The sequence below is a fragment of the Strix aluco genome, chromosome 27, assembly GCF_031877795.1.
Source record: "Strix aluco isolate bStrAlu1 chromosome 27, bStrAlu1.hap1, whole genome shotgun sequence".
Classification (NCBI taxonomy): domain Eukaryota; kingdom Metazoa; phylum Chordata; class Aves; order Strigiformes; family Strigidae; genus Strix; species Strix aluco.
Window position 1 is genome coordinate 7,414,351 of NC_133957.1, and position 138,124 is coordinate 7,552,474.

General features: G+C 56.6%; 7 protein-coding genes and 1 pseudogene across 8 annotated transcripts in view; 4 read left to right on the forward strand and 4 right to left on the reverse strand.

Annotated features, from left to right (window-relative positions):
- LOC141915824 (leucine-rich repeat LGI family member 4-like) overlaps window positions 1-15,085 on the forward strand; it is a 15,260-nt gene extending 175 nt beyond the window's left edge. The window contains 15 exon segments of the mRNA XM_074807696.1: window positions 3,379-3,501; window positions 5,001-5,072; window positions 6,286-6,360; window positions 6,878-6,949; window positions 7,675-7,705; window positions 7,707-7,747; window positions 8,811-8,879; window positions 8,881-8,981; window positions 9,801-9,934; window positions 9,936-9,966; window positions 11,931-12,067; window positions 12,069-12,089; window positions 12,091-12,175; window positions 12,178-12,440; window positions 13,561-15,085. Of these exon segments, the coding sequence (XP_074663797.1) occupies window positions 3,379-3,501; window positions 5,001-5,072; window positions 6,286-6,360; window positions 6,878-6,949; window positions 7,675-7,705; window positions 7,707-7,747; window positions 8,811-8,879; window positions 8,881-8,981; window positions 9,801-9,934; window positions 9,936-9,966; window positions 11,931-12,067; window positions 12,069-12,089; window positions 12,091-12,175; window positions 12,178-12,440; window positions 13,561-13,863 (1,558 nt within the window). The 3' untranslated portion in view covers window positions 13,864-15,085.
- Window positions 15,086-21,833: 6,748 nt separating this feature from the next.
- On the reverse strand, window positions 21,834-24,089 carry LOC141915825 (sushi, nidogen and EGF-like domain-containing protein 1). Its single transcript, XM_074807697.1, is given in 5 exon segments — window positions 21,834-22,013; window positions 22,016-22,063; window positions 23,375-23,512; window positions 23,696-23,983; window positions 24,039-24,089. Coding segments are annotated over 5 exon segments (705 nt in total).
- A 4,263-nt stretch (window positions 24,090-28,352) lies between these two features.
- Window positions 28,353-56,303, reverse strand: FCGBP (Fc gamma binding protein). Its single transcript, XM_074807839.1, has 21 exons — window positions 56,222-56,303; window positions 55,515-55,568; window positions 51,699-52,916; window positions 51,285-51,613; window positions 50,482-51,052; window positions 48,785-49,386; window positions 47,762-48,329; window positions 46,430-47,019; window positions 45,296-45,863; window positions 44,502-44,701; window positions 43,859-44,000; window positions 42,796-43,127; window positions 40,962-41,535; window positions 39,470-40,068; window positions 38,195-38,759; window positions 36,012-36,613; window positions 34,237-34,756; window positions 32,604-32,803; window positions 30,900-31,274; window positions 29,634-29,918; window positions 28,353-28,527 (listed from the first exon to the last, which is right to left on the reverse strand). Exons 2-21 carry the CDS (start codon window positions 55,564-55,566, stop codon window positions 28,525-28,527), a joined length of 8,895 nt encoding a protein of 2,964 aa, XP_074663940.1. The 5' UTR covers window positions 55,567-55,568; window positions 56,222-56,303; the 3' UTR covers window positions 28,353-28,524.
- A 2,567-nt stretch (window positions 56,304-58,870) lies between these two features.
- Window positions 58,871-64,966, forward strand: LOC141915919 (sushi, nidogen and EGF-like domain-containing protein 1). Its single transcript, XM_074807840.1, has 8 exons — window positions 58,871-59,007; window positions 59,630-59,693; window positions 59,811-59,843; window positions 60,222-60,352; window positions 60,813-61,094; window positions 62,171-62,308; window positions 63,439-63,626; window positions 63,734-64,966. The coding sequence occupies exons 2-8, from the start codon at window positions 59,657-59,659 to the stop codon at window positions 63,735-63,737; spliced, it is 813 nt and encodes a 270-aa protein (XP_074663941.1). The 5' UTR covers window positions 58,871-59,007; window positions 59,630-59,656; the 3' UTR covers window positions 63,738-64,966.
- A 5,119-nt stretch (window positions 64,967-70,085) lies between these two features.
- On the forward strand, window positions 70,086-87,466 carry LOC141915826 (IgGFc-binding protein-like). Its single transcript, XM_074807698.1, has 14 exons — window positions 70,086-71,441; window positions 72,545-72,621; window positions 74,147-75,394; window positions 75,503-75,592; window positions 76,217-76,647; window positions 77,280-77,610; window positions 77,981-78,576; window positions 79,627-80,191; window positions 81,353-81,945; window positions 82,074-82,647; window positions 83,225-83,424; window positions 84,242-84,622; window positions 84,822-85,108; window positions 86,911-87,466. Exons 1-14 carry the CDS (start codon window positions 71,248-71,250, stop codon window positions 86,966-86,968), a joined length of 5,625 nt encoding a protein of 1,874 aa, XP_074663799.1. The 5' UTR covers window positions 70,086-71,247; the 3' UTR covers window positions 86,969-87,466.
- Window positions 87,467-88,706: 1,240 nt separating this feature from the next.
- On the reverse strand, window positions 88,707-89,680 carry LOC141915827 (uncharacterized; annotated as a pseudogene).
- A 31,803-nt stretch (window positions 89,681-121,483) lies between these two features.
- The window catches only part of COX6B1 (cytochrome c oxidase subunit 6B1), a 102,327-nt gene continuing 85,686 nt past the window's right edge, over window positions 121,484-138,124 (reverse strand). The window contains exons 1-4 of one of the 2 annotated variants that reach the window (XM_074807644.1): window positions 125,002-125,156; window positions 123,402-123,509; window positions 123,166-123,266; window positions 121,484-121,712 (exon numbers count right to left, since the gene is read on the reverse strand). In XM_074807644.1, coding sequence (XP_074663745.1) covers window positions 121,659-121,712; window positions 123,166-123,266; window positions 123,402-123,507 — 261 coding nt within the window. In that variant the 5' untranslated portion in view covers window positions 123,508-123,509; window positions 125,002-125,156 and the 3' untranslated portion in view covers window positions 121,484-121,658. Of the gene's footprint in view, window positions 121,713-123,165; window positions 123,267-123,401; window positions 123,510-125,001; window positions 125,157-138,124 lie in introns of those variants that run through there. The other variant, XM_074807645.1, reaches the window with a different exon arrangement.
- FBL (fibrillarin) overlaps window positions 125,979-138,124 on the forward strand; it is a 12,572-nt gene continuing 426 nt past the window's right edge. Inside the window, exons 1-8 of the mRNA XM_074807699.1 lie at window positions 125,979-126,029; window positions 127,751-127,804; window positions 128,464-128,607; window positions 129,441-129,535; window positions 130,769-130,939; window positions 132,977-133,109; window positions 135,033-135,145; window positions 137,343-137,501. Of these exons, the coding sequence (XP_074663800.1) occupies window positions 126,020-126,029; window positions 127,751-127,804; window positions 128,464-128,607; window positions 129,441-129,535; window positions 130,769-130,939; window positions 132,977-133,109; window positions 135,033-135,145; window positions 137,343-137,501 (879 nt within the window). The 5' untranslated portion in view covers window positions 125,979-126,019. The remainder of the gene's footprint in view (window positions 126,030-127,750; window positions 127,805-128,463; window positions 128,608-129,440; window positions 129,536-130,768; window positions 130,940-132,976; window positions 133,110-135,032; window positions 135,146-137,342; window positions 137,502-138,124) is intronic.

The window sequence follows — 138,124 nt, forward strand, 5'->3', positions numbered from 1 at the left end:
CCACCCTTGCCAAGGGACCCGGGGGGGGGCGGGGGGGGGGGTCACTGGGAGCTACTGGTGAGCACTGGGATGTCACTGGGGGTTACTGGGGGGGCTCAGGGAGGAACTGGTGGGTTACTGGTGGCTACTGGTGGAGTCCTGGGGGCCCACTGGGGGAGATACTGGGGGGTGACTGGGAGGTACTGGTGAACACTGGGGTTACTGGGGAGCCACAGGGAGGAACTGGGAGCGACTGGGAATTACTGGTGGAGTCACTGGAGGTCGCAGGGGGGCATTGGGGTTACTGGGAGTACACTGGATTTACTGGGGGTGTACGGGGGGGGTCACTGGGAGCTACTGGGAGTTACTGGTGAGCACTGGGGGTTACTGGGGAGGTGCAGGGAGGAACTGGGAGCTACTGTGGCTTACTGGTGGAGTCACTGGGGATCATGGGGTGGCACTGGGGTTACTGGGAGGGGGTACTGGGAGTTACTGGTGAGTGCTGGGGTAACTGGGGAGGAACTGGGAGCTACTGGTGCCTTACTGGTAGAGTTGCTGGGGGTTGTGGGGGGGGCACTGGGGTTACTGGGGGGACACTTGGGGGTGTCACTGGAGAGTTACTGGTAGGCACTGGGGTTGCTGGGGGATCACTGGGAGTTACTGGTGAGCACTGGGGTTTCCTGGGGAGGGTACAAGGAGGAACTGGGAGCTACTGGTGCCTTACTGGTGAGTCACTGGGGGTGGGGGGGGGGCGCACGGGGGTTACTGGGGGGCACTGGGGTCACTGGGGGATTACTGGGAGTTACTGTTGGGCATGGGGGGTTACTGGGGGGGTGCAGGGAGGAACTGGGAGCTACTGGTGCCTTACTGGTGGAGTTACTGGGCGGGTGTGGGGGAGGCACTGGGGTTACTGGGGGGACACTGGGGTCACTGGGAGTGTTACTCAAAGTTACTGGTGAGTGCTGGGTGTTACTGGGGGGGGCGGCAGGGAGGAACTGGGAGCTACTGGTGCCTTACTGGTGGAGCCGCCGGGGGTCATGGGGGGGCAGCGGGGTTAGTGGGGAGCTACTGGGAGGGGTCACTGGGAGCTACTGGTGAGCACTGGGCTGTAACTCGGGGTTACTGGGAAGCCGCAGGGAGAAACTGGTCCAAGGTCACGTCCCCACCCCCCCCCCACCCCCCCCCCCCCCGGGACACTTGGGTCCCCCAAAACCAGTGGGGGGGGGGGGGAGGGGTGAAGCGGGGGGGGGGGGGTCCCCCCCCACCCCTCCCCTCCCCCCCCCCCCCCCGGTACCTGCTCCCCGACGTCCGGGTCCCTCCGGAGCTCCCGGGGCCCCCCCGAGAGTCCTGCCCCCCCCCCCCAGTCGGTTATTTTTACCCTCGCGCCCCACGCGGCCAAAATACCGGCGGGGTCACGTGGCTGCGCCCGGCGCCGCCGGCCCCTCCCAGTAACTCCCAGTAGCTCCCAGTAACTGCCCAGTAACCCCAGTGCCTCCCTGCGACCCCCAGTGGCTCCACCAGTAAGGCACCCAGTAGCTCCCAGTTCCTCCCTGCACTGCGCCAGTAATCCCCAGCGCTCACCAGTAACTCCAGTAACTCCCAGTAGCTCCCAGTAACCCCCCAGTAACCCCAGTGCCTCCCCAGTAACTGCCCAGTAACCCAGTGCCTCCCCGTGACCCCCAGCGGCTCACCAGTAAGGCACCAGTAGCTCCCAGTTCCTCCCTGCACCTCCCCAGTAATCCCAGCACTCACCAGTAACTCCCAGTAGCTCCAGTAACCCCCCAGTAACTCCCAGTAGCTCCAGTAACTGCCCAGTAACCCCAGTGCCCTCCCTGCGACCCCCAGTGGCTCACCAGTAAGGCACCAGTAGCTCCAGTTCCTCCCCTGCACCTCCCCAGTAATCCCCCAGCGCTCACCAGTAACTCCCAGTAGCTCCCAGTAACCCCCCAGTAACTCCCAGTAGCTCCCAGTAACTGCCCAGTAACCCCAAGTGCCTCCCCGTGACCCCCAGTGGCTCCACCAGTAAGGCACCAGTAGCTCCCAGTTCCTCCCTGCACCTCCCCAGTAATCCCCAGTGCTCACCAGTAACTCCCAGTAACCCCTGAGAGCCCCCCAATGCCTCCCAGTACCTCCCAGTGCCCCCCAGTAACCCCCCCAGAGCCCCCAATGCCTTCCAGTAGCTCACCAGTACCTCCCAGTAAACCCCCGAGCCCCCCAATGTCTCCCAGTACCCCCCAGTAACCCCCCCCCAGAGCCCCCCAATGCCTCCCAGTTGCTCACCAGTACCATCCCAGTAACCCCCTGAGAGTCTCCCAGTACCTCCCAGTAACCCCTGAGAGCCCCCCAATGCCTCCCAGTTGCTCACCAGTACCCCCCAGTGCCCCCCAGTACCCCAGAATAACTCCCAGAGCCCCCCAATGCCTCCAGTAGCTCACCCAGTACCTCCCAGTAACCCCCTGAGAGTCTCCCAGTACCTCCCAGTTAACCCCTGAGAGCCCCCCAATGCCTCCCAGTAGCTCACCAGTACCCCCAGTAACCCCCTGAGAGTCTCCAGTACCCCCCAGTAAACCCTAAGAGCCCCCCCAATGCCTCCCAGTAGCTCACCAGTACCCCCAGTAACCCCCCCCAAGCCTCCCAATACCCCCCAGTAACCCCTGGGAGCCCCCCAATGCCTCCCAGTACCCCCCCAGTAACCCCCCCCAGAGTCCCCCAATGCCTCCCAGTCGCTCACCAGTACCCCCCCAGTACCCCCCCCCCCCCCCCCCAGACAAGGTCCCTCTGTCCCTCCCTCGGCCTCGGGCCAGGACCAACAGCGGCGCCTTTGTCCAGGCCACGCCCCCTCACCCCAGACCAGCCCCCGTAGCCCAAAGACCACGCCCCTATGTTCTAGGCCACGCCCCCTCGCCTCTAGGCCACGCCCCCTCGCCGCCGCCCACCCCCACGCCGCGATCGCCAGCGCCGCAGCCCCGAGCGGGGAAAAAGGGAGGGGGGGGGGGGGGACCCGCTTTGGGGGGGGATTTTGGGGGGGCAGATTGGGGGGGCAGATTTGGGGGGGGGGCAGGTCGGGAGGGGCAGAGTTGGGGGAGCTGCTTGGGGGGAGTTTTGGGGGGGGGAAGATTGGGGGGGGCGGATTGGGGGGATAGTTTTAGGGGAGGCGGGGGGGGAGGGCAGTTGTAGGGGGGGTATTTGGGGGGGGGCAGATTTAGGGGGGCAGATTTGGGGGGGGGGTCAGTTGGAAGGGGGGGGGGGGGGGTGTCCATGGGGGCGGGGGGGGGTGGCGCGGGGGCCCCCCCGCTGCTGCTGGTTTTGCTGTTGGTAACGGGCGGGGGGGGGCCGGGAGGGGGGGGGGGGAATGACCCCGGGGGGCGGGGGGGCAGGTTTGGGGGGTCCCCCCCCCAGGGTTGGGGTCCCCCCCGGGGGGGCAAGCGGTTGCCCGGGGGGGTGCGAATGCGACCGAGAGAGCGCGCTCTGCCGGGGGGGGCGGGGCTGCCCCGGGGGTTCCCCCCCCCGCTTGGCCACGCTGTGAGTGACCACCCCCCCCCCCCTCCGACATTTTGGGGACCCCCCCCCCCGTCCTTGGGAACCCCCCCCAACCGCGGGGACCCCCCCCCCCCAGAACCCCTCAAGGAACACCCCCGCCATTGGACACCCCCCCCCCCGGGACCCCCCATGGGCCCCCCCCAGGGGCCCCCCCCAGAACCCCCCAAGGCCCCCCCCCCCCTCCATGGGCCCCCCCGGGACCCCCCCAACCCCCCCCCCATTGGGACCCCCCCCCTCTGGGACCCCCCCCTTGAACCCCCCTTAGGGCCCCCCCCCCCCCCGGTCCCTCCCCCCGAAGCCCCGCCCCCTCCGTGGGCACCGATGACGTCATCGCGGGAAGCCCCGCCCCCCTGCGCGGGAGGGAACTGGGACCAGTGAGGGGTCGGACTGGGACCAGTGGGGGGGGTTGGGGGGGGGGGGGGGAGGGAGGGTGTATGGGGCTGGTTTCTCCCAGTTTAGCCCAGTTTGGTCCCTGCTGCCTCCCAATTTAAACCAGTTCAGGACTCTCTTGTCCCAGTTTAGCCCAGTTTGACACCTCTTCCCCTCCCAGTTTGGCCCAGTTTAGCCCAGTTCAAGACTGGAGTGTCCCAGTTTAGCCCAATTTGGTCCTGGTTTCTCCCAGTTTAGCCCAGTTTAGTCCTGTTGTCTCCCAGTTTGGTCCTGCTGCCTCCCAACTTAAACCAGTTCAGGACTCTCTTGTCCCAGTTTAGCCCAGTTTGACACCTCTTCCCCTCCCAGTTTGGCCCAGTTTAGCCCAGTTCAAGACTGGAGTGTCCCAGTTTAGCCAATTTGGTCCTGGTTTCTCCCAGTTTAGCCCAGTTTAGTCCTGTTGTCTCCAGTTTGGTCCTGCTGCCTCCCAACTTAAACCAGTTCAGGACTCTCTTGTCCCAGTTTAGCCCAGTTTGACACCCTCTTCCCCTCCCAGTTTGGCCCAGTTTAGCCCAGTTCAAGACTGGAGTGTCCCAGTTTAGCCAATTTGGTCCTGGTTTCTCCAGTTTAGCCCAGTTTAGTCCTGTTGTCTCCCAGTTTGGTCCTGCTGCCTCCCAACTTAAACCAGTTCAGGACTCTCTTGTCCAGTTTAGCCCAGTTTGACACCTCTTCCCCTCCCAGTTTGGCCCAGTTTAGCCCAGTTCAAGACTGGAGTGTCCAGTTTAGCCCAATTTGGTCCTGGTTTCTCCCAGTTTAGCCCAGTTTAGTCCTGTTGTCTCCCAGTTTGGTCCTGCTGCCTCCCAACTTAAACCAGTTCAGGACTCTCTTGTCCCAGTTTAGCCCAGTTTGACACCTCTTCCCCTCCCAGTTTAGCCCAGTTCAAGACTGGAGTGTCCTAGTTTAGCCCAATTTGGTCCTGGTTTCTCCCAGTTTAGCCCAGTTTGGTCCTGCTTATACCCAATTTAAACCAGTTCAGGACTCTTTTGTCCCAGTTTGATACCTATTCCTCCCCAGTTTGGCCCAGTTTGGCCCAGTTAACCCCGTTTGTGCAGGTCCCTGGTGCGGTGGCACATCGATGTCCTGGGCGAGGGCAGCTTCCGTGACACCCCGGCCCTGCAGCTGCTGTAAGGTCCCCAACGTGTCCCCAACGTGTCCCCAACGTGTCCCAATGTGTCCCCAAGGTCCCCAATGTGTCCCCAAGGTCCCCACTCCACCCCCAGCATGTCCCCAAGGTCCCCAATGTGTCCTCAAGGTCCCCATGGTGTCTCCTTGGTGTCCCCAAGGTCCCCACACCATCTGCAACGTGTCCTCCACATGTCCCCACGGTGTCCCCACAGTGTCCCCATGCCACCCCCAGCATGTCCCCGAGGTCCCCATGGTGTCCCCTCAATGTCCTCAAGGTCCCCACGCCATCCCCAGCATGTTCCCAGGTCCCCACAGTGTCCCCACGGTGTCCCCAAGATCCCCATGCCCCCCCTAGCATGTCCCCAAGGTCCCCCACAGTCGTCCCCTTCTCAAGGTCCCTATGGTGTCCCATCAGTGTCCCCTCCATGTCCCCAAGGTCCCCATGGTGTCCCCTCAGTGTCATCAAGGTCCCCACAACCATCCCCAACGTGTCCCCTCAGTGTCCCAAAGGTCCCACGCTGTCCTCAAGGTCCCCATGCTGTCCCCAATGTGTCCCCAATGTTCTCATATCACCCCCAACATGTCCCCAGCATGTCCCCAAGGTCCCCAACACGTCCCCAATGTGTCCCCTCAGTGTCCCCAAGGTCCTTATGGTGTCCCCAATGTGTCCTCAAGGTCCCCACACCATCCCCAGCATGTCCCCGAGGTCCCCACAGTGTCCCCAAGATCCACCATGTCCCCAAGGTCCCCTCGGTTGTCCCTAAGGTCCCCAGGGTGGCCCCAAGGGTGACCTTAAGGTAGCCCTGAGGTCCCCAAGGGTGGCCTCAGGGTGGCCCCCAAGGTCCTCAAAGTGTCCCTCAGGGTGTCCCCCACAGTGCCTATGGTGTCCCCAGGATGTCTCTAAGGTCTTCAGGTTGTCTCCAAGGTCCCCAAAGTGTCCCCAAGGTCCACTGAGTGTCCCCAGGGTGTCCCCAAGGTCCCCAGGGTGTGCCCAGCATGACCCCAAGGTCCCCAAAGTGTCCCCAAGGTCTACTGAGTGTCCCTCAGGTGTCCCCTGGGAGTGTCCCCAAGGTCCCCAGGGTGTCCCTGAGGTCCCCAAGGTCCCTGAAGTGTCCCCAAAGTCCCCCTGAGAGTCTCCAGAGTGTCCCTGGGGGGTGGCTGTGGGGTGTCCCTGGGGGTGTCCCCAGGGGTGACAGTGGTGTGTCCCCACAGGTTGGTCACTGCCGGGCGCTTGGGGACCATTGGGGACGGGGCCTTCGCTGGGCTGGTGCTGCTGAATACTTGTGAGTGGTACTGGGAAGGACTGGGGGGGGCACTGGGAGGGGATGGGAAGGGCACGAGGAAGGGACTGGAGGGCACTGGGCTGTGCTGAGAAGCACTGGGAAGGGACTGGGTGGGTGCTGGGAGGCGCTGGGTGCACTGGAGAGGCACTGGGCTGTATTGGGAGGCACTGGGTGGGGACTGGGCAGCACTGGAGAGGGACTGGGAGGCATTGGAGGCACTGGGAAGGCACTGGGGGCACTGGATAGGCACTGGAGGCACTGGGCTGTATTGGGAGGCACTGGGAGGCGACTGGGAGACACTGGGGAGGGACTGTGGGGGATTTGGGGGGTCACTGGGCTTTACTGGGAGGCCCTGGCGTGACTGGAGGCACTAGGGAGGGACACCAGCGGGCACTGGGGTGTGCTGGGAGACACCAGGAGAGACTGGGGAGGGCATGGGAGGGTACTGGGGGGAACTGGGGAGCGACTGGGATGTACTGGGGGGGGGACACTGGGGGTCCCAGCGGTGCCGGTGTCCCCAGGTTCATCGAGGACAATGACGTGGGGACAATCGCCCCCACGGCGCTGCGGGGGCTCCGGGGTCTGCTCTACCTGTGAGTGACATAGGGACACCCTGGGGACACCCTGGGGACACCATGGGGACACTGGGAACACCCTGGGGACACCGGGGACACCCTGGGACACTGGAGATGCCCTTGGGGGCACCAGGGACAGCCCTGGGACACATGGGGACACTGGGGACACCCTTGAGACACCCTGGGGGACACTGGGAATGCCCTTGGGGACACTGAGGACACCCCAGGGACACTGGGATGCCCTTGGGGACACCCTGAGGACACCCCAGGACATGCTGGGGACACCTGGGGACATCCCTAGGACACCCTGGGGACACTGGAGGCTGCTGGGAATACTGGGGAGATCCTGGGATACCCCTTGGGGACACTGGGGACACCCTGGGGACACTGGGAACACCCTGGGAACACCCTGGGACACTGGAGATGCCCTTGGGGACACTGGGGACACCCTGGGGACACTGGGTATGCCCCTGGGGACACTGGAGATGCCCTTGGGGACACTGGGGACACCCTGGGGACACTGGTATGCCCCTGGGGACACAGGGGATGCCCTTGGGGACACCAGGGACACCCTGGGACACTGGAGACAGCGGGGGATACTGGGGATATCCTGGGGCACCCCTGGGGACAGTGCTGGGACACCTTGGGGACACTGGGGACAGCTTGGGGGCCCCCTCTGCCCCCCACCCCCCCCCACCCTGCGCCTGGTGTCCTGTGTCCCCATGTCCCCGTGTCCCCCACAGGAGCCTGGCCAACAACCGCCTGGAGACGCTGCCCCCGGGGCCTCTTCCAGGGGCTGGAGACGCTGACGCAGCTGTGGGTGACACGGGGACATGGGGGGGGACATGGGACATCGTGAGGATGCGGGGGGATGTGGGGGGACATGAGGGATGTGGGGATATGGGGGGACATGGGGGACGTGGGGATGGGGGGACATGGGATGTGGGGGGACATGGGGACACACCAGGGACATTGGGACATGGGGGGACATGGGGACACACTGGGGGACATGGAAGGACACATGGGGGGGACATGGGGACACACAGGAGGACACCAGGACATGGGAGACATGGGGGACACACGGGAGGACATGGGATGTGAGGGGACATGGGGACACAGATGGGGGACATGGGGGGACATGGTGAGACATGGGGGACATGGGGACACACAGGGGGATGTCAGGACACAGATGGGGGACATGGGGGGACATCGGGGACACAGAGGGATGTGGGGGACAATGGGGACACACAGGGGGATGTGGGGACACAGATGGGGGACATGGGGGGACACAGGGGGACATGGGGACACAGATGGGGACATGGGGGGACATGTGGGACACGGGATATGAAGGGACATGAGGACACACAGGGGGACATGGGGGGACACAGGGGGACATGGGGACACAGATGGGGACATGGGGGACACACAGGGGGACATGGGGACACAAATAGAGGACGTTGAGGGGACATGGGGGACACACAGGAGGGGGGGACACACAGGGAGATTTGGGGGGACACGGGGGACACACAGGGGGGGTGTGGGGACACAGATGAGGGACATGGGGGGATATGGGGGACACACGGGGACATGGGGACACACAGGGGGACACAGGGACACACCAGGGAACATGGGGGGGCCACAGGGGGGATTGGGGGGACCATGGGGGGACATGGGGGGGGGGGGGGACAGGAGGACATGGGGATTGGCTGACACTGGGATGGGCACAGAGCTTCACTGGGAAGCACTGGAATGTACTGGGAGGGCCATGGAGGCCATGGGGACACAGCGATGGGGGGCATGGGGACACGGGGGGGACGGGGGGGGACATTTGGGGTGACCCGGGTGTCCATCCGGCTGAGGGGGGGTTTGGGGGGTGCAGGGACCTGCGGGGGAACCCCTTCCAGTGCGACTGTCGCCTGCGCTGGCTGGTGGCCTGGTTGGGCAGCGCCACCCCCCCCCGCCGAAGCGGGGCGCTGCCGGGGACCCCCCCACCGTCAGGGCACCCCATTGGCCCAGCTCCAGCCTCGGGACTTCCACTGCCTCGTCTCCGGTACGGGTGTGTCCCCCCCCCCCCCCCCCGCGCCTGGGGGGGTCCCCCCCAAACCCAGACGCGTGGGTCCCCCCAAACCCAGATGCCTGGATCCCCCCCAATCCCAAATCCCCGGGTACCCTCATTCGGGACACCTGGGTCCCCCCAATCCTGGACACAGGGGTCCCCCCAAACCCAGACACCTGGGTCCCCCCAATCCTGGACACAGGGGTCCCCCCAAACCCAGACACCTGGGTCCCCCCAATCCTGGATGACTGGGTCCCCCTGTCCCAGACATGTGGGTCCCCCCAATTCTGAACACCCCAGGTCCCCCCCAGTCCTGAATGCCCAGGTCCCCCCTAATCCCAGATGCCTGGGTCCCCCCAATTCCAAGCACCTGGGTCCCCCCAATCCCAGACACCTGGGTCCCCCCAATCCTGGACAACTGGGTCCCCCCATCCCAGACATGTGGATCCCCCAATCCTGAGCTCCTGGGTCCCCCCAATCCCAGATGCCTGGGTTCCCCCGATGCTGGATGTCTGGGTCCCCCCAATTCCAAGCACCTGGGTCCCCCCAATCCCAGATGTGTGGGTCCCCCCATCCCAGACATGTGGGTCCCCCCAATCCTGAACACCCGGTCCCCCCCAATCCTGAATGCCTGGGTCCCCCCAATCCCAAACACCGGGGTCCCCCCCAACCCCAAACACCTGGGTCCCCCCAATCCTGAACGCCCGGGTCCCCCATTCTGTGTCTATGTGGGGGAGGGGGGTGGGGGGTGTCAGAGTGGGGACCCATCCAGGAGCTAATGGGGGTGTTTGGGGGGGGGGGGGGTGTCCCCAGAACTGCGACCCTTCCAGTCGCTGCCCTTCTCCTCGCTGGCGGCCGAGCCCTTCGCCCTGGGGGGGCACCCAGGGGTGGCCCTGGCCCAGCCCTTCGCCGGTGCCTGCGCCCTCCTGGAGTGGGACCAGTTGGGCCGGGCGCTTCCGGGCCCCCACCATCATCAACGGTGAGTCCCGGCACCCCAAAACCCATCCTGGTAAGGAGGAACCCCAAAAAGATCTGGAGGGATGCCAAAAATGGTTAGGGAGGGGTCCAAAAATGGGCTGAGGGACCCTCAAAAATGGGCTGAGGAACCTCAAAAATGCACGAAGAAGAGCAAAAAATGTCCTGAGAGACCCCAAAACACATGGTAACAGTCCAAAAATGGCCTGAGGGACCCTAAAAATGGTCTGAGTGACCTCAAAAATGGCCAGGGGGCCCAAAAATGGCCTGGGGGACCTCAAAAATGGGCTGAAGAACCTCAAAAATGGCCTGGAGGTCCTCAAAAACCACCTGGGGACTCAAACCCCATGTTATCACCCCAAAAATGGCCCAGACTACACCAAAAATGGTCTGAAGAACCTCAAAAATGGCTTGAGGGACCCCAACAATGGCCTGGGGGACCCCAAGAATGGCCCAGGACACCCCAAAAAATGGCCTGAGGGGTCAAAATAGTTTGAAGAACCTCAAAAATGACCCGAAGGTCCTCAAAATTGCCCCTGGGGACACCAAATCTCATGCTAACACCCCCAAAATGGTCTAAGGGACCTCATAAGTGTCCTGGGGGGACCCCCAAAATGACCTGGAGAACCCCCAAAATATTCTGAGGACCTTCAAAAATGCCCTGGAGGACCCCACGAATGGTCATTTTGGGGGGCAAAAATGTTGGTGAGAGCCCCTCCAAAATGGCCTGAAACCCCCCCAAAATGTCCCAGAGGAGCTCAGGAACGTCCTGGGGAGCCCCAAACCCATCCCAGCACCCCCCCAAATTAGGGGGGGACCCCAAAACACCCTCGTGGGCTACAACCTCAGCCCAAGAGCTCCCCGATGTCCCCAAGAGTCATCCCCATCACCCCAATGTCCCCGATGTCCCCATAGGGTCATCACTGTCACCCCAATGTCCCCGATGTCCCCCTAGAGACATCCCCATCACCCCAATGTCCCCGATGTCCCCATAGACTGGTCCCCATCACCCCAACGTCCCCATAGGGTCATCACCATGTCCCCAATGTCCCTGATGTCCCCATAGACTCGTCCCCATCACCCCCACGTCCCCGATGTCCCCATAGGGTCATCACTGTCACCCCAACCCCAACGTCCCCCATGTCCCCACAAGGTCATCACTGTCACCCCCAATGTCCCCGATGTCCCCATAGAAATGTCCCCATCAACCCAATGTCCCCTATGTCCCCGTAAGGTCATGAGCGTCACCTCAACATCCCGCCATGTCCCCAGAGTTGTCCCATCATCTCAATGTCCCCAATGTCCCCATAGGGTCATCACTGTCACCCTAATGTCCTCATAGAGACGTCCCCAATGTCCCCAAAGACTCGTCCCATCACCCCAACATCCCCGATGTCCCCATAGGGCCATCACTGTCACCCCCAACCCCAATGTCCCCAATGTCCCCCAAAGACTCGTCCTCATCACCCCAATGTCCCTGATGTCCCCAGAGTTGTCCCCATCACCCCAATGTCCCCTATGTCGCCATAAGGTCATGACCGTCACCCCAACGTCCCCCCATGTTTCCCATAGAGTCGTCCCTGATGTCCCCATAGACTTGTCCCCATCACCCCAATATCCCCAATGTCCCATAGGGTCATCACCGTCACTCAATGTCCCTGATGTCCCCATAGAGACGTCCCCAACATCCTTGATGTCCCCATAGACTCGTCCCCATCATCCCAACATCCCCGATGTCCCCATAGGGGCCATCACTGTCACCCCAACCCCAATGTCCCCATTGTCCCAAAGACTCATCCCCATCACCCCAACGTCCCTGATGTCCCATAGGGTCATCGCCATCACCCCAAACCCCAACGTCCCCAACGTCCCCATAGAGTTGCCTCCATCACCTTGTCCCCAACCCCCTCATGGTCACCTCCACCCCCCCGCCCACCCCCAACGTCACCCGTGTCCTTGTCCCCGCAGGCTCGTCCCCGGTGGCCTGCCACCCCCTGCAGCTGGGGGGGGCGTTGGTGGTGGTGGTGGCCCAACTGGGTGGGGGCTCGGCCGTCTGGCGCCGGGCAGGTGGCCCCGGTAGCCGTTTCGTCCGGCTGCAGGCGTTGGGGGAGCGGCCGGTTACGTCGCCCCCAACGCGGTGGCCAGCGCCCGTCTTGGTGGCCACTGGTACCTCGGGGTGGCCGATAGCTCCAAGGGGGGCACCAGCACCCTCTTCGGTGGGGGGGGCGGGCTTCTACCCCCACCAAGCCCCTTCGGCCGTGGCACCGCGACACCCACCTGGAGTTCCTGGAGCTGGGGGGGCGGCCGGCCTTGGTGGTCTGCAGCGGCACGAGGAGGCCACTGGTCTACCGGTGGAGCGGGGCGGCCTTCGCCCCCCACACCGACATCCCCCACGTGCCCGACGTCTACGCCGCGAAGCACTTCCGCCTGCGGGGTCACGTCTTCCTCTGCCTCACCCGCTTCCTGGGGGACGCCAAGGTGAGGGCAGGGCTGGGGCGGGGCATGTCTGGTGTCAGGACGTGGTTGTGGGGGGCCACCAGCATTGGGGGAGTCCATGGGGGTCATCACATGTCCATGGGGGTCCATCACGTGTCCATGGGGGTCCATCACCATCATGTGGTTATGGGGGGCCACCAGCATTGGGGGGTCCTTGGGGGTCCATCACCATCTTGTGGTTATGGGGGGCCACCAGCATTGGGGGGTCCATCACCATCTTGTGGTTGTGGGGGGCCACCAGTGTCATGAGCCCATGGGGGTCATCACGTATCCATGGGGGTCCATCACCATCACGTGTCCATGGGGGTCCATCTCCATCATTTGTTTATGATGCCCGTATGAACCCTTCCCATGATGCTCTTGGCCCAATGCAGCCCTTCCCATGATGCCCCACCACCCACCCAACCCTTCCATGATGCCCACCAACCCACCCCAACTCTCCCATGGTGGCCACCACCCACCCAAACTCTCCCATGGTGGCCACCACCCACCCAAACTCTTCTCATGATGCCCACCACCCCAACCCACCCCTTCCTCTGACATCCACCACCCAACCCAACCCAACCCAACCCATCCTGTGATGTCCACCATGCATCCAAACCCTTCCCATGATGCCCACCACCAACCCCAAACCCTTCCCATGATGCCCACCACCCACCCCAACCCTCCCATGATGCCCACCACCCACCCCAACCCTCCCATGGTGGCCACCACCCACCCCAACCTCCCACGGTGGCCACCACCCAACTCAACCCTTCCTCTGATGTCCACCACCCAACCCAACCCAATCCAACCCACACCCATCCTGTGATGTCCACCATGCATCCAAACCCTTCCCATGATGCCCACCACCCACCCCAACCCTCCCATGGTGGCCCACCACCCACCCCAACCCTCCCATGGTGGCCACCGCCCCACCCCAACCCTTCCCATGGTGGCCACCACCCAACTCAACCCTTCCTCTGATTTCTACCACTCACCCAACCCTTCCCATGATGCTCATCACCCAACCCAACCCTTCCCATGGTGGCCACCACCCACCCAAACTCTTCCCATGATGCCCACCACCCACCCAACCCTTCCCATGATCCTTTGCTCCCAGGTGATGCGTTGGGAGGGTTCTATGTTCCGGGAGGTGCAGCAGGTACCGGCACGGGGCTCGTTGGTCTTCCAACCATTGGCGTTGGCCGGCCAACGTTACGTCATCTTGGGCAACGACTACGCCCCGAGCCGCGTCTACCGCCTCGGGCCCGGTGGCCACCTGGAGCCCATCCAGGAGCTGCTGGCCCCCACGCCACGTGCCTTTGCCCCCCTCTCCGTGGGTCACCGTCACTTTTTGGTGGCCTCCAGCTTCAAAGGGGCCACCCAAATCTACCGGCATGTCACCGTTGACTTGGGGTCTTGAGGGACCGTTGTGGTGGGACGTGAGGGACATCAAGCGTGACGTCATCATGGGGACATCAGATGTCACAGCGGGGAGGTGGCTGAAGGACGTGGGGACAGCGGCCGTGATGTCATCGTGGATCTGGGCACTTGAGGGACGCGGGGGACGTCAAACATCCTCTGGTACCAGGACATGGGACATTGGTCATCGTGTCACTGTGGAGTTGGGGGGTCTGAGGGACATCAAACATCCCGTCATCGTGGAGCTGGGGGCTGGAGGGACATGGGGACATCAATCGGGATGCCATCGTGGATCTGTCACCTGGAGACATCATGTCATAGAGGGTCTGAAGGACTTGGGGACATCAGCTGTCACATCACCACGGATGTGGCACCTGAGGGACATGGGGGACATCAACCATCCTGTCACCTCACCGTGGACCTGGTGCCTGAGGGACATGGGGACATCAGTCACCAGGTCATCGTGCACCTGGATGCCAAAGGGAGATGGGGGACACGGGCCACCACGTCACCAAAGGTGACCTGGGGACATGGGCCACCATGTCCCCAGGGATGTGGGCACCTTGGGGACGTGGGGACATCAACCACCACATCACTGTGGACCTCCGTGCCTGAGGGGACATGGTGACATAGGCCACCATGTCACTGGGGACATGAGGACCTTGTCCCCTGCTGGTGTCACCCATCGGCACCACATTGTCCTCAACACCTCACCCAGCATCCCCCCAGTTCCAGTGTCACCATTAGTCCCATGCCATCCCTGTCCCTGATGTCACCATTGGCCCCATGTCACCTGGTGCCACCATCTACCCAAGGTCCCCAAGGCCACCATCAACCCAACGTCACTGTTGGCCCCACATCACCTTGTAACCTCCCAGTGCCACCATCTACTCGATGTCCCCAAGGCCACCATCAACCCAATGTCACTGTTGGCCCCACGTCATCTTGTCACCTCCAGGTGCCACCATCTACCTGATGTCCCCAAGGCCACCATCAACTCAATGTCACCTCCAGGTGCCACCACCTACCCAGCCTCATCCCCAGTGCCACCACTGTCCCTCTGTCCCCTCTCCCTGATGCCACCACAGGGAACGCTCCCCTCCCCCTCCCCCTCCCCAAATAACCAAATTTACCTTTTTTTTTAACATTTCTTTTATTAATTTCCCCTTTCCTTGCATTTTTCTGGGGGGATTTCACCCCAAAATAAACCCGCTCCTCCCCCACCCTCTCCCCACCTCCATGTGTCACTGGGGCCACCCGGGTCCCCTCTGGGCTTGGGGACACATGGGGACACCTCAGCACGTGCTGGCGGCTCCTGTGGAGAAATGGGGGGGGGTCAGGTGGTACCCGGACACCTGGGGGGTCCCCCCCCGGACAGCTGGGGGGTGTGTCCTCCCCCCAGGACACTTGGGGGTGTCCCCAGGCTGGGGGGGAGGGGACTTACCGGGACCCACAAGGTGGGACATTTCCGGAGGGGGACGGTGCCGGCTGCGGGGGGTGGGAGGGGTTAGAGGGGCTGTGACACCCCCATGTCCTCTGTGACCCCCCCATGTGTCCCCCATGTCCCCATGTCCCCCCATGTCCTCCATGTCCCCGTGTCCCCCCATGTGTCCCGTGTCCCCATGTCTTCCCATGTCCCCCCACATCCATGTCCCCATGTCCTCCATGGCCCTCATGTCCCGTGTCCCCATGTCCCTCCATGTGTCCCCCATGTCATCTATGTGTCCCCATGTCCCCATTGTCCCCCATATGTCCCCAATGTCCTCCATGTCCCCCCTATATGTCCTGTGTCCCCATGTCCTCCCATATGTCCCTCCACATCCATGTCCCCATGTCCCGTGTCCCCATGTCCTCCCACATCCATGTCCCCAATGTCCCCATGTCCCATGTCCCCATGTCCTCCATAACCCCATGTGTCCCCCCATGTCCCCTGTGTCCCCCTGTCCTCCCATGTGTCCCTCCTTGTCCTCTATGTGTCCCCTTGTCCTCTATGTGTCCCCAATGTCCTCCCATGTGTCCCCATGTCCCAAATGTCCCCAATGTCCCCATGACCCCCATGTCCCCCATGTGTGTCCCCATGTCCCCCATAACCCCCCATGTCCCCTGTGTCCCCATGTCCCCATTGTCCCCAATGTCCTCCATGTCCCCCATGTGTCCCCATGTCCCCCCATGTGTCCCTCCTTGTCCTCTATGTGCCCCCATGTCCCCAATGTCCCCATTATCCCCCCATGTGTCCCCATTGTCCCCAAGACCCCCATGTCCCCCATGTGTGTCCCCATGTCCCCCATGTGTGTCCCCATGTCCCCCATAACCCCCCATGTCCCCTGTGTCCCCATGTCCCCTGTGTCCCCAATGTCCTCCATGTCCCCCATGTGTCCCCATGTCCCCCCATGTGTCCTTCCTTGTCCTCTATGTGTCCCTGTGTCCCCAATGTCCCCATTATCCCCCCATGTGTGTCCCCATGTCCTCCATAACCCCCCATGTCCCCTGTGTCCCCATTGTCCCCAATGTCCTTCATGTCCCCCATGTGTCCCCCCATGTGTCCCGTGTCCCCATGTCCTCCCATGTCCTCCCACATCCATGTCCCCAATGTCCCCATGTCCCATGTCCCCATGTCCTCCATAACCCCATGTGTCCCCCCATGTGTCCCCCCATGTCCCCTGTGTCCCCATGTCCCTCCATGTGTCCCCCTTGTCCTCTATGTGTCCTCATGTCCCCAATGTCCCATGTCCCCATGTGTCCCCATGTCCCCAATGTCCCCCATGTGTCCCCAAGGTCCCTGTGTCCTCTATGACCCCCCATGTGTCCCCTTGTCCTCCATGACCCCCCATGTCCCCAGTGTCTCCCAATGTCCCCTCATGTCCCACCTGGCTTTGCTCCGGCACTTGCACTTCCCACCTGGGAGGGGACACAAGAGGTGACACCTGTTGGGGGGGGGGGAAGGGGACAAGACACATGTCCCCGTCCCCCCCAAGGGACATCGAGCCCAGGGGACCCCCTGGGGACCACTCCGGTGACATGGGGACTCCCCCCAAGTGACACAGGGACACTCCAGGTGACACAAAGACCCCCCTGTGACACAAAGAGACCCCCCCCCTCCCCCCGGTGACATGGGGACCCCCCGGTGACACTCACTGAGGAGGACGATGATGCCGATGACACAGAGGATGGCGGCCACCACCAGCCCTGCCACACGCAGGCTGTGCCAGTCTGGGGCGGGACAACACACACACAGTGGGGACACCCCTGTCACCTCCTTGGGGACCTCTCTGTCATCCCCCCCCTCTTGGGGAACCCCCTGGGGACAACCTTGTCACCCCTTTGGGGACACCCTGTCACCCCCCTTGGGGACACCTTTGTCACCCCTTTGGGGACACCCCATCAACCCCACCTTGGGGACACCCTGTCACCCCCCTTGGGGACCTCCCTGTCACACCCCCCCCCCCTTGGGGACCCCCCGGGGGACAACCTTGTCACGCCTTTGGGGACACTCCGTCAACCCCATCTTGGGGACATCCCTGTCACCCCCTTGGGGACACCCTGTCACCCCCTTGGGGACACCCCATCAACCCCACCTTGGGGACACCCCTGTCACCCCCTTGGGAACCTTCCTGTCACCCCCCCCTTGGGGAACTCCCTGGGGACAACCTTGTCACCTCTTTGGGGACACCCCAATGACCCCCCTCTTGGGGCTGTCACCCCCCTTGGGGACACCCCTGTCACCCCTGTCCCACTCACCGTACTGGAAGGGACTGACGGCATCTGGTGGGGAGGGGGAGGAGTCAGAGGGACCCAGACTGGGACACCAGTATGGACTCCCCCAGTATCCCACTATCACCTGCTGCCGTTCCCAGTATGACCCTCCCGCTACTCCCAGTCCACCCGCTCACTCCCTCCCAGTATGAATCGCTCCCATTCCCAGTATGGCTCCTCCCCACACCCAGTATGACCCACCCCCTCCAGTATGACCCCTCCAGCCCAGCCCAGCCCCCTCCCATTCCCAGTATAGCCCTCCCAGTTTGTCCCAGTCACTCACCGGGGAAGAGGGAGTTTGCTGTCACCGGGTACAAAGCTGGGGGGTAGCAAAAACCAGTTGGGGAGGCTCAACTGTCCCAGTGCCTCCAGTTCCCCCAATTACCCCCAGCTCCCTCCTAGTTGCCCCCCAACCCCTCCCAGTTCCCCCCAGTCTCCCCAAGTACCCCCCAGTTCCCTCTCAGTTTTCCCAGTTCCCCCCTAATGACCCTCAATTTCACCTCAATTACTCCCAGTTCCCTCCCAGTCTCACCAGTTACCCCCTAAATTACCCTCAGTTTCCCTCCAGTTCCCTCCCAGTTTCCCCCAGTTCCCCCCTAAATTACTGTTGCCCACATTTCCCTCCCAGTTCCCCAGTTCTGCCCCTATTACCCCAGTTCCCCCAGTTCTGTCCCAAATACCCCCAGTTCCCTCCCAGTTCTGCTCCTATTACCCCCAGTTCCCTCCCAGTTCCCCCAGTTCTGCTCCTGTTACCCCCAGTTCCCTCCCAGTTCCCCCAGCTCTGTCCCAAATACCCCCAGTTCCCTCCCAGTTCCCCCAGTTGTGCCCCAGTTACCTCCCAGTTCCCCCAGTACAGTTGTGCCCCAGTTCCCTCCCAGTTCCCCCAGTTCTGCTCCTGTTACCCCCAGTTCCCTCCCTGTTCCCCCAAGCTCTGTCCCAAATACCCCCAGTTCCCTCCCAGTTCCCCCAGTTGTGGCCCAGTTACCTCCCAGTTCCCCCAGTTGTGCCCCAATTCCCTCCCAGTTCCCCCAGTTCCTTCCCAGTTCTGCCCCTATTACACCCAGTTCCCTCCCAGTTCCCCCAGTTCTGCCCCTATTACCCCCAGTTCCCTCCCAGTTCCCCCAGTTCTGCCCCTATTACCCCCAGTTCCCTCCCAGTTCCCCCAGTTGTGCCCCAGTTCCCTCGCAGTTTCCCCAGTTCTGTCCCAAATACCCCCAGTTCCCTCCCAGTTCTGCTCCTATGACCCCCAGTTCCCTCCCAGTCCCCCCAGTTCCTCTCCAACTGCTCCCAGTCCCCCCCCCCCCCAGTTCCTCCAGTCCTCCCAGTACCTGCCAGCAGCACCAGGCCCTCTGAGGTGTCCCACAGCATCTTCTGACCTTTGACCCTGGGGTGGGGGGGAGGGGGGGACAATCCTTGAGGACCCAGGAGTCTGGAGAGGGGGGGGGAGGGGTGTGTGTGTGTGTGTGTGTGCCCCCCCCCCCTCCCCCCACGCTCCCAGTGGCCCCGGGCATCCGGGTGGGGGAGGGGAGGGTGAGTCACAGCAGATTCCTGACTGGGGCGTTACTGGGAGGGCTGGGACGACTGGATCGCCTCGGGGGGGGGGGGGAGGGGGGGGGACACACACACACACGACACATTCCGGACCCCTGGGACCCCCCTACTCAGTTCAGGGTCAAAAAGGGACCCCCCCCGCACCCACCAGGGGACACCCCCACCCAAGGGACACCCCCCCCAAGGGACCCAGGTGTGCTGGGGACCCCCCACCCAAGGGACACCCCCACCCAGAGGGCCCCCACCCGGGGGGACCCAGACCCAGGCGTCCTGGGGACCCCCCCCCCCCCAGTGGACCCAGGTGTCCTGGGGACCCCTACCCAGGGACCCCCCCCACCCAGGGGACCCCCCCACTCAAGGACCCCCCTGGAGGGGACCCAGGTGTCCTGGGACCCCCCAGCCACGAGACACCCCCCCTCCATGGGACACCCCCACCCCCGGGACCCCCCCCCCAGGGGACCCAGGTGTCTTGGGGACCCCCATCCAGGGGACCCCCCCCTCACCCAGGGGACTCCCCCCCCGCCCCCCAGGGGACCCAAACCTCCGGGGTGCCCCCACGCACCTTCCCACAGCAGCAACGAGCGAAAGAGGAATGGGGTGGGGGGGGCGGGGGGGGGGGGGAAGAAGAACCACACCTAGGAGGGGGCGGGGCTACACCTGGGGGGGTGGGGCCACACCGAGGTGGGTGGGGCCATAGGTGCCAGGAGCCACCCCCACCCCCCTGGACGCCTGGGTCCCTTCCCCCACTTTCTCCTCCCCCCCCCCCCCCCCCCCCCTCCCGGGGTGCTCAATGGGGGCTGTGTCCTCCCCTCCCCCCCCTCCTCACCCCCCCTCCTCCCCCCTCCTCACCCCCTCCCCCCCCGCGGCCTCCTGGGTCCCCTCCCCCCACCCAGATGGATTCAATAGAGCCTTGTTCTCCCACGCACACACCCGGACGCTTGGGTCCCCCGTGGGTTCCCCCCCCTCTCTCCCCTCCCCCCTCCTCCCCCCCTCCCGACCCCTCTGACCCCTCCCCCCACCCCACAAAGGTCCCATTGAGGCTTTTCCCGCCTCCCCCGTGGGGTCATGGGGGTCACCCGGCCGCCCGCCTGGGTCCCCTTTTGGGGCGGGTGACAGGGAGGGGACCCAAGTGTCCGTCTGTTGGCTCTGCCCCTGACACCCCCACTGCACCCCCCACCCTGTGACCCACCCGGCCAGGTGACACCCCCCACCCCTCCCCCCAGGACACCCAGACATCCACCCATGGCCTTGGGGTGTTCCTGGTGTGGGTGCTGGGTATACCACTGTAGTGTGGTGTGGGTGCTGGGTGTAGCGTGACATGGGTGCTGGGTGTAACCACTGTAGCGCAGTGTGGGTGCTGGGTGTAACCACTGTAGTGCGGTGTGGGTGCTGGGTGTAGCGTGACATGGGTGCTGGGTGTAACCAGTGTAGCGCGGTGTGGGTGCTGGGTGTAGCGCGACGTGGGTGCTGGGTGTAACCAGTGTAGCGCGGTGTGGGTGCTGGGTGTAGTGCGACGTGGGTGCTGGGTGTAACCACTGTAGCGCAGTGTGGGTGCTGGGTGTAGCGCGACGTGGGTGCTGGGTGTAACCAGTGTAGCGCGGTGTGGGTGCTGGGTGTAGCGCGACGTGGGTGCTGGGTGTAACCACTGTAGCGCGGTTGTGGGTGCCGCTTGTAGTGCGGTGTTGGTGCCAGGTGTAACCTCTGTAGCACAGCGTGGGTGCCGGGGTGTCAGCCGGGTGTAGCACTGCGTGGGTGCTGGTTATTCGCCGCCTGTAGCGCGTTGTGCTCCAGGTGTAGCATAGCGCGGTGGTGCGGTGGTGCGCGAGCCGGTGCAGCGTGACGCGGTGGTGTGTGAGCCGGGTGTTGCGCTGGTGTAAGGCGGTGTAGTGGTGTGTCAGCCGGTGTGTCAGGCAACTGTTAACCAGGTGTAGTCTGGCGTAGTGACACAACGGTGCCGGAGCCGGGTGTTGTCCTGGTGTAGTGCAGTGTAGGAGTGTGCAAGCCGGGTGTTAACCAGGTGTAGGAAGTAGGAAGCAGGGGTGTTACCTGGGTGTATATATGTCACACTGGTGTGCGAGCCGGGTGTTGTCCAGGTGTAGGAAGTAGGCAGAGGGGGTGTTATCTGGGTGATACATGTCACACCTCTGTGTGAGCCGGGTGTTGTCCGAGGCGTAGCGCGGTGCAGCGGCGGGTGTTATCCGGGTGTAGCACAGTGTGGCGGTGCGGCACCAAGCTGGGTGTCACCGTGTGCACGTGTCAGGTGGCGCTGGGTGTCCCAGCGTGCATCAGTTGTGTGTGTGTGTGTGTGGTCCCGGCACATCTCCGCCTGTTGGCGTCAGGCCCACGGTGGCATCAGGTGGTGTCACCCCACGCTGGGACAGCAACGCCGAGAACCGTTGCGCCCCCCCCGCCATGTTCCCCCTTTATGGGACAGGCGGGGATGGGGACATATGTGACACGCGTGTCGCTGCCCACACACGTGTGTCCACACACACACACACACGCATGCACAGGCAGCGCTTTGGGAGTCTTTATTGGTGTTTCCGTGGTGACGTGTCCCCCGTGGTGACGTGTCCTTCTGTGGGCGGGTGGGGAGGGGTGTTAGAGGACCTCGGCGTCCGGGTGTGTGTGTCCCCACCCCACCCCACCCCTCCCCAGGCACCCAGATCAACCGCTCACCACTCGCAGATGTACACCCTCTCCTCGGTGGTTTTGCGCGTTGTGGGGGGGCGGCGAGGGGGTGGGGGGTTCTTCGGTGACGGTGAATTCGTCCACGCGGAAGATCCAGCGCCCCGGGACCCCCACGTTGCTTTTGCGGCCGATGTTGAGCACCGCCGGCTGTGCGCGAGCCCGGGATGTTTGTAGTAGTGCACGTCGTCCCCGCTGTTGAACCCGGCCTGGGGACAGGGCGGGTGACAGGGCGGGTGATGGCAGGAGAGGGGGGGCAGAGCCACCCAGCTCCGAGGAACTGTGTTTCTGCCCTCAATCCCCTTAATTCCACCCAAAATAACTCTAAATCTCCCCAAATACCCCCAATTTGGCCCTTAACTCTGCCCAAATCCCCGAAATTCTGAGCCAAATCCCTTTTAATTCTGACCAATCTCCAAAAATTCTGACCCAAATAACCTAAATTCTGCCCCAAATAAATTAAATTCTGCCCCAAGTAACCTTAATTCTGCCTCAAATCCCCTTATTATGCCCAAATCCCTTTAAATCCGCTCCAAATCCCCTTAAATTCACTCCAAATCCCCTTAATTCTGACCCAAATCCCCTAATTCCACCCCAAATCCCCAAAATTTCACCCCAGATTTCCTTAATTTGGCCCAAATCATCTTAATTTCACCCCGAATACCCTTAATTCTGACCCCAGTCCCCTTAATTTTACCTAAATCCCTTTAACTCTGCCCCAAATGCTCTGAATTCCACCCGAAACCCCCCTAATTCCACCCCAAATCCCCTTAATTTGACCCCAAGCCCCTTAATTCACTCTAATTCCTTTAATTTTGCCCTAAATCCCCTTAATTCCACCCCAAATCTCCTTAATTCAACCCCAACCCCCCTAATTCACCCTAAATCCCCTTCATTTAACCCAAATCCGCTTAATTCCAACCCAAATCCTGTTAATTTGCCCCAAATGCCCTTAATTCCACCCCAACCCCCCCAATTCCCCCCCAAATCCCCTTAATTTGGCCCAAACCCCTTAATTCCACCCCAAATCCCCTTACATTGGCCCAAATCCCCTTAATTTCACCCTAATACCTTTAATTTGGCCCAAACCCCCTTAATCCCACCCCAAATCCCCTTATTCGCCCCAAATCCCCTTAATTTGGCCCAAACCCCCTTAACTCCACCCCAACCCCCCAATCCCACCCCAGATCCCCTTCACTTGACCCAAACCCCCTTAATCCCACCCCAAATCCCCTTAATTTGGCCCAAACTCCCTAATTCCACCCCAAACCCCCTTAATCCTGCCCTAAATCCCCTTAATCCCACCCCAAATCCCCCTAATTTGGCCCAAACCCCCTTAATCCCACCCCCCCTAATCCCACCCCAAATCCCCTTCACTTGACCCAAACCCCCTTAATCCCACCCCAAATCCCCAGAATTCCCCCCCATCCCCCCTAAACTCCTCCCATCCAGGCAGGTGACCCCAGTCCCATGGTGGGGGGCCCTCCCCTCCCCCCCCCCGCCGTGTGCCCCTCCCCCACCTGGGCCGGGATGCCCCCCAGGCCAGTGTGGGGGTCCCCCTTGTTGGCGATGCCCGTGGTCCATTGGATGCCACCGTAGTTGAACATGACGAAGGAGGTGGCCCCGTCGGTAGCCAACACGGCCTGGAAGGTGTTCACCTGCGGCGGGGGGAGGGGACAACGAGAACGAGGAATGTCACCATCGCGTCACCGCGTCACCACGACCTCCATTACAGTGGCCCCCGCCTCCACGTTTCCACCCCCGTGTCCCCAAGTCCTGGTGGCCACCAACTTGGGAGCTCAAGATGGTTGACCACCACCCCCCCCACCTCATCCCCCCACCTTTTTGGAGGCGGCCCCGAAGAAGGAGACTCGATGCCATGTGGCCACGAAGGCCCAAGTGGGCCGAGGAGCTGGGTCGGAGGGGGCTACGGCGGGGGCCAGCTCCCGGGCCAAGCGGGCCAGCAGCTCCGGGTCCTGGGTCTGCCGGTAGAAGACTTCTCCTCCCAGTCTGATGTCCACGTCGGCCCAGTATGGGGCCACGAAGGGGCGGTGGCCGGACAATGGGAAGGGCTCGGGGGTGAATTCGGGGACCCCCATCCGAAACGACACCACCCCGTTGTTGTTGACCTGGAGAAGACAACCATAAGCCCACGGTGACCCACTCAGGGTGTGTGGTCATCACCTGGGGTGGCCCCCACCTATGGTGGCACCACTCGTGGTGGGTCCCAATCATGGTGGGTCCTAATCACGGTGATACCCAACCCATGGTGGCCTCCAACCCCTTGTGGTCCCCAACCCATGGTGTCACCCACCCATGGTGGCCCCAAACCCATGGTGGCCCCAACTATGGTGGTCCCCAACCCATGGTGGCCCAAACTATGGTGGACCCCAACCCCTGGTGGTCCCCAATCCATGGTAGTCCCCAACCCATGGTGGCCCAAATTATGCTGGCCCCCAACCCATGGTGACCCCCAACCATGGTGGCACCAACTATGGCAGTCCCCAAACCATGGTGGCCCCAATTATGGTGGTCCCCAACCCCTGGTCGTCCCCAATCCATGGTGACCCCCAATCCATGGTGACCCCCAACCCCTGCTGGTCCCCAACCCATGGTGGCCCCCAACCCCTTGTGGTCCCCAACCCCTGGTGGTCCCCAATCCATGGTGGCCCCAATTATGATGGTCTCCAACCATGGTGACGCCCAACCCATGGTAGCCCCCAACCAATGGTGGCCCCCACCCATGGTCTCACCCAACCATGATGTTTCCAACCCAGTGTGGCCGCACCCCAGAGCACCCCCAGCACCCTCCTGCCCCCCCATGCCCTGGGGCCCAGCACCCACGTAGAGGAAGCGGTGGGGTTGTCCGTAGAAGGAGAAGGTCTCCCAGAGGAAGATCTTGGGGCTCATCCCATCATCTTCACGGGGGGTGGTCACGTCACCGGCCTCCAGCCCGTAGGGGTAGAGCAGCCCATCTTGGGGGGGGAGAGGGGGGGCACCCATCAGGGGCACCCATGGTGGCCCAGAAGTGGGACCTTCCATTATGGGCATGGGACCTCCCAAAAGGGGGTCTGGGGACCTCCCAGTATGGGTCTGGGGCTCCCAACGTCACCCTGGGACCTCCCAGTATGGGGCTGGGCCGCTCTCTGGGTGGAGAGGGGACAGGGTGACACGCATGGGTGCCCCCCCATGTCCCCACAGTGTCCCCACTTACCCAGAGGTCCCATGGGTGCCCCCCAATGTCCTCTGGGGTCCCTCCTCACCCAGGGGTCCCATGGGTGCCCCCCACATCCCCATGGTGTCCCCACTCACTCAGGGGTCCCATGGGTGCCCGCCATGTCCCCAGTGTCCCCACTTACCCGGGGGTCCCATGGGTGCTCCCCATGTCCCCAGGGGTCCCCAGTCATCGATGGGGCTGAGGAGGAGGAGGAGGAGGACGGGGACAACCTTCAGCTGCCTGGGCCTGGGGAAAGGGGGAGGGGGGGGGGCTTCATCCATCTGTCTGTCCGTTGTCTGTCCTCCACCCCCCCCCCCCCGATCTGTCCGTCTGTCCATCATCCATCCATCTGTCCGTCATCCGTCCATCTGTCCATCATCCGTCCAACCGTCCTTCATCCATCTTCCCCCTCCCCCTCTCCATCCATCCCTCCATGTCCTCATGCACACGTGGCCCCATGGCCCTGTCCCCTCCGGGTGTCCCCTGCCTGTCCCTGTCCCCATGGGTGTCCTTGTCCCCACATATGTGTCCCCATGGGTGTCCCTGTCCCCATGGGTGTCCCTTTTCCCACATACGTGTCCCCATCCTGTCCCTGTCCCCACGGGTGTCCCTTGTCTGTCCCTGTCCCCACGGCTGTCCCTGTCCCCACATACATGTCCCCTGCCTGTCCCTGTCCCCATGGGTGTCCCTGTCCCCACGTATCTGTCCCCATGGTGTCCCTGTCCCCTCCAGGTGTCCCCTGCCTGTCTCTGTCCCCATGGGTGTCCCTGTCCCCACGTAGGTGTCCCCTGTCTGTCCGTGTCCCCACGGCTGTCCCTGTCCCCATGTACATGTCCCCATCCTGTCCCTGTCCCCAGGGGTGTCCCTGTCCCCACATACATGTCTCATGGGTGTCCCTGTCCCCATGTACATGTCCCTTGTCTGTCCCTGTCCCCATGGGTGTCCTTGTCCCCACATACATGTCCCCTGTTTGTCCCTGTCCCCATGGGTGTCCCTGTCCCCACGTATGTGTCTCATGGGTGTCCCTGTCCCCACATATGTGTCCCCATCCTGTCCCTGTCCCCAAAGGGGTCCCTGTCCATGTGTCCCCTGCCTGTCCCTCTGCCTGTCCCTCTCTGCGTGTCCCCGCATGTCCCCGTCCCCATGCACACGTCCCATGGGTGTCCCTCTCTGTGTCCCCCCCCCCCTCCCCCAAGCGTGTCCCCAGGTGCTCACGTGTCCCTCTGCATGTCCCTTGGGTGTCCCTGTCCCCATGTCCCTGTGCCCCACCATGTCCCCCCATGTCCCCATGTCCCCCCATATCCCCATGTCCCCTCATCTCCATGTCCCCATGTCCCTGTGTCCCCCAATGTCCTCCATGTCCCCCCATATCCCCATTTCCCTCAATGTCCCTGTGTCCCCCAATGTCCCCAGTGTCCCCATGTCCCAGTGACCTCATGACCCCCCATGTCCCCCATGTCCCCCAAGTCCCTGTGTCCCCATGTCCCCCTGTCCCTCAATGTCCCCCAATCTCCCCACGTCCTTCAGTATCCTTGTGTCCCCCCATGTCCCCAATGTCCCTCAATGTCCCCCCATATCCCCATGTCCCTCAGTGTCCCTCTGTCCCCTCCATGTCCCCACAGTGTCCCCACTTACCCAGAGGTCCCATGGGTGCCCCCCAATGTCCTCTGGGGTCCCCCCTCACCCAGGGGTCCCCTGGGTGCCCCCAATGTCCTCTGGGGTCCCTCCTCACCCAGGGGTCCCATGGGTGCCCCCAATGTCCCCATGTGTCCCTGTGTCCCCATGTCCCCCATATCCGCATGTCCCCCAATGTCCGTCCATGTCCCCCATGTCCCTGTGTCCCCATGTCCCCGTCCCTCAATGTCCCCCAATGTCCCCATGTCCATCAGCATCCTTATGTCCCCCCCATGCCCCCAATGTCCCCACATGTCCCCAATGTCCCCCAATATCCCCATGTCCCTTGGTGTCCCTGTGTCCCCTCCACATCCCGAGTGTCCCCATCCCCCCATGTCCCCCCATATCCCCATGTCCCCCAATGTCCCCCCATGTCCCTGTGTGCCCCTGTCCCTCAGTGTCCCCCAATGTCCCCCCATACCCCCATGTCCTTCAGTCTCCTTGTGTCCCCCCCCCAATGTCCCCAACGTCCCCGTGTCCCTGCACTCACCGGGGTCCCATGGGGCTGGTCAGTGCCCGCGGTGTGGCTGGAGCCATTTTTATCCCCAGGGAGGGGACAGGGCTGGGGACAGGCCCGGGGGGGGAGGGGGGGACAGACCCCCCCAGATGGCACCTCCCAGGGCCCCGGGCAGTTCCGCCTCTGCCCACACCGCCACTGGGGGGGACTGGGATGGACTGTGGGCTCCTGTAGAGGGACACTGGGTGGCACTGGGATACAGTGGGAGGCACTGGGGGGGAATATGGGACAAACTGGGAGGGTTTTGGAACACTGTGGGGTGGCTGGAATGCACTGGGAGGGACTGGGAACACTGCGGGGGCATACTGGAGGGAACTGGGGAGACACTGGAGGCCACATTTGGAGAGAAATGGGGACACGGGGGGGACACTGGGGGAGTGGGGATACACTGGGAGGGACTGGGGGCACACTAGGGGAGACTGGGGGGGACTGGGGAGAGACTGGGATGTGCCGGGGGACACATTTAGGGGCGAGTGGGTCATAGTGGGGGGAAGTGGGGGCAGTGGGAGGGACGGGTGGGCATACTGGAGGGGACTGGGACAAACTGGGGGAGATTGGAAGGGACTGGGTGGGGTCTGAGGACACTGGGGGTGACTGAGGACACTGGGAGCGACTGGAAAAAACTGGAGGAGACTGGAAGGAACTGGGGGGAGACACGAGGATGTGCTGGGAGGGACTGGGGACACTGGGGAGGGGTCCCCCACAGGAGCCCCCCCCCTTTCCAAGGGGACTCAGGTATCCGGGAGCCTCCTCCCCCTCCCCCCCCCCCCCCCCCGCCTCAGGCATCCGGGTGCCCCCCCACCCCCACCCCCACCCCACCCCCCCCCCCAGGACAGGGCTGTGACGCAAAATATTGACTGAAACGGGTCAGGGGGGGCCAAGAGGCGCCTGGGGCGGGACGGGGCTGGCAGGGGACCCAGGCGTCCCGGAAACACCCCACACCCCCCCCCCCCCCAGGGGACCCGGGCATCCGGACCCCCCCCACCCCCGACCCAGGAGCCCTCACTTCCCCGTAACACCTTTCCAACGCTCTTATTTTATTTTTTTTTTCCCCCTTAATTGCAGTGATTTAATTGCAAACGAAGGCCGGGCGGTTTCTCCAAATTTTAATTTTTTTTTTTTTGGGGGGGGGGGGGGAATAAAAACCCTCAAATTGGGGAGGAATATAATTTTTTTCATATCTGCTTCGGTTTTGTCGCAATGACCTCAGCGACGAGACGCGTTGTCCCATTTCCAGCTGCCTTAAATCCCGTTTTTCTGCATCACTGAGCCAAAAAAAAAGAGAAAATAAAAGGTTAATCCCCCCCATTTTAGGGGCTTTCCCCTTTTTTTGAGCTTTCCCACCCCTTTTGGGGGCTTTTCCTTCTCTTTTTGCAGCCACCCCCCCTCCATTTTTTGAGGCATTTCTCCCTGTTTCCTCACACATGATGACGGCATCCAACAACGAACCCATCGGTTCCTTGCAGGTGATTTCGGGGCCTGATTTGAGGGGAAAAAGGGCTATTTTGGTTAATATGAAGCGTGGCAGCCGTGGGGGTTTCTCTTGCATGAAATTGGTGGGAAAAATCGTGATTTTGGTTAAGATTAAGAAATGGGGCAATAGATGAGGAACTGTTGGTGACAGGGAGATGAAGAAGGCACCTGTGGGGGCTTCTCTTGCATTAAATTGGTGGAAAACAAGGTGATTTTGGTTAATCTGAAGGGATGGATGAAGACCTCTTGATGATGGTGGGATGAAGGACAACAGGTGTACGTGAAATTAGGGGGGAAAAAGGATGATTTTGGTCAAAATGGGAAGATGCGTCAATGCGTGGACATCTCTTGATGATGAAGACAACAACCGTGGGCGTTTCTCTTGAATGAAATGGGTGAGAAAAAGGCAATTTTGGTTAAAATGAAGAGGTGGGCCAATAGATGGACATTTCATGATGATGGTAGGATGAAGGGTGGCACCTGTGGGGGCTTCCCTTGCAGGAAACTGTTGGAAAAAAGGCAATTTTGGTTAATCTGAAGGGATGGGCTGATGGATGAAGATCTCTTGATGACGGTGGGATGAAGGACAACACCTGTGGGTGCCTCACTTGCACAAAATGGCTGGAAAAAAGCCTGTTTTGGTCAAAATGAAGGAGTGGGTCAACGTGTGGACATCTCGATGATGAAGACAACAAATGTGGGTGCTTCTCTTGAGTGGAATTGGTGGGAAAAAAAGCAATTTTGGTTAATATGAAGGTAAGGGGGCAACTGATGGTCACTTCTTCACTGTGGTGGCACCAAGACCCACGGGGACAGAACCAAGACCAAGCTAGGACCCAAAAGAAGATGAATATCACCCAAATCAAGACCCATGTTGTCACCTCCTGGGGACACTTACGCAGGTGAGGTCAGGTGCTCTCCAGGCCTTGGCCAGCGCCACCACATCCCCCACCAATTTCCCATCAGGCCCTCGGAGGTCATCGGCCGCGTTGCCATCGTAGTTGCCGCAGAAGCCACAGAGATGTTTGCTCAGGTCGTGGGCCACCGTCAGCGTCACCTCCCCCGTGGGGCTGAGGCCAAGGACAAATTCGGGTTTTTGGGTGATCCAGATGGTGCCCCGGGTCTCCGTGATGGTCAACGTGCTGGAGATGTCCACAGGGAGGGTGGCCGGGACCCCATTGACCTGGAGAAGACACCAATAAGGAGAGCATAGCTCCACGCAACACAACATTGAAATAAATTTAAAAGTGGGGTGAAAAAGCCAGGAAATAGGTCATTCCTTTGGTGGAGCCCAAAATGGGGTGAAATCCCTCCATTTTAGGTAGGGAGAGGTGACGTAAAGCGCCCTAGGGGGGGTACGTGGGATGGAGGTGGGAGTGAAGGTTGATCTCGTGGGGTTCGTTCCAGCTTGGGGACAGGGGTGGGGTGAGGACCTGGACACCCGGGTTCCCTCCACGGGGTTAAGGTGAAGGAGGGCACCCATGGGTGCTTCCTTTACTGGAAAAAAAGGGCAATTTTGGTCAATGTAAAGGGCTGAGCGGATGCATGGAGATCTCTTGATGATGGTGGGCTGGAGGACAACACCCGTGAGTGCTTTGCTTGCATGAAATGGCTGGAAAAAAGCCTGTTTTGGTCAAAATGAAGGAGCGGATTGACGTGTGGACATCTTGATGATGATGGTGGGATGAAGAAGAGTACACGTGGATGCTTTCTTTGTGCGGAAAGAGACAATTTTGGTTAAAATGAAGGGAGGGGAAAATGCACGGACATCTTATGATGATGTTGGGGTGAAGGGTCACACTTGCACAGCCTTCTCTTGACTTCAGTTGGTGGAAAAAAAGGCAGTTTTGGTCAAAATGAAGGGGTGGGCAGTTGCATGGAGAGTGGAAGGTGATGGCGGGATGAGGGACAACACACGTGGGTGTTTCCTTTGCTTGAATTTGGTGGAAAAAAGGCAGTTTTGGTCAAAATGAAGGCGTGGGCCGGTGTGTGGAGATGTGAGGCTGATGGCGGGATGGAGAACAGCCCATGTAGGTGCTTCCCTTGTGTGACACGGATGGACCTTGCAATATATTGGTGGAAAACCATGATTTTTGCTTATTTTGGTTGCAATTAAGGGCAGGGTGGGGACTTTTCCGGTGGCAGCAGGGTGGGGACGACCTACCCAGATGTTCTTGTCCCTCTTGATGGTGATGAAGGCCTTGGAGCTGAAGAGGTGAAGGGTCATCACGGTTGGCCAGTCCCAGTTCTCCACGACGTTGGCCAAGATCCGGAACCAGGCAGGGTGCTGAGGGTCACACAGGGTGGACAACACGTAGATGCCGGTGGCCGTGGTGGTGCCGGTGGCCCCATCGAAGGAGATGAAGCGGGTGGCGGGGGCCAGGGTGCAGCGTCCCGGTTGCTCCACGCAGCTCCGGACGCCATCTTTGAGGCCACACACTTGGCCAAAGGGGCAACCAGCCGGGCGGCACTGCATGCCCCCGGCTGCCCGGCACGTGCACCGCTCGCTGCAGTCGGCGGAGAGGATGGTCTCGGCGATCTGCGGGGCGGGACAGCCAACAAAAACAGGTTTCCTCCTTGCATTTTTTGAAAAATGGGGAAAAAACACCACTGGCAACGGGTTTTGCCATTGCAAAAGTTGCAGAATGTGAAGAAATGCGGCGCGTGACCCGCGTCCTCCTTGCGAGGACCACAAGTGGGCACAGAAATGCGGCGTGTGACGGGGTTTGAACTTGTAAAAGCTACAAATGGGCACAAAAATGCGGCGTGTGACGGGTTTTCCTCTTGCAAAAGTTGCAAATGTGAACAGAAATGTGCCGTGCAACCGGCGTCCTCCGTGCAAGGAGTGAAAATGTACAAAGAAATGCGGCGTGAGATGGGTTTTGCTCTTGTAAAAGCTGAAAATGGGCACAGAAATGCAGTGTGCAACCCGCCTCCTCCTTGCGAGGACCACAAATGGGCACAAAAATGCAGCGTGCGACGGGGTTTGCACTTGTAGAAGCTACAAATGGGCAGAGAAATGCGGCGTGTGACAGGTTTTCCTCTTGCAAAAGTTGTAAATGCGCACAGAAACACGCCGTGCAACCGGCGTCCTCCGTGCAAGGAGTGAAAATGGGCACAGAAACGCAGCGTGTGACAGGTTTTGCTCTTGTAAAAGCTGGAAATGTGCACAGAAACGCGGCGTGCAACCTGCCTCCTCCTTGCGAGGACCACAAATGGGCACAAAAATGCAGCGTGTGATGGGGTTTGCACTTGTAAAAGCTACAAATGGGCACAAAAATGCGGCATGTGACGGGTTTTCCTCTTGCAAAAGTTGTAAATGGGCACAGAAACGCACCGTGCAACCGGCATCCTCCGTGCAAGGAGTGAAAATGGGCACAGAAACGTGGCATGTGATGGGTTTTGCTCTTGTAAAAGCTGAAAATGGGCACAGAAACGCGGCGTGTGACGGGGTTTGAACTTGTAAAAGCTACAAATGGGCACAGAAATGCGGTGTGTGACGGGTTTTCCTCTTGCAAAAGTTGCAAATGCGCACAGAAACACGCCGTGCAACCGGCGTCCTCCGTGCAAGGAGTGAAAATGTGCAAAGAAATGCGGCGTGCGATGGGTTTTGCTCTTGTAAAAGCTGAAAATGGGCACAGAAACGCGGCGTGTGACAGGTTTTGCTCTTGTAAAAGCTGAAAATGGGCACAGAAACGCGGCGTGCAACCCGCCTCCTCCTTGCGAGGACCACCGACGGGCGCGGAAATGCAGCGTGCGACGGCGTTTGCTCTTGCAAGCGCCCGCAGGGCCCGCAGGGGTGCAACTCTCCCCTTGCGGGGTGCGAGGGTCCCTTGGCAGGGGTGCGATCCTGCCCGCCAGCACCCACCTGGAAGTAGCGGCCGTGGCGCAGGCACCCGCAGGACTCCATGCGGACGCACTCGGCGCCGTTGAAGAGGAAGCCGTCGTCGCAGCGGCAGCCCTCGAAGCATTTGGGGGCGCAGGGGGTGCTGGCGGAGAGGCTGGCGCAGGTCTGGTCGCAGCTGCGGGTGCAGAGCTCGTAGTGGCTGTTGCGAGGGCAGGCGAGCGCTGGCGGGCGGAGAAAGGGGGGGAGGAAAGCGGCAGGTTTAGTGTTTGTGCATTTTCGAACTCATTTTCCGCGAAAAAGCAACGCAGAGGTTGCGCGGCGGCCGCTCCGGCAACGCGGGGCGCAAGGAAATCCCCCTCCCGGCCACACCCGGCTGCGAGAAAAATGCGAAGCAAACCCAGGGTTTGCATGCAGCCGCCCGCCCCCTTGTGAAAATTCGCAAAAATTCGCAAAAAATTGCAAAAAATTGCAAAAAATTGCAAAAATTTGCAAAAAATGCAAAAAAATTGCAAAAAAATCGCAAAAATTTGCAAAAATTTGCAAAAAATTGCAAAAAATAGCAAAAGTGTGCAAACATTTTGCAAAAACTTGCAAAAAAAGTGCAAAAATAATGCAAAAATTTGCAAGCGTTTCCAAGAAATGTAAAAAATGGCAAAAATCTGCAAAAAAATTGCAAAAAACTGCAAAAAATTGCAAAGTTTGCAAAAAATTGCAAAAACCGTGGAAAAATAATGTAAAAATTTGCAAGCATTTGTAAAAAATGTAAAAACTTGCAAAAATCTGCCAAAAATTGCAAAAAAGGGAAAAAATTGCAAAAATTTACAAAAATTTGCAGAAAGTGTGCAAAAATAATGCAAAAATTTGCAAACATTTGTAAAAATGTAAAAAATTGCAAAATGCCAAAAATTTGCCAAAAATTGCAAAAAATTGCAAAAATATGCATTTTGCAAAAAATTGCAAAAACTGTGCAAAAATAATGCAAACATTTGTAAAAAATGTAAAAATTGCAAAAAATATAAAAAAATTGCAAAAAATTGCAAAAAATTGTAAACAATTTGCCAAAAATTGCAAAAATGTGCAAACATATTGCAAAAAATTGCAAAAAAAGTGCAACAATAATGCAAAAACTTGCACTTATAAAAAATGTAAAAAATTGCAGAAAATATCAAAAAATTGCAAACAATTGCAAAACATTGCAAAAATGTGCAAACTTTTGCCAAAAATGGCAAAAACTGTGCCAAAATAAGGCAAAAAAATTGCAAACATTTGCAGAAAAAGTAAAAAATTGCAAAAAATGTAAAAAATTGGAAAAAATGGAAAAATTTGTGCAAAATTGTCAAAAATTTGCAAAAAAATTGCAATTTGGAAAACATTGCCAAAATGTGCATTTTGCAAAAAATTGCAAAAACCACGCAAAAGTAGCACACAAATTTGCAAACATTTGCCCCAAAATGTCAAAAATCGCAAAACCCGTAAAAAAATCGCAAAGATTTGCCCCAAATTTGCCAAAATTCGCCGCGATTTTGCAAAAATTTGCCAAAAACGGCCAAAAAAGCGCAAAAGTTTGCCAAAACTTGCCAAAACTCGCAAACATTTTCAGAATTCACCGCCCGCTGCTCCCACCCGTCCCCCCCCCCGCCCCGCGGTGACTCACGGCAGCCAGCGGCCTCCCGCCACTCCCGCAGTTGCCCGCCGGCCGCCTGGCAAGCGGCGGCGTAGGCCTGCAAGCCCCGACAGGCCGCCTCGGCGCCCCGGTAGCCACATCGCTCCCTCAGGCAGGTGGCCACGTGCTGCTGGGGCGCCACCACCCCGTGACACCCCACGAAGGGACCCGCCGCGTCCGCCAGCACCCCGCAAGGCTCCGCTTCGACGGGGGGGCAAGTGGGGGGAGGGAGGGGGGAGCCGTGGGTGCAGGAGGGCGTCAGGGTGCCCCAGGTGGCTCCTAACTCGACCGGGGTGGCCGCGTCGTTGCCGGCGTCGCCGTCGAAGTTGCCGCAGAGGCCGCGGGGGCGGCGGCGAAAGGCCACGGGGAGGGTCAGCACCGCGTAGCTGAGGCCGTCGTAGAGGAGTTTGAGGCCCCCCCGGGCCTGCAGCACCCGGTAGGGACCCTCCTGGGCCACCACCACGGCCCCCTGGGCTACCGCCAGCGGGAGCAGGTGCCGCTCGCCGTCCACCTGCGGGGGGGGGGGGGGAAGAAAGAGGCGTGAGGGCGTGGCCCAAAGCGGGGTGGTGGCACCCCAAAGTGGTGTTTTCACCTCAAAACGGGGGGGTGGGTGTCCTGCTGTGCACCCCAACGTCAGGTTTGCACCCCAAAATGGGGGTTTTCACCCCAAAACGGGGGGGTGGGTGTCCTGCTGTGCAGCCCAACGTCAGGTTTTCACCCCAAAATGGCCATTGCACGTCCTGCTGTGCACCCCAAATTGGGGGGTCGCACCCCAAAATAGAATTTGCAAAGCCTGCTGTGCACCCTAATGTCAGGTTTTCACCCCAAAATGGGGTTTTCACCCCAAAATGGGGGTTGTGTATCCTGCTGTGCACCCCAAAGTCAGGTTTTCACCCCAAAATGGGGGTTTCGCCCTAAAATGGGGGTTGCACGTCCTGCTGTGCACCCCAAAGTCAGGTTTGCACCCCAAAATGGGGGTTTCACCCCAAAATGGGGTTTATACCCCAAAATGGGGTCGGTGTGTCCTGCTGTGCACCCCAATGTCAGGTTTTCACCCCAAAATGGGGTTTTCACCCCAAAATGGGTATTGCACGTCCTGCTGTGCACCCCAAATTGGGGGGTCGCACCCCAAAACAGAATTTGCAAAGCGTGCTGTGCACCCCAACGTCAGGTTTTCACCCCAAAACGGAGTTTCCCCCCCAAAACAGGCTTTCCACATCCTACTGTGCACCCCAAAGTGGGGTTTACACCCCAAAATGGGGTTGGTGTGTCCTGCTGCGCACCCCAACGTCAGCTTTGCACCCCAAAACAGGATTTGCATGTCCTGCTGTGGGGGTTTGCACCCCAAAAGGGGGTTTGGACCCCAAAACAGGGCTTGTGGGCTCAGTTTTGCACCCCAGTGTCCGATTTGCACCCCAAAACAGGATTTCCCTGTCCTGCTGTGGGGATTTGCACCCCAAAACAGGGCCTGAATCTCCTGCTGCGCACCCCAACGTCAGCTTTGCACCCCAAAACAGGATTTGCCTGTCGCGCTGTGAGGATTTGCACCCCAAAACAGGATTTCCCTGTCCTGCTGTGCCCCCCAAACAGGAGTTTTCACCCCAAAACAGGCCTCGCGCATCCCGCAGCGCTCCCCAACATCAGCAAACGGCGTCGCCGCACCCTGCTCCGCACCCCGAAGCGGGTTTAGCGCTCGCGGGGGTATTTCCCCGCCGGGATTCGCCCCCCCCGCAGCCATTTTTGCACCCCGAAGCGGCCCCACTCACCGTCACCTCCCACTGGGTGCCCCTGGCCATGCCGACGGTGACTCCGTGCACGGTGACCAGCAGCCGGCGGATGAGCGGCCCCTCCTCGCCGCTCTCCTTCTCCATCTCCACCGCGAAGGGCACCAGCGGGTCCTCGGGCCCGTCGGCCTCGACCGCCGCCAGCGTGTAGGTGCAGGTGCCGGCGAAATGCAGCGGGTGCCCGTCGAAGGTGCTGTAGGACGCGGCGCCCAGCACCTGGCAGCGCCCGCACTCGTTGGGGTAGCAGCCCCGCACCCCATCCTGCACCCCGCACTCCTCGCCTTCCGCGCAACCCGCCGGCCGGCACTCCACCGCCCCGTCGGCTTGGCAAACGCAACGCTCGCTGCAGCGGGGGCAGGCGTAAAACTCCTCGCCCGCCTTGTAGTAGCGGCCGCGGTGCAAGCATCCGCAGCGGGCCAGCGGGACGCAGCGGCTGCCGCTCAGGAGGAAGCCGTCGTTGCAGAAGCAGCCCTCGACGCACGGCGCGTTTTTCTCACATGGCTCCCCTTCGGCGTCGCCGCGGCACGTGGCCGGGCAGGCCGGGCCGCAGAGCTCGTAGTGCTGGTTCAGAGGGCAGACGAGGTCTGTGGGGGTGGCAAAAATCAGCAAGATTGGGGGGGGGGGTGGTTGCATCGTCCAAAACCCCAAACCCCACCCTGTGAAAAATAAAAAGCCCCCGCGCGCGCAAACCCCAAAACTCTTCGGGCAAACGAGCCTTCGCGTGTGCGAGACCCAAATGATTCGGGCGTGCGAGTCCCAACCTCTCTGTGCAAACCAGAAAACCTTCGGGCGTGCAAACCCCAAGTGATTTGTGCACAAAATTCCCAAATAAATTGTGCGTATGAGCCCCAAATAATTTGTGTGAAAGTCCCAAATAATTTGTCCACAAAATTCCCAAATAATTTGTGTGTGCAAACCCCAAATAATCTGTGTGTGCAAACTCCAAATAATTTGTACACACAATCCCCAAATAATTTGTGCACATGAGCCCCAAATAATCTGTGTGTGCAAAACCCAGATAATTTCTGCACAAAATTCCCAAATAATTTGTGTGTACGAGCCCCAAATAATTAGTGTGAAAGTCCCAAATAATTTGTGCACAAAATTCCCCAAATAATTTGTGTGTGCAAACCCCAAATAATTTGTGCGTACGAGCCCCAAATAATTTGTGTGTGAAAGCCCCAAATAATTTGTGTGAAGGTCCCAAATAATTTGTGCACAAAATTCCCAAATAATCTGTGTGTGCAAAACCCAGACAATTTCTGCACAAAATTCCCAAATAATTTGTGCGTACGAGCCCCAAATAATTAGTGTGAAAGTCCCAAATAATTTGTGCACAAAATTCCCAAATAATTCGTGCACACGAGCCCCAAATAATCTGTGTGTGCAAAACCCAAATAATTTCTGCACAAAATTCCCAAATAATTTGTGCGTACGAGCCCCAAATAATTTGTGTGTAAAAGCCCCCAAAAATTTGTGCACAAAATTCCCAAATAATTTGTGTGTGCAAACCCCAAATAATTTCCTCACAAAATTCCCAAATAATTTGTGTGTGCAAACCCCAAATAATTTCCTCACAAAATTCCCAAATAATTTGTGTGTGCAAACCACAAATAATCTGTGTGTGCGAGTCCCAAATAATTTGTAGACACAAGCCCCAAATAATTCGTGCGTGCAAAACCCAAATAATTTCTGCACAAAATTCCCAAATAATTTGTGTCTACAAGGCCCAAATAATTTGTGCGTGTAAGTCTCAAATAATTTGCGCACATGAGCCCCAAATAATTTGTGCATTCAAGCCCCAAATAATTTGTGCGTGCAAAACCCAAATAATTTGTGCCTACGAGCCTCAAATAATTTGTGCAAGTCCCAAATAGTTTGGGCACAAAATTCCCAAATAATTTGTAGACACAAGCCCCAAAAAATTTGTGTGTGTAAACCCCGAATAATTTGTGCGCGCGAGCCCCAAATCCGTGCGTGCCAGCCCCAAAACCTCCGCGCAAACCAGACGGCCTTCGCGCACGTGAGCCCCCAACCCAACCGCAACTGCGCCAGCTAGAAAACCTTCGTGCGTGCGAGCCCCAAACCCTTCGTTTGTGCAAAAATTAGAAGTTTTTGTGGACACAACCCGCCGCGGAGGTCGCCCTGCCCCGAGCTCCACGTACTGCAGAAGGCGGCGGTGCGCCAGCGGCCGATGCGGATGCCCCGGCTCTGGCAGGCGGTGACGTAGGCGCTGATGGAGTGGCAGACGGTTTCCTGATGCCCCTTGTAGAGGCAGGTGTCGAAGAGACAATTGTTGAAGTAGGGGTCCGGGTCGATGGTGCCGTGACAGGCGGCGAAGGGACCCTGTTTCTTCACCAGGAGCCCGCAGTGTTTGTCACCCCGGTAGGGGCGTTTCTCCGCTTCGGTGCAAAATTTGCAATCTTTGGTACAACCGGCCGAACAACCGGGGACGTCGGCCACCTTCCAGGAGTCGGCAAATTGGATGACGTCGGTCGCCTGCTGCCCGTCGCGCGAAGCCAAGTCGTCGTCGGGGTTGCCGTCGGCGTTGCCGCAGAGGCCGCAGACGGCCCGGGAGTAGGTGGTGGGGATGATGACCCTGGCGTAGCTGTACCAGTCGAAGGTGACAATGACGTCAAAATCGGTCTTGATGAAGCCGTGGAGGCCGCTGAGGTAGACGTGGATCTTGTCGTCGTGGTTGTAGGGCAGCTCCACCAGGACCCCGTCGACCTGGAAGGGCGACGGGGGTTGCGTGATGCCACGCGACAACTTTGAAGGCCACCAAGATGCCCCGTGACGAGCTCACAACTCAACCGTGGGCCACACAACCTTGAAATCCACCCAGATGCCGACCAATGACCTTGCAAACCATCGTGCAATGAGCTTGCAGCCCACCCGAGCACCACACAAGCTCGCAACCCAGCAGGACACCACGCAGCGACCTCGCAACCCAACTCCATGTCATGCAACGACCTCACAACCCAACCTAATGTCATTCAAGGGCCTTGCAGCCCACCCAGGGGCCTTGCAATGACCTTGCAACCCAGCAGGACACCACACAGTGACCTTGCACCCCAACCCCATGTCATGCAACAACGTCGCAACCCAACCTGATGTCATACAATGAGCTCACAACCCAACATGATGTCATGCAATGACCTTACAACCCAACCCAAAGTCATTCAAGGGCCTTGCAGCCCACCCAGGGGCCTTGCAATGACCCCAAAACCCAGCAGGACACCACGCAAAGACCTTGCAACCCAACCTGGTGTCATGCGGTGACCTTGCACCCCAACTCAATGTCACACAATGACCTCGCAACCCAACCTGATGTCATGCAACGACCTCACAACCCAACCCAATGTCATTCAAGGACCTTGCAGCCCACCCAGGGGCCCTGCAATGACCTTGCAGCTCACCGGCATCTCATCCTCCCCTACCTTGAGCTTCTGGGGGTGCACCTGGCTGAGGCTGAAGGTCACGTTGTAGACTTTCAAGGTGACCTCCTTGGTGTACGAGACCAAGCGGCTGCCCCGGTTGTTGTTCTCCACGGTGACGGTGAAGGGGACGAGGGTGGGGTTGTCAGAGCAGAGGGCGGCCAACTGGTAGATGCAGGTGCCCATGAAATCATAACGGCGCCCGTCAAAGGTGGTGTAGTGGGGGTCGCCGGTGGCCACGCAGATGGAGCGGCTCTTGGCCACGCACCGCCGCACGCCCTTCACCACGGCGCACGTCTCGTCCAACTTGCAGCCGGCTTCCTTGCACACCACTATGCCCAAATCCGCGTCACACCTGCACCGTGATTGGCAGGTCTCATCGGCCCAAAACTCCTCACCGGGTCGGTAGTAGTGACCGTCGCGGGTGCAGCCGCAGCTGGCCACCGCCACGCACTGGCCGCCGCTGAGGACGTAGCCCTCGTTGCAGGCGCAGGTCTCCACGCAGGGTTGGGTGCAAGCGGCGGGCGCGTCCCGGTTGGTGCACGTGGCCGGGCAGGCATTGCCACAGGCTTCGTAGTGGCTGTTTTCAGGGCAGGGTAACGCTGCGGGAGGGGGGGGGGAAGAAATGGAGCAGTTAGGGGGGGAGGAGGCAACAGCATCACATGAGTATTGCAAAGAGTTCGTGCAATGAGCACTTGGCACGCAACGTCCCGCGGATGGTTATTGCGCCGTGTGAATGCACCGAGTGCTCTGCACACAACGTCCCCGCGGATGGATATTGCACTGTGTGAATGCACCAAGTGCTCTGTACGCAACGTCCCGCGGATGGATATCACAACTGTGTGAATGCACCGAGCTCTTTGTGTGCAATGTCCCAAACTCTTTGCACTCAACGGACCGCGGATGGATATTGCACCGTGTGAACGCACGGAACTCTTTGTGTACAACATCCCGCGGATGGATACTGCAACCAGCAACGTGAATGCTCTGAGTGCTCTGCACGCAATGTCTGGCGGATGGATATTGCACTGTGTGAATACACCGAGCTCTTTGCATGCAATGTCCCGCGGATGGATACTGCAACTGCGTGAATGCACCGAGTGCTCTGCACGCAACGTCCCGCGGATGGATATCGCAACTGTGTGAATGCACCGAGCTCTTTGTGTGCAATGTCCCAAACTCTTTGCACTCAACGGCCCGCGGATGGATATTGCACCGTGTGAATGCACGGAACTCTTTGTGTACAACATCCCGCGGATGGATATTACGCTGTGTGAATGCACCGAGCACCCTGCCCGCAACATCCCGCGGATGGACACTCCCCCACGCAAAAGCAACGACTCTTTCACACGCCACACCCCAGAGCGGGTCATTCCCCCGCGCAAACACCACCGAGCCCTTCGCACGCCTCATCCCGCGCTCGCTCTTCCCTTTCTTTGCCACCCACCCCCCCCCTTCCCCGCCACATCCACCGAGCAGCGAGCCCGTTGCTTACGGCAGCCCGACGGCGTCCTCCAGTCGTGCACCACAGCCCCGTGCTTCTTGCAGGTGGTTGCATAAGCCTCCAGCACCTGGCAGAGGATTTTTTTCGCCCCGTCGTTCAAGCACACGTCGTAGAGGCAGTTGCGGTAGAAATCCCGCGGGTTGACGACGTCGTGACAAGCCTTGAAGGGCCCCTGGAAGGTTTTTTTGATGAGGCCGCAGTAGTGGTTGCCGCTGTACAGCTCCTTTTTCTCGTCCTCGCACACCGGGCAGTTGCCTTCGCAATAATCCCAACAAAACGGGTCGTCGTCGTCAGGGACTTTCCAGCCTTCAGCCCAGGCCACCACAGCGGCGACGTCCTTGCCCTTCTGGGGGACGTCGTCCTCGGGCTTCAAGTTGAAGTTGCCACAGAGGCCGCATGTGTGTTTGTAGTAGCTGCTGGGGAGGTCGATTTGCAGATGCCAGTTCCAGTCGTACGTCACCCGCAGCCCAAAATCCGTCTCCAGCGCGGCGTTGAACCCACTCTGGGTCACGTTCACCTTCCCGTCCTCCAGGCTCACAGGGAGCAGCGTCACCACCCCGTTCACCTGCGGGTGGGGAGCACCGGACGTCAGCACCCCGACCGCAGGCCCTGGGGCTGCAGCAGCGCTCGCCTCGCTGGGGCGTGAGAATCGATTCCGCAGCCGCGGTGAGTGGTGGCGAGCGGTCGCCTCGCGGAGGGCGGTTGCTGCTGGGGTGCGTGCAGACACCTTGCAGCACCCTGAAAGTTCTTGCAGCACCCTGCAGTCGCCTCGCAGCAGGGTGCAGCCATTGAACCACAGAATCCCAGAATCATTCAGGTTGGAAAAGCCCCTTGGGATCATCGAGTCCAACCCTCAGCCCGACTCTACAAAGTTCTCCCCTACCCCACATCCACCCACATCTCATCCAAACAGCCCTTAAACACACCCAGGGGTGGGGACTCCACCCCCTCCCTGGGCAGCCTATTCCACTCTCTGACCACTCTTTCTGGGAAACATTTTTCCCTCCTGTCCAGCCTGACCCTCCCCTGTTGCAGTTTCAAGCCGTTCCCTCTTGTTCTGTCACTAATTCCCTGGGAGCAGAGACCAGCACCAACCTCTCCACAACGTCCTTTCAGGGAGCTGCAGAGAGTGATGAGGTCTCCCCTCACCTTCTCCTCCTCACACTGAACAGTCCCAGCTCCTTCCATCGCTCCTCACAGGATTTATTCTCCAGCCCCTTCCCCAGCTCGTTGCCCTCCTCTGCCCTCGCTCCAGCCCCTCGAGATCTCTCTCGGATTGAGGTGCCCAAAACTGGACACAACCGTCCAGGTGTGGCCTCACCAGTGCAGAGCACAGGGGGACTATCACCTCCCTGCTTCTGCTGGTCACACTATTCCTAATCCAAGCCAGGATGCCGTTGGCTTTCTTGGCCACCTGGGCGCACTGCTGGCTCATGGTCAGCTGTTTGTCAACTAGAACCCCCAGATCCTTCTCTTCCAGACAGCTCCAGCCACACCTCCCCAAGCCCCCTTGCAGTCACCTTGTAACGGTGTGCAAGTTCCACCCGCTTTGAGGTTTCTTGGACGCCTGCTGTAGCCACCTTTGGTGGTTTTGGCTTCCCCAAGGGGCAGAAAACAACCTCAGGTTGCCCCACTCAAGGCAGCGTCTTCCCAGCGTAGCCCAACCTTTTAAAAATCCACGTTCCCGTTTGAGTGATTTAACCAAAAATAATGGTGGCCCTGATGGAGGTGTTGAACTTAACGGACCAAAAAGGCGATGGGGAAGAAATGTATGAAAAAAGAGCTGGCAAAAAGCCAATTTTCCCTCCATTTTAGGCCAACTCACCCTGACTTTGCCCACTTCCTTCCGGTGGATGGAGACGTGTTGACCGTAGACCTTGATGTTGGCCAAGCCCACGTAGGAGACGGATTTCACACCACCGCGGATGTCGTTCTTGCCCTCCACCTTGAAGGGCACCAAGGTGGTGTCGTTCCCACAGGATTCGGCCATGGTGTAGGTGCAGGTGCCTTGGAAGTCGAAATTCAGCCCGTCGAAGCTTTTGTAGTGGGGGTCACCCCAAGCCCAGCAGGTGGAAACCAGGGATGGGACACACCTGGCTTGTCTGCCCGTGAACTTGCACTTCTCCTTGGGCCGGCACCGAAGGGCTTTGCAGGGGTCTGGAAGGAGAAGAAACCATGGGAGAAACCATGGGAGATGTCCGGGGGGGGGGCATATCCCACGCCACCTTGCAAACCAGCATCATCACCAGCGTTGAGGTCCCTCAAGTGTCTTCTGCTCCCCCTTGGACTTTGGCAGCTCCGAGATGTAAATCAGAGCAGAACAATCCATTGCCAACCCCAAGTTTCCCCTTTTCAGCTGTTTTTCCCCTCATTACTTGGAAAAAAGTGTCAAGATTGGGTTCATCCTTCAAGAACAAGGTGCCACCATGGTTAAATTAGGACACGTGAGTTCCTTCATGTTCACGTGAGCGAATGCAAAGCCAAGGGGTGACTTTTCTGAAGCATTTTGCTCCTCCAAAATTCTCCCACCCCATCCCTGACCCTCTGAGGGTTGTGGACAGGATCTGTGGCCTCCAAAATTCTCCCACCCCACCCCTGACCCTCTGAGGGTTGGAGATGGGATCTGTGGCCTCTAAAATTCTCCCACCCCACCCCTGACCCTCTGAGGGTTGGAGGCGGGATCTGTGGCCTCCAAAATTCTCCCACCCCACCCCTGACCCTCTGAGGGTTGGGTTTGGGATTGTAGCCTCCAAAATTCTGCCCTTGCTGTAGGGCTTTCACCTCAGCACCTCTAAATTAAACATCCAGATGACCCCCAAGATTTCCTCTGGCTCCAAGATCCCTTTATTTATTTATTTTTTCACTCAAACAACCCCATTTTTCCTTACTTTGATTGATGCACTTGAAGACCCCATCCCGGATTTCGCAGGTTTCATCACCGGTGCAGCTGTGGTCGGTGCAAGACAAACCCTCCCTGGGGTCACACGTGCAACGCTTCTGGCAGTTCTTCTCCAAGACCGACTCGTGGGGCTGCAGGGCGAGAGGTTGCAAAGCATGGCGATGAGAGCAAACCGCGTCGCGCAGAAACGCATAAAAACACGTGAAAGGGGAAAAAAAAATTATATATTGAGGCCTGCTGGAGAGAATAAGCGGCTTTGCAAACAGCAAAATTGCCGGGGAATTTATCGCTTTTGTTGCAAGGAAAAAAAAAAGGCAAAAAAAACCCCATCCCTTTGCCCTCTTCCACCTCCTCTGAAGGAAAAATATTATTTTTTAGCGCTTTCAGCTGCAGAAAGTGTTGCTCTTATCCACATCTGTGCTAGCACTTTTATGCCAAGCGATAAAAGAGATGGAAACATCCTGATTTTCTTCATATGACGCCAGAGAATCGCTCGGCAGATGGAACATTTTGAGGTTTTTTTTTGTTTCTGCGGGCTACTTTGGGCCATGCACACGTCTCCTTTGGAGCAGGTGGGAGGCAAATGTTATTAAAAAAACCCCAAACCCCCCCAAACTCAGGGAGATGACTACCTTGTAATACTTCCCGTCCACAAAGCATCCGCACTGGTCCTTGGGAACGCAGCCCTGCCCATCAAAAATGTACCCATCCTCGCAGCGGCAGCCTTCGACGCAGGTTTTGGGGCATTTGGAGGCATCTACAAGCCCTGTGCAACTGTTGACGCAGAGGTTGGTGCAGAGGGAGTAGCTGCTGTTGGCCGGGCAGCTGAGGGCTGGAAGGAGAAAGATGAGAAGCTCCAGGTTGAACGTTGGGTGGAAGAGCGGTGCCAGCCCAGGGTTGCACCCGGGGGAGGTGGCAGAGCCCAAACACTGATGAAAATCCAACCCGTTGGCGCTTGGTGTTGGGGACAAGCGGGAAAAACCAACTCAAGCACCAACCAGGTGACGTTTTCTTGGGGTTGGCTTTTCCCCTTTGCCCCCAGCGTCGATGAAAGTTCATCCCGTTGGCACGTGCGTTGGGTTTTCCCACTTTCACCCCAAACCAGCAAAAACGCACCCGTTTGGTGCCCAAAATGCCGATGAAAATCCACTCGTGGTGGCTTTTCTCATTTATCCCCAACGCCAACGGAAACGTACTCCCTCGTTGTGCCTTTTCCCAGGTGTAATTATTTTCATGCCATTATCATCCTCCCAACCCAACAGCACCATTTGTGTCACCCCACACATCGAGGGTGGCCAGCGCAGACCCCCAGCCCCAACGTCCCTTAGAAATAAGTTACAAAACCCCGTCTATTTTTCAATTAATCCCAACGAAATGTGATTTCCCGGCTGCGGAGGACGTTTCCCACTCACCACCCCCCACTTACGGCAGAAGGATGGTTTTCTCCAAGCCTCAATGCTGACACCGGCGTCTTGGCAAGCGGTGGCGTAGCTCTGGATGCTCTGGCAGAGGATATGGGTGTCCCCTTCGGCGAGGCAAAGGTCGTGGAGGCAAGCTTCGAAATACAGGGCGGGGTCGATGAGGTGGTGGCAGGAGTCGAAGGGGCCCTTTGGGACCGTGAGGATGCCGCAGTAGTAGGGTTTTTGGAAGATCAGCTTCTTCTCCTTGTTGCAGACGGGACAGTCGTCCTTGGGGCAGTCGTCGCTGCAAGGCACGTCAGGTGTTTTCCAGGCAGAGCCAAAGGCCATCACGGTGGGGGCCTGTTGGCCACTGGGGAGGCGCAAATCATCATTGCGTTCCCCGTTGTAGTTGCCACAGAGCCCGCAAAGGTGGCCCCGGTAGCTCTGCGGGACCGTGACCGTCACGTGGTGGAGGAGGTCATAGTGTACGACGAGGCCAAAGTCAGTCTGAAGCAGGACGCCCGTCCCGTGTTGGTGCACTTGGACTTGGCCCTTGCTCAGGATGGCTGGGAGGTGGTGGGATATGGGGCCCACCTGGGATGGGGAGAGAAAAATCCTCTGGTGAGCCTCAAGGACGCTACCAGGAGAAAACCGTGGAGGTAGAAGCAAAAAAACATCGGGGGAAACACCTTCCAAGCAACCTTTTAACAAATTTATGGCTCCCACTTTGCACCTGGAAGACAAAGCGGAGCTGAGCATGGCTTTGGCTCGGAGATAGGGGTGAGGTCTTCCCTCCATCAATTTAAAACAGTTTTTGGGCACCCGCAAAGAGGTGGACCACGAAATGTGGCCTTACTGTGGCCATGTGGCTTCACGCCAGGGTCAGCGTGAGCCTGTAGACTTTGCCACCAGCACGCTCGCGACCCAAAAGAGGTACAGCAGCGCTTCACCCTCCGCCATGACGGGCCCCTTGTTGCCTCACACCGAGGTCAACATGAGCCTGTAGGTGTTGCCACCAAAATATTTGCTTCGGACCACGAAGCACAGACCTACTGCGATGGTTCCCCTCTCGCCTTGCGTCAAGGTCAACGCGAGGCCACCGACTTTGTCACCGACACGTTTGTGTTCAGAAAGAGGTGGACCACAAAGCCCGGCCTTACCATGACATCTCCCCTCTTGCCTCGTGTCAAGGTCAACGTGAGCCCGTAGACTTCAACAGACAACGTTTCGATGCCGGAGACCTTCCTCTTCTGGCGGGCTTCCTTCTTGATTTTCACAACAAAGGGTTTGACAACGTCGTCACCGCTGCAGGTCTCCGTGAGGATGTAGGAGCAGGTGCCTGGGATGTCAAAAACCATCCCATCGAAGGACAGATAGCTGCGGTCACCGGTGGCCACGCAAGCCCCGAGCGTGACAGGTTGGCATTGGAAGACGCCATCAACGATTTTCCCTTCGCTGCCTTCGGGGCATGAAAATTTTTGGCAGGCCACAGTGCCGCCGGTCTGGCACTGGCATTGCTCCTGCTTGGTGGGGAAGAAGGTCTCCTCCACCTTGTAGTAGAAGTCCTGATTGAGGCACCCGCACTTGGACATGGGGACGCACTCGTCGCCGCTGAGCACGAAGCCTTCGTTGCACACGCAGCCCTCCCTGCACCGCCCCGAGCATTTCACTGGCGTGTAGATGCTGCTGCAGATCTGGCTGCAGCTCTGGGAGCAGATCTCGTAGTGGCTGTTTGCAGGACACGAAATACCTGCCACGGGACAAGGAGGTTCGTTAGGAGCGAGGAAATTACAGGCCGGATCCTGCAGTTTTCCTGCAATTAGGAACCTGGTGATGACGTTCACCGGATGTAGATTTATTTATTTTTTCTTTTTACCCAATCGCTTCACGATTAAATCTCATCTCTTCCTCACTGGTGACGTGATGAGGGAAGGGGTGTCCGTGAGGGACATTTCAACCCTTCTGAGGTGGCAGTTTTAGGCCCCTAAATCACTTGATTTTCCCCGTTGTTGCGGAGGAAATGAGGACGTTGCCTCAAGCAACAGAAGCGCTCCCACGTTGGGTCCCCAGTCAACTCCCAGGGCAGGTCCTTTTTCCCTAATTTAGATATTTTTGGTGTATCTCACGTGTTTTGGGCTCTAAGCCATCCAGACAATTACCCCTCGCCCTCGCTTTAGGCAATGCAAAGAAATTGGTGCTTATTGGGGTTAAATTATTCAATCCGTCGTAGCCGGATGAGGCATCTTGTTCCCTGGAAGGGTTTGGGTTTGGGTGTTGGCTGTAAACAAAGATGATGGGACCAACCTGGACTTGGGGTGGGATAATTTATGGTTGGACTGGATGATCTTCAAGATCTTTTCCAACCTGGAAGATTCTGTGATTCCCACCTCTGGTTTGTCCCCACACGGGCTTGGCCCAGGATTGGGGCTCCCTTTGATGCTCCCAACCCTTCGTGAAGCAAAAAAAACCCCCCTCCAATAAGCCCAACTTACTGCAGAAATCGTTCGTCCTCCATGTCCCGATGGTCACGCCGGCGGCCTGGCAGGCCGAGGTGTAGCGGGCGATAATCGGGCATATCACACCTTTCTGGTCTGGGAAGAGGCAAAATTCATGCACGCAGCTTTGGAAGTATTTAGCGGGGTCCACGTGAGCGTGGCAAGACGCGAAGGGTCCGTTCTCTTCCAGCATGATCCCACAAGCCTTCTTTGAGGCCTTCTGCTGCTGCAGAGCCGCCGCGGTGGCAGGACATTCCACCTGCGACAGCTCCACGCAACCCGGGATGTCGGTCACCTTCCAGCTGTGCCCGAAGGCGTCGGAGTTTGACGTCACTTGGCCGTTCTTCATCATCATCTCGTCGCCCGCGTTGCCGTTGTAGTTCCCGCAGAGGCCGCACAGGGTGTTCGCGTAAGTGCTGGGCGCTGACACGGTGACTTGGCTTTGCCAGTCGTAGGTGACGGTGAGGCCGAAGTCTGTCTCTACCAACGCTTCCTGCCCAGCTCTGTAGATGAAGATCTGCCTGTCTTTGTGGTGATACGGTAGGTTGACCAACTGGTCATTGATCTGGGGACAAAAGCAAAAAAAAAATTAAATAATCTGGCATCCAACAATAAAGGCAAATCGTGTTTTCACGCCACCTGCAATCTGGGCTCCAGCGGAAGCACCTAAATTACGTAAATCAAGACTTTTGAGATTTAATCATCTGCCCCAAATCAGGCGCTTTGAGGCGAGCGACGCCTGAGGCTCCACCGCTTGCACCCCGCACCGATCTTCCACTTTGGGGTGGAAACTGTGTATTTAAGCAATTAAGTCTCATCTTGATTAATGTGGGGCAAACAGACCTGGTCTCTCTGGATCTCAGCAGCGTGGTTGGAGAAAAATATTCAGCGTTACCCAAGACAGAGAATAAATAATAGAGGGGTGAGGATGGAGGAGAATAAATGGGGGAAGGAGGTTGGGGTGAGGAGGAGAAAGTGAAGAACGTGGAGATTAGATAAAGCAACATTTACTAAACTCACCATGATTTTGCCGGGGTGTTCCCGGCTTATCACAATGTTTTTGCCGTAGACTTTGACCATCACGAGAGCGATGGAGGACAGACGCTCGGCATCCTGGCGGCCATTTTGCACCAGCACCTGGAAGTCCACCAGACCTCGGCTTTTCTCGCACAAACCAGCCAACTGGTACATGCACGTGCCCTGGAAGATGAACTTCCTGCCGTCAAAGCTCTCGTAGTGGGTGGCACCGACCGCCGCACAGGTCGCGTGGCTCTTGGGGTAACAACCCCGGATGCCGTCCTCCACCCGGCATTCCTCCTCGGCCCGGCAGCTGGCCCACTGGCATACGGCCTTTCGGTATTCCGCATCGCAGACGCAGCGTTTGGTGCAGGTGTTGTCCCCCCAAAACTCCTCGTGGAGGCCGTGGAGGCGGCCCTCGAAGACGCAGCCGCACTCGCCCTGGGGGATGCACTTGTTGGCGTCGAAGGCGAAGCCCTCCTGGCACTGGCAGGTCTCCACGCAGCCCGAGGTGTCGCAGTCGGCGGGCGTCGCGGCGGCGTTGCAGGTTTGGGGGCAGGCGGGGCCGCACGCGGTGTAGTTGCTGTTCTTCGGGCAGGAGAGAGCTGGCGGAGGGACCGGACACCGTGGTCATGGGGGAGATAAAGCTCCTGGGCCATCAGAAGGTGCAGCAGAGTGCCAAGAAAACCTGCGTGGGCTTTCTGGATCTTCTGCGTGGACCTTCTGGACACACTTTCTGGAGTCTGTGTGGACTTCCTGGACTATCTACGTGGACTTTTGGGGGTCTCCATGGACTTTCTGGACCTTCTGAATGTAGTTTCTGGAGTCTCCATGGACTTCCTTGACTATCTACATGGACTTTTGGGGGTCTCCATGGACTCCCTGGACCTTCTGAATGTACTTTCTGGAGTCTCCAGGGACTTCCTGACTATCTACATGGACTTTTGGGGGTCTGCGTGGACTCCCTGGACCTTCTGAATGTACTTTCTGGAGTCTCCATGGACTTCCTTGACTATCTACATGGAGTTTTGGGGGTCTCCATGGACTCCCTCGACCTTCTGAATGTACTTTCTGGAGTCTCCATGGATTTCCTGACTATCTACATGGACTTTTGGGGGTCTGCGTGGACTCCCTGGACCTTCTGAATGTACTTTCTGGACCCTGCGTGGGCTTTCTGGACTTTCAGCAGAGACTTTTCAGTCTCAAAGGATTTTCTGGACCTTCTGAATGGACCTTCCGGACCTTCAGCAGAGACTTTTGGGAGTCTGCACAGATTTTATGAACTTTCTGCTTGGACTTTTGGGACTTGGACTTTCTGGAGTTTCTACACAGACTTTTTGCGTGGACTTTTCGGACTTTCTACATAGTTTTCTGGAGTCTCCATCGACTTCCTGGAGTCTGCATGGACCTTCTGGTCTTTCTGTTTGGACTTGATGCAATAATAAACTTTTCCAGACCATGCCTGGGACCCTTTCAGGCCCACCTTTGTGCAGCCTAATTTGGTACGACCTGGCCCCACCTTGCTCGGGAGATGAAGAGCGCTGAGGACAAACAAACATCCCCGTTGATGCAATTTCCCTTTTATGACTGTTTTCTGCTCGTTCCCATCCCATCACCCCTTAATTATACCCACTTTAATTACGGTCACAGCACCCTGCCCACCCAGGGGGAGGATTTTCTGCCAACCAGGAGCTACTCACGACAACGTGCCAGCGTCCTCCAGTCCGAAACGGTGATTCCCTCCTCCTGGCAGTCATCCGCGTAGGCTTCGAGGGCGTTGCACAGCATGACGTGGAGCCCGTTGTTCACGCAGACGTCGAAGACGCAGTTTTTCAGGTAGATGTTGGGGTTGATGGCAGCGTGGCAGCTCTCAAAGGGCCCCTGGCGTTTGGTGAGCATCCCGCATGACGTCTCCCCCTTGTACTTCGCCGCCTCTTCCCATCGGCAACGTCCGCATTCCCCGTTGCAGGTGTCCCAGCAGTTATGGCTTTCACTGGACACCTTCCAGCTCCGGCCCAGCTCCACGGCGTCCAGCGCCAGGTTGCCGTCAGGCATCAGGGAATCATCGTGGGGGTTGCCGTTGCTGTTGCCGCACATCCCGCACACCTTGCCGGAGAGCGTACTCGGGAGTTTCACCAACACGCGGTTATCCCAGTCGTAGAGGATCTTCAGCTTGAAGTCGGTTTCAACCAGCACGGACTTGCCCTTCTGCTGCAGGTGGACTTTCCCTTTGGCGAGGGAGATGGGGAGGTGGGAGCGCTGGTTGTTCACCTAGAAGAGAAAAAAAAAAAAAAAAAAACAAACATGAAAACCAAACAAATAACATCAAACATGGGACAAAAATGAAGATTTTTCAGCTTTGAGGTGTCTTCTTGCAAGAGATGACCATGCAATAACACCTCTGATGGCAAATCATAGAATCATTTAGGTTGGAAAAGACCCTCAAGATGGTTAAATACAATAATATTGCTTTGGATTTGAAAATTATTTTTTTTTTACATACCCTCACGATCCCATTCTCAGCCCTGACCACAGTGATGACCAAGTCATAGATACGGATGGTCACGGAGCCAACGCAGGAGACTTTCGGGTTAGCTCTGTGTTCGTTTTTGGCCTCGACGCTGAAGACAGGCAGGTTCGGATCCGAATCACAGGTCTTGGTCAACGTGTAGGTGCACGTGCCCATGAAATCAAAGGTTTTCCCATCAAAAGTAAGGTAGTGGGGATCACCGGTGGCCCAGCAGGTCGTGAAGGTTTCTTGGATGCATGAGGAGTGCACCATGCCGCACTCGTTGCAGACCAGGCTCTCACAGGGAAGCTGACCAAGAGTGGCTGAAAAAGGGAAAAAAATATGGATGGCAACCGTGGAGAAGACCCGGCCGTTGGCAAGACGCAACCACGCGTTGGCCCTACTTACGTGTGGCACAAAGACCGGTGAAGCCGTAACCGACGTAATTCTGGAAGCCGAAGACCAGGAGCCCAATGGGTGCCTGGCGGTGCTCGACGCTCTGGATTTCTGCCGCTTTTTTCATGGTGATGCTGGCCCAGGAGAAGTCTGTGCCGGGAATCGCTTGCCAGGAAATGGCCCTCTCCTTCTGGTTGACGGTGGTGGCGCTGGCGTCCGCGTTCGGGGCGATGAGGACCACATGGTTTTCGTAGCCATACATGCTGCTGACCCGGTAGGATGTGCAGTAGGTGGAGATGGGTGGGATGTTGAGTAGGAAGGGGTCTTGATAAATTGAACTACTCTTGGCACCGGCAAAGAAGAAAACCACCTGGATCGGTGCCGAAGCGCTCACATAAAGAAAGGAATCTCGTTTAATCATGAAGTTGCGGACCTCCCCGGCTGCGATGTCCTCGGTGGCAGCCGAATTACCGGTCTTGTAGGTGATGGAGGTTTTGGTGTCTGCCAGGACGTAGGCGAAGCTGGTGTCCTGTGAGAGGTTGGGGGGGACGAGGTAGGTTTTCCCCCACTCAGCCACAGGCAGAAGCTGCTCAACCACGTAATCGCAGCCCGTGTGCACCTTCGCGCAGGTGTGTCCGCTGAAGAGCGCCACGGCGTTGTCCGACGTGATCTTGGTGCCGGTTAAATCAACGCTGCTTTGCAGTTGGAAGCTGTGGTAGGGGTCCAGTAAGATGCGGAGGGTGGACCCAGAGGCGTAAAGCTTCTCTTTGTAATAAAACTTGCCCTTGACCTTGATGGAAACGGTGGCCGCTGTCTTCCCGGCCACCACAGCAAACTCCTTCAAGCCTTCTTTCTTGATGTCCCCCGGAGTCACCACGTAATATTTGTTGCCCAACTTATCTACGGGCAGAACGGTGGTGGCCCCCGCGGTGTAACTTTTGGAGTTGAAGGCCACCACGGAGATCTCCTTGGTGGACTGAATCAGGATGGTTTTATCCAAAATCTGGCTGCCGACGAGTTCCATGTTGCTGGGGATTTGTAAGGGAACGGTCTGGGCTTCCTCAAGGGTGATGGTTTCGGTGAAGACGCCTCTGTGCGACGTCACCGTCACTTTGGTGGCGCTGAAGTACGAGGTGAGGAGGAGCTGGAGGTACGGGGTGGTGCCTCCATCGTCATTCTGCAAGAAGATGGTGAAGAATTCCTTGCCGCGGAAGGTTGCGGTGGAAAGACCTGGGAAAAGCAGGGGAAAAAGGGGTTTTGGGTTTTTTTTTTTTGGCTGCAGAAACTAGAAATTTCTGGGAAAAAATAATAATATCAAGAAATAGAGTGGCTTCTTCTTAGGTGCAGAAACTCGCAATAGGAAGTTCTGCAAAAAACAAGGAATGAGGGTGTTTTGGCTGAAAAAACCTGCCGTAGATTGTTATTTAAAAAAAAAACAACAAAAAAAAAAAAAGAGGGAAAAGCAGGGGGAAAGGGGGTTTTGAGGGTTTTTTCTGGCTGCAGAAATTACAGTAGAAATTTCCAGAAAAAAAAAAAAATCAAGAAATAAGGCTGCTTCTTTGTAGGTGCAGAAACTCGCAATAGGAAGTTCTGCAAAAACCAAGGAATGAGGGTGTTTTGGCCAAAAAACCCTGCCATAATTGCTATTTAAAAAAAAAAAAAAAAAAAGACCTGGGAAAAGAAGGGCAAAAGGGTTTTTTGGTTTGTTTTTTTTTTTTTTCTGCAGAAATTTCAGTAGAAATTTCTGGAAAATCTTTTTAGGTGCAGAAACTCGCAATAGGAAGTTCTGCAAAAAACAAGGAATGAGGGTGTTTTGGCTGAAAAAAACCTGCTGTAGATTGTTATTTAAAAAAAAAAAAACACGGGAATAATATTTTTTGCCACAGAAACACGCAGTCAAAAGTTCTGAAGAAATGAGGAAAGAAATTTTGCTGCAGAAATTGCGGTAGAAGTTTCTGAAAATGAGAAATTAGGGAATAACTGAAACGCTTGAAAAATAGAAATGGGGAGTAAAAGTGTTTTGCTGCAGAAATTGAAAGAAAAAAAAAAGTGGGAGTTTGGGGTTTTGGGGGGTTTGTTTGGTTTTTTGGGGTTTTTTTGTGGGTTTTTTCTAAAGCACATAATAAAGGGGGTTTATTGCAGGAATTGTAATAGAAAAGTCCAAAAAGTAAAAATCAGAAATAAGAGCATTTTGCAGAAGAAACTTGCAGAAAGTTTTGAGGGAAAAAAAGGGGGAAAAGGTTTTTTTTGGATGCAGAAATTACAGTAGAAAGTCCCGAGAAAACTCCACTGGGAATAAATATCTTTTTGCCGCAGAAATTTGCAGTCAATAAACAAAGGGCTTTTGGTGCTGAGGGAAATAAAAGTAAGTCTTTTGCTGGGGGAAAAAAAAAAAAAAAAAAGTGGAATATGCTTTTTTTTTTCTGAAAAGAAAATGAGTAATAAGAGATTTTTGGTGAAAAAAAAACAGGTTTTAAGGATTTTTTTGATGAAAAACTCCTAGGTAGTAAGGGTTTTTCTTTAAAAAAATAAACAAAAGCAATAAAGTGTGTGGCTGTTTCCTAAAAAAAAAAAAAATAAAGTTTTTTCCCTAAAAAATACCCCAAACAAGGGCTTTTAATGAAGGGGAAAAAAGAAAAAAAAAAAAAAAGAAAACGGCAGATAAGAGGGTTTTGGTGAGAAACAGGTGAGAGGAATTTTTTTTTTTTTTTAAAAAAAACAAACCCAAAGCCACAGAGAACAAGGTTTTTTCTTAAAAAAACTCCGACAAATATAAAAATAAGAACTTTATGCTCAAAACTGAACAGGTAATATGGACTTTTTGGGGGGAAAACCCCAGGAAATGAGACCTTCTGTTGGAAACAAACCAACAAACAAGAACCTCAGGTGAAAAGGTTTTTAATGAAAAAAAAAAGAAAAAAAAAAAAAAAGAGAAGAGGTAATAAGGGCTTTTTTTCTTAAAGAAAATGGGGGATTTTGGTAAAAAACAGAATAATGAGGTTTGTCTGGAAATAAAAATAGGTAGTAAGGGTGGTTTTTCTGAAAAAAAGGTTAATAAGAGGGGTTTTTTTCTGAAAAATAAACAGGTAATAGTGGGGGTTAGTGGAAAAACAGGATTTTTTTTCCTAAAAAAAGGTGATATGGGCTTTTTTTTTTTTGAAAGAAACAGGGAATAAAGACATTTTTTTCTAGGAAAAAAACCCAAACCAGATAAGGGCTTCCCTCCCACACTGCCCAGAGGAAAAAAAAAAAAAAAAAAAAAACACAAAAAAACCCAAAAACCAAACTCATAAATAAGGAATAAGGATTTTTCTCTTAAAATAAAAACCAATAAAAAGGGTTTTTTCCTTAAAAAAAAGAAAAAAAGAGGCAATAAGGGGTTCCCCCCCCCCCCCAAAAGAAAGTCCCTGTGTATAAGGTCTTTTTTTCTGGAAAAAAAAAAAACCCAAACAGGTAATAAGAATATTTTTTTTTTACCTCACACCCCCACCCCCCCCAAACAGGGAACAAGTGCTTTTTTCTTTTAAAAATGAGGAAATAAGGTGAAAAGGGTTCTTTGCTAATTAAAAAAAAAAAAAAAAAAAAGTGAGTGATAAGGACTTTTTGGTGGGAAAAAAAAAAGTCAGGGCCTGAGAGATTTTTGGTAATTAAGAGGTAATAAAATCCCTTTGCTGGGGGGAAATGAGGGAATAAGGCAAATTTTCTGAAAAACAAACAAACAGGGATTAAGGAATTTTTGCTGCCGAAACCTGCAGTAGAAAGCCCTTAAATAACCCTCAAACCTTGGAAATTTGGGGTTTTTTTGGGGGGAATGGGGTTGTTTCTTACCACAGAAGAGAACCAGCCAGGCTGGGAGCCGCCACGTCCTGCCCATCGCCATCGCTGGGAAAAAAAAAAAAAAGAAGAAAATGTGGGTTTTTGGGGTGAAAAAACCCCTCTTAAGAATGAGCAGCAACCCGGAGCGGACCCAGATATCTCCAGCATCCCCTCCTGGCCCAAAACTGTCCCAAAAAGACTTTTTCTACCCCATGGAAACCTCTTCCAGCTCATTTTGGGTCGGGGACAAATCCTGCTCGACCCCCTTTGTCCCCACCTCCATCCTACCAATCCCCAACCCCCTCCCTGATGCCACCTCCAAGACCTCGTCCTTCCCATCACACCTTCCTCCTAATCTCCCACAAAACCCCAAAATTTGGGTCAAAAAGGGGCCAAATAACAGGGACAACCCTCCCTCCCGCCTTCTCGGAGCTGCTGGTCTCCCACCATCGCTCAAATATTTGTCGGGGTTAACACCCAAATTGTTGCGCCCAACGGGGATTTTTTGCAGGGGGTTTCATCAAAACTCTGGGCTTCGGAGGAAGAAAAACCCTCTTTTTATACAGTTTTATAGTAAATTTGATCCACCCTGGTGGGTGAAGACATCCCGGACACTTTGCTTTGCTCAGATGGGACCCGCCTGGGCTCACGCCCGAAAGGAAAATGTGCGAAAAAAAACCCCACAAAAAAGCAAAATAACCCCCCCAACCCCAACTTACCGGCAGGCTCCTTTCTGACTCAGCGTCTCTCTTTCCTCTCCCCAAAGCCCATGGACATGTGAGGATGGATGGAAAAAAAAACTGCAGGGTTCAGCCCCAAACCCTCCCTTTTTATAACCAGATTGGCCTTATCTCTGTTTTCCTGAGAATCGCCTGGCAGAGCTCCCCAGGGCCCAGCAGGAGAAGGAATTGGCTCCAAAAAGGGCCGATTTCAGCCAATTCAGCAGAATCTCGTGGAAGGGGATGGGGTAGGGGCTGCCGGGTCTTGGCGCAGCCTGAGGAGGTCAAGTTGTGAAACTGCCCCCGGAGTTCCTGAGAAATGGGAGTTTCTGGCACAAGCGGTGGAGCCAAGACGTGAAAATGTGCAGCTGGTTTCCTTCACCTGCGACGTCTTCCTTGCAAAAAGTCTGCTGAGGGCGTTGCGATGGGTGCAGGACCCACAGGAGATGTCGTGATGGGTGCAGGGTCCATAGAGGATGGTGTAAGGGGTGCAGGATCTGCAGGGGACGTTGTGATGGGTGCTGGGTCCCCAGGAAGTGTTGAGATGGTTGTAGGACCCACAGGAGATGTGATGGGTGCTGGACCCACAGGGAATGTTGCAATGGGTGCAGGATCTTCAGGGGACGTTGTGATGGGTGCAGGACCCACAGGAGACGTTGCAGTGGGTGCAGGATCTGCAGGACACATTGAGATGGGTGCAGGACCCACAGGGGATGTTGTGATGGGTGCAGGGTCCATAGAGGATGGTGTAAGGGGTGCAGGATCCCCAGGGAGTGTTGCGATGGGTGCAGGACCCACAGGAGACGTCATGATGGGTGCAGGGTCCATAGAGGATGGTGTAAGGGGTGCAGGATCCCCAGGGAGTGTTGCGATGGGTGCAGGACCCACAGGAGACGTCGTGATGGGTGCAGGGTCCATAGAGGATGGTGTAAGGGGTGCAGGATCTGCAGGGGACGTTGTGATGGGTGCTGGGTCCACAGGGAACGTTGAGATGGGTGTAGGACCCACAGGAGATGTGATGGGTGCTGGACCCACAGAGAATGTTGCAATGGGTGCAGGATCTGCAGGGGACATTATGATGGGTGCTGGGTCCACAGGGGACGTTGCAGTGGGTGGTGGATCCACAGGACACGTTGAGATGGGTGTAGGACCCACAGAGAATGTTGCAATGGGTGCAGGATCTTCAGGGGACATTATGATGGGTGCTGGGTCCACAGGGGATGTTGTGATGGGTGCAGGATCTGCAGGCAACGTTGTGATGGGTGCTGGACCCACAGAAGATATTGTGATGGGTGCAGGATCCCCAGGGAATGTTGTGATGGGTGCTGGATCCACAGGAGATGTTGTGATGGGTGTAGGACCCACAGGAGATGTGATGGGTGCTGGACCCACAGGGAATGTTGCAATGGGTGCAGGATCTTCAGGGGACATTATGATGGGTGCAGGACCCACAGGACACATTGCAATGGGTGCAGGACCCACAGGAGACGTTGCAGTGGGTGCAGGATCTGCAGGACACGTTGAGATGGGTGCAGGACCCACAGGAGCTGTTGTGATGGGTGCAGGACCCACAGGGGATGTTGTGATGGGTGCTGGACCCACAGGACATATTGAGACAGGTGCAGGGTCCACAGGGAATGTTGTGATGGGTGTAGGGCCCACAGGAGATGTGATGGGTGCTGGACCCACAGGAGACGTTGCAGTGGGTGCAGGATCCCCAGAGGATGTTGTGATGGGTGCTGGACCCACAGGGGACGTTGCAGTGGGTGCAGGATCCACAGGACACATTGAGATGGGTGCAGGACCCCCAGGAGATGTTGTGATGGGTGCAGGACCCACAGGGGATGTTGCAGCAGGTGCAGGACCCCCAGGAGATGTTGTGATGGGTGCAGGACCCACAGGGGATGTTGCAGCGGGTGCAGGACCCCCAGGAGATGCTGTGATGGGTGCAGGACCCACAGGGGACGTTGCAGTGGGTGCAGGATCTGCAGGACACGTTGAGATGGGTGCAGGACCCCCAGGAGATGTTGTGATGGGTGCAGGACCCCCAGGGGACGTTTCAGTGGGTGCAGGACCCACAGGAGATGCTGTGATGGGTGCAGGACCCCCAGGGGACGTTGCTGCGGGTGCAGGACCCACAGCCCTCCCTGCTCACATCATTTAATATTTCTTTGCTCTTGCAAATGCCTTTGGACGATTAAATCCCGCCGCATACGCGATGTCCCCAGCTGCACCCCAGCACCCTTCCGAGGCCACCCCGCCACCGAGACACCCCCAAAAAATTTCATCAAGCTGCCGGGAACGAGGCGCTCGCAGCATATTTTGCCCAGTGACCCCTCGTTCGCTCCCTCCAGGGGTGCTCGTGGGGCAACAGGGGTTTTTTGGGTTTGTTTTTGGTTTTTTTTGACATTAATTAGAAAAATCCCTGATGGGAATTCCTGAGAACTGCAGCTCCGCCGTGCGTGGCCTTGCCAAAAGCTTATTTAGGACTCAAAAAACATCAGGAGGAGCCAAAGGTCTCCTGTGTCCTAAAAATCTGCCTCGCCGGAGACCTCGGGGAGCTGCGGATCCGCGCTGCCTTGACGGGCAGAAAGTTGGCCGATTCCAGCGTATTTTTTTTTTTTTTTTTTCCCCGTGGTAGAGGGCGGCTGGGAGGGCTGCGTGTTAAAAAGAAGGGCAGGATGCGACAGAAAAATCCATTTCTTGGTGGCTGAGCTCGTGTCGGTGCCTCTTTTCTCCCCTTCTCGCCATTCCCTGGGGAAATCGGGACGCAGCGAGGTCTCGAGGTAAGAGATTTTATCTCCGTCGCCAACACCCGTCGCTCTCTTTAAATTGCTTAAATTGCACGAATTTGTGCAGTCGCTCGCTCTTCAAATGGCTTAAAACTGCACCAATAGAGCAGAAATGCTGCTGAAAAAAACACCCGATTCGGTGCAGGGGATTGTGCTGCTCCAGCTCCGGAGGTGGTTTTGCAAAACGCACCCATGGGTGCTCATCGAATCACCCCCTTCACATCCTGCCTCAGTTTCTCTTTTTCCAACCAGGAAAACACCAAAATTGTTTTGTTATTTTTTTACCAAATTCCCTCCAATTTATGCGTAGCTTTGCTCTGGGGGGTGATTCCCACAGGCAGGACCCCAGGTTGGGGCAAAATGGGACGAGTAAAGGGTTAAAATACACTCGGGAAATCGGATTTTTCTCAACTCTCGGCCAGCAATAAAAATAAAAACTTTCCTAGTCACGCAATTCTTTTAAAAAACGGTTAAAATAATTCATCCCCACCATGCCATGGGGTAAAAATGCCGTGAAAAGAGGACAGTTGGTATTTTAAAGAGAAACTTTTCACCTCCAGAGCATCATTGGGCTCCTTCATCCGTTTGGTTTTGGTTTTGGTTTTAATTTTTACAGAATTTTTACGATTTTGCGGGAGCTGGGATGAAGCCCTCCTTCGTTGTCCTGTTCCTGATGTTAGGTAGGTTAAAAAAAAAAAATAATAATTTCTCTTCTGAGGATGCTGCTAGATGGAAAAATCACGGGTGATGGTTGCTCCTGGGTTAATATTTCCCCCCCCCCCCCATCTCTTCTCCAGGAACCGTGGTGAACGTCCAACCAGTGCAAGGAGGTGGGTATTCGTGTTGCATTAAAACACGGTATTTCCACCCAAAACGGGGTTATTTCTGCTTTAGTTTGGGAAGTTGGAATGGAGCGGAGCTTCCTTCCGGCTACTTTTTGGGTATATGGAGATCAGATGTTCTATTTTCGCCCTGTTTGTCCTCAAATCTGCGGGCAATTCCCTTCGGTCCCGCTTTCCCCCCAACCCTTGGACACCCCAGAGAAATCAACCCCGTTTTGGGTAACTTTGGAGCATTTAGGTAATTTTGGAGCACAGGCCCCATTTCAAATCAGGAATCCCAAACCTGGCGGGCTTCACCCCAAAATATATGAAGTTGGGAGGGGTTGGGGAGGGTCCCCCAATACCTCAACTTCTGCCTTCCTGCAGCATCTGTGCTCTACCCCTACGGTCTGGACCAGGGGGACCATAAGAACCCCAAACTTGATGATGGGACTTCGGAGAAGATCTCCCTCGCCGTGCCCTTCACCTTCTACAGCAAAGAGTACCAAAACCTTTACGTACGTGAGCTAAAATTCGACGTTTTCCTTGCGTGTCTCTCCATTTTCTGATTTCCCACTCTTTTTTTGGCTCCCTTTTCCGCTCCGTTTTGTCACTTTTCCTCCCCCCCCAGAATCTACCTGTCCATGGGATTGACCCGGTTGCCTTAATATTTATTTTTCTGGAGCATCAAAGCATCCTCGTACGGTTGGTGGGTCTTGGGAGGGGATCTACACCCTTCTGGAGTGGTGGGTGGAAGGGCTGTGGCCAAGTTTAGGGTGTTATATCCCACCCCCCCACCTCGTTTTGATGGAGCTGTAGATGCAACAATGACCTAAACATCTCCACTATGGTCACGGAGACGCAGAAGTCGGTGGTGAAACCACCCGTGTCCATCTCCAGGGTCCCACAACCAAGTCGAGGTGTTGACAACCGACCCAGCTTGTCGCCACGTCGGGGCTGACCGGGTGTTTTTTACAGGTGAACAACAACGGCGTGATTTCCTTCGACAGCCAGGTCCGCGAATACACCCCCGACCCCTTCCCCCTGGCTGACGGACGCCCCTTCGTCACCCCGTTCTGGGCGGACGTCAACAATGTGGAGGGAGGGGATGTCTTCTACCGCGAGACCACCGACCCGACGCTGCTGGCGCTCATCACGAAGAACATCAACCGATACTTCCCCGACATTCCCTACACCGCCACGTGGGCTTTTGTGGCCACCTGGGACCACGTGGCCTACTACGGCACTGTCAGCAATAAGGTAAGGTCCACGGTCGTCGCTTGAAGGCCAGACGAGGTCACACACGCGAAAATTAATTTAGCCCACCCCGATGTGGCGCAGAGACGAGCACGTGGCCACGGGCGAATGGGTTTTGGAGAGCAAAGCAAATCACGGCCTCAAATGCAAATTGTTGGACCTGCAACGCTCTTGTTGCCCTTCCGTTCCATTCTTGGCCTTCACGACCCATTCGTTGGCCTTCGTGACCAACTCATTGGCCTTCACAATCTCTTTATTTATTTCATGACCCAATTATGGGCCTGAAAATCCATTTGATGGCCTTTGTGGCCTTTTCCTTGGCCCTTCCATTCCATTCTTGACCTTCATGACCCATTCTTGGCCTTCGTGACCCACTCATTGGCCTTTTCAACCTATTTATTGGTTTCATGACTCAATTATCGGCCTGACAATCTATTTGATGGCCTTTGTGGCCTTTTCCTTGGCCCTTCCATCCCATTCTTGGCCTTCGTGACCAACTCATTGGCATTTCCAACCTATTTATTGGTTTCATGACCCAATTATTGGCCTGAAAATCTATTCGATGGCCTTTGTGGCCTCTTCCTTGGCCCTTCCATTCTATTCCTGGCCTTGTCACCCGTTCATTGGCCTTCACGACCCATCCATTGGTCTTGCCACCCATTTATTTGCCGTCGTGACATTTGAGGTGAGCATGTATTTGAGGTCCCTCGGTCATACCTGACAGCCCTGGATGGCTACACAAAACCCCATGGAGCTCCTTGACTATCCCTGGGTGCTGTCACAAAGGCGTCACATCCAGACCCGATTAATTTTACGTTTTTTTTCTGTGTTGAAAGCCACAACACCGTTCCTCTGGCCACCTCGTGCAGAAAAAGAGCCTGTGGTAGAGCACCAAAAGTACTCATCTGAAGGTAGACACCAAAAAACCAGCCGGCATGGGCCATGTGTCACCAAAATGGCCACCTTGTGCAGCTCTGGGCGAGGAGTCTCCACCCACGCGAAGCCCTGGGGGCTAAATCCCACCCGTACGTGTTCATCCCACCACTGATGGTGTCACCTCCCCTTTTTTTTTTTTGCAGGGCAACACCTTCCAGGCCGCTCTGACCACCAACACCAAGAGGTCCTTCATCATCCTCAACTACCAGGACATCCAGTGGACTACGGGGGAGGCAAGCGGCGGGGACCCCGAAACAGGTCTCGGAGGCACCCCGGCCCACGTACGTGGGGCTGAAGGAGAAGCGGAGGGAAATGGGGTGAGGGAGGGGAGGGACGGGGGAGGACGTTGCCCAGTAATGGCGGTTTTTGGGCCAACACCAGCTTTGCCAAAGGTAGGACTTTGGCCCACAACGTTTTTTGGGAAAAAAACCCTGAAAGTAGGACTTTGGTCCGTAATATTTTTTGTAGAAGACAAAGATAAACTTGTCTTTGTCCCATCATGGTTTTTGGGGGACAATCCCCGGTTCATCCAAGGCAGGAAGTTGGGAAGTTGGCCTGTAACATTTTGGGGAGACAATATTTTTGGGGGGAAAACACCAGGTTCACTCACAGTAGGAGGTTGTCCCATGCCATCTTCTGAGGACAACGGTGATGAAGGTTGGTGGTTGGCCCACAATATTTTGGGGGAAAAACACCAAATTTGGTCATGGTAGAAGGTTGTCCCATGCCATCTTCTGAGGACAATGGTGATGAAGGTTGGCGGTTGGTCCACAAAATTTTTTGGGGAAAACATCAAATTTTACTCACAGTAGAAGATTGTCCCGTGCCACCTTCTGAGGACAACGGTGATGAAGGTTGGTCGTTGGCCCACAAAATTTTTGGAGGAAAACACCAAATTTGCTTGTGGTAGAAGGTTGTCCATGCCATCTTCTGAGGACAACGGTGATGAAGGTTGGTGGTTGGCCCACAATATTTTTGGGGAAAAAACACCAAATTTGGTCATGGTAGGAGGTTGTCCCATGCCATCTTCTGAGGACAACGGTGATGAAGGTTGGAGGTTGGCCCACAATATTTTTGGGGGGAAAACACCAAATTTGCTTACGGTAGAAGGTTGTCCCGTGCCACCTTCTGAGGGCAACGGTGACGAAAACTGGAGATTGGCCCGTAACATTTTGGGGAGGAAAATGCCAGGTTTGTCGAAAGTAGGTTGACCCACAACATTTTTTGGTGAGGATAACGCTGAAAGTAGGATGTTGGCCCATAATATTTTTGGGGGACACCATCACAGAATTGGAGGTTGGCCCATAATGTTTTTGGGGATGCCACCACCCCCAGGAGGAGGTTGTCCCCTGCTACTAAGCCCTTGGGTGGGGTTAATCCTCCAAATCATCCATTTTGGCCCCATTTTTAGGCCGGCTTCAACAGCGGAGATGACAAGAACTTCTACAACATCCCCGGCTCCCAGACTGAAGCCATCATCAACATCACCCAGACCTCCAACGTCAACGTGCCGGGGCGCTGGGTCTTCCAGGTGGATGAGTTCAAGGTGACGGGGGTCCCCACCGAGGCGCCCAAGGTCGCTGACAACAACTGCTGGTTGTAAGTTGGAATTTTGGGGTTGGAAACCTACAAAAAAAAAAAAGGGAAAATTGAGAATTGGTTGGAAAACTGGTTCTTCCTCTTGAGTTCTTGGTTTCTTCCCGCAGGTAAATGGAGGCGTCTGGGGCAGAAGGACCGTCCCCGTTGGCCCCATTGTCCCCATTGGCCCCGTTGGCCCTGTTGGCCTCGTTGGGCCCGTTGGCCCCATTGGCCCCATTTTCCCCATTGGCCCCATTGGCCCCGTCATCCCTGTTGGCCCCATTGTCCCTGTTGGCTCCATTGTCCCTGTTGGCTCTGTTGTCCCCATTGTCCCCATTGTCCCCCTTGTCTCCATTGTCCCCGTTGGCCCCATTGTCCCCATTGGCCCCATTGGCCCCATTGGCCCCATTGGCCCCATTGGCCCCATCATCCCCATCGTCCCCATTGTCCCCATTGTCCCCATTGTCCCCATTGTCCCCATTGTCCCCATTGGCCCCATCATCCCCATTGTCCCCATTGTCCCCATTGTCCCCGTTGGCCCCATTGGCCCCATTGGCCCCATTGTCCCCATTGGCCCCGTCATCCCTGTTGGCTCCGTTGTCCCCATTGTCCCCATTGTCCCCATTGTCCTCATCGTCCCCATTGTCCCTGTTGTCCCCATTGTCCCCATTGTCCCCATTGGCCCCATCGTCCCCATTGTCCCCATTGTCCCCATTGTCCCCATTGGCCCCATTGGCCCCGTTGGCCCCATTGGCCCTATTGTCCCCATTGGCCCCATTGGCCGCATTGTCCCCTTTGGCCCCATCATCCCTGTTGGTTCCGTTGTCCCCATTGTCCCTGTTGTGCCCATTGTCCCCATTGTCCCCATTGTCCCCATTGGCCCCATTGGCCCTGTTGTCCCCATTGTTCCCATTGTCCCCATCGTCCCCATCGTCCCCATTGTCCCCATTGTCCCCATTGGCCCCATTGGCCCCATTGGTCCCATTGGCCCCATTGTCCCCATTGTCCCCATCATCCCCATTGGCCCCGTTGGCCCCATTGGCCCCATTGGCCGCATTGTCCCCATTGGCCCCGTCATCCCTGTTGGCTCTGTTGTCCCCATTGTCCCCATTGTCCCCATTGTCCTCATCGTCCCCATTGGCCCCATTGGCCCCATTGTCCCTGTTGTCCCCATTGTCCCCATTGTCCCCATTGTCCCCATCATCCCCATCGGCCCCATTGTCCCCATTGTCCCCATTGTCCCTGTTGTCCCCGTTGTCCCCATTGGCCCCATCGGCCCCGGCGCCGTCGTCCCCCCAAAGGTCAAGAGCACCCGGGGGGACGCATCAACCTCTGCCAGAGCAATAAAACTGCAGCTGAGACATCGCGGCCTCCGCGTCTTTCTTCATTTCTCACTTTTTTTGGGTCTAAATGCGCAGAAATTAATCCTTTTCTTGGCCTCTTTGCGCAGTGATTGAGGGCGTTTTGCGCTCTACATGCAAGAATTTACAATTTTTTGCCCTCCGCATGCACAAATATATCGGGTTTTGTGTCTGTATACACAAATTTATGATTTATTGCCCTCGGCGTCCATGAATTTACAAATTATTTTACAAAAATTTACATGAATTTTACAAACTTACACCACGTGCGTTTATGCCTTTTTGCCCTCTGAGAGCAAAAATTTACGATTTTTTTTTTTTTTTTTGCCCGCGCCGTCATGAATTTGCGACTTTTTTACACCCTATGGGCATGAATTTCTCATTTTTTTATGCCTTTCTCCATGCATTTATGATTTTTTTTTCATGTCTAAATGCACAAATTTATCATTTATTGCCCTCAGTGGATTAATTTTTTTTTTTTTTTCACCCTCTGTGCACATATTTATGATTTTTTGCCCTCTGTGTGTCTGAATTTTTTTTTTTTTTACTCTAGCTGGACAAATTTATGATTTTTTTACCTTCTTTGTGCAAATTTATGACATTTTACCCTTCGTGTGCACAAATTTATTATTTTTTACCCCCGTGTGCAAAAATTGATGATTTTTTGCCCTCTCTCTGCCGAAATTTACTTTTTTTTTTTTTTTTTGGTCTGTGTGCACGAATTTGGATTTGTCACATTCTACGTGCAAACATTTATGATGTTTTGTCCCATTTGCCTAAATTGCATAAATTTACGATTTTTCGCAATTTTTGGCACTCTGTGCACAAATTTATAATTTTTGCCCTCCGTGCACATAAATTTATCATTTTACCCTCTAGCAGCACAAATTTATGACTTTTTGCACTCTGTCTGCATGAATTTATATTTTTTTGTCCAGTTCACATGAGTTTTTTTGCACTGTGCTAAAACTAATGATTTTTTGGACTCTATGTCATGCATTTAATTTTTGCAGAAAACGCCAAAAAAATATTTCTAAATTCTCTGGGCTCCTTTTATTTGCAGCAATCCTGGTTTTTCCACCCATTTCTGGGCATTTTCCTGCAGGGACGCGAGGTGGGGTTGTGCCAACAGCCCAAGTGACTAATTTTGGCAAAAAAATCCAACTTTTACAGCAAAAAAATCACCTAAAAACCCACAAATTAATTTTTTTCCCTAAAGACCAATTTTTTCCCTAAAGCACATTTTTTTTCCCTAAAGAAAAGGGGTTTTGCACGTGGAAATGAGCACAAACACGCAACGCGCAACACACAACACACAACACACTGCCGTGCACAACACACCTTTGCACAACACGTGTGTGACAACACGTGTGCGATACAACACGCAGTGGGTGTGCACAGACGTACGCAACACACACGTGTGCAACACCCCGCTCAACACACAGGAGGTGTGCACACACGTGCACAACACACAACACGCGTGCAACAACACTCCACACACAGTAGGTGTGCACATACGTACACAACACGTGTGCAACACAACACAACACTCACTGGGTGTGAACACGTGAACACGTGGACAACGCACACGTGCACATCACACAACACGTGTGCGACACGCGTGCAACAACACTCAACATGCAATAAGTGTGCACACACATACACAACACAAAACACACGTGTGCAACACAACCTGCTCAACACACAGTAGGTGCACACACATGTGCACAACACACAACATGTGTGCAACACACACTAGGCGTGCACATGTGCGCAACACACAACAGAACAGTCAACACAACACACAGTGGGTGTGCACCCACGTACACAACACACGTGTGCAACACAACACATGTGCAACACCCCGCTCAACACACACGAGCTGTGCACACACGTGCACAACACACAACACATGTGCAACACAACACAACACTCACTGGGTGTGAACACGTGCACAACACACGTGCACATCACACAACACGTGTGCGACACGCGCGCAACAACACTCAACATGCAGTAAGTGTGCACACACGTACACAACACACAAGACACGTGTGCAACTCAACCTGTTCAACACACAGCAGGTGCACACACATGTGCACAACACACAACACGTATGTGCAACACACAACACACACAAGGCGTGCACATGTACACAACACACAATTTGTCAACACAACACTCCCTAGTCATGAACACGTGTGCACAACACACGTGCGCAACACACACGTGTGCAACAACCTGCTTAACACACACGAGGTGTGCACACACGTGCACAACACACAACACGTGTGCAACACAACAACACTCACTGGGTGTGAACACGTGCACAACACACACATGCACATCACACAACACATGTGCAACACACGTGTACAACAACAACACTCAACATGCAATAAGTGTGCACACACGTACACAACACACAACACACGTGTGCAACACAACCTGCTCAACACACAGTAAGTACACACACATGTGCACAACACACAACACATGTGCAACACAACACAACAGTCAACACAACACACAGTGGGTGCGTACCCACGTAGACAACACACATGTGTGCAACACAACACGTGTGCAACACCCTGCTCAAAACACACGAGGTGTGCACACACGTGCACAACACACAACACGTGTGCAACAACACTCCACACTCAGTAGGTGTGCACATACGTACACAACACACAACACATGTGTGCAACACGTGTGCAACACAACCTGCTCAACATACAGTAAGTACACACACACGTGCACAACACACAACACATGTGCAACACAACACGACAGTCAACACAACATACAGTGGGTGTGCACCCAGGTACACAACACACATGTGTGCAACACAACACAACACTCACTGGGTGTGAACACGTGCACAACACACACGTGCACATCACACAACACATGTGCAACACACGTGTACAACAACAACACTCAACATGCAATAAGTGTGCACACACGTACACAACACACGTGTGCAACACAACCTGCTCAACACACAGTGGGTGCACACACATGTGCACAACACACAACACATGCGTGCAACACAATGCAACACACAACACACACTAGACGTGCACATGTGCGCAACACACAACGCAACAGTCAACACAACACTCCCTAGTCATGAACACGTGTGCAACACACACGTGCACAACACACACGTGTGCAGCACCCCGCTCAACACACACGAGGTGTGCACACATGTGCACAACACACAACACATGTGCAACACAACACAACACTCACTGGGTGTGAACATGTGCACAACACACACGTGCACATCACACAACACGTGTGCGACACACGTGAAACAACACGCAACACGCAGTAGGTGTGCACACACGTACACAACATGCAACACACGTGTGCAACACAACCTGCTCAACACACAGTAGGTGCACACACATGTGCACAACACACAACACGTGTGCAATACAACACAACAGTCAACACAACACGCAGTGGGTGTGCACCCACGTACACAACACACATGTGTGCAACACAACATGTGTGCAACACCCCGCTCAACACACACGAGCTGTGCACACACGTGCACAACACACAACACACGTGCAACACAACACAACACTCACTGGGTGTGAACACGTGCACAACACACACTTGCACATCACACAACACGTGTGCAACACATGTGAAACAACACGCAACACACAGCAGGTGTGCACACACGTGCACAACACGCAACACACGTGTGCAACACAACCTGCTCAACACAGAGTGGGTGCACACACATGTGCACAACACACAACACGTGTGCAACACACACTAGGCGTGCACATGTGCGCAACACACAACGCAACAGTCAACACAACACTCCCTAGTCATGAACACGTGTGCAACACACATGTGCACAACACACACGTGTGCAGCACCCCGCTCAACACACACGAGGTGTGCACACACGTGCACAACACACAACACGCGTGCAACACAACACTCACTGGGTGTGAACACGTGCACAACACACACTTGCACATCACACAACACATGTGCGACACGCGTGAAACAACACGCAACACGCAGTAGGTGTGCACACACGAACACAACACGCAACACACGTGTGCAACACAACCTGCTCAACACACAGTAGGTGCACACACATGTGCACAACACACAACACGTGTGCATCACAACACATGCGGGCTACAGAAGGCAACACACAACACACACTAGATGTGCGCAACACACACGCACACAACACACACACCCCCGACACATCCCCCTGTGTGCGCACAACACACACTGCGCACACACAACACGTTTGCACACAACACACAAACCCCTCACCACGCACACGGGGTGCGCAGTAAACACACAACACACGTGATGTTGCGCAAAACTGTCGGACCCACAACACGCTCTGACGTCACACGCGCACAACACACACACGTACACAACACACAACAGGCACAGAACCGCACCCGCAACGGCCTCCATCAGCACATACAGGATACAACACACACAACACAACTCCCCAGTCACACACACACACACACAACACACACACACAACACACACAACACACACAACACCACCACACACACCACCATACACACCACCACACACCACACACGACAACACACACAACACAACACCACACGCACCACACACACACCACACACACCACCACACACCACACACACCACACACCAACACACACACCACACACACCACCACCCCACACAACACACACAACATACACAACACCACCACACACAACACCACACACAACAACACACAACACAACACCACACAAATGCCACATACAACACCACACACACCACACAACACCACACACACCACACACACCACACAACACACACACCACCACACAACACCACACACACCAGACACACCACACAACACACACCACCACACACACCACACACACCACACACAACTTAGCAATACACCCCCAAAATGTCACACCCACAACACCCCACACCCAACACCCCCACAACACCCCCCACACCCACAACACACATCCCCACAACACCCGCAACACACACACAACTTAAGAGTCCACCCCCAAAATGTCGCACCCACAGCACCCCCTACCCCACAACACACACAACACACCCCACAACACTCAACACTCACACCCACAACACACAACACTCCCAACCACCTCCCAACACACCCACAACCCACAACCCACACAAACATCCCATAACACACACACACACACCACAACACACAACTCTGCACAAAACCACATGCAAAACACGGTGTGACATGACACACACAGACCACACACCGCACACAACACAACCCTCCCAAAACGTTGCACCCCCCACACGCTCTGACACCCTCCCACACACCCCAGACAACACACGTGCCACAACACCCCCACACACACCACACACGCACACACCACACAACTTCACACATCCCCATTATTGCACCCACAACACACTATGATGTGACACAACACACTCTGACACCCTCCCACACACAAACCACACACACACACAACACACAACACACACAACTTGGCACAACCACCCCCAAAAACATGGGACTCACAACACGCTCTGACACAACACACACGCACACAACACACAATTTGGCACAAACACCCCCAAAACTTTGTACCCACAACACGCTCTGACACAACACACAACACACAACTTGACACAAACACCCCCAAAAACGTTGCACCCACAATGTGCTCCGACATCACACACACGCACACACACACACACTTTGGCCCTATTCGTCATCCCCCAAAAGGGTGTTTTTTTTAAAAAAAAACTACCTCCTTTTTCCTTTTCCCCCCCTTTTTTTCTTTTTTCTTTTTTCTTTTTTTTTCTTTTTTTTTTCTTTTTTCTTTTTTCTTTTTTCTTTTTCTTTTTTCTTTCTTTTTTCTTGTTCTTTTTTCTTGTTTCTTTTTTCTTTTTTCTTTTTCTTTTTTCTTTTTCTTTTTTCCTTTTTTCCTTTTTCCTTTTTTCCTTTTTCCCTTTTTTTCTTTTCTCCCTTTTTTCCTTTTTTTTTCCTTTATTTTGCCTATTAATTCACCCCATTTCTGCAAAAAAAATACCCCACCCATTTTGTACTCCTCACCCCCACTTGGAATTCTGAGGCCATTTCAACCTCACCAGCAAAAAAAAAAAACCCCAAATTTAAAAATCCTTATTTAGTAATTCAGACTTTTTTTTTTTTTTTTTTTTGCCATTTGCATCAACCCCCAGCCTGGCTTTAATCAAAACAACATTTTTTCTCCCCGTTTTCACTTTTTTTTCTCGCCAAAAATGATGTCAAAGCACTGGGTGGGTCGGTCCCCTGGGGTCATCTGTATTTGTCATTTTTTTTTTTTCCCTCTTTCTGCAAAAAGTAATAAAGGGAGGAGCAGGAGCCGGTTGCCCCGGGGTCACTCTCGGTATTTGCATCAAGGATTTGAAGGACAAAACGGAGCTTTTTGGGGCCACATGAAAACCAGAGGCAGGTAAGGTTAAATATATATATATTTTTTTTTTTTTTTTCCCAGAAAAGAGCCCAAAGCATCAAAGTACTTCTGGAAGTTCTTGAGATTCTCCCAACCCCCGGGTTTGTTCCTGGTAGCGGCTGAATTTGACCATTTCTGAGGGGATTTGGGGGAAAAAGGAGGGAAATGGGGAGAAAAGGGAAAAGAGAGGGAAAAAGGGAGTAAAGGGGAAGAAGAGGAAAAGGAAAAAGTGGGAAGTGGAGAAAAAAGAGGGGATTGGGGGGGGGGGATGGAAAAGGGGATAATGGGGAGGAAAGGGGAAAAAGGGAAATAAGGGGAAAGAAAAAAGGGGGGAAAGGAGGAAAAAGATTTGGAAGGGGAAAAGGGGGAAATAGGACAAAATAAGGGAAATAGGGAAGAAAAGAAAAAAGGGGGAAAAGGGAAATGGAAAAAAGGGGGGAAGGAGAAAAAAGGAAAAGAGAGGAAAGGGTAAAAAGAGAGGAAAAGGGCGAAAAATGGTAAAAGGGGGAAGAGAGAAAGAAAGGAAAAAAAGGGGGAAAAGGGAAAAAAGGGGGGGGAAGGGGAAAAAAACAACATGCTCAGAGGAGAGCTCAAATTTTGTAAAAATTTGGAGGGGGACCCAAATGCATCATCCTGGGTCTGTTTCCATGGAGATGTGAAGCGACTGGGGGGGGTGGGGGTGGGGGTGGTCCTGGATGGGTGGGAGGGCAGGTGTAAATGCCAAAAAAAAAAAAAAAGCAGATTTTGGGGTCAGGCGCAAGTGCAAATGGGAAAAAATGTGGATTTTTGGGACGGGTGTATATGCAATAAAAATAGCGACTTTTGGGATGAGTATGAGTGAAAAAAGGCAGATTTTTGGGGCAAGGGTGAGTGCAAAACCCAGACTTTTGGGGTCAATGCAATAAAACACTTATTTTGTGGACGAGTGCAAGGGCAAAAAAATCAGATTTTGGGGGACGCGTGTGAGCCTGAGTGTGATAAAATGTTGAATTTTGGGAAATGTGCAAGTGCAATAAACCTCGGAATTTTGGGCCATGGGCAAACACAAGTGCAATTTTTTTTTTAAAAAAAAGAGAATTTGATCATTTTCTTACCTTCTGCAGCCAAAACACCATGGAGGGCAGCCCGGGCCGGGGAAAAGCTGATGTGCCGCTGCGGGTCCGGACTGTCGTGTTCTGGGGTGAGTTCAAACAGGGTGGAGAAACTCATCATAACCTGTAAAATTAAAAAAAAAAAAAAAAAAGTGAATCGCCTCAAAATAAGATTTTCCCAGCCCAAGAGGCCACGTTTTGCACCCCCGCCCCATGCAGTGATTGGGAGGAGAGAAAATTCCCCCCCCGTGATGTGTAGAGGGAAAACCAAGAGGCGAAGACCCCACCCAAGACATGTTTTTGGGGGGGATTGGTTGAAAAAGGGCAATTTTCTCCCCGGTTGCAACCCATGGTCCTTCAGCATCGTCTGTCCGTGTGTCTGTCCGCATGCCCACCCCCGCGGACGTTCAGAGGTGAAAGAGGACGCCTTAAAATTCCCAATTGCTCCCTTCGAACCCCTCCATCCAGCATGAAACCCACCCAAAAACTTATATTTTGCCCAGGGAATTAATTATTATTTTTTCAAATTATTATTTCTTCAAATTGATAGTTCTTTTACCTGATATTCCTTCAAAACAATTCCTTCAATTCAGTATTTGTTCACATCAACGGGCCTTATTTCTCCAATCAATAATCCATCAAATCAAAAGTCCATCAAATCAAAAGTCCGTCAAATCAAAAGTCCGTCAAATCAATGGTAATTTAAATTGTTAGTTCTCAAAAATAATAGCTCAGCAAATCAAAAGTCTGTCAAATCAAAAGTCTGTCAAATCGTTAATTCAAATTGTTATTTCTCAAAAATAATATCCCAGCAAATCAAAAGTCCATCAAATCAGAAATCCATCAGATCTAGAGTCGATCAAATCAAAATTCCGTCAAATCAATGTTAATTCAAATTGTTATTTCTCCGGATATCCCAGCAAATCAAAAGTCTGTCAAATCAAAAGTCCACCAGATCAAAATTCCATCAAATCAATGTTAATTCAAATTATTTCACCAAAATAATATCCCGGCAAATCAAAAGTCCATGAAATCTATAGTCCATCAAATCAAATGTCTGTCAAATCAAAAGTCCATCAAATCAGAAATTTGTCAAATCAAAAGTCTGTCAAATCAAAATTCCATGAAATCAATGTTAATTCAAATTATTTCACCAAAATAATATCCCAGCAAATCAAAAGTCTGTCAAATCAAAAGTCCATCAAATCAGAAATTCATCAAATCAAAAGTCTGTCAAATCGTTAATTCAAATTGTTAGTTCTCCAAAATAATATCCCAGCAAATTAGAAGTCCATCAAATCGAAAGTCTATCGAATCAAAAGTCCGTCAAATCAAAAGTCTGTCAAATCAGAAATCCATCAAATCAGAAATCCATCAAATCAAAAGTCCATTAAATCAAAAGTCCGTCAAATCAATGTTAATTCAAATTGTTATTTCTCCAAAATAATACCCCGGCAAATCAAAAGTCCGCGAAATCGCTGTTCCTTATCAACCGAATCCGGTGCCACCTCACGCCCAACCTGAGCCTTGGCCCCCATCTAAGGTGGCCAAATCTGACCTTACGGCTGACGAAGGCGCTGACGGCAATTTCTCCTCTTCCTCGGGCTTTTCTAGGGTTTTTTTCCGTGCTCCACGTCGCTGCGTCGGCTCCGCCTCACCTGGGGGAAGACTTTGTGGTGGCCTTCATGCAAAACGGTTTGCAGCAGACCCTCAACAGCGACTTCAAGCTGCTCATCACAGGTTACTCGCCCTTCACCTCCGTCACCATCTCCATGAAGAAGCCGGGCTTGAGGATGGCGGTGCAGGTGACCACAGGCCAAACCATCCTGGTGAAGATCCCGCCCCAAGCGGAGATGGTGGGAAGTAAAACCTTTGACAACACCGTGGTGGTGAGGTCCAACAACGCCATCTCCTTGGTGATGGTCAACGAGAAACCCACCTCGGTGGACTCCACCGTCGTATACCCAGTGCACAGTTGGGGCACGGAGTACCACGTTGTGACGCCCAACGTAGGCACTGACCGCTATGGGGAGTTCGTGGTGGCCGCTTGGGATGAGCCCACCACAGTTGATGTCCACCTCAAAGCCACGGTGACCTACCAAGGCCGGTCTTACCCCCGGGGCTCAGCGCTCCCCATCAGGCTGGAGCCTTTCCAAGCAGCCCAGCTCCAAAGCCCATCTGACATGTCCGGCACAAGAATCGTGGCTCAGAAACCCGTGGCCGTCTTCACCGGCCACACTTGCTTGGCCAGATTTACCCACTGCGACCATTTAGCGGAGCAGCTCCAGCCCGTGGCCAGCTGGGGCACCACCTTCATCGTGCCGCCGTTGCCTTTCGAGACTCAGTCTGACATCATCTACGTCTCCACCTCCCAGCCGACGCGCGTGGAGTCTCAACACGGGGTCACCAAGACCGTGCGGGAGCTACGGCCCAGTCGGTCAACGCTTTACGGACTCCAGGCCTTAAATACCTTGTACCTCTCCGCCAACGCCGGCATCCAGGTCATTTTTTTTGCTGATGGCGGTAATAAAGACGCCGTCTCTTACGACCCATTTTTTATGACCATCCCAGATGTCTCCAGCTACTGCCACTCCTACAACATCTTTGCCCTGGACGGTTACGATAATTACGCCCTGTTGATAGCCAAGACCTCGGAGACGTCTGGAATGATGCTCAACAAAACGCCGTTGAGAAACGTGGCGTGGAAACCCGTCCCGGGCACCGATTATTCCTGGGCCGGGCAGAGTTTGGGGACTCAATTTGCCGTCCATACGGTGGAGCACAAGACGTCCCCCTTCGGGTTGCTCAACGTGGGGATCCGGGAGCAAAAAGCCTACGGGTCAGCGGCCGTTTGTGACAGCGGTGAGTGTCCTGTGGCCACCCCCAGGTCCCTTCCCCCTCCTTTTCCCTCCCTTCCTTCCCCCTCTCAAAAACCTGGTTGCAACGCAAAGCAAAACCACATATTTTTAGGAGTCAAAATTTACTTCCCCGAGCCGGGCGTCGATAACATCCCCCTTCCGTCCCCACAGCGGATAAAACACCGAACTCGCATCTCGAAAAGTATCTAAAATTAGCTGTTTTGAGCTGAAACTCAGCTTTTCTTTTGTAGCACACGGATAGGCGGGTCTAAAAGGGGATAATTAATCCAACATGGCTGTGGCCCATTTTAGGAGAGGATATTTCTCCTATAAATATATCATCTATAAATAACCAATAAGTGAATCATCTGTAATTAAAGGACCCTCAAGCGATCAACCCAGATGTTGAAGTCTAAGTTTAAATTGGCTAAACCTACGTGGGATAAATTTTTATCTATAAATAATCTCTAAATAAATCATCTATAACTAAACAATAAATGAAAGGAGCCTCGAGCGATCGACTCAGATATTCAAGACTAAGCTTAAAGTGGCTAAACCTACCTGGGATAAATTTTTATGTATAAATAATCAATAAATAATTAATCTGTAATTAAGCAGTCAGTGAAAGGAGCCTCAAGCGATCAACTCAGGTGACCAAGACTAATCTTAAAGTGGCTAAACCTACCTGGGATAATTTTTTAATCTATAAATAAATCATCTATAATCAATCAATCAATGAAGGGAGCCTCAAGCAATCAACCCAGGTGTTGAAGTCTAAGCTTAAAGTGGCTAAACCTACCTGGGATAAACCCCTGCTTTAATATAGTAGACATCTGCAGGTGCTGGCTGACCCCCTGCGGCGCCGGTGCTGCCTGCGCTGTCCCCGAGGCCACATCTGGCAGCAAAATCCCCACAAATAATTACGTGCGATTCCTCGCAGATCCCTGCCGACTGGTGAAATGCCGAGCGAAGGAGACGTGCAAGATGGAGAAGGGGGAGGCCTCGTGCGTGCACGACTACATGGGAACCTGCATGGGGTTGCAGTCCCTGCAGTACCACACCTTCGACGGGATGACCGTGGACATCCGGGGCGGCTGCGCCTACACCATCGCCAAATATTGCAGCAACGATCCCACCCTGGCGCCTTTCGTCGTGGAGGAGAAGAAGAGCGAAGGCAACTTTAAGGAGTGGTTGACCAACATCTACGTGTACGCCTACAACATCTCCATCCACAAAGGAGAAGGAGGCAAAATCCAGGTGGGTTTTTCCAGGCCGTGGCAGCGCGGAAGCCTTTTGTGCCAAGTCTAAGAGGATAAACCATTGTGGCGGGCGAGGTTGAAATTAAAACCCGAGGAGAAGCACCGAAACCACAAAATATTGGGAAATTTTGCATTACAAATCATGACGTGGCGAAGGAGAAGCTGCTTTGCAACTGACTCGAGGTGTCTTCCATTCGACCACGCTCACTTTTGTGGTTAACATCAAGAAAAAAGCGATTTTAAGGACGCGACTCTACTGCGAGGCTGGTTTTATCCATGGGGTTCACCAACCGTGGCGATCCACCACACAAAGGGAGTCTAGACAAGCTTTTACATGGTCAGATGAGGTTTCTACCAGCCGTACAGTTCACTGGTCTTAACATAAACAATATTTTAAGCTCAGAAATGGAAGGAGACGGTTCTCCCACGACACATTTGGGGTTTGACCTTTTCCTGCTAAAGCGCATCTACAGGACGTGGGGCAAAAATTGCTGGTTTATGCTTCTTCCTAAAAGAAATTTCTCTTTCTGATTGTATCGATATGCTTTCTGGGGGCTGTGAACTCGTAGCAAAGTGGCCATTTGCTGAGATTTAATGCTTTTTCTTCTCCTTCCCCTCCCCCCCACAAAGGTTAACAACAAACTCACCAGCCTACCGGCCACCCTGGAAGCCGGGAAGATCCAGATTTCCCAAAACGAGGGTCGGACCATCCTGCAAACGGATTTTGGGCTGCAGGTGACCTACGATGAAGACTGGGCCATAATGGTGGCGGTGCCCAGCAGCTACTTCGGGGCCACCTGCGGCCTCTGCGGCAACTTCAACGAGGACACGGAGGATGAGATGACGCTTCCTGATGGCGCTCAGGCTGCCAGCGTGGAGGACTGGGCCGAGAGCTGGCGAGATCCCTCCTGCCAGGAGGATTGTGGAGACCAGGAGACGCTGCAGGACGCAGGAGGCTGTGGTGAGCTCAGATGGGGGATGCCCAAGTATTTTGGGGGAGAAAGAAAGGGGATTCACAGGGGGATCGGGCCACAAGTTGATGCCCAGACCATCAAGTTGATGCTTGTAGGCATCAACCAACAGCTTGTTGTGTTGCTCTTTTCAGGCCAAACCACCCCAAAATGCACCTTATCTGACTTCAGATGGCCATAACACACAGAATTATGTCGGGGTTTTCTCGAGGGTCATCCCCACGGGGTGTCTCGGGGACTCCGAATCCCTTGTAGGCATCAACTGAGCCAACGTAGAGCCCCTCTAAGGAAAGTGCTTGGCTCATACCTTGTATCGCCCTTTTTTTTTTTTTGAGATCTTCTCAAATATCATTTCCACAGCTCAGAAATGCCCCAAAAACAGCCACTTCGAGGCCTGTGGGACAGCGTGCCCCGCCACCTGCGCCGAGCCCAGACCCCCCGCCTCCTGCAGCAAGCCCTGCACGGCGAGCTGCCAGTGCGACGAGGGCTTCGTCCTCCACGACTCCGCCTGCGTCCCAGTGGAGACCTGCAGTTGTTTGCACAACGGTCGCTCCTACAAGGTGCGGGAGGAGTTTTGGGAGGACGGGAGCTGCCAGAGCCGGTGCCGATGCGAGGCGGGGGGCGAGGTGGTTTGCAAGAAGGCTGGGTGCAAAGCCCATGAGAAATGCGTCACGGTCAACGGCGTCGCCAACTGCCAAGCGAAGAAGCACTTCACCTGCATCGGGACGGGTGATCCTCACTACACCACCTTCGACGGGTTGAGATACGACTTCCAAGGGACCTGCATCTACCAGTTCGCGGCCCTCTGCACCCAGGACCCCAAACTGGTCCCCTTCACCGTCAAGGTGGAGAACAACAACCGGGGCAGCAAAGCTGTGTCCTTCACCAAAACCGTCACATTGGAGGTCTACGGCAACGTCATCAGCATGAGCCAGGAGCATCCGCGCAAGGTCAAGGTAGGTGTCTGCAAAGGACCTACTTATGAGGTCCTTAATTAGCAGCTTATTTGCTCTGTTTTCCCCCAAAATCTCCTTTTTTCCCCACATTCATGCCTCGCTGGAAGCATTAAATTCTGCCTGCTGTCTCCAGAGGGAGCCCTGAGCAGCTAGTTTGGATTGAAACACCTTATTTTTAAACTCTTAAAGAAGCCCATAAAAAAAAAAAAAAAGAAAAAAACCCTACAACTTGTTTATGCTGCACTCAAAACAGCCGATTTTCGCTCTCTGGCCAATGAAGCGAGTGGAAAATATCCATGAGTAATACCAAAATACTTCCACATTCAAAAGCATCCACTTCGCTTGACGTCTTCAGCTTCCTTTTTTTTTGCTCCCTTGTGGCTTTCTGAGTTAATATTTCCTTTCTCCCCGACAGCTGCAAACTGACTCAATTAATTTGGGAAAGGTTCAATCCCCGCCTCGTTTTAGCCGAAGCGTTGCACAAAAAGGCTTAGCTACAACTTTTCCTTTATTTTTCTCGCCGCACGATAATATTTTCCACTGAATATAAAAGCGTATGCCTGGAAATGCGAAAGTTTTTTTTTGCAGAAACACCCAAATCTTGAGCAATTTGCATTTGATCATAAAATCCCCCTCCATGCAAAGCATTTTGCAAAATCCCCCAAATCTCAAATGATTCTAATTTGCCCAGAAATCCTCCCTGTGCAAAGGGTTTTGCAGAAACATCCAACCCTCAAGCAATTTGCATTTGCCTGGAAACTCTTCCCTGGGTTTTGTAGAATCACCCAAATCTCAAGCAATTTGCATTTTATCTGGAAATTATCCCCATGCAAAGCGTTTATTAAAAATGCCCCAAATTTGACTGATTTGCACCTGCCCAGAAATTCTCCCCGGGCCAAGGGTTTTGCAAAACCACTCGAATCTGTTGAGATTTGGAAATCCTCCCCGTGCAAAACGTTTTTGCAAAAAACGAGCGGGTTGCACCAGCCGTTTGCCAACCGGTGCCCCTCAGTGACATCCCTCCCCCCGCCTCCCCTGCACCTTCCCCAGGTCAACGGGGCCTTCGTGGAGCTCCCGTTCACCCAGAAGGACCAGTTCGAGCTCTACCACAGCGGTGTCCACGGCTTTGTCCGCACCGCCTTCGGCTTGCGGGTGAGCTTTGACTGGTACAGCTACGCCCGCGTCCTCCTCCCCGAGGCCTACGCCGGCGCCGTCTGCGGCCTCTGCGGCAACGCCAACGGCGACGCCGACGATGATTTCGTCACCCGCGACGGCAAACGGGCCGCGGATGAAATCCAGTTGGCCAACAGCTGGAAGGTGGGAGACGTCCCCGGCTGCTCGGCCGGTTGCGTGGGGGATTGCCCGGTGTGCAATGAGGAGCAGAAACAGCCCTACCGTGGTGACAGCTATTGTGGGGTGATCGCCAGGAGTGGGGGGCCCTTCCGTGCTTGTCACCAAGCCATCAACCCCACGCCCTTCCTCGAGGATTGTGCCTTCGACGCCTGCCACTACAAAGGCCACCGGGACACCTTGTGCAAAGCCATCGCCGCCTACGTGACGGAGTGTCAGAGCCGCAGCATCGCCGTGGAGCCGTGGAGGACCCCGTCCTTCTGCGGTGAGCAGGGCCCAAAGGCGATTCCCCCCCCGCACTTGGCCGTAAAAATAAGGTTTTAAGCCCAACCACCCACTCTTGCCTTTGCTTAGAGCCAGCGGAAACACAAAACGCCTCCAAAATCGCGTTTATTTGCCCCGTTTCCAACATAACCTCGCCACGCAATTACTTCATCCGCTCCCTCCACAGCCCCGGGGCCAAATGATGAGTTTAGATACAAATATGGATGTGGGGAAATTCCCTCCAACTTGTTTCCAAAGCAAAATTCCTTCCTTCATGCAACGGTGCAAAATAATCCCCGTTGCCCTCCAGATTCTTCCCTGACGCAAGGAAGAGGAATGTAAAATTAGTCCTGATCGTTCTCCAGAGAGATGTGGGTGCTCAACGACTCATGATTTGTTGGATTTACACCCTGAGCTTTCAGCTGACAAAAAAAAAAAAAAATAGAATTTATCTGCCCCGTTTCCAACCATTCCTTCCAGAAAAATGATTTTATTCTCTCCCTCTACAGCCCTGAAGCCAAGTGATGAGTTTAGATGCAAATACGAATGCGGGGAAATTCCCCGCGACTCGTTTCCAAAGCGGAATTTGTTCCTTCTTCATGCAAAAATAAATCCCTATTGCCCTCCGCGTTCCTCCTTCACGCGAGGAAGGGAAATGCAAAATAAATCCGCATCGCTCTCCGCATAATTCATTAATGCAAGGAAGGGAAATGCAAAATAAATCTGTATTTCTCATGACATATTTCATTAATGCAAGGAAGGGAAATGCAAAATAAATCAAATAAACCTGCATTTCTCACCACGTAATTCATTCATACAAGGAAGGGAAATGCAAAATAAATCCTCATCGCCCTCCACATATTTCATTAATTCAAGGAAGGGAAATGCAAAATAAATCCTCATCGCCCTCCACATATTTCATTAATTCAAGGAAGAGAAATTCAAAATAAATCTTCATTTCTCATGACATATTTCATTAATGCAAGGAAGGGAAATGCAAAATAAACCCCCTTTGCCCTCCAGAGCGATAATGATGCCCCACCACCAAAGACTTGCCTCTATTTGCCCCCCAACCTTCGGTGCAACGATGGAAATACTCACCCCGATGTTTTCAGCTGCAAACCCAAGTGGAACTCCATGTTTTCTCCTCTGTTTCTTGCAGGTCCCTCCTGCCCCCGTCATTCGCACTACGAGCTCTGCGGGAGCAGCTGCCCGGCCACGTGTCGGGGCCGAACCATCCCCGAGGACTGCGCGTCGGTGCTGTGCACCGAAGGCTGCTTCTGCGATGAGGGCTTCGTCCTCAGCGGCGACGAGTGCGTGCCGGCGGGCGAGTGCGGCTGCGAGCACCGCGACCGCTACTACAAGAAGGGCGAGGATTTCTACGCCTCGTGCCGGGAGAGGTGCCGTTGCAAAGCCAACGGGGTGGTGGAGTGCGAGGAGGTCTTCTGCGGCGCCCACGAGGAGTGTCGAGTGGAGGACGGGGTGTTGGGGTGTTACCCTGCTGGCTACGGGAGGCTGGTGGTGTCGGGTGACCCGCACTACGTGACGTTCGACGGGCGAGCCTTCGATCTCCTGGGCTCCTGCACCTACATCCTGGCACGGGTCTGCAAGCTGGATCCGCGGTTGACGAATTTCTCGGTCTTGCTGGAGCACGACGTGGGCGGTCGGGGCAACGTGGCCTTGGTGAAGAAGGTGGTCACCACCATCCACGGGCACACAGTCAGCATGGAGAGGGGACGGAAGTGGGAGGTGACGGTAAGTTGGGAGGCCCCAACGCTGGGCAAGATCCTCCGGCACACGCGTGCGTGCAAAATCCCCTGGGGCACGCGTGCGAAATCCCCTGCATGTGCAAACCCCTCCCCATCCTTACATGCATATCGCAGGTGGACGGGGAGCGCTACACGCTGCCGCTGGTGACGGAGGACAAGAAGGTCCGGATTGGCCAAGAAGGGAACAACATCATCCTCCAAACTGCCGCCGGCCTCCGGCTCCTCTACAACGTGGCCACTTACCTCCTCGTCACCATCCCCGACACCTACCGGGGCCGCGTCTGTGGACTAGGTGGCAACTACAACGGGGACCCCGGTGATGACTTCCAGCTGCCCGGTGGGTCCCTGGCGCAGAGCACCGAGGAATTCGTTACATCCTGGAAGATGCCGATGGAGGACGGAGCGTGCACCGACGGCTGCAACGGCAAGGGCTGCCCCGTGTGCGATGCTACCGACACGGCTCCCTACAGCACCAGCGACTCTTGCGGGCTCATCCGGGACCCGACGGGACCTTTCGGACCGTGTCACCCGTGGGTGAGCCCGGTGGAGTATTTCAACCACTGCCTCTACGACGTCTGCGCTGCCGGCGGCGACCGTGACGTCCTGTGTCACAGCCTCCAAGCCTACGTCGCCGCTTGCCAAGCTGCCGGGGCCGAGATCAGAGGGTGGAGAACGACCACGTTTTGCCGTAAGTGCTCCAGAATATTTCCATGGAGCCGCTTCAACTCATATTTTCCTCCAAAGCCACATTTTCCCCCACAAAACCCTTCAATTTTTGCAATCATGCCCTTTTTTTCCTGATTTCGAGACAAACTCGCCTTTGCTGTCCAGCCCAACAAGACACATGAATGACCTGAGTAATATCATGCAAGGCTGCCTTTCACTTAACTCCCTCCCAAATCTATCAAATAGCCCAGAAAGTAGTTTTAAACCTCCCCCAAAAAGCTCATTTTGGGGGCTTCAATCACCTATTTCCCACCAAAAACACCCCGGAAAAAAAGCTTACCCCCTCCAAAACATGAATATTTTTGTCAAATGAGTTTGAAACGGGTGTCTCTCTACTTTGCCTCGAGGTGATTAGTGATATGCAAATGCTTTAATTTGGATGTTAAAAGCAGCATTTGGTTGGTTTTTTTACATCTTTTGGAGCCATCAGAGATGCCCAAGAGCATTGGTGAGCCACGGGGATGCTCTACCGGGTCCAGGAAAAACGATTGTGGTTTTCTGGGGGGCAATAATGGTATTTTCCCCTTTTTTTCCCCCAGCCCTTTCCTGCCCACCCCACAGCCACTATGAGCTTTGCACCCGCACCTGCGATTTCACCTGCTCCAGCCTCTCCGTGCCAGCCCCGTGCAGCTGGACGTGCTTCGAGGGCTGCCAATGCGACGATGGGTACCTCTTCGACGGAGAGGCCTGCGTGTCCCTGGAGCGGTGCGGCTGCACGCACCAGGGACGGTATTTCAAGGTGAGGTTGACCAGCAAGGCTTGGCCTTGACATTTTTGGTAGAAATCGGGTGGAAGAAGGACGGTGGGGTGGGTTGTTTCATCAGGATGATGCAACTGGTTTGAGGAATCAGTCTTTGATGGGGTGGGTTGTCCCATCTCGCCGATGCAACTGGTTTGGGGACTCAATCTTCAATGAGTTGCGTTGGCCCAACAAGAGGATACAACTGGTTTGGGGACTCAATCTTTGATGAGTTGGGTTGTCCCAACAAGAGGATACAACTGGTTTGTGGCCTCAATCTTTGATGAGTTGGGTTGTCCCAACAAGAGGATACAACTGGTTTGTGGCCTCAATCTTTGATGAGTTGGGTTGTCCCAACAAGAGGATACAACTGGTTTGGGGACTCAATCTTTGATGAGTTGGGTTGTCCCAACAAGAGGATGCAACTGGTTTGGGGACTCAATCTTTGATGAGTTGGGTTGTCCCATCTCATCGATGCAACTAACTTGGGGTCTCAATCTTCAGTGAGGTGGGTTGTCCCGTCTAGATGATGCAACTGGGTTTGGGACTCAATCTTCGATGAGGTGGGTTGCCACTTCATTTTAAGGACACATGTCCAAAATAATGCAATTAATAACATCCCAAAATGCATATTTTGCTCCGCCGGAGCAGGGGAAAAAAGGACAATTAATTCGTTGAGTCGCACAAACTCCACCAAATCCATCTCATGGGGTTTTTTTCTCTCTCTGGGATTTCTTCCCCCCTTGAAGGTCGGAAATTGCCCCAAATTCTGGAGATGGTGAACATCTAGATTAACCTCTGAGCTTTTCCTTTCCAGGCGGGTGAGACCGTCGTCTCCAGCAACTGCTCCAAGAAATGCAATTGTGACCTGTCCCAGGGACTTGTCTGTGAGGACACACAGTGTCCCCCAGATGAGGTCTGTGCCACGCGGGACGGGGCGCAGCGCTGCGTCAAGCGGGAAGGCCAGTGCCGGCTCTCCCCAGGGGCCTCCTTGACCACCTTTGACGGCGTCAGGGGCAAGCTCCTCGCCAGCGGCACCTACAAAGTGGCCGCCCTTTGCAACGAGCAGTCACCCAACTGGTTCAAGGTGGTGGTGGAAGTCAGCGAGTGCCGGGACAACAACATCCCGGCCGCCGCGGCCATCTTCGTCTTCTTCCGTGAAGCTTTTATCACTGTGAATAACAACATGGAGGTGTGGGTAAGCTGGGGGAGGGCACGGGCAACCCTTGCAGATGAGCAAGATGAGTCATTAAGAGGTAGAATTTGGGTGGGAGTTACCTCCTCTTCCTTTAGATGCCCTCAGGTGTTCAACCCCAATGATATCTTTGTGCCCTACTATTTTTCTGGGGTAATTTGGGGTTTTTTTAACCCGTTTCTGGCATTTTGCCTTGCTGCAGGTGAACGGTCTTTTCACCCGCCTTCCAGCTGCGGTGTCCAAAGCCATTTCCTTGAGCGCGGTGGCGGGGAACATCACCGTCTCCCATTCGTCGGGGATGGACGTGCTCTTCAGCCCCAACGGGGAGGTGACGGTGAGCGTAGGGGCCGCCTTGGTCAACCAGCTCTGCGCTCCCTGTGGCAACTTCAACGGTGACCCCAAGGATGACCTGAAGCTGCCCAATGGCCGCACCGTGAGGAACATTGCGGAGGTTGTTGATGCCTGGAAAGCCAGGGATTTTGCGGGATGGTGAGTGACCCCAACCCCCCCCCCTCCCCCAACCATGGGTTGGTACTTTTTTAAGCCTGGGCAAGCAAGAGGGTAGGGAATGACCTCCGTGGGGCATCAAGGGGTTGGGCTAGGCGGCATCCAGGAAGGACTTCTCCATCTTCTTTGGTTTCATCCACAGCGACTGACACACAAAACCAAGGAAATTATTCCGGTAAGTGACTCTTCTCCTCCTTTGCTGCCACATTTCACGCTACAAATGCTCCTGCAGCCTCATGACTGGATGACTCTCCCTAATTAATTCCCTCAATAATTGGGGGTTTCAGGGGACCAGCCTTAGAGAGACACCCAACGCCTTAGCTTTGATGTGGGCTGTCCTGTATAAAATAAGTCTCGACCAAAATCACGCTGCCTGTGGAAGTTTTCTTTGTAGAAAGAAAAATTAAGCCAAGATCAAGCTGAAAAATAGTTCTTAGGTAACTCCCAGGGTGTCTTCTGCTTCGTTATGCTGCTCGGGGGTGTCCCCGTGAGAAGCAGAAAGAGTCAAATATACAGTGGCCATTGAGTTTAGGTAGATCGTACCACGTATGGAATGGTCTTGCTCAGTACAGGGTGATTTTGCCCAATATAGAATGATTCCTGCCCAACAGAGGGCCTTCTTGCAAAACACAGAGTGGTTTTGCCAAATATAGGGCGACTTTGCCAAATATAGGGCGACTTTGCCAAATATAGGGCGACTTTGCCAAAAATAGGGTGATCTTGCCTAACACGGAGCGGTCTTGCTAAATATAAGCTGATTTTGCTAAATAAAAGGTGATTTTGCTGAATAGAAGGTGATTTTGTGGAATATAAGGCGATTTTGCCGAATATAAGGTGATTTTGCTAAACGTAAGGTGACTTTGCTGAATACAACGCGATTTTGCTGAATATAAGGTGATTTTGTTAAATATAAGGCGATTTTGGTAAATACAAGGCGATTTTGCTAAATACAAGGTGATTTTCCTGAATATAAGGCGATTTTGCTAAACATAAGTTGCGCTTTTTGCATATATAGTGATTTTGCCAAATAACGAGCGATCTCGGCCAGTAGAGAGCCCTTTCGCCAAATATAGATCTATTTTGCCCAATATAGACCTATTTTGCCCAATATAGAGCCATTTTGACCAGTATAGACCTATTTTGCCCAATATAGAGCCATTTTGCCCAATATAGACCTATTTTGCCCAATATAGAGCTATTTTGCCCCATATAGAACCATTTTCCTGAACGTAGAGCAACCCCAAAGCCCCCGCCACAGGGCAACGATCCCCCCCAGGGCCGTTTCACCTCCACCTTCCGCTTGCTTTCCCGCACCCCACCCCTTCCCCAGACCCCCCCCCACTGCGCTGCCTGTCCCGCACGACACCCCCAAACCAACACCCAACGCCCAAACGTGCCCTAACGCCACCATTTAACCCCCGCTTCCTCCTCCCCCCCCCCACCCCGCTGCTGCCTACGAGGACGTTCCTGAGGGAGATCGGAGCCAGGTTGCAACACCGGGGCGGTGGGTGGGGAGGGAACTGCCATTTTTTGGTGACATCCACGAGGTGAAAGATGAAGCCAATGAGGTTGTAGCCAAGCTTGGAAACTTTGGAAGCACAATCCCGTGCGCGGGGACAGGCTCGGCCCTATAAAAACATGGTTGCGTTGAGCAAAACTCACCCTTCCGGAAGAGGAAGACGCAACTTTCTCCCCGTGGGGATGCGACGATGAGGGTGAGGAAAGGCTGTTGATTCCTCTTCAAAGGGGGACCCTGATGGCTGCCGGCGTTTCCTCTCTTGCAGTCGCGCCTCCAGCCTCGTGCGGATGGAAGTGGAAGCCCCCGTCTACCCCATGCAGTAGGCGAAACCACGCGGGGACGGAGGCCAGAGGACGGTTTCCGCCCGCCCACCAGCTCACGCACTTCTTGTAAATACTCCTGCAGAGGTTTTCATGCCTCTAGAGGCACCAACCGGCGTCTTGGGTTGAGTTTCTGCAAGCGCAGAAGGAAAACCAGCACTGAGCGGCGACGGATGTCTGCGGCAGCAGGTCGCGCGGCCTCAAAGACCTGCGGAAAAAAGGGTAAACGCTTGATCTGGCCTCAAATTGGTGAGAAAAAAAAAAGGGTATTTTAAAGACCTGATCTACTTCAGGTAGACCCCGAAGCCGAGATGATCCATCTGCACTGGAGTGGCCTGAAGGAAAGCGAAATAAACACCTCAAGCCAAAATAAACATAAAATTGAGATCAGCAGTCCCAAATCCCAGCCGTTTTTCCTCGGAAATGCACTGTTCCTGTTGACTGTTTTCAGTATAACGCTGCCTGCTGTTGGGTAAATCAATAAACCCTTTTTACAAAGTTTTTTTATTGTGGGTTTGTGGGGTTGGTTTCGCTTTGTAAATTCTGGGGTGGGGGGGGGAATGGGAATTATCTTCTGTTTCTACTGTTGGTGGGGAAACACCTCAACATTTTTCCTGTGGGGAAACACCTCCATGTGGTTTCCTCCAGCGAAAATATCCACGTATTTCCCGTGGGGAAACAACTCAACGTGTCTCCCGTGGTCAAACAACCCACCCAACACTTCTCCCACCGTGAAACACCTCGATTTTCCATGGGGAAACATCCCAACATACTTCCCGTTGATGAAACACCCCAATTTTTTTCCGACTTGAGAGTGTGGCTGAACTACCGTGGGAGCGAGACCTTTTCGGAGGTGACACAAACACAACCTCAGCTCTCGTGTTACTTCACGTAGGGAGACAGCAACGGGCTGAGTAATTAAAAGCAAATAAAGAATAATGAACAACCTGGGGAAAAAAAGAGAATTGGCTGCTCGATAAGTAAATTCGTGAGCTTGTCGAAGCCAGGAACTTGCTTGAGTTGGCAGCAGGCACGTGCATGCGTCCCTGTGCACCCACTGTCCCTCTCTCTGGGAGGGTTTTTTTAAATATAATACTTCAATAACCCCATTTTTGAAACATAAAAAAAAAAAAGAAAAAAAAGAAAACAAACACAACTGTTTCCCGCAAAGTCCATGCAAGGTCACTCTACTTTCAACAAAAACTTTCCTTCCATCGAGTCAGCAGAAAAATGTTGCCCTCAGCAGCTGCTCAACGTCTGGAGTATTTCACACGAGTCAAGAAACCCACAAGAATTATGGGGTTTGTGCAACCCCGCACGACCAGAGAGAGTGGGGGAATGTCCTGAAGGGATTAATGACACCGAGTCCCCATGCAATTAATTAGAACAAATCCCAAAGTAATTATAACCCCCCCCTCAAGTATTTATAAAATCCTCCAAAGCATTTATACTATCTCAAATTAATTATAAAATACTCCAAAGTAGTTAGACGTTATCTCAAAGAATTCATAACAAATCACAAAGCGATTGCGGAGAAACCCTGAAATATTTCCAAGTTACCCCACAGGAATTCTAGCGAGTCCCCAGGTAATTAAAACAAATCCCAAAGCAATGATAAGCCCCTCAGAGTAATAATACTGTCTCAAATTATTTATAAAATACTTCAAAGCAGTTAGAAGTCTTCACAAAACATTCCTAACAAATCCCAAAATTACGGAAAAACCCCAAAGTATTTGCAAATTATCCCAAAGGAATTATGGCGAGTCCCGAAGCAATTAAATCCCAAAGCAATTACAACAAAACCCCAAAGTGATTCAAGCAAAATCCCGAAGAAATTCCATAAAAACCCAAAGAAATTCCATAAAATCCCAAAGAAATTCCATAAAAACCCAAAGAAATTCCATAAAATTAAAAAAATCCATAAAACCCCAAAGAAATTCCATAAAACCCCAAAGAAATTCCATAAAATCCTAAAGAAATTCCATAAAAACCCAAAGCAATTCCGTAAAAACCCAAAGAAATTCCATAAAATCCCAAAAAAGTTCCATAAAATCCTAAAGAAATTCCATAAAACCCCAAAGAAATTCTGTAAAAACCCAAAGAAATTCCATAAAAACCCAAAGAAATTCCATAAAATCCTGAAGAAATTCCATAAAAACCAAAGAAATTCCATGAAATCCCCCCAAAATTCCATAAAATACTAAAGAAATTCCATAAAAACCCAAAGAAATTCCATAAAATCAAAAAAAAATCCATAAAATCCTAAAGAAATTCCATAAAAACCCAAAGAAATTCCATAAAACCCCAAAGCAATTCCGTAAAAACCCAAAGAAATTCCATAAAATCCCCAAAAAGTTCCATAAAATCCTAAAGCAATTCCATAAAAACCCACCGTATTTATAAACTATCCCCAAAGAATCCTAACAAACCCAAAACGGTTAAAAAAAATGTTATAAATCACTTAATTCTGGCCTCTCGCAACCTTCCACGCAAATATCCAACCCTGCTGAGCTTCCCCAGAACACCAAATTCACCAGAATTCAGTCAAAATCCATCACAACTGAAAGGGAATTAATCACTTGGTGGTTTTGGACACTTTCCCCAGGCACAGCGGAATATTTCACTATTCACTGGGAATAATTCACTATTTTTCAGGCCAAATATTTGCGAGGGGTCGGAGTTTGATGATTTCCCTGGAAAAACGTTTTCTCCCATGTTGCTCATAAACCAGGTGGTGTCTGTTCTAGGAGAGGGTGTTTTCTTGTGGAATTAATCCCTGGGAGGTGGGAGGAGGGGAAAAATTGCCTTTTTTTCACCCCAAAAATGGGTGGAGGTGACCCCAGGAGGTCAACCCTTTCCAAAGCGGGTCGTGCAACGGCAAAACGAGGCGCAGGAAAACGCGACGCAGAGCGGGTGAAGGAATTGCACCTTATCCCGCTCAAATTTCGACCCCGGAAAGGTGCACGGGGGGGGGAAAAAAAAAAAAAAAAATAAAAAATCACGCGCCGTTTTATCGCGGCGGCAAAGCGCAGCGAGGCCGGTTGCGATCCCAAAGCAGGGGCGTCGCGAGGTGCAGCGTGGAGCGTTGCGACCCGAAGCGGGAGGATTTGCGGAAACACAAAAGGATGCGTTTGGAACCCAAAATCTGCGTCGCGATCCCGAACGAGGCCGGTTGCGCCCTGCAGCGAGGGGGGGTCGCAAGGCGCCGCGAGGGGCGTCGCAACCTGCGTCGAGGGGCGCTGCAACCCGTGTCCAGGGGTGTCGCAACCTGCAGCGAGGGGCGTCGCAACCCACATCGAGGGGCGTCGCAACCCGTGTCCAGGGGTGTCGCAACCTGCAGCGAGGGGCATCGCAACCCACATCGAGGGGCGCTGCAACCCGCGTCCAGGGGCACCGCAACGTGCAGGAAAGGGCGTCGCAACCTGCAGCGAGGGGCATCACAACCCGTGTCAAGGGGAGTTGCGCCCTGCAGCGAGGGGGGTTGCAACACGCAGCGACCCGCGTCGCAACCCAGCTCAAGGGGCGCTGCAACCCACGTCCAGGGGTGTTGAAACCTGCAGCAAGGGGGGTTGCAACCCGTGTCCAGGGGTGTCACAACCCGCAGCGAGGGGTGTTGCAACCCGTGTCCAAGGGTGTTGTAACCCACATCGAGGGGCATCGCAACCTGCAAGGAGGGGGGTTGCGACCTGCAGCAAGAGGCATCACAACCCACATCGGGGGGCGCTGCAACCCCTGTCAAGGGGCACCGCAACGCACATCGAGGGGCTTTGCAACCCGTGTCCAAGGTTGTCGCAACCTGCAGCGAGGGGCATCACAACCCACATCGAGGGGCGTTGCAACCCGTGTCCAGGGGCGTTGCAACCTGCAGTGAGGGGGGCTACAATCTGCAAGCAAGGGGGGTTTCAACGTGCAGCGAGGGGCATCACAACCCACATCGAGGGGCGCTGCAACCCCTGTTGAGGGGCCTTGCAACGCGCAGCGAGGGGCATCACGACCCACGTCAAGGGGAGTTGCACCCTGCAGCGAGGGGGGTTGCAACGCGCAGCGAGGGGCATCGCAACCCCCACCGAGGGGTGCTGCCCCCCGCGTTGAGGGCCACTGCAACCCACAGGAGGGGACGTGGCAAACCCCCCGGCCAGGCCTCTGGCCACCCAAAGCCGCTCACCCCGCGACCCACAACCCCACGCACGCTGCGATCGCCGGGCAGAGGCCGCCGCGCCGCCCCGGCTTTCCGCCTCCCAACCCCGATGATGCAAATCCCGGGAGGGGATTTTTTTGTTTGTTTTTTATTTACCTCCGGGGGGAGCAGAAATATCAGGTGTCTCCCTCCCCCGGGGCGGCCACGTCTCTGCTGTCGCCATCGCAAAAAAAAAAAAAAAATTGAAAAAATTAAAAAAAAAAAAAAAAAGAAATCAAACAAAGGCGCAAGCGGGAAGCGGAGGCGCGGGAGGGCAGCGGGAGCAACCGCCTTTGGCAGCGGGAGGCCCAAATTTCCCAGAAATCTGAGAGGAGCTGGCGGGATGCCTGGTTTGCTTTTGCAATTTGAGCCACTGCGGTTGGCCGGGCCACGGTTGCGAGCGAGACCCAGGAAAAAGGTTTAATTTTTTGCAAAAAAATCCCGGCACCGCGCGGCTGGCGGGTGCGATTTTGGGGGGAAGGGCCGCAGCGTGCAAACACCGAGGGGCTCATTTTCCCCTTGCTCTGAAAAAAGCAAAACTTCTCAAGGAGGAAAAGGATTCCCCGGGGTTAATCCGCTGCCGACCTTTCGCAATCCAGCGGCCGCTTCCCCTGTGAAAAGTAAAGTCGGGTATTATTTTATTTTTTTTTTTCCTTCTTTTTCCGTGAAAGGAACCCAGATCCGGGCAGGTTTTGGTGGGGTTTGTTTGAAATTCATTTGCATGAGGTGCTGGAGGAAAAGCAGAGGTGGGGAGGGCGATGTAACAGCGCAGAGCGGGGACGCAAAAAGGGGGAGGAATAATCCGGCCCAGGGTGCAAATGCAACGGGCGCAATGATTTAACCCGACATAAATGCAAAAAAAAAAAAAAAGGAGAGAAATAATTAAACTCGATGCGAATTCAAACAGAACTATGATTAATCTCAGTGCAAGTGAAAAAATAGGGAGAAATAATCCAGTCTGGGTGCAAATGCAAATGGAGCAATCATTAAAAATTAAGCAGATGCAAAAGGGGGGAAAAATAACCAGGCCCAAGTGTAAAAGGAAATGGTGAGATGATTAAACCTGATGAAAATGCAAAAAAAAAAAAAAGAGAGAAATCATTAAACTGGCTGCGAATGCAAAAAAAAAAATGCAAAGATTAGACCTGGTGTAAATGCAAAACTGGGGGGGAATAATCTGACCCCGGGTGCAAATAGAGAGAGTCCCAGACAGCCCAGATCCCTGGGTCTCCCCAAGAACCCTGGGTGCCCCCAAGATTCCTGGGTCCCCCCCAAGATTCCTGGGTCCTCCCAAGACCCCTGGGTCCCCCCAAGATTCCCAGGTCCCCCCAAAACCCCTGGGTCCCCCCAAGAACCCTGGGTCCCCCCCAAGTTCCCTGGGTGCCCCTCAGATACCTGGGTCCCCCCCAAGATTCCTGGGTCCCCCCAAGATTCCTGGGTCCCCTCCAAAACCCCTGGGTCCCCCTCAGATACCTGGGTCCCCCCCAAGACCCCTGGGTCCCCCCCAAGATTCCTGGGTCCCCCTCAGATACCTGGGTCCCCCCCAAGATTTCTGGGTCCCCCCAAGATTCCTGGGTCCCCCCCAAGACCCCTGGGTCCCCCACAAGATTCCTGGGTGCCCCTCAGATACCTGGGTCCCCCCCAAGATTCCTGGGTCCTCCCAAGACCCCTGGGTGCCCCCAAGACCCCTGGGTCCCCCCAAGATTCCCGGGTCACCCCAAAACCCCTGGGTCCCCCCAAGATTCCTGGGTCCCCCCAAGTTCCCTGGGTCCCCCTCAGATACCTGCTTCCCCCCCAAGATTCCTGGGTACCCCCCAAGACCCCTGGGTCCCCCTCAGATACCTGGGTCCCCCCAAGATTCCTGGATCCCCCCCAAAAACCCTGGGTCCCCCCCAAGATTTCTGGGTCCCCCCAAAACCCCTGGGTCCCCCCAAGATTCCTGGGTCCCCCCCAAGACCCCTGGGTCCCCCCCAAGATTCCTGGGTCCCCCTCAGATACCTGGGTCCCCCCAAGATTCCTGGGTGCCCCCAAGACCCCTGGGTCCCCCCAAGATTCCCGGGTCCCCCCAAAAGCCCTGGGTCCCCCCAAGATTCCTGGGTCCCCCCCAAGTTCCCTGCCTCCCCCTCAGATACCTGGGTCCCCCCCAAGATTTCTGGGTCCCCCCAAGATTCCTGGGTCCCCCCCAAGACCCCTGGGTCCCCCTCAGATACCTGGGTCCCCCCAAGATTCCTGGATCCCCCCAAAACCCCTGGATCCCCCTCAGACACCTGGGTCCCCCCAAAGATTCCTGGATCCCCCCAAATACCCTGGGTCCCTCTCAGATACCTGGGTCCCCCCCAAGATTCCTGGGTGCCCCCAAGATTTCTGGGTGCCCCCAAAACCCCTAGGTTCCCCTCAGATACCTGGGTCCCCCCAAGATTCCTGATTCCCCTCAAGATTGCTGGGTGCCCCCAAGATTCCTGAGCCCCCCAAGATTTCCGGGTCCCCCAAAATTCCTGGGTCCCCTCAAGATTCCTGGGTCCCCCTCAAGATTCCTGGGTGCCCCCAAAACCCCTGCGTCCCCCCCAAGATTCCTGGGTCCTCCCAAGACCCCTGGGTGTTCCCCAGATTCCAGGGTCCCCCCAAGATTCCTGGGTCCCCCCAAAACCCCTGGTCCCCCTCAGATACCCGAGTCCCCCCAAGATACCTGGGTGTCCCCCCAAGATTCCTGGGTGCTCCCAAGACCCCTGGGTCCCCCCCAAGATTCCTGGGTCCTCCCAAAACCCCTGGGTGCCCCATGATTCCAGGGTCCCCCCAAGATTCCTGGGTGCCCCCAAAACCCCTGAGTCCCCCTAAAACCCCTGGGTCCCCCTCAGATACCTGGGTCCCCCAAGACCCCTGGATCCCCCCAAGATTCCCGGGTGCCCCCAAAACCCCTGGGTCCCCCCCAAGATTCCTGGGTCTCCCCAAGATTCCTGGGTCCCCCTCAGATACCTGGGTCCCCTCAAGATTCCTGGGTCCCCACAAAACCTCTGAGTCCCCCTCAGATACCTGGGTCCCCCCAAGATTCCTGGGTGCCCCCAAAACCCCTGGGTCCCCCTCAGATACCTGGGTCCCCCAAGACCCCTGAGTCCCACCACGATTCCCGGGTCCCCCCAAAACCCCTGGGTCCCCCCAAGATTCCTGGGTCCCCCCAAGATTCCAGTGACAATCACCCCCAGTATCGGGGGATGCTGGCACCCAGGCAGGCTGTGAGGAAATCCCCCTTGGTGCCAGCACCCATGGGTGCTCCCAGCCCTGCCAGGCACCCGCTGGGTCACCTGCTGCTGCTGAGATGGTGCAGGGTAATGCTGCCCTTGGGGGGGGACAACACTCGGGTGTTTGGGGGGACCCAGGCATCCGGGGGGCACCCAGGTGTCTGGGAGGGCCCAGAAGTCTGAGGAGACCCATGAAGGGGGTAGGGGGGGGACCTTGGGGGGGACTCAGGCATTCTGGGGGGACCCAGGTGTCCGAGGAGACCTCCCCCTCCATAGAAGGGGACCCAGGGTGCAGGGAGGGGGGATTCTGGGGGTGCCCAGGCGTTTGGGGGGGACCCAGACATTCGGGGGGACCCCCCACTCCACGGAAGGGGCCCCAGGTGTCTGGGGGGGGACTCAGGTGTTCGAAGGGGTCCTGGGCATTCGGGGGGACCCCCCTCCATGGAAGGGGACCCAGGGTGCAGGGGGGAGACCCTGGGGCCATGATGGGGACAGCTGGGAACTTACTGGTGGGGGTCGAACTGGTCTTACTGGGAGGGAAGTGGTGAGAAGGGGGCGGACACCTGGGTCCCCCCCAAGACGCCTGGGTTTTGGGGCGGGGGGGGGGGGGGGGGTGGAAGCCCCCCCCCGAACGCCTGGATCCTCCTGCGCCTTTCACACCCTCGTGTCGCTGCTGCCACCTGCTGCCCACCTGGGGCACGCTAACGTATGCTAATATATGCAAATACATGCTAATGAGCCCTAACGCACCCTCCGGCATGTGGTTGCACCCCTTTTTGCACTGCGTTTGGGCACCCCCTTTTGCACCCTCTTCGTGCATCCCCTTTTGCCCCTGCTCATTGCACCCCCTTTTTGCACCCCCTTTCCACCCCCTTTTTGCACATTTTTGCGCTCTCCTCTTACACCCCCCTTTTTTGCACCCCATTTTCCACCCCCCTTCCTGCCTTCCCTTTCGCACCCCCTTTTGGCACACCCCACCCGCACCCCCTTTTGCATCACAATTTTGCACCGTCCTCTTGCACCCCCCTTTGGGATGGGGATGGGATTGGGAAAATGGGGATCACAACCCTGGGATGGGGATGGGGTTGAAATATGGGACGGGGTGGGACTGAAGAAGTGGGATGGGATCAAAAAAATGGGATGGGGATGGGATTGAAACACGGGATGGGATTGAAAAAATGGGATGGGACTGTAAAAATGGGATGGGATTACAAAAATGGGGATTCCAACCATGGGATGGGGATGGGATTGAAACACGGGATGGGGTGGGACTGAAAAAATGGGGATTAGAATCCTGGGATGGGGATGGGGTTGGAACATGGGATGGGGTGGGACTGAAAAAGTGGGATGGGATTGAAAAAAAATGGGATGGGATTAAAAAAATGGGATGGGGATGGGATTGAAAAAATGAGGATTCCAACCCTGGGATGGAGATGGGGTTGGAACACGGGATGGGGCGGGACTGAAAAAGTGGAATGGGGATGGGATTGAAACATGGGATGGGATTGAAAGAATGGGATGGGACTGTAAAAATGGGATGGGATTACAAAAATGAGGATTCCAACCATGGGATGGGGATGGGATTGAAACACGGGATGGGAATGGGATTGAAAAAATGGGGATTAGAACCCTGGGATGGAGATGGGGTTGGAAGACGGGATGGGGTGGGCCTGAAAAAGTGGGATGGGATTGAAAAAATGGGGATTCCAACCATGGGATGGGGATGGGATTGAAACACGAGATGGGAATGGGATTGCAAAAATGTGATGGGATTGGAAAAATGGGATGGGGATGGAATTGTAAAAATGGGGATCACAGCCCTGGGATGGAGATGGGGTTGGAACATGGGATGGGGTGGGACTGAAAAAGGGGGATGGGGATGGGATTGAAAAAATGGGGATTAGAACCCTGGGATGGGGATGGGGTTGGAACATGGGATGGGATTGAAAAAATGGGATGGGACTGTAAAAATGGGATGGGATTGAAAAAATGGGGATTCCAACCATGGGATGGGGATGGGGTTGAAACATGGGATGGGAATGGGATTGAAAAAATGGCTTAGAACCCTGGGATGGGGATGGGGTTGGAAGACGGGATGGGGTGGGCCTGAAAAAGTGGGATGGGATTGCAAAAATGGGGATTCCAACCATGGGATGGGGATGGGATTGCAAAAATGTGATGGGATTGGAAAAATGGGATGGGGATGGAATTGTAAAAATGGGGATCACAGCCCTGGGATGGGGATGGGGTTGGAACATGGGATGGGGTGGGACTGAAAAAGGGGGATGGGGATGGGATTGAAAAAATGGGGATTAGAACCCTGGGATGGAGATGGGGTTGGAACATGGGATGGGATTGAAAAAACGGGATGGGATTGAAAAAATGGGGATTCCAACCATGGGATGGGGATGGATTGAAAAAATGGGATGGGATGGGATTGAAACATGGGATGGGATTGAAAAAGTGGGATGGGGATGGGATTGCAAAAACCACGGGATGGGGATGGGACTGGCCAGGTGGGATGGGGATTGCAAAAATGGGCTGGGATTGTGAAAATGGGCTGGGGGTGGGATTGCACCCCCCCTACCCAGGCTGCAATCCCAATCCGGGGGTGGGACCAGCACCCAAGTGTCCCCTTACCCCCCCTCCTGCCCCCCCCACCTCCCCATTTTGGAAATAAGGGGGGGTCGTGATGGTTTAAGGGGTGTCCTGGGCTTTTGAAGGTGTTGGAGGGTGTTTTCCTGCGAGGGCACCCCCTGCTCGATGGGGACGGGTGGGGGGGGGGCAGGGGGCTCTGCCTGCTCCAGGGGGGGGGACCCTGAGGGTGACCCCCCCACCCTGAGAGTGGGGGTGTCGTGGGGAGACCCTGAGGGGAGAAGGGGCGGGATTGGGGTGTTGGTGGGGTGACAACTGGAGCATCTTGGAGCGATTGGGGTATTGGGGGGGGGGGGGGAGTATTTGGGGGGGGGGGGGGGGATCCCAAGCGGAGGATCCCTGGGGAACATCGCGGGGGGGGGGATGGGATGGAGCATCCCAAAGGGATTGGGGTACTGGGGGGGGTACGGGATGGAGGTTTTGGGGTACTTTGGGAGGATCCCAACTGGAGAATCCAGGTGGGGGGGGGGTCAGGGTATTACAGGGGGGCGATTCCTTCCCGGCAGACCCAAAATCCTCGTTTCTTCCCCCGATTCGCTGCGTCTCCCCGGCTCTTCCCTGAATAAAGGCACAGAGAAAAAAAAAAAAAAAAGAGGAAAATAAATGGTTTTTTCTCCCGGTGTATTTATCTCCACACCCCCTCCAAAAAAAAAAAAAAAACCCAACACCCTGGGGTCCCCCAAAACCACTCCAGGGATCCCCAACCCCCCTGTGGACCCCCCAAGCTTCCCTGAATCATCCCAGGGATCCCCTAAACCCCTCAGGGATCCCCCCAAACTGCTCCAGGGACCCTCCAAACCACCCCCAGAACCACCTCACCTGCCTTGGGACCCCTTAACCCCCCCCCTGGGACCCCAAATTGCTCCAGGGACCTCCAAAACCACCCCAGGGACCCCCCAACCCACTCCAGGGACCCCCCAACCCCATTCAGGACCCCTTAAATCCCCCCTGGGACCCCAAATTGCTTCAGGAACCCCCAAACCACTCCAGGGACACTCCAACCCCACTCAGGACCCCTTAAACCCCCCCCCCCGGACCCCAAATTGCTCCAGGAACCTCCAAAACCGCCCCAGGGACCCCCCAAATCACCTCATGGATTCTCCAAACCACCTTCCCAGGAGCTCTTAAATCCCTCTTGGGACCCCCAAAACCACCCCAGGGACCCCCCAACCCACTCCAGGGACCCCCCAACCCGACTCAGGACCCCCTTAAATCCCCAAAACTGCTCCAGACACCCCCAAAACCACCCTGAAGTTTCCCCCAAACCTCCGCAAGGAACTTCCAGACCCTCCTCGGGATCCATTAAATCCCCCTAGAACCCCCAAACTGCTCCAGAGACTCCCCCCAAATCACCCCAGGGACCCCACAGACCTCCCTGGGGACTTTCCAACCCTCCCAAGGACCCCCTTAGCCCCCCCTGGAGCCCCCAAATCCCTCCTGGGACCCCCCCAAACCTGCCAAGTGACCCCCCCGTAACCATCCCAGGGACACCCCCAACCCCCCTAGGGACCCCCTAAACCACCCTGGGGACACTCCAACCCCTCCCAGGACCCCCTCAACCACCCTGAACCCTGCAAACCCCTCCAGGGGACCCCCCTAAACCCCCAAGAACCCCCTAAACATCCCTGTGGACGCTCTCAGCCCCTCTGGATCCACCGAACCCCTCCAGGGACCCCCCCAAACCACCCCAGGGACCCCCCAAAACCACCCCAGGGACCCCCCAAAACGCCCTGGAGAGTCTCGAACCCCCCCATGGACCCTCTCAGCCCCCCTAAACCCCCAAAACTCTTCCAGGGGACTGCCCCAACCCTGCCGGGGGGCCCCCCAGACCCCATTAGGGGTCAGCCCAAATCATCCCAGGACCCCCCTAAACTACCCCAGGGACTCCCCTAAACCTCTCTGTGGACCCCTCAGCCCCCCTGAAACCCCCAAGTCTCTCCAGGAGACCCCCAAATCCCCTCTAGGAACCTCAAAACCACCCCCAGGGGTCCCTCAACCCTCCCAAGGACTCCCCAACCCCGCTAGGGTCCCCCTCAGCCCCCACCCCAAACCCCCAACCCCCCCAGAAGACCCCCAAATCCCCTCTAGGAACCCCAAAACTACCCCAAGGACCCCTCAATCCCCCCCCAAGGACCCCCCCAAACTCCCTAGGGACTCCCTGGAGACCCCAGTCCCCTCCTGGGTAACCCCCAAATCACCCCAGGGACCCCCTCAACCCCCTCAACCTCCCTGGCGACCCCCCCAGAACCCCCAAGCCTGTCCAGGAGACCCCCAAATCCCCTCTAACAACCCCAAAACCTTCCCCAGGGATCCCTCGACCCTCACAAGGACCCTCCCGACCCCACTGGGGCGCCTCTCAGCCCCCCCCAAAACCCCCAAATCTCCTCTAGCAACCCCAAAAACACCCCCAGGTCCCTCAACCCCACCAATGACCCCCCCCGACCCAACTGGGGCCCCTCTCAGCTCCCCCCAAAATCCCCAAATCCCCTCTAGGAACCCCAAAATCACCATAGGGACCCCCTAAACCACCCCAGAGACCTCCCAAACCTGTCCAGGGACCCCCTCCTTCCACAAGACCCGCCCCCCCTGCGTATCAGAAGGGGGTCCAGGTGTCCTGGGGGGGTCCCAGGCATCCGGGGGGGGGGTACCCAGATGTCCGCCCCCCCCCCCCCGCCCCGTTAAGGGCTCTCCGGACCGTGATGTCCCGGTGCCGCCTGTTCATTTGCTCAGCAATTAACGGCGACGGGGGAGGGGCTGACCCACAACCGGCTGCCTGAGTCCCTTGGGGGGGGGTTGGGGGAGGGTCCCCGGCCACCTGAGTCCCCCAAGGTTGGGGGGTGGGGGTGGGGAGGGGGTCCCCGGTTGCCTGGGACCCTCTGGGGGGGGTCCCCAGTTTCCTGAGTCCCCCTGGGGGGGGGTCCCTCATTGCCTGGGTCCTTCTGGGGGAATGGGGAGGGGTCCCCCAGCTGCCTGGATCCCTCTGGAGGGGGCCCCCGGTTGCCTGGGTCCCTCTGGGGGGGGTCCCCAGCTTCCTGAGTCCCTCTGGGGGGGGGTCCCTAGTTGCTTGGGTCCCTCGGAGGGGGGGGGGGGGGGCATCCCCGGATGCCTGGATCCCTCTGGGGGGGTAGGGAGGGGGTCCTCAGCTGCCTGGGTCCCTCGCGGGGGGGTGGGGGAGAGGGGGTCCCCAACTGCCTGGATCCCTGGGGGTGGGGGGGGGGGGGCGCTGGAGATGCCTGAGTCCCTCGGGGGGGTTAGCTCCCCCTTGGAGTCCCCACTGCCCTCCTGGGGACCCCCCAAATCACCCCAGGGACCCCCTCAACCCCCCCCAAGGCCTCCCCCCAACTCCTCCTGGAACCCCCTCAGTCCCCCCTCAGCCCCCAAGCCTCTCCAGGAGACCCCAAAATCCCCTCTAAGAACCCCAAAACCACCCCCAGAGATCCCTCAACCCTCCCAAGGACCCCCCCAACCCCACCAGGGCCCCCCCCCAGACCCCCAAACGCCCCCAGAAGACCCCCAAATCCCCTCTAGGAACCCCAAAACTACCCCAAGGACCCCTCAAACCACCCCCAAGGATCCCTCAATCCCCCCTCAGGACCCCCCCAAACTCTCAGGGGGAGGGTGTCCCCAGCTGCCTGGGTCCTTTTTTTGGGGCGGGGGGGAGGTCCCGACTGCCTGGGTCCCTGTTGGGGGGAGATGGGGGGGGGGAGGCTTTGGGGGAAGCAATGTTTGGGGGAGTCCTTGGGGACGTTTGGGGTGTCACCCCCAGACACCTGGGTGTCATCCCCCCCACCCCTACCCGGATGTCTGGGATCCTGGGTGCTCCATGGGGCTCTGTCCACACCTCCCCTCCCCCCCCCACGCCTGGGTCTGTGGGTGCCCTCCCCCCCCCTTTTTCTATTGTTCCAGAGAACAAAAGGCTCGTGCCCTGTCACAGCCCCAATTATCCGGCGCAGGAGAGCAGAGGGACCCAGGTGTCCCCAAACAGGGCCCTGCCCGGCCACGGAGGGGGGGGATGGACAGGGGGGACACCCGGGTGGAGGAGGGGTGGAGGGAGATGGATGGGGGATGGATGGAAGGTTTGAGGGCCAGAGGGATGGTTGGATGGAGATGGAGGGAGGGAGGGAAGGACAGATGGGGGGATGGTGGGATGGAGGGAGATAAGAGGGAGGGAGGGAGATGGGTGGAGGGATGGTTGGAGGGAGATGGATGGATGGGTGTAAGGATGGAGAGATGGTTGGAGGGAGGGAGATGGAGGGAGATAGATGGAGGGATGGTTGGACAGAGGGAGGGAGGTACGGGTGGATGGAGGGAGATGGATGGATGGATGGAGGGAGGGAGGGAGGGAGGGAGGGAGGGAGGGAGGGAGGGATGGACAGATGGAGGGATGGACAGATGGAGGGATGGACAGATGGAGGGATGGTTGGACAAATGGATGGAGGGATGGAGGGAGGGAGATGGATAGAGGGATGAAGGATCGGTTGGATGGAGATGGATGGATGGATGGATGGATGGATGGATGGATGGATGGATGGATAGAAGGACAGATGGATGGATGGAGGGATGGTTGGATGGAGGGAGGGAGATGGAGGGAGGGATGAATGGATGGAGGGGGAGGGATGGTTGGATGGACCTGGATGGATGGAAAGACAGAAGGAGGGAGGGAGGGAGGGAGGGAGGGAGGGAGGGAGGGAGGGACAGAAGGGGGAGATGGATGAGGGAGATGGATGGAGGGATGGTTGGATGGAGATGGATGGAAGGACAGATGGAGGGAAGGGGGATGGAGGGAGATTACAGAGGGAGATGGATGGAGGGAGATGGATGGATGGATGGATGGATGGATGGATGGATGGATGGATGGATGGAGATGGATGGATGGATGGAGGTTGGACAGAGGGAGATGGAGGGAGATGGATGGAGGGATGGTTGGACAGACACAGACAGATGGATGGACGGCCGGTTGGGTGGAGGGAGGGAGGGGGCTGGAGGGATGGACGGACAGATGGCTGGAGGCATCACTGGGGGGACAGATGGACGAGGGGGAGACCACAGAGGACCCACCCCACCCCCTCCATCCTCCCCCGCCCCACCACCCCACTGGCGCCAGCCCCTACCCAGCTCCCTCCAGCCCCAGATCTTATCTCTGCCCCGGGGCCAAGGTGCCCCCCAGGCCCCGCCCCCTCCCCAGGGACCAGTGGGGCGGCACTGGGGGGGGGGGGGGGGGGGCGGAGTCAGCGCGCCATTGGTTGATGCTGCCCCGTTGGCCCCTACAAAAACCTGGAGCCTTCAGAGGAGCCGCAGACCTGTGTCCCCGGAGCGGTGAGTCCCGGACACCCGGGAGGCCCTTTTCCCTTTGGGGGGTCTATGGGGTCTATAGGATCTATGGGGCCTATGGGGTCTATAGGGTCTATGGGGTCTATGGGATCCATGGGGTCTATGAGATCTATGGGGCAGGGAGGGTCCTGGACTCCCAGGTCCCCTTTCCCTTCTGGGGGGTCTGTGTGATCTATAGGATCTATAGGATCTATGGGGTCTATGGAGTCTATGGGGTCTCCGGGCTCCATGGGGTCTATGGGATCTATGGAGTCTATGGGGCAGGGAGGGTCCCCTGCCCAGCTGTGGGGTCTATGGGGTCTATAGGGTCTACAGGATCTATGGGGTCTCTCTGGGGTCTATGGGATCTATGGGGTCTATAAGGTCTACAGGGTCTTTGGGACCTCCGGGGTCTATAGGATCTATGGGGCAGGGAGAGTCCTGGACACCTGGGTCCTCTGCCCAGCTGTGGGGTCTATGGGGTCTGTGGGGTCTATGGAGTCTATGGGGTCTCTGGGGTCTCTGGGATCTATAGGATCTATGGGGCAGGGAGGGTCCTGGATGCCTGGGTCCTCTGCCCAGCTGTGGGGTCTATGGGGTCTATGGGGTCTATGGGGTCTATGGGGTCTCTGGGATCTATAGGATCTATGGGGCAGGAAGGGTCCCAGACATCCAGGTACCCTGACCAGCTGTGGGGTCTCTGGGATCTATAGGACCTGTGGGATCTATGGGGCAAGGAGGTTCTTGGACATCTGGGTCCCCTTTCCCTTCTGGGGGGTCTATGGGGTCTGTAGGGTCTATGGGGCCTATGGGCCAGGGATCTATAGGATCTATGGGGTCTATAGGATCTATGGGGGAGGGAGGGCCTTGGATCTATGGGGTCTACAGGGTCTATGGGGTCTATGTGATCTATGGGGTCTATGGGGTCTGTGGGGTCTATAGGGTCTACAGGGTCTATGGGGTCTACAGGATCTATAGGATCTATGGGATCTATGGGGCAGGGAGGGCCCTGGATCTATAGAATCTATGGGGTCTATGGGGTCTATAGGATCTATGAGGTCTATAGGATCTATGGGGTCTATGGGGTCTCTCTATAAGGCCACCTGCATGTCCCCCCCCCTTCTCACCTTCCTCCCCCCTCATGTGGGGCAGATGGGGCCTCCTCGGACGTTGCTCCTCTGGGTTTGGTTCCTGCTGCAGTGCGGTGAGTCCCTCTTGGGCCAAAATCCCCTTTTCTCCACCCAAATTCCACCCTGCCCCTCCCCCCCCCCAAAGCCACCCAGAGCCTCCTTCCTCACCCTGTCCCTCCTCATCTCCAACCCCAAAATTGGCGTTTCTAGCCCCAAATCCACCCACCCTTTCATTACACCTCTCCTATTACACTTCCATCCCCAAATTTGACATTTCTAGACCCAAATCCATGCCCCTTTTCCTTGCACTTCTCCTTTTGCCTCTCCAACCCCAAATTTGACATTTCCAGCCCCAATTCCACCAAGCCTTTCTTTCCACCTCTCCCGTTCCCTCTACAACCCCAAATCTGGTATTTCTAGACCCAAATCCACCCACTTTTTCATTCCACCTCTCCCGTTCCCTCTACAACCCCAAATCTGGCATTTCTAGGCCCAAATCCACCCACCTTTTCATTCCACCTCTCCCTTTGCCTCTCCAACACCAAACTTAGCATTTCTAGACCCAAATCCACCCACCCTTTCCTTTCACCTCTGCCTTTGCATCTCTAACCCCAAATTTGGCATTTCCAGCCCCAAATTCCCTTTAGAATCATCCATGGTGAGTGCTCAACGCATATGCAAGCCCCTGGAGAATCCCCACCCTTAAATCCTCCAACGAGCATGGGTCTGAGGGAGGAAAGAGGTCGTTTGAGTGGGAGGAGAGCAAAAATAATGGGGAATTCTGCGTGGTTTTGGACAACGAAAGAAGCTGCCCCACCCAAGCAGTGGATTCTCTGCTGTCTGAGAAAGGGTTGGGCTGTTGTTCACGGAGCTCCTGGGTTTATTCCGCAGGTGCCGATCCAGCCGCCAAGCTCTGCCGTGGGGTGCGATGCGGACCGGGGACCACGTGCCAAATGGTGGACGCGGGGCCCAAGTGCGTCCCCTTGCCCTCGTGCAAAAACCACCAGTGCAAGGAGGGGACAGAGTGCAAGATGGTGGACGGGTGGCCCAAGTGTGTCCCGCTTCCTTCGTGTCAGAACTTCCGTTGTGAGGCAGGAACCCAATGCAAGATGGTGGACGGGTGGCCCAAGTGTGTCCCGTTGCCATCGTGCAACAACTTCCATTGTGGGGCAGGAACCCAGTGCAAGATGGTGGATGGGTGGCCCAAGTGTGTCCCGTTGCCTTCATGCAAGAACTTCCATTGTGAGGCAGGAACACGGTGCAAGATGGTGGACGGGTGGCCCAAGTGTGTCCCACTTCCTTCGTGTCAGAACTTCCGTTGTGAAACAGGAACCCAGTGCAAGATGGTGGACGGGTGGCCCAAGTGTGTCCCGCTTCCTTCATGCAACAACTTCCGTTGTGAGGCCGGAACACAGTGTAAAATGGTGGACGGGTGGCCAAAATGTGTCCCACTTCCATCATGTAAGAACTTCCGTTGTGGGGCAGGAACCCGGTGCAAGATGGTGGACGGGTGGCCCAAGTGTGTCCCGTTGCCGTCGTGCAACAACTTCCACTGTGAAGCAGGAACCCAGTGCAAGATGGTGGACGGGTGGCCAAAATGTGTCCCACTTCCTTCATGTCAGAACTTCCGTTGTGAAACAGGAACCCAATGCAAGATGGTGGACGGGTGGCCCAAGTGTGTCCCGCTTCCTTCATGCAACAACTTCCGTTGTGAGGCTGGAACACGGTGTAAAATGGTGGACGGGTGGCCCAAGTGTGTCCCACTTCCATCATGTAAGAACTTCCGTTGTGAGGCAGGAACACGGTGCAAGATGGTGGACGGGTGGCCAAAATGTGTCCCACTTCCTTCATGCAACAACTTCCATTGTGAAACAGGAACCCAGTGCAAGATGGTGGACGGGTGGCCCAAGTGTGTCCCACTTCCATCATGTAAGAACTTCCATTGTGAAACAGGAACCCAATGCAAGATGGTGGACGGGTGGCCAAAATGTGTCCCGCTCCCTTCATGCAACAACTTCCGTTGTGAGGCAGGAACATGGTGCAAGATGGTGGACGGGTGGCCCAAGTGTGTCCCACTTCCTTCCTGTCAGAACTTCCGTTGTGAAACAGGAACCCAATGCAAGATGGTGGACGGGTGGCCAAAATGTGTCCCACTTCCTTCGTGCAACAACTTCCGCTGTGAAGCAGGAACCCAGTGCAAGATGGTGGACGGGTGGCCCAAGTGTGTCCCGCTTCCGTCATGTCAGAACTTCCGTTGTGGGGCAGGGACCCAGTGCAAGATGGTGGCGGGGTGGCCCAAGTGCGTCCCCACCCCCTCATGTCAGAACTTCCCCTGCAAGGGCGGGACGCGATGCAAGATGGTGGCCAGGAGACCCAAGTGCGTCCCCACCCCCTCGTGTCACCACTTCCGTTGCGGCGAGGGCCTGCGCTGCAAGATGGTGGCGGGGTGGCCCAAATGTGTCCACCTCCTGCCCTCCTGCCGCCCCATTCGCTGCCCGAAGGGCACCCAGTGCAAGATGGCCGACGGGTGGCCCAAATGCGTGCGCAAGCAGCTCTTCCAGAGGGAAGCACCGTCCCCTCCGGCCCTCCCCGTGCCACCCTCGTGCCACCGTCACCCCTGTCCCCGAGAGGCCACGTGCAAGGTGGTAGATGGTTGGCCCCGGTGTGTCCCAACCAAGATGGCGCCCAGACCTTCTTGCAGGGACATCCACTGTCCCAAAGCGACCACCTGCAAGATGGTGGATGGGTGGCCCCACTGTGTCCAAAATGGCCCCTCCTGCCAGACCATCCAATGCCAGAAGGGAACCACGTGTCAACTGGTTGATGATTGGCCAAGATGTGTCCGACCGAAGACGTCCCCAAGAGCACCTTGCGGGGACATCCAATGTCCCAAAGGAACCTCGTGCAAGATGGCCGACGCCCAACCGCGTTGTGTCCACGACCCGCCCTCCTGCGACGACGTCCAATGCCAGGCGGGGACCGTCTGTCACATGGTGGATGGGTGGCCTTGGTGTGGGCCAACCAAGAGCTCCCCCTCAGAACCCGCCCCCAAACGGCCGACGTGCGACGCCATCCGGTGCCAAAAGGGGACGATGTGCAAGATGGTGGAAGGGTGGCCCAAGTGCGTCGGGCCCCTCCCCTCCTGCGGTGACATCGAGTGTCCCCGCGGCACCGTGTGCAAGACGATCGGCGGTTGGCCCAAATGTATCCACAACCCGCCCTCCTGCAGCCACTTCCGGTGTCCGAAGGGGACCACGTGCCTCATGGCGCACGGTTGGCCACGGTGCGTGCAGAGGGGGCCGGCCCACCACCAATCAGCTTCTCCCGTTCGGGCGGGAAGCGGGAAATATTCCGACGCCCCTCCCAGGCCGAAACAAGCGTCCGGGGTGAAACCGGCCTGCACGGACGGGGGGTGTCGGCGAGGGAGCACGTGCAAGATGGTGGACGGTCAACCACGGTGTGTCCACACCAAGACCACTCTGAGGCAGCCATCTTGCAGGGACATCCAGTGTCCCCAAGGGACCACGTGCAAGATGGTGGATGGTCAACCAAGGTGTGTCCACAACCCACCCTCCTGCAGTGACATCCAGTGCCAGAAGGGAACCACGTGCCAGATGGTTGATGGTTGGCCACGGTGTGTCCAAACCATGATGTCCCCAAGGAGACCTTCTTGCAGGGACGTCCAGTGTTCCAAAGGGACCATGTGCAAGATGGTGGACGGTCAACCACAGTGTGTCCACAACGTGCCTTCCTGTCATGACGTCCAATGCCAGAAGGGAACCACCTGCCAGATGGTTGATGGTTGGCCAAGATGTGTCCAAACCAAGATGTCTCCAAGGAGACCTTCTTGTAGAGATGTCCATTGTCCACAAGGGACCACATGTAACATAATTGGTGGCCAACCACAGTGTGTCCAGAACCCGCCCTCCTGCCAGGACGTCCAGTGCCAGAAGGGAACCACGTGCCAGATGGTTGATGGTTGGCCACGGTGCGTCCAAACCAAGATGTCCCCAAGGAGACCTTCTTGCAGGGACATCCAGTGTTCCAAAGGGACCACGTGTAAGATGGTGGACGGTCAACCACAGTGTGTCCACAACCCGCCCTCCTGTCACGACGTCCAATGCCAGAAGGGAATGACATGCCAGATGGTTGATGGTTGGCCACGATGTGTCCAAACCTTTATGTCCTCAAGACCACCCTCTTGTAGTGATGTCCACTGTCCCCAAGGGACCACGTGCAAGATGACCGATGGGTGGCCCCACTGTGTCCACAACCTGCCCTCTTGCCAGGACATCCAATGCCAGAAGGGAAGCACATGTCAAATGGTTGATGATTGGCCACGGTGCGTCCAAACCAAGATGTCTCCAAGGAGACCTTCTTGCAGGGACATCCAGTGTCCCAAAGGAACCACGTGCAAGATGGTGGACGGTCAACCACAGTGTGTCCACAATCAACCCTCCTGCCAGGACATCCAATGCCAGAAGGGAGCAACGTGCCAGATGGTTGATGGTTGGCCACGATGCGTCCAAACCAAGATGTCCCCAAGGAGACCTTCTTGTAGAGATGTCCATTGTCCACAAGGGACCACATGTAACATGATTGGTGGCCAACCACAGTGTGTCCAGAACCCGCCCTCCTGCCAGGACGTCCAGTGCCAGAAGGGAACCACGTGCCAGATGGTTGATGGTTGGCCACGGTGCGTCCAAACCAAGATGTCCCCAAGGAGACCTTCTTGCAGGGACATCCAGTGTTCAAAAGGGACCACGTGTAGGATGGTGGACGGTCAACCACAGTGTGTCCACAACCCGCCCTCCTGTCACGACGTCCAATGCCAGAAGGGATCCACGTGCCAAATGGTTGATGGTTGGCCACGATGTGTCCAAACCTTGATGTCTCCAAGGAGACCTTCTTGCAGGGACATCCAGTGTCCCAAAGGGACCACATGCAACTTGATTAATGGCCAACCACACTGTGTCCACAACGCACCCTCCTGTCACAACGTCCAATGCCAGAAGGGATCCATGTGCCAGATGGTTGATGGTTGGCCACGGTGTGTCCAAACCAAGATGTCCTCAAGACCACCTTCTTGTAGAGATGTCCACTGTCCCCAAGGGACCACGTGTAACATGATTGGTGGCCAACCACGGTGTGTCCACAACCCACCCTCCTGCCAGGACATCCAGTGCCAGAAGGGAACCACGTGCCAGATGGTCGATGGTTGGCCACGGTGTGTCCACACCAAGACCACTCTGAGGCAGCCATCTTGCAGGGACATCCAGTGTCCTAAAGGGACCATGTGCAAGATGATGGATGGTCAACCACAGTGTGTCCATAATGAGCCCTCCTGTCATGATGTCCAATGCCAGAAGGGAACCACGTGCCAGATGGTCGATGGTTGGCCACAGTGCGTCCAAACCAAGATGTCTCCAAGGAGACCTTCTTGCAGGGACATCCAGTGTTCAAAAGGGACCACGTGTAGGATGGTGGACGGTCAACCACAGTGTGTCCACAACCAACCCTTCTGCAGTGACATCCAGTGCCAGAAGGGAACCACGTGCCAGTTGGTCAATGGTTGGCCACGGTGTGTCCAAACTAAGACTTCCATTAGGAGACCTTCTTGCAGGAACATCCAGTGTCCCAAAGGGACCACGTGCAGGATGATTGACGGTCAACCACAGTGTGTCCACAACCCACCCTCCTGCAATGACATCCAGTGCCAGAAGGGAACCACCTGCCAGACGGTTGATGGTTGGCCACGGTGTGTCCAAACCAAGACCTCCATTATGAGACCTTCTTGCAGTGACATCTACTGTTCCAAAGGTGCCACGTGCAAGATGCTGCAGGGGTGGCCCCAGTGTGTCCATCAACAACCCTCCTGCAGTGACATCCAGTGCCAGAAGGGAACCACGTGTCAGGTGGTTGATGGTTGGCCACGGTGTGTCCAAACCAAGACCTCCATCAGGAGACCTTCTTGCAGGGACATCCAGTGTCCCAAAGGGACCACGTGCAAGATGACGGACAGTTGGCCACTGTGTGTCCAAAGCCCACCTGCTTGCAATGACATCCAATGCCCGAAGGGGACAATATGCCACATGGTCGATGGTTGGCCACGGTGTGTCCAAGCCAGGACTTCCATTAGGAGACCTTCTTGCAGGGACATCCAGTGTCCCAAAGGGACCACGTGCAGAATAAGAGACGGGTGGCCTCGGTGTGACCACAACCAACCTTCCTGCAGTGACGTCCAGTGCTCCAAGGGGACCATGTGTCAGATCACGGGTGGATGGGCTCACTGTGTCCCCAATGAACCCTCCTGCCGTGACATCCAGTGCCAGAAGGGAACCACCTGCCACATGGTTGATGCTTGGCCACGGTGCGTCCAAACTAAGACCTCCATCAGGAGACCTTCTTGCAGTGACATCCAGTGTCCCAAAGGGACCACGTGCAAGATGACCGATGGGTGGCCTCAATGTGTCCATCACCAACCCTCCTGTCAGGACATCCAGTGCCAGAAGGGAACTGTGTGCCAGGTTGTTAATGGTTGGCCACGGTGCGTGCAAACCAAGACCTCCATCAGGAGACCTTCTTGCAATGACCTCCACTGTCCCCAAGGGACCACGTGCAAGATGACCGATGGGTGGCCTCAATGTGTCCATCACCAACCCTCCTGCAGTGACATCCAGTGCCAGAAGGGAACTACCTGCCAGATGGTTGATGGTTGGCCACGATGTGTCCAAACTAAGACTTCCATTAGGAGACCTTCTTGCAGCGATGTCCACTGTCCCCAAGGGACCACGTGCAACATGATCAACGGTTGGCCCCAGTGTGTCCAAAATCGTCCCTCCTGCAGTGACATCCAGTGCCAGAAGGGAACCACGTGCCAGGTGGTTGGTGGTTGGCCACGGTGTGTCCAAACCAAGACCTTCCGGAGACCACCTTCTTGTAGTGATGTCCACTGTCCCACTGGGACCACGTGCAAGATGACTGATGGGTGGCCCCAGTGTGTCCACAACCCGCCCTCCTGTAAGGACATCGAATGCCAGAAGGGAACCACATGCCAGACGGTTGATGGTTGGCCACGGTGTGTCCAAACCAAGACCTCCATTAGGAGACCTTCTTGCAGGGACCTCCAGTGTCCCAAAGGTGCCACGTGCAAGATGCTGCAGGGGTGGCCCCAGTGTGTCCATCAACAACCCTCCTGCAGTGATGTCCACTGTCCCCAAGGGACCATGTGCCAGATGGTTGATGGTTGGCCCCAGTGTGTCCAAACTCGTCCCTCCTGCAGTGACACCCAGTGCCAGAAGGGAACCACGTGCCAGATGGTTGATGGTTGGCCACGGTGTGTCCAAACTAAGACTTCCCTGAGGCGACCATCTTGCAGGGACATCCAGTGTTCCAAGGAGACCACGTGTCAGATGCTGCAGGGGTGGCCCCAGTGTGTCCATCACCAGCCTTCCTGCAGTGACATCCAGTGCCAGAAGGGAACCACGTGCCAGATGGTTGATGGTTGGCCACGATGCGTCCAAACCAAGATGTCTCCAAGGAGACCTTCTTGTAGAGATGTCCATTGTCCACAAGGGACCACATGTAACATGATTGGTGGCCAACCACAGTGTGTCCAGAACCCGCCCTCCTGCCAGGACATCCAGTGCCAGAAGGGAACCACGTGTCAGGTCATTGATGGTTGGCCACGGTGCGTCCAAACCAAGATGTCCTCAAGGAGACCTTCTTGCAGTGATGTCCAGTGTCCCCAAGGGACAATATGTAACATGATCGGTGGCCAACCACGGTGTGTCCACCACCAGCTCTCCTGCAGTGACATCCAGTGCCAGAAGGGAACCACGTGCCAGATGGTTGATGGTTGGCCACAGTGTGTCCAAACTAAGACTTCCCTGAGGCGACCATCTTGCAGGGACATCCAGTGTTCCAAGGACACCACGTGCAAGATGCTGCAGGGGTGGCCGCAGTGTGTCCATCAACAACCCTCCTGCAGCGATGTCCACTGTCCCCAAGGGACCACGTGCCACATGGTCAATGGGTGGCCCCAGTGTGTCCAACTTCGTCCCTCCTGCAGTGACACCCAGTGCCAGAAGGGAACCACCTGCCAGATGGTCGATGGTTGGCCACGGTGCGTCCAAACCAAGACCTCCATTAGGAGACCTTCTTGCAGCGACCTCCAGTGTCCCCAAGGGACCACCTGCAAGATGCTGCAGGGGTGGCCCCAGTGTGTCCATCACCAGCCTTCCTGCAGTGACACCCAGTGCCAGAAGGGAACCACGTGCCAGATGGTCAATGGTTGGCCACGGTGTGTCCAAATCAAGGTCTCTCCCTGGCAACCTTCTTGCAGCGATGTCCACTGTCCCCAAGGGACCACATGTCACATGATCAGTGGCCAACCACAGTGTGTCCACAACCCACCCTCCTGCAGTGACATCCAGTGCCAGAAGGGAACCACGTGCCAGATAGTTGATGGTTGGCCACGATGTGTCCAAACCAAGACCACTCTGAGGCAGCCATCTTGCAGGGACATCCAGTGTCCCAAAGGAACCACGTGCAAGATGCTGCAGGCATGGCCCCAGTGTGTCCACAACCCGCCGTCCTGCCACGACGTCCAATGCCAGAAGGGAACCACATGCCAGATGGTCGATGGTTGGCCACAGTGCATCCAAACCAAGACCTCCATTAGGAGACCTTCTTGTAGCGCCCTGCGATGTCCCCAAGGGACCACGTGCAAGATGCTGCAGGGGTGGCCGCAGTGTGTCCATCAACAACCCTCCTGCAGTGACGTCCACTGTCCCCAAGGGACCACGTGCCACATGGTCAATGGGTGGCCCCAGTGTGTCCAAAATCGTCCCTCCTGCAGTGACACCCAGTGCCAGAAGGGAACCACCTGCCACATGGTTGATGCTTGGCCACGGTGTGTCCAAACCAAGACCTCCATTAGGAGACCTTCTTGCAGCGACCTCCAGTGTCCCCAAGGGACCACGTGCAAGATGCTGCAGGGGTGGCCCCAGTGTGTCCACTCCCAACCTTCCTGCAGTGACATCCTCTGTCCCAAGGGCACAACCTGCACCGTGACACGCGGGTGGCCCCGCTGTGTTCCCGCCTTTTCCATCTTCAGACCCATCTCCTGGGGCCACCCCGCTTCCATCCCACCATTTTCTCCAGGTCTCTCAACATCTCCTTTGTCCTGCACCGGCACCCACTGCATCCCCACCCCTGGGTCCTGCCAGCACGTCACCTGCAAACCCGGCACGGCCTGCGTGGTGGTGCACGGCCACCCCGCCTGCGTCTCCCGCCCCTCCTGCAAGAACCTCCGCTGCCAGGCGGGGATGGGCTGCAAACTCCTCAACGGGTGGCCCCGCTGCGTCCGCGTCCCCTCGTGTGGCGAGCTGCGGTGCCCCAGCGCGATGACGTGCCGGGCGGTGCAAGGGTGGCCCAAGTGCGTGAGGATGACGAGGAGCGCACCCGCCGCCTCCTGCGCCGACTTCTCCTGCAAATCCGGGACCGTGTGTCGCGTGGTGGATGGTGCCCCCCGCTGCGTCCCCCCCGAGCCCACCTGCGCCACGTTGCGCTGCTCAGAAGGTACCACCTGCCACATGGTGGAGGGTTGGCCCAAGTGCCTGCCCAACCAACCCACCTGCAGCGCCGTCCGCTGCCCCACCAGCACCACTTGCCAGACGCTGGGCGGTTGGCCCACCTGCGTGCCCAACAAGCCATCCTGCGATGCCGTCCGTTGCCCGGCTGGGACCACCTGCCAGATGGTGGAGGACTGGCCCAAATGCGTGCCCAACAAGCCATCTTGCGCTGAGGTGCATTGCCCAGCGGGGACAACATGCCAGGTGGTAGAGGATTGGCCTACGTGCGTGCCCAAGAAGCCATCTTGCAGCGATATGCATTGCCCATCCGGAACAACGTGCCAAGTGGTGGAGGACTGGCCCAAATGTGTGCCCAAGAAGCCATCTTGCGACGATGTGCATTGCCCATCCGGAACGACGTGTCAGATAGTGGGAACCTCCCCCAGCTGCGTCCCCACCAAGCTGTCATGCAAAGATCTGCATTGCCTGAAAGGGACGACGTGCAAGATGGTGGAGGGTTGGCCCAAATGCACAGCCAACAAGCCGTCTTGCAATGACCTGAATTGTCCATCTGGAACGACCTGCAAGATGGTGGAAACCTCCCCCAGATGCGTTCCCATCAACCCCTCTTGCAACGATGTCCATTGCCCGAAGGGGACAACGTGTAAGATGGTGGAAACCTCCCCCAGATGCCTTCCCGTCTCGCAGCCCCCCCTTGTCTGCCACGTTTTGGGGCGTTGGCGCTACCGGGCCTTCGATGGGAAGAACTACGGTTTGGCTGGAACTTGCACCCAGACGTTGGTGGCCACCTGCGGCAACCGGTTGCCCACCCTGCAGGTCACGGCAGGTGGGCAAGTGGGCAGGGGACCAGCTGCCACCTTCGGCCACGTCACGCTCCGTGGTGATGACTACGAGGTGGTTCTGCTCCGAGGAGAGGAAACGATGGCGAGGGTGAGGATGCGGCCCCGGGCGTCTTCTCCAGGAGGGGACCCAAGTGTCCAGGGTTTCCCACCCCATTCCCAACCCCCGGACACCATAACTGGGAAGGGGACCCCCCCCGTGTCTGGGTGTCCCAGTCAATGTCCCCTCCCCGCAGGTTGCCGGGCACCCGGCCCGCCTGCCCCTGTTGCTGGCAGGGGGCCGGGTGCGGGTGGAGCGTCGCGGGGGCCAGCGGCGGGTGACAACAACAACAGGCGTGCGGGTGGCCTTCGGCGGGGACGGCGCGGTGACGGTGACGGTGCCGGTGCCGGAGACGCTACAGGGACAACTCTGCGGGGCCTGCGCCCGGCCGGAGGAGGGTGACGGCGGGGGGCAGGGGCTGCAGTGCCGTGAGTGGGGCAGGGGGGACGGGGGGGATGGGGGGGGGGGGGACGGAGGGGAAGCAGTGGGAGGAGTGGGGGTGCGGAGGGTGGGGTGGAGGAGGAGGTGAAGAAGGACAGAGAGATGGAGAAATGGGTGAAGGATGGAGAGATGGAGGGAGGGATGGAGGAAGGGACAAAAAAACAGTGGGAGGATGATGAAGGGATGGAGAAATGGGTGAGGAGGGATGGAGGGATGAATGGAGAAGGATTTAGGGATGGAGGAACAGTGGAAGAAGGACGAAGGGATGGAGAGATGGATGAAGGAGGATGGAGAGATGGAGAAACAGGTGAAGGAGGATTTAGGGATGGAGGGAGGGACGAAGGAAGAGTGGAAGGATGATGAAGAGATGGAGAAATGGATGAAGGAGGATTTAGGGATGGAGGGAGAAGGATTTAGGGATGGAGAGATGGATGAGGAAGGATGGAGAGATGGATGAAGGAGGATTTAGGGGATGGAGAAAGAGTGGAAGAAGGACGAAGGGTTGGAGACACGGATGAAGAAGGACAGAGGGGTGGGAGGAGGGAGGGAGGGATAAATGGGCGATGATGGGGCGGAAGGATGGCGGGAGGGATGGACGGAGGGAGGGAGGGAGGGGTGGAGGGATGGATGAAGAACCCTTCCAGAAGGACAACTGGACCCACCACGGCTCCTCCTGTCCCCACAGCTCCATCCTGCTCATCTAAACACCCCCAGGAGCCCTGTGTGTCCCCCCCTGTCCCCCCCATCCCCCCTGTCCCCGTCCCCCCCCTCCCTGCCACCTGCTCCGCCCTGGGCATGGGCCACCTCCGCACCTTCGACCGCCTCCACCGCGACTTCGCCATCTCCTGCGTCCAACTCCTGGTTGGATTCTGCCACGGAGGTGACGGCGGCGACGGGGCGGAGCCTTTCCGCGTCCTGGTGCGCGGTGGCCCCGGCGGCATCGTGGGCGCCGAGGTCCTCGTGCATCGCACACGCGTGGGGCTGGAGCCCGGGCAGGTGACGGTGAGTAGCTCTAAGGGCGGAGTAAGGGAGGAGGAGGGTGTGAGTATGGCAGGGGGAGGGCAGGGAGTAAGAGCTGCGAGGAGGGAGGTGGGAGGATGGATTAAGGCGGTGAGTAACCAGGGAGGATGAGTAGCACTTTCTCATGGTGCTGGTAGTAAGTGGGGATGTGTGTGTTGGCCAAGGGATGAGTAGGGAGTGAGTAGTGGGTGTAAAGAGTGTTTCAGCTGGTCTGGAGGGCCTGAGGAGTGAGTAGTAACAAGTAATGAGTGAGTAACACATGAATGGACGGACAAGCTGGGAGGTTATAGGGAATGTAGAATTGCCTGGGATGTGTAGTGGGTTAAGAGCGAGTAGTGAGTAGCTAGTGTGAGGGAGTAACAGGCGAAATGTTGTAAGCTGAAAGTTAAGTGCTGAGTAGTGAGTGAGTAAAGTATAAGTAGCGAGTAAGAGGGCTTGTTCCCAACCAGCCCCCAACACAAGCTGCCTTGGAGGGCCGAGTAGCACTTTCTCCCGGTGCTGGTAGTAAGTGGAGATGCGTGTGTTGGCCAAGGGATGAGTAGGGAGTGAGTAGTGGGTGTAAAGAGTGTTTCAGCTGGTCTGGAGGGCCCGAGGAGTGAGTAGTAAGCAAATAACGAGTGAATAACATGAGTAGATGAGCAAGCTGGGAGGTTATAGGGAATGTAGAGTTGCCCAGGATGTGTAGTAAGTTAAGAGAGAGTAGTGAGTGAGTAGCAAGTGTGTAAGGAGGGAGTAAGAGGCAAAGTGGTGTAAGCTGGAAGTGCTGGGTAGTGAGTGAGTAAAGCATAAGTAGCGAGTAGGAGGGCTTGTTCCCAACCAGACCCCAGCCCAAGCTGCCTTCCGGGCTGGTACAAAACAGTGAGTAGTGTGTGAGTAAACTAAGAGTAACTTGTGAGTAAACCATGAGTAGCAGGGAAACAGGCTCCAGGCTGGCCGAACGCAGGTTCTGCCCCCCATGACCCCCATTTCAGCCCCATTTCCCCCCCCATAACCCCCATTTCCCCCCCCCCCCACTGCAGGTGAACGGCGTGCTGACCCGCCTCCCCCACGTGGTGGGGGCCTCGTCGGTGACCCTGGAGGCACGGGGTTGGGAGGTGACTGTGAGGACCCCCCGGGGGGTGAGGGTGGCCTTCGACGGGCGCCATGGCCGGGTGAGCGTCCAGGTGCCGGGCGTTTACGGCGGGCGACTGTGCGGCCTCTGCGGGGACTCGGACGGGGACCCCCGTAACGACGCGGCGCCGGCGGGGGGAGCGGCGGAGGAAGGGTGCGGGGAGGTTTTGGGGTGCGGGGGGACGGTGGGGAAAGGACAGGGGGAGGGGGGGGGCGAGTGCGGGGTGGTGCTGAGTAAAGAGGGGCCCTTCCGGTTCTGCCACGCGAGCGTTCACCCTGAAACCTACTACCGGGATTGCGTCGCCGACCGGTGTCACCGCGAGGGCCCGTGCCGCGTCCTCGCTGCCTACGCCGCTGCCTGCCAGGAGGCCGGGAAGAGGGTCCTGGAATGGCGGGCGAAGGGCTTCTGCCGTAAGTCACCCATCGCCCACCCCCCCACCCCCAGGGGTCCGGGTTTGGGGGGGAGGGTCACGGCCCCATAGAGCACCCAGGGAGCCAGTTTGGGGGTGGGGGTGGGGACACACAGCCCCATAGAGCACCCAGGGGAGACCCAGGCATCCAGGGGGGGTCCCAGGGACCCAGGTTGGTGGGGGGACACAGACCCATAGAGCACCGAGGGACCCCGGTATCTTGGGGGGGGGACACAACATGGACCCATAGAGCACCCAGGGGGGTCCCAGGCACCTGGGGGGGGGGCTCCCAGACCTATAGAGCACCCATGGGGGTCCCATAGAGCACTCAGGGGAGACCCAGGCATCCAGGGGGGGTCTCAAGGACCCAGGTTGGTGGGGGGGACACAGACCCATAGAGCACCCAGGGACCCCAGTATCTTGGGGGGGGACACAATATGGACCCATAGAGCACCCGGGGGTGTCCCAGGCACCTGGGGGGGTCCCAGACCTACAGAGCACCCAGGGGGGTCCCAAGGACCCAGGTTGGTGGGGGGGACACAGACCCATAGAGCACCCAGGGACCCCAGTATCTTGGGGACACACACACACACACAAAATATGGACCCATAGAGCACCCAAGGGGGTCCCAGACACCCAAGGGGTGTCCCACCCCCAACAACCCCTCTCTTCCCCCCCCTCCCAGCACCCAACTGCCCTGCGGGCACCCGCTACGCTGTCTGCGCCCCCAGCTGCACCCAAGGGTGCCGGGAGGGCTGCGTGGCCCCCCCCGGTGCCGGGGGCACCCATGGGTGCTCGGTGGCACCAGGGACAGCAGCAGGTGGCAGCGGCCCCCCTGGGACCTGCCGGGCTGTGGGGACCCGGCACTACCTGAGCTTCGACGGGGCGGCCATGGCCGTGGCCGGCAACTGCTCCTACGTGGTGGCCCGGAGCTGCGGCCCCCCTGGGGTTGACCCCGGCTTCGATGTCACCGTCACCGACCCGGCCCGGGGTGGCAGCGGCAGCCGTAGGGTGACCGTCACCGTGGAGCAGCACCGCTGGGTGATGAGGGGAGGGCGGCCCGGAGTTGTGGAGGTGAGCGGGGGCAGGGGGGAGGTGGAGAAAGATGGAGGGAGAAGGTTGGATGGATGGAAGGAGAAGGGGGGGATGGAGAATGAAGGATGGAGGGATGAAGGTTGGAGAAGGTTGGATGGAGAAGGATGGATGGAAGGAGGATGAATGGATGAAGGTTGGAGGAGAAGGTTGGATGGATGGATGGATGAATGAAGGTTGGAGAAAGTTGGATGGATGAGGATGGATGGAGAAGGATGGGTGGAAGGAGGATGAATAGATGAAGGTTGGACAGATGAAGGTTGGAGAAGGTTGGATGGATGGATGAGGATGGATGGGTGAAGGATGGGTGGAGAAGGTTGGATGGATGGAGAAGGTTGGAGAATGTTGGATGAAGGTTGGATGGATGGATGAAGGTTGGAGAAGGTTGGATGAGGGTTGGATGGACGGAGGTTGGATGGATGGAGAAGGTTGGAGAAGGTTGGACAAAGGTTGGAGCAGGTTGGATGAAGGTTGGATGGATGGATGGATGAAGGTTGGAGAAGGTTGGATGAGGGTTGGATGGATGGAGGTTGGAGAAGGTTGGATGAAGGTTGGATGGATGGATGAAGGTTGGAGAAGGTTGGAGAAAGGTTGGAGCAGGTTGGATGAAGGTTGGATGGATGGATGGATGGAGAAGATGGGAAGGATGGAGGAGGACAAACAGACACTGTCTAGAAGGACCACGGTGGTGAACCAGGGGGGGCAGCTGACCAGGTGTGTCCCCCCCCCCCAGGTGGACGGCACCACGGTGCCGCTGCCCTTCTGCCTGCAGAGCCGGGCCGTCTGCGTGACACCCCAAGGTGCCACCACCCTCCTCCTCCTCGCCCGCTCCGGCCTGCGCGTGACCGTCGGTCCCGGGGCGGCGGTGGCCGTCACCGTGTCCCCACAGCACCGCAACAGCACCTGTGGCCTCTGCGGCAACTTCGACGGCCACCCCTCCAACGATCACCTCCACCTCTCCGAGGCCACCACCGTGGGCACGTGTCACCGGCCCTGTCCCGGTCCCGCGTGTCCCCCGTGTCACCAGCCCCCCAAAAAAGCCTTCGTCCACACCAAGCTCTGTGGTCTCCTCCGGGCCACCCAAGGACCTTTTGGGGCCTGTCATGCCGTGGTCCACCCTGGGATCTTCTTCGACGTCTGTCTCCGGGAGCTCTGCGAGGCCCCTGGGGACAACGAGGTCCTCAAGGAGGTCTTGGGGGCCTACGAGGCCACTTGTCACCAGGCCGGAGCTCGGGTGGGACCCTGGAGCACCCCCACCATCTGCCGTGAGTTGGGGACCAGGGGGTGGGAGGTGTCCTCAGGGGGGTTCCTCGTGGTCTATGATGGCCACCCAAGATGTCCCTCCATGTCCGTGACGACCTCTGTGGGTCCATGCATGATGTTCTCCAGCTCTGTCCACCCATGACATCTCCCCATGGCCCTCCACAATGTCCCCTCTGTCCCTCCACGATGTCCCCTCTGTCCCCCCGTGGTGTCCTACAACTGTCCGACCAACCGCGTCTACATGTCCCACGTTCTCCATGACGTTCTCCATCCAGCCACAACATCCTCACGTGTCCCCCCATGGTGTCCCCCATGTCAATGTCCACCCGTGACAGCTCCACGATGACCTTTACGTGTCCATCCAGGTCCTCCTCATGTGTCCATGATGTTCTCTACCTCTTGTGTCCACCTGTGACCTCCCTACATGAGGTCTTCTGTCTCCATGATGTTCTCCACCTCTTGGTCCACCTGTGACCACCCTCCATGTCCATGAGGTCTTCTATCTCCATGATGTCCTCCATCTCTGTCCATCCATGACATCTCCATGTGTCCATGATGATCTTTGTGTCCATCCAAGTCCTCCTCATGTGTCCACGATGTTCTCCACCTCTTATGTCCACCTGTGACCTCCCTACATGTCCATGAGGTTTTCTGTTTTCATGATGTTCTCCATCTCTGTCCATCCAGGTCCTCCTTGTGTGTCTCCAGGATGTTCTCCACCTCTTGTGTCCACCCATGACCTCCCTCTGTGTCCATGAGATCTTCTGTCTCCATGATGTCCTCCATCTCTTGGTCCACCTGTGACCTCCCTACATGTCCATCTCTGGTGTCCCCCATTTCTATTCATCCGTGAATTCCCGTGTCCTTCCATGATCTTCTCCGCTTCTGTCCACCCCACGTGTCCACAGTGACCCCAACGCATCCCTGATGTCCTCCACCTCTCCATCCATCCCTGTCCCCTCCGTGATGTCCCCAACCCAACCCCTGTGTCACCTACAGCCCCGTGGTGCCCCGAGGACTCTCGCTGCCGCCCGGGTGACAAGTGCGTCCCCCACCGAACGCTGCTGCCGCGGGACCTGCCCACAGGTGAGGGGACGCTGTGGGGGGTGGTGGGAAGGGACCTCCAGGTGAGGGGACACCATGGGGACAGGTGATGGGAAGATCTCCTCAGTGAAAAAATGCAATGGGGCTGGAGAAACCATGAATGGAGAAGGGATGGAAGGATGAGATGGGTGGATGGATGAGGAGATGAAGACACCACTGAAGGACAGATGGATGGTTGGAGAAACCATCCAAGAAGTTCTTCAGGGACTTCTCCATCCATTGAAGAGCAGAAATGAATGGATGGATGGACAAACCAAAGAAATTTGGTGGCTTCCCCATCCACCCGTTCATGGAGATATGGATGGAGAAACCATCAAAGGTGGAGGATTGGGGTGATGGATGGAGAAACCCTTCAAGGTGGCCGGTTGGGTGGGTGGATGGAGAAACCATCCAAGATGGATGGTTGGGTGGATGGAACCACAGAAGGTTGAACATCAGATGGACAAATCCAGGAGATCTTCAATGGTTTCTCCATCCGTTCATGGAGACATGGATGGAGAAAGCTCTGAAGATGGATGGTTGGGTGGATGGTTGGAGAAACCATCGAAGGCGGAAGGTTGGGGGGATGGTTGGAGAAACCATCGAAGGCGGACGGTTGGGGGGATGGTTGGAGAAACCATCGAAGGCGGAAGGTTGGGGAGATGGTTGGAGAAACCATCGAAGGCGGAAGGTTGGGGAGATGGTTGGAGGTGGACGGGTGGTGGGACGGAGAAGCCCCCCTGACCCCGTGTCCTCCCCCAGGGGAGCTCCTGGGAGCGCTGCCGCTGCGAGGCCTCGGCCACACCCTGGTGGCCCCCGGGAACGTCGTGGGCCAAATCCTGGGGTGGCCCCTGGGGGGTCTCCAGCCCCTCCCGGGTGTCCCCTTGGTCCCGTAGTGTCCCCGAGGGACACCCCGGGGGCACCCAAGTGCTGGTGGGGGGGGTTATGTGTGTCCCCTCCCCCCACTCTGGGTCATCCCACCCCAATTTTTAATTAATAAAAAACTCTTCTGGCTCCAGATTAACGAGGGGTGTCTGGTCTGTCCCCTCCCCCACCTTGGGGACACCTTGGGGACACCCCCCCCCCCCCCTTTTCCACCACAAACCAAACCCAGGACCAGTTTAACCCTTTATTGGCCGGGCCACCACCCGGGTGACAGCGATGTCCCCTCCCCCCGGTGACAACCGTGTGTCCCCACCCCTCCCCAGGGTGGGGGATGGCGGTGTCACCTCCCCCCTCCCCCACTCCCGTGGTGACACGGATGTCCCCTCCCCGGGGGGGTTGGGGACGCTCAGATCTTGCCAGGGAAGGTCCCCTCCTCGCGGTACTCGTCCCACGTTGTCACCTGTGGGGTGACACGGTGACAGCGTGAGGGGACACACACACACACACATCACAGGGACTGCGGTGACATCGTGGGGGACACGGTGACACGGTGGGGGACACCACGGGGGACACAGGGACTACGGTGATGTCCCAGGGGACACGGAGACACCATGGAAGACACAGGGACATCATGGGGGACACGGTGACACCCCGGGGGACACGGGGATCCCGGTGACATCGTGGGGGACATGGGGATCCTGGTGACATCATGGGGGACATGGGGACACCCTGGGGGACACGGGGATCCCAGTGACATCGTGGGGGACATGGGGACACCCTGGGGGACACGGGGATCCTGGTGACATCGTGGGGGACATGGGGACACCCCGGGGGACACAGGGATCCTGGTGACATCATGGGGGACACGGTGACATCCCGGGGGACACGGGGATCCCGGTGACATCGTGGGGGACATGGGGACACCCTGGGGGACACGGGGATCCTGGTCACACCCCGGGGGACACGGTGACACCCTGGGGGACACGGGGATCCCAGTGACATCATGGGGGACATGGGGACACTAAGGAGACACTGAGGGCCATAGGGACGCTGTGGGGACCGAGGGGACACCGAGGGCCACGGGGATGCTGTGGGGACACTGTGGGGACACTGAGGGCCACGGGGACACCCTGGAGACATCGAGGGGACACCGAGGGCCACAGGGATGCTGTGGGGACACTGTGGGGACACCGAGGGCCATGAGGATGCCCTGGGGGACCCTGAAGGGACACTGTGGGGACCCTGATGACCATGGGGACACCAAGGGGGACCCTGAGGGCCATGGGCACACCAAGGGGGACCCCGAACGCCACAGGGGACCGAGGGGACGCTGTGGGGCCCCTGAGGGCCATGGGGACACCTTGGGGACACCTTGAGGGACCCTGAGGACACTGAGGGGACTTCAAGGGGACACCGAGGGCCACAGGGATGCTGTGGGGACACTGTGGGGCCCCTGAGGGCCATGGGGACACCTTGGGGACACCGAGGGCCACGGGGATGCCCTGGGGGACCCTGAAGGGACATTGTGGGGACCCTGAGGGCTGTGGGGACACTGTGGGGACACCTTGGGGACACTAAGGGGGACCCTGAAAGCTCTGGGGATGCTGTGGAGACCCTGAGGACCATGACGGGACCAAGGGGACACCGAGGGCCACGGGGGCACTGTGGGGACCCCGAGGGGACCCTGAGGACACCTTGGGGACACCAAGGGCCACGGGGATGCCCTGGGGGGCCCTGAAGGGACATTGTGGGGACACCTTGGGGACACTAAGGGGGACCCTGAAAGCTCTGGGGATGCTGTGGAGACCCTGAGGACCATGAGGGGACCAAGGGGACACCGAGGGCCACGGGGACACTGTGGGGACCCCGAGGGGACCCTGGGGACACCTTGGGGACACCTTGGGGACACTCACCCAGGCGGTGGGACAGATGGACTTGTAGACGCGATAGTACCACTGGCAGGGGGCAGCGTCCGCCCCCTTGGCCGCCATCGCCTTCTCGCAGCGGTGGAAATCTGGGGGGGGGGGGACAAAGGGGACAAGGGAGGGGACATGAGGGGACCTGAGGGGACCCCAAGTGTCCCTCAGCCCCTCCCCCACCCCTCAGGGACCCCCCAAGACAGCGGGGGGGGGGGGGGGAGGGGCCGTACCCAGGTAGTTCTGCCAACAGTTCTTGGTCTGGTTCTGGTTGGGGAAGCGGCTGTCGAACGGCGCCGTCTTGTAGCGCTCCAGCTTGGTCTTGATGTCCTCCGCCATGGCTGGGGGTAATTAACAGGGTAATTAATTAGTCAGGATTAATTAGGAAGCCTCCGGGGATTGATTGATCCACCCTGGGGATAATTAATCCCTCCCCGCCCCCATAATGAAAAAAAAAAAAAGATGGTAACAAAGGGGCTGTAACGGGGTGGGGAGCACTCTGACAGAGAGTAATTAACAGAGATAATTAACCCCTCAAGACTAATTAATATAGTCGGCAATCAATTATCAATCACTTTCCAATAATTAACAATCCTCTAGTAATAATTAACAACTCGCCAGGAATAAGAAAAGGGATTATAATACAGAAATGGTAATACAAAAAGAAAACCCCAGAGTGGGGTAATTAATGGGGCTAATTACCCCCCAGGATTAATTAATACCCCCCTGGGAATAATTAACACCCCCCCTGGGAATAATTAACAACACCCCATGGAATAATTAAACCCCCCCTTGGAATGAGAAGGGGATGGTAACAGGGGGATGGTAAGGGGGTGGGGGGCACCCTGGCAGGGGGTAATTAACAGAGATAATTAACCTCTCAAGACTAATTAATATACTCTATAATGAATTATCAATCACTTTCCAATAATCAACAATCTCCTTGTAATAATTAACTACTCTCCAAGAGTAACAAGAAGAATTATAACAGGGGGATGGTAATGCAAAGAGAAGACCCCAGTGTGGGGTAATTAATGGGGCTAATTACCCCTCCGGACTAATTAATACCCCCTGGGACTAATTAACAACACCCCAGGGAATAATTAACCCCCCCTTGGAATGAGAAAGGGATGGTAATGGGGGATGGTAAGCAGTGGGGTAGTGTTGGGGAAGGGGGTGCCGCCGTTGTGGGTAATTAACAGTGCTAATTACCCCCTCAGGACTAATTAACACCCCCTGGGACTAATTAACAACACCCCACGAATAATTAACCCCCACGGGAATGAGAAGGGGGATAGTAATGGGGGAAGAGTAATGGTGGGGAGTGTTGGGGACACACCGGTGGGCGGTAATTAATGGGGATAATTAACCCCCCAGGACTAATTAACATCCCCTGGGATTAATTAATAACACTCCGGGAATAATTAACCCCCCCGGGAATAATTAACACGCACACCCCACCCCCCCCCCCCCCGGGAATGGGGATGGTAATGGGGGGGGGGAGTCACCCCGGCGGTGATTAACGGGGTTAATTAACCCCCCACGACTAATTAACAATCCCCTGGGACTAATTAACCCCCCCGGAACTAATAAACAAACTCCTGGGACTAATTAATCCCCCCCCCGGGACTAATTAACGCGCACCGGGATTGAGGAGAAGGGTGGTAATGGAAGGGGGGGGGGGGGGGCGGTAATTAACGGGGGTAATTAACGCCCCCGATAATGAGGCGGGGGGGATTGAGGGGAGTCGCTGGGATGGGGGGAGGCTCCCAGTGCTCTCCCAGTGCCCTCCCAGTGCTCCCAGTTCTCCCAGTTCCCCTCCCTCCCCCTCACCGGTGCCACCGACTCCGCTCAAAGTGACTTTCAGCGCCGCCGCCCTCCCGCCGGAACCAACGAGACGCAGCGGGAGGGGGCGGGCCAGAGCGCCGCGGGAAGTGACGTCACGTCTCCCCGCCCACTCCCAGGGAACTGAAGGGGTGGAGCAGTCGAGATGCGGCGGGTAGAGTGGCCGAGGCGGAGGGCGGGGTGGGAGCGTGGAGGACTGCGGCGGCTATAGAGACGAGGCGGGAAATGGCGGCGGGAGGATCCGCGACCCTACCCGGAACTGCACCAAAATGCCCCGAAATAGCCCCAAAACGCTCTGAACCGGCTCCAAAGTACCTCCGGGAGCCGAAAGTTGGCATTAACAGCCTCGGCGTGCCCCCAAATACCACCTTCTTCCCCCAAAAATGGCCCCCAGATATCCCCAAATCCTCCCCCAGGACCCCAAAAATGACCCCCAGAGCCCCCAAATATCCCCAAATCCCCCCCAGGACCCCCAAAATGGCCCCAAAGCCCCCAAATATCCCCAAGAGCCCACAAATCCCCACAAGACCCCCAGAATATCCCCAAATATCCCCCAGGACCTCCAAATGTCCCCGTCCTGTCCCCAAATACCCCTCAGGAACCCCCAAATCCCCATCCCTGTCCCCAAACACCCCCCAGGACCCCCAAAAGCCCCATTTCTGTCCCCAAATTCACTCCAGGATCTCCCAAAATGTTTCCAGCCATCCACAGAATCCTCCCCAAATATCTTTCAGGACCCCCAAACACCCTTCAGAACTCCCAAAAACCCCATTTCTGTCCCCAAATCCCCCCCTCCCCGGACGGGTCTTGGTTCCCGGCACTAGGACCCGGGGGAGCCCCTCCCGCTGCCGCCCTCGGCGGGCACTGCCGCCCGGTCTGGGGCGGGGCGGTGACGTCAGGTGGGTTTAGGCGCATGCGCCATGCCCGGGAAGGGGCGGGGCTAAGGGGGAGGCGCTTCCGGTTCCGGGAGAGCGGCGCGTGAGGCCCCGCGTGGAGCAGCGGCGGGATGAGGCCAGGTGGGAACTGGGATGTACTGGGAGGGACTGGGAGTAATTAGGGGTAACTGAGGCGGACTGGGAGACACTGGGATGTACTGGGGTGGACTGGGAGGGACTGGGACGGGACTGGGAGTAATTAGGGGTATGTGGGAGGGGACTGGGATGGACTGGGGGTAACTGGGAGGGACTGGGATGGGACTGGGGTAAGTGGGAGGGGACTGGGGTGGACTGGGATGGGACTGGGGGTAACTGGGGTGGACTGGGATGGGACTGGGGTAAGTGGGAGGGGACTGGGGTGGACCGGGGGTAACTGGGATGAACTGGGATGGGACTGGGAGTAATTAGTGGTAAGTGGGAGGGAACTGGTGTGTACTGGGGGTAACTGGGATGGACTGGGGTAATTAGGGGTAAGTGGGAGGGAACTGGGATGGACTGGGGGTAACTGGGATGGGACTGGGGTAAGTGGGAGGGGATTGGGATGGACTGGGGGTAACTGGGGTGGACTGGGAGGGGACTGGGGTAAGTGGGAGGGGACTGGGATGGACTGGGGGTAAGTGGGAGGGGACTGGGATGGACTGGGGGTAACTGGGGTGGACTGGGAGGGGACTGGGGTAAGTGGGAGGGGACTGGGGTAAGTGGGAGGGGACTGGGATGGACTGGGTGTAACTGGGATGGACTGGGATGGGACTGGGGTAAGTGGGAGGGGACTGGGGTAAGTGGGAGGGGACTGGGGTGGACTGGGGGTAACTGGGATGGGACTGGGGTAATTGTGGGTAACTGGGAGGGAACTGGGAGGGACTGGGATGGGACTGGGGTAATTAGGGATATGTGGGAGGGGACTGAGATGGAACTGGGGGTAACTGGAATGGACTGGGATGGGACTGGGGGTAACTGGGAAGGATTGGGATGCTGGGATGGGACTGGGGTATACTGGGATGGACTGGGAGTAATTAGGGGTAACTGAGGCGGACTGGGAGACACTGGGATTGTACTGGGGTGGACTGGGAGACACTGGGATGGGACTGGGGGTAACTGGGAAGGATTGGGATGGACTGGGGGGGTACTGGGTCTGACTGGGATGGGACTGGGGTAATTAGGGGTAAGTGGGAGGGAACTGGGGGTAACTGGGATGGACTGGGGGGGCACTGGGGGCCGACTGGGAGGGACTGGGATGGAACTAGGATAATTAGAGGAAAGTGGGAGGGGACTGGGAGTAACTGGGATGGACTGGGGGCAACTGGGAAGAATTGGAATGCTGGGATGGTACTGGGGTATACTGGGAGGGGCACTAGGGAGTAACTGGGAGGCACTGGGATGGGACTGGGGTAATTCGGGGTAAGTGGGAGGGACTGGGAGAGGACTGGGGTAACTGGGAAGGACTGGGGGTTACTAGGGTATACTGGGAGGGTCTGGGGGGAGCTGGGAGGGAGTGGGAGGAACTGGGGAGAGCTGGGAGGAACTGGGTTTAAACTGGGATGAGATTGGGAGGGACTGGGATGTAACTGGGAAGGAGAAGGGGATGAGTGGGAGAAATGGTACTGGGAGGTAACTGGAATAGACTGGGAAGCGACTGGGATGACTTAGGGGGTGGCCAGGAGGGATGTGGGGGGTGGTTGGGCCAAACTGGGAATACTGGGAGCCTGTGTGGGGTTACTGGGTGGGAACTGGGAGCGTCTTGCAGCCATCCCAGTCTGCCCCAGTGCTCCCAGTTGCCCCAGTCTGACTCCAGCTCCCAACAGGTTTCAGCCCCCGGGGGGGGCGCGGCGGCCGCGGGGGCTTCCGGGGGGGCCGAGGTGAGTCAGTCCCCTCCCAGTGCTCCCAGTAAGGCCAGTCCTGCCTGTACTGGGACCCCCAGTCCTACCCCAGCATGCCCAGATCTCTTCCCAGTCTGCCCAGTTCTCCCCAGTTCCCTTCCCGCTATGCCCAGTTTGTCCTCCAGTATGCCCTGTTCCCCCCCCCAACATTCCCAGTTCCTCCAGTCTCCCTCCCAGTATGTCCAGTTCTCTCTGCAGTGCCCCCAGTATGCCCAGTTGCCCCCTGGCATTCCCAGTTCACTCCCAGTCTGCCCAGTGCCCTGTAGCTGCCTTCCCAGTATGCCCAGTTTTCCCCCCCATTCCCCCCCAGCATTCCCAGTATACCCAGTGGCTCCTCAATATGCCCAGTTGCGCCCCAGTTTACCTCCCAGTATGCCCAGTTTCCTCCCAGCATGCCCAGTTCTCCCCCAGTTCCCTCCCAGTATACGCAGTTTTCTCCCAGCATACCCAGTCAGCCCAGTCCCCCCCTCTCCCCAGTCAGCCCAGTCCCCTCCAATCCCCCCCCCCAGCATTCCCAGTCCCTCCCAGTCAGCCCAGTCCCACCCCCCCCCCCAGTCAGCCCAGTCCCCCCCAATCTCCCCCCTCCCACCCAGCATTCCCAGTCCCTCCCAGTAAGCCCAGTGCCCCTCTCCCCACAGGTGGTGGTTTCCAGCCCCGGGGGGGCCCCCGTGGGGGCGGTTTTGGGGGGCGGGGGCGTGGTGGCCCCCCCCGGGGGGGGCGGGGGGGCCGCGGCGGCTTCAAGGGGGGCAAGAAGGTGACGGTGGAGCCCCATCGGCATGAAGGTACGGGGGGGCTGGGGGGCGGTTGGGGGTCTTGGGGGGCAGTTTGGGGGGGGGTGGGGGGCAGTTTGAGGGGGCTCCAGGGCAGTTGGGGGGTGGTTTAGGGGGGCTATGGGGCAGTTGGGGGGCGGTTTGGGGGGGGCTATGGGGCAGTTGGGGGTCCCGGGGGGCAGATTAGGGGGGTTGGGGGTCTTGGGGGGCAGATTAGGGGGGTTGGGGGTCTTGGGGGCAGTTTGGGGGGAGCTGGGGGGTGGTTGGGGGGGACTGTGGGGCAGTTGGGGGTCTTGGGGGGGGTGGGGGGCAGTTTGAGGGGGCTCCAGGGCAGTTGGGGGGTGGTTTAGGGGGGCTATGGGGCAGTTGGGGGGCAGTTTAGGGGGGCTATGGGGCAGATTAGGGGGGTTGGGGGTCTTGGGGGGCAGTTTGGGGGGAGCTGGGGGGTGGTTGGGGGGGACTGTGGGGCAGTTTGGGGGTCTTGGGGGGCAGTTTGGGGGGGGTGGGGGGCAGTTTGAGGGGGCTCCAGGGCAGTTGGGGGGTGGTTTAGGGGGGCTATGGGGCAGTTTGGGGTCTTGGGGGGGCAGTTTGAGGGGACTCCGGGGCAGTTGGGGGTACGGGGGGTGGGTTGGGGGGGGCTATGGGGCAGTTAGGGGTGGGTTGGGGGGGCAGCTGGGGGCCTTGGGGGGTGGTTTGGGGGGGGCTGGGGGGGGGCAGTTGGGGGTTTGGGGGGGCTCTGGGGCAGTTGGGGGTCCTGGGGGGCATTTGGGGGGGCTGTGGGGCAGTTGGGGGTCCCGGGGGGGGCAGTTGGGGGTCCCTGACACCCCCCCCCCCACCACCCCCAGGGGTGTTCATCTGCCGGGGGAAGGAGGACGCGCTGGTCACCCGCAACCTGGTCCCGGGGGAGTCGGTCTACGGGGAGAAAAGGATCTCGGTCGAGGTACTGGGAGGGACTGGGAGCAACTGGGAGGCACTGGGAGGGGCGTAGGGGTAACTGGGAGGCACTGGGAGGGGGGTAGGTGTAACTGGGAGGGACTTGGGGGCAATTGGGAGGGAATTGGGGAAGGTTAGGAGATATTGGGAGGCACTGGGTGGAGACTGGGAGCAACTGGGAGGGACTGGAATCAACTGGGAGGGATTGGGAGGGGCGTGCGGGTAACTGGGAGGAACTGGGAGAAGCGTAGGGGGAACTGGGAGGGACCTGGCGATAGTTGGGAGGGAGTGGGAGGGAATTGGGGAAGGTTAGGAGATACTGGGAGGCACTGGGTGGGAACTGGGAGGAGCATAGGGGTGACTGGGAGGAGCGTAGGGGTAACTGGGAGGGACTGGGAGGAGCGTAGGGGTAACTGGGAGGAGCGTTGGGGGGACTGGGAGGAGCGTAGGGATAACTGGGAGGGACTGGGAGGAGCGTAGGGGTAACTGGGAGGAGCGTAGGGGTAACTGGGAGGAGCGTAGGGGTAACTGGGAGGGACTGGGAGGAGCATAGGGGTAACTGGGAGGGACTGGGAGGAGCGTAGGGGTAACTGGGAGGAGCGTAGGGGGGACTGGGAGGAGCGTAGGGGTACCTGGGAGGGACTGGGAGGAGCGTAGGGGTAACTGGGAGGGACTTGGGGGCAACTGGGAGAGAGTGGGAGGGAGTTGGGAAATTTAAGAGATACTGAGAGACACTGGGTGGGGACTGGGAGCAACTGGGAGGGGCGAGTAGACCCCCAGGACCTTGCAAACTCCATACTGGGAGCACTGGGAGGCAGCACTGGTGCTACTGGGAGGGGGTGGGTGGTCCAGCTGGTGGGTGACGTGTCCCCTGGTGTCCTTGTCCCCAGGATGGTGACACCACGGTGGAGAACATCACCAGAACCTTTTCAAACTCCATACTGGGAGCACTGGGAGGGCGTGGATGTCCATGGGGACTCCTTACTGGAGCACTGGGAGGTGGCACTGGTGATACTGGGAGGCTGTGGGTGTCCATAGGGTGTCCCAGTTGGTGGGTGACATGTCCCCCGATGTCCCTGTCCCCAGGACGGTGACACCAAGGTGGAGAACGTCACCAGGACCTTCTCCAACTCCATACTGGGAGCACTGGGAGGTGGTACTGGTGGCACTGGGAGGCTGTGGATGTCCATAGGGTGTCCCAGTTGGTGGGTGACACGTCCCCCGACGTCCCTGTCCCCAGGACGGTGACACCAAGGTGGAGTACCGCGCCTGGAATCCCTTCCGCTCCAAGTTGGCGGCCGCCATCTTGGGTGGCATCGACCAGATCCACATCCGGCCGGGGACGAAGGTCCTTTACCTGGGCGCGGCCTCGGGGACAACCGTGTCCCACGTCTCCGACATCGTGGGACCGGTAAGGACACACGGGGCCACCGGGGCCTTGGGGACATCGCTGAGGGGGAGGGGACACGGGGACGGGGTCATCAACTGCGTGGGGACAGGCTGGAGGTGGCATCTCAGTGTTCTTGAGAACATCCACGAGGACCTTTGTGGAAGTTGTGGGGTGATGGACATGGGGTGGCACTGGGACACCTTGGGGACATCACCATGGCATCACAGGGTGAGGGGACACAGGGATAAGGGTCATCAACCTCATGGGGACAGCTTGGAGGTGGCATCTCAACGTTCTTGAGAACATCCATGAGGGTCTTTGGGGACGTTGTTGTGGGGTGATGGGACGTGGGGGTGGCACTGGCACACCTTGGGGACGTGGGGGTGGCACTGTGACACCTTGGGGACATCACCATGGCATCACAGGGTGAGGGGACACGGGGACAGGGTCATCAACCTCATGGGGACAGCTTGGAGGTGGCATCTCAACGTTCTTGAGAACATCCATGAGGGTCTTTGGGGACGTTGTTGTGGGGTGATGGGACGTGGGGGTGGCACTGGGACACCTTGGGGACATCACCATGGCATCACAGGGTGAGGGGACACAGGGATAAGGGTCATCAACCTCATGGGGACAGCTTGGAGGTGGCATCTCAACGTTCTTGAGAACATCCATGAGGGTCTTTGGGGACGTTGTTGTGGGGTGATGGGACGTGGGGGTGGCACTGTGACACCTTGGGGACATCACCATGGCATCACAGGGTGAGGGGACACAGGGATAAGGGTCATCAACCTCATGGGGACAGCTTGGAGGTGGCATCTCAACGTTCTTGAGAACATCCATGAGGGTCTTTGGGGACGTTGTTGTGGGGTGATGGGACGTGGGGGTGGCACTGTGACACCTTGGGGACATCACCATGGCATCACAGGGTGAGGGACACAGGGATAAGGGTCATCAACCTCATGGGGACAGCTTGGAGGTGGCATCTCAACGTTCTTGAGAACATCCATGAGGGTCTTTGGGGACGTTGTTGTGGGGTGATGGGACGTGGGGGTGGCACTGTGACACCTTGGGGACATCACCATGGCATCACAGGGTGAGGGGACATGGGGATGGGTCGTCAACCTCATGGGGACAGCCTGGAGGTGGCATCTCAATGTTCTTGAGAACATCTTTGGAACACCTTTGGGGACATTGTGGGGTGATGGGACATGGGGGTGGCACTGTGACACCTTGGGGACATCACTGTGGGGTCATGGGCTGAGGGGACACGGGGACGGGGTCATCGACCGCATGGGGACAGGCTGGAGGTGGCATCTCAACGTTCTTGAGAACATCTGTGCGGATCTTTGGGGATGTTGTGGGGTGATGGGACATGGGGGTGGTACCATGAGCTCCTTGGGGACATGGGGGTGGCACTGTGACACCTTGGGGACATCACCGTGGGGTCACAGGGTGAGGGCACATGGGGACTGGGTCATCAACCACATGGGGACAACCTGGAGGTGGCAGTTCCATGTACTTGGGGACACCCATGGGTGGTGGCTCCATGTCCCAGTAGATGTCTGCCATCTTGTTGTCCCCAGGGATGTCCCCATGGGTGGTGGCTCCATGTCCCTAGATGTGTCCACCATCTTGGGCACCCATGATGTCCCCATGGGTGGTGGCTCCATGTCCCTAGATGTGTCCACCATCTTGGGCACCCATGATGTCCCCATGGGTGGTAGCTCCATGTCCTAGGGGATGTCTACCATCCTGGGGACACCAGGGATGTCCCCATGGGTGGTGGCTCCATGTCCCTAGAGGTGTCCGCCATCTTGGGGACCCAAGGGATGTCCCCATGGGTGGTGGCTCCATGTCCCCATGGGTGGTGGCTCCATGTCCCTGGTGGTGTCCACCATCTTGTTGACACCAGGGATGTCCCCATGAGTGGTGGCTTCATGTCCCTAGAGGTGTCCGCCATCTTGGGGACCCAAGGGATGTCCTCATGGGTGGTGGCTCCATGTTCTCGGGGGTGTCCCCACAGCGGTGGGGTGACCTCCGTGTCCCCGTCCCCAGGAGGGGCTGGTTTACGCCGTTGAGTTCTCACATCGTTCGGGCCGGGACCTCATCAACGTGGCCAAGAAACGCACCAATGTCATCCCCGTCATCGAAGACGCCCGCCACCCGCACAAGTACCGCATGCTCATTGGTGAGCCGGAGCGGGGGGATCTGGGGGGGCCCCGTGGTGGTTTGTGGGTCCTGGAGAAGAAGTTGGGGGGTTTGGGGAAGGTCTAGGAGAAGATTTTGGGGATGTTCAAGGTGGTTTGGAGGTTTGGGAGAAGGTCTGGAGGCATCTTGAGGCACCTCAAAAGAGGTTTTTGGGGTGCTCATGGGTGTTGTGGGGATCTAAGGTGAGTTTGGGGGGACCTGTGGTGAGTTTGGGGGTCCTAGAGAAGAATTTGGGGGTGTCAGGGGGTTCTAGGAGAAGATTTTGGGGTGTTGAAGGTGATTTGGAGGTTTGGGAGAAGGTCTGGAGGCACCTCGAGGTACCTCAAAGAGGTTTTTGGGGTGCTCTTGGGTGTTGCGGGGATCTAAGGTGGGTTTTGGGGGATCTGTGGTGGGTCTGGAGGTGATTTGGGGGTCCTAGAGAAGAATTTGGGGTTCTCAGGAGGATCTAGGAGAAGATTTTGGGGTGTTGAAGGTGGTTTGGAGGTTTGGGAGAAGGTCTGGAGGCATCTTGAGGCACCTCAAAGAGATTTTTGGGGTGCTCTTGGGTGTTGCGGGGATCTAAGGTGGGTTTTGGGGGATCCATGGTGGGCCTGGAGGTGATTTGGGGGTCCTAGAGAGGAATTTGGGGGTGTCAGGAGGTTCTAGGAGAAGATTTAGGGGGTGTTGAAGGTGGTTTGGAGGTTTGGGAGAAGGTCTGGAGGCACCTCAAGGTACCTCAAAGAGGTTTTTGGGGTGCTCTTGGTGTTGTGGGGATCTAAGGTGGGTTTGGGGGGACCTGTGGTGGGTTTGGGGGTCCTAGAGAAGAATTTGGGGGTGTCAGGGGGTTCTAGGAGAAGATTTAGGGGGTGTTGAAGGTGGTTTGGAGGTTTGGGAGAAGGTCTGGAGGCTCCGCAAGGTCTCTCAGAGGTTTTTGGGGCGCTTTTGGGTTTCTGGGGTGTTTTGGGGGGTCCTGGGGAGGTTTTTTGGGGTCCCGGGGGTTCTAGGAGACAATTTGGGGGGGTCTTTGAGGTGTGGGAGAAGCTTTGAGGCCACCTGGGGGGGTTGGGGGCATCTAAGGTGGGTTTTGGGGTGTTTTAGGGGTCCTGGAGAAGAATTTTGGGGTGCTGAGGGGTCGAGGAGAGGATTTGGGGGGGTTCAGGGGGGTTTTGGGGTGCCCTGGGGGGGGTGGGGGGGTGTCAGGGGGGTTTTGAGGTGCCCCCTAATTTTTGGGGTGCTCTGGGGGGGGTCAGGGCGATTTGGGGGGGGTCTCAGGGGGTTTTGGGGTGCCCCCTGACTTTTGGGGTGCCCTGGGGGGTCAGGGGGATTTTGGGGGGGTGTTGGGGGTTTTGGGGTGCCCCCTGATTTTTGGGGTGTCCTGGGGGGATCGGGGGGTGTCAGGCGGGTTTTGGGGTGCCCCCTGATTTTTGGGGTGCCCAGGCGGGGTGTCAGGGGGATTTTGGGGTGCCCCCTGATTTTTGGGGTGCCCTGGTGGGGGGGGTAGGGGGGATTTGGGATTTGGGGCACCCCGAGGGGTTTTGAGGTGCCCCCTGATTTTTGGGGTGCCCTGGGGGGTGTCAGGGGGTTTTGGGGTCCCCCCTGATTTTTGGGGTGCCCTGGTGGGGGGGGTAGGGGGGATTTGGGGGGCGTCAGAGGGGTTTTGGGGTGCCCCCTGATTTTTGGGGTGCCCGGGGGGAGTGTCAGGGGCGTTTTGGGGTGCCCCTGATTTTTGGGGTGCCCGGGTGGGGTCGCAGGGATTTGGGGGGGTTTTGGGGTCCCCCCTGATTTTTGGGGTGCCGTGGGGGGGTGTCAGGGGGGTTTTGGGTTACCCCTGATTTTTGGGGTGCCGTGGGGGGGGTCGGGGGGATTTGGGGGGGTTCAGGGGGGTTTTGGGGTCCCCCCCTGATTTTTGGGGTGCCCCCCCCAGGCATGGTGGACGTGATCTTCGCGGACGTGGCGCAGCCGGACCAGACCCGCATCGTGGCCCTCAACGCCCACAACTTCCTGCGCAACGGCGGCCACTTCGTCATCTCCATCAAGGTACCAGTACACACCAGTATAGACCAGTATACACCAGTACACACCAGTCCACACCAATACCCACCAGTCCCCACCAGTACTCGGCACTGGGAAGCAGCACTGAGCAGTCATGAGGCACCAGGAAGCATAAAGGGGGCACTGGGAACCAGTAAGGACCAGTAACGGGTCGTTATAAACCAGCAAGAGGCTGCTGGAAACCAGTAAGGACTCATAATGGGGCACTGGGAAGCAGTAGCAGGAACTGGGATCCAGTAAGGACTTGTGATGGAGTACTGGGAACCAGCAAGGCCCAGTAACAAGTGATTAGAAACCAGTAGCAGGCGCCGGGGAACCAGTAAGGCCCAGTAGCAGGGCACGGGGAACCAGTAAGGCCCAGTAGCAGGCGCCTGGGAACCAGTAAGGCCCAGTAGCAGGCGCCGGGGAACCAGTAAGGCCCAGTAGCAGGGCACGGGGAACCAGTAAGGCCCAGTAGCAGGGCACGGGGAACCAGTAAGGCCCAGTAGCAGGCGCCTGGGAACCAGTAAGGCCCAGTAGCAGGGCACGGGGAACCAGTAAGGCCCAGTAGCAGGGCACGGGGAACCAGTAAGGCCCAGTAGCAGGCGCCTGGGAACCAGTAAGGCCCAGTAGCAGGCGCCTGGGAACCAGTAAGGCCCAGTAGCAGGCGCCTGGGAACCAGTAAGGCCCAGTAACGGGCCACTGGGAACCAGTAAGGCCCAGTAGCAGGCTACTGAGAACCAATAACAGGCCCCTAGGAACCAGTAAGGCCCAGTAGCAGGCGCCGGGGAACCAGTAAGGCCCAGTAGCAGGCGCCGGGGAACCAGTAAGGCCCAGTAGCAGGGCACGGGGAACCAGTAAGGCCCAGTAGCAGGCGCCTGGGAACCAGTAAGGCCCAGTAGCAGGGCACGGGGAACCAGTAAGGCCCAGTAGCAGGCGCCTGGGAACCAGTAAGGCCCAGTAGCAGGCGCCGGGGAACCAGTAAGGCCCAGTAGCAGGCGCCTGGGAACCAGTAAGGCCCAGTAGCAGGCACCGGGGAACCAGTAAGGCCCAGTAGCAGGCGCCTGGGAACCAGTAAGGCCCAGTAGCAGGGCATGGGGAACCAGTAAGGCTCAGTAGCAGGGCATGGGGAACCAGTAAGGCCCAGTAACGGGCCACTGGGAACCAGTAAGGCCCAGTAGCAGGGCACGGGGAACCAGTAAGGCCCAGTAGCAGGGCACGGGGAACCAGTAAGGCCCAGTAGCAGGCGCCTGGGAACCAGTAAGGCCCAGTAGCAGGCGCCGGGGAACCAGTAAGGCCCAGTAGCAGGGCACGGGGAACCAGTAAGGCCCAGTAGCAGGCGCCTGGGAACCAGTAAGACCAGTAGCAGGCGCCTGGGAACCAGTAAGGCCCAGTAGCAGGCGCCGGGGAACCAGTAAGGCCCAGTAGCAGGGCATGGGGAACCAGTAAGGCTCAGTAGCAGGGCATGGGGAACCAGTAAGGCCCAGTAACGGGCCACTGGGAACCAGTAAGGCCCAGTAGCAGGGCACAGGGAACCAGTAAGGCCCAGTAGCAGGGCACGGGGAACCAGTAAGGCCCAGTAGCAGGCGCCTGGGAACCAGTAAGGCCCAGTAGCAGGGCACGGGGAACCAGTAAGGCCCAGTAGCAGGGCACGGGGAACCAGTAAGGCCCAGTAGCAGGCGCCGGGGAACCAGTAAGGCCCAGTAGCAGGCGCCTGGGAACCAGTAAGGCCCAGTAGCAGGCGCCGGGGAACCAGTAAGGCCCAGTAGCAGGGCACGGGGAACCAGTAAGGCCCAGTAGCAGGCCCCTAGGAACCAGTAAGGCCCAGTAACAGGCCCCTGAGAACCAGTAAGGCCCAGTAACAGGCCCCTAGGAACCAGTAAGGCCCAGTAACTGCTTCTCTTGCCCCGGGGAGGGGGGGGGGGGTGTTAAATACCCCCACAACCTTCCCATAGCCCCACCCCATCCCCCTGTAGCCCCGCCCCCAGTGGGCGTGTCTGCCCATGGTCCTGCCCCCTTGGACATGTTTGGGCATGGCCCCGCCCCCAATGGGCGTATCCAAACGTGATTCTCCCCCTTGTGGGCGTGTCTAAGCATGACCCCGCCCCCACGGGCCTGTCCAAGAGTGGCCCTGCCCCTAAATGGGTGTGTGTGAGCGTGGCCCCGCCCCTGTGGGCGTGTCCAAGCGTGGCCCCGCCCACAGGCGAACTGCATCGACTCGACGGCGCCGGCCGAGGCCGTGTTCGCGGGGGAGGTGCGCAAGATGGCGGGGGAGCGGCTGCGGCCGCAGGAGCAGCTGACGCTGGAGCCCTATGAGAGGGACCACGCCGTGGTGGTGGGCGTCTACAGGTGGGACTGGGAGGCACTGGAGGGGATGGGGATAGACTGGGAGGGGCTGGGAGGGATTGGGATACACTGGGAAGGACTGGAGGGGATTGGGAAGGACTGGGAGGGGATTGGGAGGGACTGGGAGAGACTGGGAGGGGATTGGGAGACACTGGGAGGGACTGGGAGGGGATTGGGATACATTGGGGAGGACTGGGAGGGGACTGGGAGAGACTGGGAGGGACTGGGAAGGACTGGGAGGGGATTGGGAGGGACTGGGAGAGACTGGGAGGGGATTGGGAGACACTGGGAGGGACTGGGAGGGGATTGGGATACATTGGGGAGGACTGGGAGGGGATTGGGAGAGACTGGGAGGGACTGGGAGGGGATTGGAGGGACTGGGAGAGACTGGGAGGGGATTGGGATACATTGGGGAGGACTGGGAGGGGATTGGGAGAGACTGGGAGGGACTGGGAGGGGATTGGGATACATTGGGGAGGACTGGGCGGGGATTGGGAGAGACTGGGAGGGACTGGAAGGACTGGGAGGGGACTGGGAAGGACTGGGAGGGGATTGGGAGGGACTGGAGAGACTGGGAGGGGATTGGGAGACACTGGGAGGGACTGGGAGGGGATTGGGATACATTGGGGAGGACTGGGA

Bases quoted from the DNA above. Each gene is read 5' to 3' on its own strand.
- LOC141915826 (XM_074807698.1), top strand. From the start codon at position 71,248: ATGATGTCAAAGCACTGGGTGGGTCGGTCCCCTGGGGTCATCTGTATT. The intron at 71,442-72,544 runs GTAAGGTTAAAT...TACCTTCTGCAG, and splicing joins CACATGAAAACCAGAGGCAG to CCAAAACACCATGGAGGGCA. The intron at 76,648-77,279 runs GTGGGTTTTTCC...CCCCCCACAAAG, and splicing joins GAGAAGGAGGCAAAATCCAG to GTTAACAACAAACTCACCAG.
- LOC141915919 (XM_074807840.1), top strand. From the start codon at position 59,657: ATGAAGCCCTCCTTCGTTGTCCTGTTCCTGATGTTAG. The intron at 59,844-60,221 runs GTGGGTATTCGT...GCCTTCCTGCAG, and splicing joins CGTCCAACCAGTGCAAGGAG to CATCTGTGCTCTACCCCTAC. The intron at 62,309-63,438 runs GTACGTGGGGCT...CCCCATTTTTAG, and splicing joins TCGGAGGCACCCCGGCCCAC to GCCGGCTTCAACAGCGGAGA.
- FCGBP (XM_074807839.1), bottom strand. From the start codon at position 55,566: ATGGCGATGGGCAGGACGTGGCGGCTCCCAGCCTGGCTGGTTCTCTTC. The intron at 52,917-55,514 runs GTAAGAAACAAC...TGCTTTTCCCAG, and splicing joins CTGGCTGGTTCTCTTCTGTG to GTCTTTCCACCGCAACCTTC. The intron at 48,330-48,784 runs GTGAGTTTAGTA...TTTTGTCCCCAG, and splicing joins AACACCCCGGCAAAATCATG to ATCAATGACCAGTTGGTCAA.